This window comes from Strongylocentrotus purpuratus, unplaced genomic scaffold (assembly GCF_000002235.5).
Source record: "Strongylocentrotus purpuratus isolate Spur 01 unplaced genomic scaffold, Spur_5.0 spur5_scaffold_21, whole genome shotgun sequence".
NCBI classification, from domain to species: domain Eukaryota; kingdom Metazoa; phylum Echinodermata; class Echinoidea; order Camarodonta; family Strongylocentrotidae; genus Strongylocentrotus; species Strongylocentrotus purpuratus.
Window position 1 is genome coordinate 32,916,968 of NW_022145607.1, and position 122,742 is coordinate 33,039,709.

The window sequence follows — 122,742 nt, forward strand, 5'->3', positions numbered from 1 at the left end:
AAGTTTTGTTACGTCTTGCCAAGTTTTCTCACGGTCTACCACGGTATCCGTGACGGGCCGTAGGGGGAAGGGGATGCTGAGTCCCGGAGGCTCCAAGGCGCACTACGGTTCGACCCGCGTTCTACCACGGATGCCAGAACGTTCCCTCCCGGCCCGTCACGTTCTGATGGGGTCCCTCACGTTTCCCACGTTCTGATCAAGGTCTGACACGTTTTTCACGTTCTGTCAAGGCTTTGTACGGATGAAACGTGGACGCAGGGCACCTTTGGAGCACGTTTGTGCCGGCGGTATGAAAAAGAAGGTCTCCCAAGCAATAGCAATCATGGTATTCTGAGACCTCGCGTTGTGTCAGACCGTAGTAGAACGCAACGCGCCGTAGCGTGCCGGGCGCTTAAACCGTCCCACTACGGACCACCCCCAAGTTTTGTTACGGCCTATTACGGACTGTCACGTTTTGTTACGTTCACCCCGGTTTATCACGGCCTACTAGGTTTCTCATCCGCACCGTGACTGCCGTGGCAAATTTTTTGACAGTTTAAAAATCTGACACGGTATCCACGGCAATCACGGCCTGTCACGTTTGCCCATACGGTCCCCCGCGTTGTGTCACGTCAATCCCGTTTCGTCCACGGTGGCCTGAAACGTGGTTGCCGTGGCCGCCGGGAACATAGTGTAAACGTAGCATAACCACCCAAAGTGTTTGCAGTATTGTTAGCAGTTTATTATGGATTTTTAAGTATATGGATTTTTGTTGTTGATCATAATACATGTGAAAAATAATAAAAGTGAATTGCAAATTTGAGATAGGCCCTATATATTTTGCGACGAAGTATTTAAATACTAAAAGACAATTTAGATGGAGAAAATATTGGAGAGAGAAGAGAGAGAGAGAGAGAGAGAGAGAGAGAGAAGGGGGGGGTCATATAAATACACCCTTGCCCATTTATGTGGAAATTTTTTTCCTACTTCTTTTCATGAATTGATTATGACAGTATGGCTTATTCTTGATCTATAAAGTTGATATCTTCTCAGAACTTTGTTAATCAATCTAAAGAGTCATATAGCGATCAATAAACGTTATGAGAATATATAAACTTTATCTATAAAGGATTAACAATGATATTGTCACAATGATATCATTTTCATGAAAGATTGTACGATTTTTTTTTTTAATCCCCTTTATGGGCAACAGAGTACAATATTCTATTTCCCTGTCAGATCGTTATCCGTCAATTTCTAATTCAACGTTAAGTTCTCATTCCGAAATGGATTATGAGCTGACATCAATCAAACGCTTATTAGTGCAGGATATTGTAGAGTTGTTTATTGAATGAAACTATACTAATGTCGTCCTTTCTTTAGCTGATCAGATGGGTAATTATTAATTTGAAAAACACCTAATATTTAGCCCTCCACATAATACTTTATTGGATAAAGTAAAAATAACAAAGACAAAAATCTACATATATTTTACTCACTTGGTTACAAGTTGATTCTTTTATCTTTTTCTTCATACAAATAAAGATTGAAGTGACTGCAACTTTTCTATACATACCAGATATATTACAAATATATCTTTTTCTCAAAATATTGAACAACTTTTTTCTCCATTACACCCAATGCAGGAACTGTGTTGCTCAGCTTTTCTGTGAAAATGTGTTGCTTTATCAGTGTTACTATGCAATTAAGAGCATCATTTCTCCTTTCTTTTCTTTGTCCAAAACCAAAAATGATAGTAAATATGTCCACGAAATGAGCACCAAAATGTATCGCCTTGTGGTAAGCTTATAGGATTAATCGGATAGGAGGGGCATTGAAAGAAGATAGGACCTGGAGCGAACCATATGATCTCTTTGCTAACCCATTTATTACATGTATTCATTCCCTTTTCCCCCTTTCTCTTATCATTGTGAAAGAAACATCTATACTATCATGTATTTTCTGATTTTCAATTTACATTTGTAATTTAACGGAGCGTTGGTGACCTTGCGTTTGTAAATTTGCAGAATGTCTTGGAGGGGGCAGTGAACTGGGCTGTGTAGGTCATTCATTATCTACTACAACCTTCATTTGCTTGTTTCTGTAAGTGCTATTCAAACGAAATAGTTTGGAATGGGTTTTAATGTTCGCTTACTTTTGCGCGCCTCTTCCATGTCTGTGTGTAATGTGTATTTTTTTTTATTTTTTTTATTTTTTTTTTTTTTTTACAGATGTGTATCAATCAGATATGATTATTTACGTCTAGGGATCGACCCTTAACGTCATCATCTCCGGAAGACGGGACTAAGTCTCAAACCGGGGTCCGCCTGAGTCAGTTATTGGGCAAAGACAGAGAGCTATCATTACACTCGGACATTACCGCTAGACCAACTCTCATCTCACCTCGCGCCTTTTCAACGGTTGAGAGTCGGGCAGCGATCGATGATAATGATGTCTCTCCTTGGAGTTGGGGCTATGGGGAGGGGTGTGAGGATGGAGAGTGCTTTGTGGAAGGATGGATAATAAGTTACAAGATGAACATGAATTTTCTCCATAATTTATTTTTTTAGAGGGGTAGTATAAGCAAAACGATAAGAGTCAGCTATAAATAATTACAGACCCCTCGATTTTATTACAACCGCCCAATACATAGAATAAAAATGAAAGGCAGTTTAAAAACAAAATTTCATATTAAAATGCAAAACATCTTTAAAGAAAATGAAAAGCATAATGAATGTTATGCAAACTATTAAATCATTTGTAGTAAACGGTCGAGCCTCTTTTTCCACCACTTTATCATACGATGTTTTTTGTTTATGAAAAATAAACAGTATGATTTAATTCGATAAATTCTGTAATATTACTATTAGGGGTATGACTATCATTTAGTTTGCTTTGTTTCACCTATTCATTATTTGTCTGTAAAATGAGGAAATAAAGATTGAAGGAAGAATAATTTCAAAAGAAATTCTGGTTAGTATCCATCCTCATCATTAAACAAACCCAAGGCTGTTTTAACACGTTCATTTAGCTTCCCAAAAACGTCATCACATTCTTTTCTTTATCAAAGTCTAAAAAACAACACCGGCAAGTAAGTATTCATTTGTGTTTTAACTTTTTCGGTGGGTGTTCTGCAACACCTCATCATCCCCCCCCCCCCCCCCATCCCCTTCATCTCCATCTCTCTCTCTCTCTCTCTCTCTCTCATTCCCTCTCTCTTCCAATGTATGCATAGATGGGACCCGGCTGAGAAGGAAACAGAAAAGGATTGTTTACCAAAACAAGAAGCTTTTAAAAAGGTAAAAATAAAAGTCAAGAGAACTACGAGGAAAAGACAGAGAACCAATAAAAATCGTAATCACTCCTTTCCCATGCGACGACACGCAATGTTTGAACACGACTATTGTATACACCAAGGTATTTCTTGTTGTCTTCTATCCTCTTTTTACTTTCTCTCTTCTTTTTTTATTTTTTACCTCGGTAGACGGGGGACACCTGTACAAGCAGGTCGACTGGAGCCGGGCGAGGTCCTTTGCTATGCACCGCCGGCCCCCTGGACCCCCCTCTATTGATCCCACTCGCCCAAACATTGAGCCATAATTGCTGTTTGCACGCGGCTATTGTACGCGTGTGTACCGTGTAATTAGTGCAGCGCTCCCACACATCGTGGTTGAGGGAGGAAGAAGACCAATTAAAACCCACACGCCCCTTTTTTTTTCATCTCCCACTCTCTCTCTCTCTCTCTTTCTCGGAACAACTTTCACTCATCTATAGATACAATACTTTCTCTCTCTTCCCACTTTTTTCTAACTACCTCTCTGCTTCAATCTTTCTCTCTCTTCTTTACTTTCTCTCTCTCTCTCTCTCTCTCTCTTCGCTACCATCTCTCTCTCTCTTTCCCGCTCTCTCACACTCTCTCTCCCTTCTCTCTCCTCTACCATATTTTCCTCTCCCCCTCTCTCTCGCTCTCCCTCTCTCTCTCTCCCTCCCCCTCTCTCTCTCTATCATCGATTTCGCCTTTCTTTCTTTCACACTCACGTTTTTCCTTTTTCTTCTACTCTTTACAGTTTTGTGATTTACTTCTTTTTATTTCCCGTTACCACTGTCTCACATTCCTATGTCATCTCCTTATATTTTTTCTTCCGACTATCATCTCGTTCCATCCTTTTTGTTTTCTTCTTTTTATTTTCTATCCTCTCCCATTCTTCTACCTCTTTTCCTACGATCTTTCAATCATCATAAATTGAAATAGGGAAAAATAAATGAGTTCATGTAGTCATCTCTTTCCCAAGACCACAATCAATATTAATAAAACTCAAATATATACTAAGTTCAGAATCGGTTCATATCTTAGGTAGTCAGCAAAAATGATCAATGATCTGTCCATGCGAGTTGAGGAAAACTGGAGGAAAGTACCCCTAAAATAACAAAACACACCAAAACAATTGTTTGAATTATGATACAACATTATTGTGAAATGATTCCCTCGCCCTAAACCTCTCAGTGACTCATATGCCCATCACACTTCGCGCACACCCTCAATTTCCCCCTTTTCTTCCCTTTTTACCGTAAATAATCTAATGCGTTTAAGATTTTCGTGCTTATGACAGGAACGTGCAAAAATGGCGATAGGTCTTTAAGAGTTTAATTGGTGGACTGTCTAAACCTCATTGTGAAGATCTGATGGTGTCATTGTACCCGTTAAGTGAGTGTCAAGTGTGTTTGACAACGTTGTATTAGTATCTTTGACTTTCGACTAACACGTAGGCTGCGTACCAGACCTAGTCGTGCATTAGAAATGAAAGACCCGGCGCTATAATTAGTATAAACTGTGATTAAATCAGATTAGTTTACACGGTTAATCACTACTTATGTGATGTGATTCATTAAGCGAAACCCCTAAATTATTTGATTTGAGAACGTGGATAATATGTATTCAACAAATAAACCAAAATATGTTTTAGTTACTTGATGTTCAGAATATACGCAATCGTTCTTGGTATGTTGATGTTTATTAGAAAATATCTATTGGAGAATTCGTATAATCATGTGAACCCAAACATAGCTGTTTTAAAGAGGACCACAACTGTTTTAAGAGGACCGCAGCGAGAGACTACGAACCAGCTGTCTTGTCCCCTCCTACATCTTCAAAAGAAATTAGCACCCTCACAATTTTTTTCTTCTCGCTCTCTGTAACCTTTAATTGTTCGTCTTAATGAGACCAATGATTACCAATGATTACCCTTTTCAAGTCATGAGCGGATCATCAAAAGAAGGAGGGGGGTGGTTCTGTTCCCTTTCTTGGCTTCTAAGAAAGTAATTTTGCTTTTGCTCTTTTTGTTTGAGTGTTAGAATCGGTCAAGTGCGGCTGTATCAAGTTTATCCTAATTGTTGCCAATATCTTGTTGCCATTTCGAGGGGAATTAACGGTACGAAATCTACATTGTCAGGAAAAGCGCTACGATGTCACTCGTTGAATTACGCTGAAGAGATGCCCGAATTTGTTTTGAGGAGGGGGGGGGGGGAGTGGGATGGATTAATTCAGTTTATGAATCTCCTTAGCATGACTTTCGTCAGATGATTACGATTATCACGTCTGGTATATGTCAACGATTTGGGACAAAAATTAAGGAAGATTGGATAATTAGTTTTAGGCCAATGCGCTTTCTTTATGGCATTATCCAAGAATGATCATGTGTTTTTATTTCGCCCAAAAAATGATGAGTATACATGTAAAAATAACAAAATCCCGCTTGTCAGCAACTTGATTTTTTTCTTCACACAAAGATGTTTGCGAAAAAAATTAAAGGTTCATGTACCAAAAATGTTGATAAAACAAGCAATAATATATTAACAGCATTAAATAAGAGAGCGAGCGATAGGAAGAAAAAAAGATAGGGAAAGGGAGATCTTAATGAGAGCAATGATTACCCTTTTTAAGTCCTGAGTGGATAGAAGGAGCAGAGGTGGTAATGCTATATATTTTCCTCCCTTTTCTTAGTTTCTAAGAAAGCAACTTAACTTGATCTTTTTTGTTTGAGAGTATGAACTTGTCAAGTGCGACTGTTTCAACCCTGTCTTTTGTTATCATTTTTAAAAATTCATTTTAGGTGGAATTAACGGGACGAAATCATTGTCGGGAAAGAAAAATCGCTGCGATGCGACTTTGTATAACACGGATGAGATGCTCGGTATTTTCTTTTTGGGTTGTATTACCAGTTCATAGCTTCTTAGTGTGGCTCTTGTCATAACAATGTGATTATCCTGTCTGATAGGTGAACAATTTGTGACGAACTTTGAACAATATTTAGTATTCTTAAAGATAACGAGTGGCAATGAATGAATGGAATCGGGGTCAGTCCTAAATGTTAAGAAAAGAATATAATTATCCTCAAGCGGAATTAATAATCCCTGAGTTTTACCCTGTACTCAGCAATCATCCCCCCCCCCCCACCTTCCACTGCCCCGCCCCTTCCATCTAAACCCCAAACGTGTTGATTAAACAGGGAAGAGGTTTTTGTTTATTCATTTCATTGTCAGCCACTTGAAAAGCTAATACGGGTGCAAGGAGCAACAAAAGGGTGTGAATCCCATTCAAATTGCGCCGGGTCCGTCCGCCTACCTCATTGGCACGAGCTATGATCTTGAAGCTAGATGCGGAAAATAATCAATATAAGCTTGCAAAACAGTTATCATAACGCCCCATTGTTTATGGGCTATTTGTTATCGTTCAATGATTTTTCTTGCTTAATTGCTGTTAGTTTTTCCCTCCATTTTCGAGTAATTCTAATACCACTTGTAATTGTGTGGTGAAGCACTTTCTTTTCCGTATTTCCCACGCCTGTATAGTTACACGAATTGTTGTACTCAAGCACGTATATATCTATATCTCTAGTTTGTGTATTTAAATTTAGTTGGGAGCTATAAACTCCACTTGCGATTAAATGTGTGGATTTTATTTGTTAAGATATACAAAGATTAAATAATCCATGATAATTCGAAGTTTTAAGTTATTTGAAATCTTCAACGTTCCTTCAAATTTGAGCAAAAGAAACGGACCTAATAGTTTGAAGAAAAGTATATTAAACTGGGACTTATACGCAATCCTTGGATTATCGTTAGAATAATCGTCTAAAAATGGTTTCTTTCTCCTTCTTTTTCTTTTCTCTTTTTGCTAAATGATAATCGTTTACATTTTTTTCTTTTTAAAGTCATCTCTTCTTTCCTTGTTATCATAAATAAACATGCGTTTCCTTATCTCCTTACAATTATATACCTCTCTTTCTATTTTTCTTTTCTTCTTCTTCTTTCAATTGAAAATTAAAAATCTCACCACCATCATCCCTGGTATTACTATTGATAATGTCGTCTGGGGTTGGATAACACCCATTTGACAGTCTGCTGTATACAATAATGTAGAGATTTACAGTTAGATTAAGGTCAAGTCGATCACAATGCGTCATTATGAATAAAGACATCAGTCCAGACATGGCAATTCTATGATGACAAACTTAAAGCATAGGTTAGCCAAATGTGGAAGGCTGATGAAAAATGTCTACATTTTATTGATAAAGAGAAAGGGCAAAATGATGTGCCTTTATTTTTGTATTTTTCTTACATAATGTACGTTTATTTGTCGCATTGAAATTGAGGAATAAAATTTGAGGTATTGTAAGAATATTTCTAACCAAATTGTTAAAAGTTATTTAAAAATACATCACTTGACAGACTAGACCCATTTAGTTGTATGAAAAGAAGAAAAAAAAATTATAAAGATTCTGAAGGAGCGCTATCATAATGGAATACGTTTATTTAAGTCATACATAAAAAATAAAATAATCTACATTATGCGATACAAAACATTACGTGATTCAAGGCCACATTATTTACTTGATGAACTATCAAAAAATTCAAGATATAAAATCATAATTCCTTAGATAAATTTGAGTCGTTGAAATATACAACATGCGCTGAAAAACATGTGAATAGAATGCTGGGCGCAAATCGGAAGAAAATGTTTCAAACTTTACAAACATTTGTGAACACTCCTCATCTCGATAAATAGCTATAATGTGAACAGACCCACTCTCTCTTCTTTACCTGGTTGAAACGTCCTTTTATAACGAGTCTTCAATTAAAAGTCAAAAGTTAAAGAGATATACCATTGTCTGCTGCAATGCTCGGAATCTTTTTACTGTAAACACCGCACACCTGAGCTACCGAATATTTGAATGGGCTCGACTTTCTCTCTCACTCTCTCTCTGTCTCTCTCTGTCTCTCCCACACAGGTGCAAAGCAAATTAAACGATCGACAAACAAAAGAGCAAATGAGAGCCCAGAACAATGGGCGTGGCGGTTTCCGAGTTATACCCTTTCGTTGGTTGTGTGTCGTCGCGGTGTTGGTGGTGGGGTGGCCGAATGGATTGGGAGAAAGGGGAAGAGAGAAACGAAGAGAGAGAGAGAGAGAGTGAAACTCAGTGAACAAGAGAACCAAAGAGAGAGAGAGAGAGAGAGAGAGACAGAGAGAGAGATACAGACATATAAAGGCAGATACATATAATTTCAGCGGTAAGGATAGGATGTGTGTCCGTGCGTGTGTGGGTTCGTACGTATGTGTGTAAGATAGAGAGAGAGAGAGAGAGAGATGGAGGGGCGGAGGAAAGGTACAGATAAGAGATATATAGAGACGGACGCATAGATAGACATAATTATGAAGAAGAGAGAAGGATAGAAGGTGTGTGCCTGCGTGTGTGGGTGAGTTTGTATGTGTGTAAGATAAAGAGAGATAGAGAGAGAGAGAGATAGAGAAAGAGAGATGGAGGGGTGGCGGATGAAAGGTACAGGTAAGAGATATATAGAGACGGACGCACAGACACATGAAGAAGAGAGAAAGAGGAAGGAGGGGGGGGGGATAGAAAGAGGAGAAAAAGGAGAGAGAGAGAGAGAGAAAAAAAAAAGAGTGAGAGATAGAGAGAGAGAGAGAGAGAGAAAGAGAGAATAACATTTGTTCCCCCCCCCCTTCATGGGTTGATTTAGCGGGAGCTTAAGACTGTGACTCGTCTGTTTGCCCTGGTCAAATTTACTGTCCGGTCAAAACTTCCGTTATTTTTAATTCAAATGAATCAAAGTAATTCCCCAGGGTTAAGGAAACCCACCACACAATACATTACAGGTGCTTTATAATAGATATCTACACCGTATCTTGCAAATTACCCACGTACCGTATACCATATAAATATTGTATACTCTGCTGTTCAATCTTCAGAAATAGTACATAAAAGATAAATTTCACCAGTAGCTTGTGTAAAGTATACTTGATTTGATTTATTTTTTTAATTTCATTTGTTTCCGTTTCGATAAGCATGCACAAGATCTATATCAATGTAATAATTGACACAAAATAATGTAATAATTTCGTATCAAAGGCAAGGCTATTAGGGTAAAATTTACTGTCCGGTCGAAACTTCCTTTTTTTATAATTTAAATGAATGGACAGGAATTTGATTTTTTTTTTCTTCGATCCTGCATTTCGTTCAAATTGATGTGAAGGGGTGTTTCTAGAAAGGTTATATATTGACAATAAATGCGATCACAAATAATTTCGTAAAATTATATCAAGGGCAATTTGAATACTTTTCTGCATAATCCATAGAATTCGATTTCGAGTTGCACGTTAAAGTCCGGGAGAAGGCCGACAGGAATTTGATTTCTTTTTTCATCCTGCATTTCGTTCAAGTTGATGTGAAGGGGCGTTTTTTAGAAAGCATATGTTTAAAATAAATGCAATAACAATAAAATTCGTAAAATCATACCAAGGGCAATTTGAATATTTTTCTGTATATTCCATAGGATTCGTTTTCGAGTTACATAATACGTCATTGTATTTGTTCGCAAATTCAACAGGTGATGCGCAAGACGATTAAAATTGCCTCGATTGAGTTTTCGAAAGTCTACGCGCTAGTTTTAATAGTGCCTTTGGTTTGGGCAAAGAGTGTTTAGAGCATATAGAAATAACCTATTGAAACTTTCCTGGTGCATAAATATTGATTTCATACCATAGAAAAACAAGACAGAGGAAGAGGATCAAGATAAAAAATATTATTTTCTTAATCAAAATAATACCTTATTTTTGTAAAAACACATTTTATAAAACAATCTTCCATTCCAGATTTAGCAACAAACAATAATTAAAACTACTTTATAATCATTTCACCATAATTTTGTTTAACCAATGGAAGCACCATCAGCGTCAGTTGCTGTTCTCCCTGTTAAGGGGGGGGGGGTCCGGGGATTCGAACCCCGGCCTCAAACCTTGTATTTTGAGTCAAGCGTATGAACCAAAATACCAGGACCCCCTCTACTGAGACATCTAAATAAAAACAATCAGAATTGTTAATATATAACAACTAACAAATTGTCTTCAACATAAATTTACAGGATTTAAATGGTAAAAAATATAATTGTATCCTCTATTTAAAATGTTGTGACTTCAAGGATAATTACATTGCCATAGAGAAATAGTGCTATTATGACTGATCACTAATGACCGACTAAAAACAATGCTAGTTGAGAAGGGAAAAAGATACCCCAACAAACATTTCCATGGTTATACTTTGCACAATTTAGCCGTTGTTGTTGATCATCGAAAGGTTCGAGGAAATTACGTTCACTTTTTATTTGAAAAACACTTGTGATTTTTAAATCATCTTATGAGAGTAATCCACATGTTATGACCACTTTAATAATCGTGTGCCAGTCAATCAATCAAGTAAAAAAAAAAGTTTAACGGCTGAGAATTTACCGACAATGGCACGTGACGGTAATAATGTGTGCAAAATGTAATGAGAGAAACTCAGTAAAGAGTAAAGCAAGGGGGAGATAAATGAAAAATATAAAGGGAAAGGGAGATGTGGAGTTGGATTCTGACTCTGTCATCCAGTCGGCAAACTTTGGGGGAAGAAATCTCTGAATTACGATTCACCACCACCTCGGCTTATTGGCATAAGTAAACTGTCAAGGAGTCCGAAACACTCAGGCTTTTTATTTTTCTTTTGTGAGCGATCATGGACGTGGTGGAAATAGGTTTTACTCTTTGAAAAAAAAGGGGGACAAAATAAACAGATTTATAACGCTTGTGGGAGAGCCGAGATTGTGCGTGGTATTCAGTCAGTGGCGTAGGACCTGGGGCAATGAGGGGGGGGGGGCACGTGCCCCGAATCAAATGGGGGTAAAATAAAAATAAAACAGAGCGGGGGAAGGTACATGACAGGCGATACGACTCCTCCCACCCCTCCAAACCCACACCCTTTTTCAACTTCATTGAAGAAGAAAAAAATTGCGCCACGTATGATTTCAGTGCCCTCTCAATGTATGTACCCATGCTTCGCCACATACGTATTCGCTGAAATGGGGAGAGGAGAGAGAGAAAAAAAATACCACCCAACTTCTAGTATCGCTCACCCACACTCCACGTCCTCCCTCGCCTCATCTATTGTTGGGGATTTTTGTTCTCCCCCAAAAGGCTGACCCTCCCTTTAGGATTCCTGTTGAAGATAAAGGGGGTTATTCTTTCGTCTTGTGGGGTAAATCTCGACGAGGCCGATCGTGTATTGATACCTGGTGCGGATGAGGGGGGAACACGTTCCCACCGCTATTCTTCTTTTTAATTGATGTTTTCACGATAAGCTATGCTAGTTAGCGATACAATAGGATCACTTTAGCTCCGATAGCCCATTCCATCCTTTCAATTTCATTCAAGTCCAGTCTCGCTTCGTCACCTCTTTTCTCTCCTACCCCCATGTAGCTGGTTTCAACCCCCGAGAAAGGTGTCAAAATCCCAATCACATTGCCCCAAACAAAAGTACTGGTTACAAAATATCCGGCTGTAAAGAACGATGTCAATGAAACCAAACTAAATTGCCCAATAAAAGTGCCCCACTTTCTTAATACCAGTTTTATACGTGTTTTTTTTTAAACCGAAATATTCGTCGAAATGGATAAAGATAATTGTAGACGAGAACCAATGAAGGCCATCTTGGGCTTTCAATTTAACTGTTTCCATTATCTCAATGTCCCCTAAACGTTTGCAGGTGTATATAGAGGTGTAAACAGGTTATTTTCAAGGCGTGACAGTATTCATTGATTCCTTTCTTTCCTCACCTTCTACAAAAATGTTGCTCCAGGAAATCCAAAGTATTATATTTTTCAAGAATAGAAGGAGCATGCTGATAGATATGGTGCAGGTAAAGACTACCAACAACATACCCGAAATGGCACTATAACAGATGATTATTTATCAATTATTATCAATCAACTCACTCACGTAATGTACAAACTTTTCCTCTTCCTCTACCTCCAGACTGTATCACCTCTACCCCAATATCGCTGTTTCTCCCATCTCGTCTCTCCTTCTCTCTTTCCCTCTCTCTTGTTTCTCCTTCATATTATTGTATGACTGATTTTACTTTGTAAACTCAATGCAATTCAGTCCAATAATGAATACCATTTCAATTCAATTCAATTCAAAACTATTTCAACTACTTAAAGTAACTATAGTATTATTAAAATGTCATTTTATTTCGAAAATTTTTCAGCCAAATGACCAACAAGCATTTGTAGGGGGGGGGGTGTTGACAATATTCAAAGATAACTTTCACAAGTTTTACCTCAAACAGAGTTAGATACCATCATAATGGCTACGTACATGTAGGAAACTATATTTTGACATTTCACTTTTCTTCATTGTTTTTATTTTTTTAAATCATGAATATTGTAATTGAGAACTTACACATTTCGAAGCTACATTCTCATATTTAGAAAGAGTAGAAATGCTCTTTGATATTGTGTGATATTCAAAGGCGAGACAAAATTCAATTAATTCAATTTAAAACACCAGATTTCTGAAACGAAGATGATGAAAAGTGACATTAAAAAAAAAAAGCTTTCCTAAAATGGATGTTCCATAGTGGGTTCACTAGGGCAAATAAAAAAGGGTTCTAGAAAGGGAATTAGGCGTATATCTCTGCTTTATCAAAAGAAGCTGAACAATTAGAACATTCCGCGCACTGCAAAAGGAGCGCCTCTTTTCATCAACTGTATCGTTTTGACTGCAAAGGGGGGGGGGGGGGGGCTAGGAGAGAACAAAATAAAATGTTTGGGTCAAGTCAACACGGTCCATCAGGAAATCGTGTGAAACAGTGGGAAATTACGTTAAAAGGAATTAAAATGGTACGTCAAAGAACCCGGGAACAATAAAAGGAAAGAGGCTATACATCGTAAAGAGAAGAAGAGCCTGAGACAAAGTTTGAATTAGTCATCGTGTAAATAAAGCCCAGGTGAGATCAGGTTTGTATAGTAGATGGCCCCTAAAACAAACTAAGGAGAAAGCTCTTTACAAACTTTTTTCTTCTCTTAAACCCTTTCATGAAAACTTCCACATTTTTTGTTTTGGCTTAATAACGTTCGATTCAGAGCCTTAAAAAATTATACCGGATGAATGACTAGAAAGGGTAAACATTTCTGCACACAATGTACCCATCTCTGTGCATAACCATACTGCGTTCGATACCAGGAATTAACAAAAAAAGGAAATAAGGCTTAAAATTCTTAAATTGGCAACACATTGAGAGGTTCGAAGTGCGATTAAAATGTTGCATATTTCAACTTTTCAACTAAGTTTCTAGCCATGTATATTGTTTTCAGAGACATTGAATAGTATTAGAACAATGTCAGATATTTATTATTGTTGCCATTTTGATAAACAATGTTTGGGATCACTTTAGCCCTATATAAATATCTTGTCCTGAAAGTTTATGCGTGCCGATATTGCACTAATATAATCAATGCACTATAACTCCTCACTAAGTTGTGGCCCTTTTTTGGAACGATTCATGTCGTAGGCCTAAATTTGAAATAATATCCAAGCAGAGAGACGAATCCAGGCGGTTGACATATACTCATCTTCATGGAGGTTTCAGTCTCAGATCACTTTTTAAGCTGGTTGTTTAATAGCGTTCGGGTTTTATAAGGTTTCAATAATCATCTTTCATGCTCGAAGTAAATACCTTGCCAATATGAATTTAAAGGAAACTTCACCCTAAAAAAATAACCTTAGTTATTCCCAGAGGTTTATTGTATTCTGCCAATTGATCAAACGATTCTCCTAGTGTATGAGATACGTATAACGCAAGAATAATGTACAGATTCTCAGCACGACATGGGCATCGCCATTCTCTTGATAACATGACGTACTATGCGATGTCGTTTATCAAGTAAATGTATTCTAATTTATGGATGCTTCTTTCCTATGTGTGTGTGATGGTGAAGTAATTCATATACTTGCTATTATCCTTTGTACTATAAGAAATTGTCAGAACGCAAATTGAATGAATAGGTGGGTGTTCCTCTGGGGTGTTCTAAGGTTTCCCATAAATGCAAGAGATTTGTTAATTGTTGTACTTTAGTACTTTTAAATAAATGATTTATTATCGTTCCCCTGTTACATATTTTTCACCAAATATAATTGTTAACCCTCTCAGCTATTATTTCCCCTCATTGAAAAGTAAAGGTTTTATTTTGAATTAAAAAGTATATCCAACTAAAGCTCGGTGCATGGTACACGAACAATTTTGTCTACATGTTACGTCACATTATCAAGAAAATGGCTACGCAAAAGAAAAAACATTACTTCATGCCAATAATATCTTCATTTAGATACCCTTGTACACTTTCGTAAGGAATATTGTACACTTAATGACAGGAAAACGTCCCATTTACACTAGTTTAAGTTCATTTGAAATGGGGCAAAACTCCTGATATTATACACTCAATATTGTGTAATAACAACGTTGAGATATGCAGGGTGTTCCTCAAATGGTTAACCGAAATTAAAAGGTCATCCATTTCAAAACTACGAAATGTCATATCTTTTAAAGAACACCCTGTATATGAATCCTATATCAAATTTTAAAATATTTTGCCAAAGCTGATAAGTTTTGACCACTTTGTTGCATTTTTTGCACAATAAAAAACAAAAAAACTGGCAAAGATTTTCTTTGACTCATCTTTTCGTGAGGCTTTTATCTTATCACTATACATAATTATAAAACCCTCGATTTCTCTCGCTCTTATTTATCCATGGCAGATACATTGTTTATCGTTATGTATCTACATAATAAAGTATTATATTCGTATTTATACTTTGCAAGAAATTTAGTCAGATATGTAAAGAGCATTAAATAAATATTATTCCGATTCACCACAAACATAAATATATGTCTAGACCCAATCATCACTACCATCATTCTTCACATGATCATCACCTCCCCATACACAACAGAAACACAGAAACACGCGCGCTCACACAGAAACACAAGCGCGCACACATACCTCCCTCACACATTATATACAAATGTTGTGTTGTTTAATTAATGCATTTTGAAGATGCTTTCATATACTATGTGCTAATTAAAGACTTCGGGGTTATCTTTATTATTATATTATCATTGATGTACATTAATACCACAGTAATTTTTATATTGATATTGTAAACCAACAGTTTAATAATTTACTGTCTGGTTACCTCGCCCACATTGTTGTCTCACATATATGTGATGTGCCTGCAAAATCGACTGTTCATACATGTTGATAAGAATCTATGCTTGTATAATTATGTTTGTCATTTCTGGATTAATTTGCATGGTTTGCTATTACTGCTGATGTATAGATGATCAACAAATAAATGGGCTCATCACCCACCCTTCATAATCAAGCTGCTTGGTCGAGTTCTTTGTGGCATCAACTCTAATCTTACTTACTCCGTATTACGACAAAAAATACCATCGATTAACCATGGCATCCAAACACACATTATGCAGCATCAACTGAATTAGAAACCCTAATCAGTATTAAGAAGACAATAAATAAGTCAAAGACAAAGAGTATGTTTACATTTTCCATTGATCACTTTAATCAAATTTCATACATCGGTATTACTGTTCTAATTTGACAACTTCAACATAATATATATCTCGGCGAATTATATACACATGCATTCAGACTATATACAACGATAATGACGTGTAATATGTACATACATATTTTAGAAATAGTGGCTAAGATTTCATAAGACCTATGTACAAGGAATTTGTTCTAAGTCATATACGCAAATACAATTACCTCCTGTTTATACACGTCCTAAATAACTCGACATGTATTCGTCTATTTTGACTTGAAGATTATTCTATAAATAAGCATTTTTTCCCATTAAAATCTATGATTTACATTGCGATACCAAGATAGGAAAGATGAAAGAGATGATCTTGATAAAAAGACTAAAGGACGTAGAGGAAATAAAGAAAAGGGAAAATAAAAGAATAACAAATAACGTCAATAAAAAACGAAGAAAAAGATACATACGAGCAATAGGAAAACCTAGCAGATGAAGAATAAGGGGGGGGGGGGGTTAAAATAGAAAGGTAAAAAGAATGAGCATAACAAAAAAAGGAGAATTTTACCTCGCAATTTATGAACACTTTCAAGTGGCCTTAATAAGTATCAACATCTTGGTTCATCATAATGATGAATACATATCCTACGTTTCCTAAGTGAATTTAATTTAAAATAATACAATAAAATAGACTTGAATGTTGAGGTTAATGACAAACTTGGTCATTCTTATCATTTGTTCAACTTTGACACCGACTGGGATATATTTTAAGTTAAACTAACTATCTAATCAATATGAAACTATATACTTTTTAAAAATAAATCTAAATACGTTTTCCATAATGATGGATTTTTTGTGTGCACGATAGCCAGCTATCACAAGTCTTAGATGAACGGAATATAATTTGATTTTAAGATCAATCGAGCCTCTTATAGAAAGTTTAGAGCAATATTAGCTATACCTTTACGATCTATGAAAACATAAGTTGCTTGTAAAGTTCATGTCGCTATGTAACGCTCTTTGAGATGAGAACGTTTGGTTAGTATCATTTTCTATCCATATGTGTACGGAAATTTGTTTGCGGATAGCATCGTTTCCGCCTGAAAATCATCGAACAGACAAATTACTTACTCTATCTTCTAAAGTGTTAAGTTTTTAAATCATCAACAGCCATTCAGTTACCATCTCTTTTCTAATCAAAAGTGTCTCCTTTTTACAGAATATATTTCTTCAAAATCAAAATGTACAATCAGTTCACATGGTGTCGTATCTTGGAAAGTCTTTTCATTTTTATGAGTTCATCTCAAACAGACGGTGGGGTCAGAGGATTCCACGATGAAACACTTTTCCCAATAAGCTGATGATGAGGTGAATTTTGATGATGAGTCGATGTGTGACAGTTGCCATAGCCGCTGACATCCAAGCCTACAGAGCTTCCGTTAATGTCCCCGTGGTACGAGTCTTGGTAGCCGGTCTGATGGCAGTGCACAGCGGCAGGCGAGCCGCTCATGTCATGCCCAGCTACGGTCGAAATGGGGACCGAAATTGGCGCCATGACGGACTGACCAAGCGCGTGCGCTTCTGACGAGTTCGCGGTTGTGACCGCGGCGGACGGGAGACCGCTCGTTACCGGAGCCATTCCGTGCGCCGTTGATGCGAGGTTGTGCTGTGGGTGTGACGAGGTTGGGTGAGGGTTTCGGAACAAGCCGGTTGGGAGCGGTGACTGCGGGGAGCTGACGTGAGGGAACCCGGAGGTTGCTGCGGTGGAGGGCCACATGCTGCCGTATTGACTGCAGGCTGGCATTGAGCTAGCTGCTGATGTAGAGTTAGCGAGAGAAGACCAGCTGTCGGCAGCGAGGAGAGAGATACTGCTAGAGAGACCAGCCGAAGCTTCGGCCCCGTATCCTGCACCTAAATCAAAAAAGAAACAAAATAATTTGACTTTAACTGTAAGTACAACAAATCAATCTTCCCCAAATGTACCGATAATGCACCAACAAAAATATGAAAATTACACATCCTTGCTTGTTTATATTTTATGAATCAAAAACACAACATTAATAAAATCCAAATGCTCAACAATACAAGATATAGAAGGAAAACACGTATAGGGCCTAAATAAAGAATATTAGGGTAAGATGAAAGGGTTTTTTTTTTTAAAGATGGAAAACGAAGAAATTAATTTTGAAGAGATGTTCGTACAGCGCGAGGTGCTTGTCATTGACATTACTTTATGATAAAACTGGGAACATTGATGTTACAAGTCATGTTCGAGCGTAATTATTCAATAGCAGGGGTCACAATCTACTAAATTCATTACTAATACTGGGGGTGTTTCACAAAGATCCTAAATCGAACTTAACTCTTGAGACTTCAACATTTTGGAGAGCCATTTGCAGCCTTAAAATAAAATATATTCAAAAGCGAAAATTCAAGTATCTTAGACTCTTTATAAATTTCACGTCAAGAACATGAAATCTCCTTCATAATAGAAAATATGAATGATTCGAATCAACATTTTATGCCTTTTAAGATAACTTTTACAAAATATTTTCATCAATGCCAACGGCTTTCCATAATTGATTAGTCCAACTTAGAGATAAGTTCAAGTTAGGATCTTTGTGAAACACCCCCTGGACCCATTCTCACCGGCAATCACATCGTGAATTTGGCAATGTAAACAAGGCCAGTCTCAAGAATGCCAATGGATCAATTATTCCACATTTTACCGGGTTCATTTCATTCATAAAAATCGGGAAGTTCAAACAAAGTCTATCTGGCCTGCCACCCTCAAAATAAAAAATAAAAATAAAAGCCAACGGATACATTATGTGCTCCAGAGCGGAATTGGAAACATTATAACCCCTTCCAAACTATCTCATAAAACATCTTTTATTTCACCATGACTCATCTAAGGGCTTTACAGAAAGAAGGAATCCCATTTCTATTATTTTCTTTCTTCACTTCAAAGCGCCTTTTCCTTTGAAGTCCCGCCGCCCCCTTTGTTTGGTTGACAATGATTTTCGTTTTAATTGACCGGTGTAAAATCAACCTGAAAAGGTCCGTTGGATAATCGGGACATTGTGTTTGGGAACAGAACAGAATACAGGCAACCGACCGCCCAGTTTTATGCCTGTCTTTTACTACGCGTGGCGTGATAACCAGTTTATATTATAAGAGATCGACAAAGAAAGTCCAAACTATAAAAGCTGAGATAGGCCATGTGCTCCGCTATTGTTTACTAATTATTGGCGGTGAGATGCGAGATCAAAGGCTTTTTTTCCTTGACAAGATTTGCGTTGTTATTGTGGGATGCTATATGATTCCCCGCTCAACGAACTTAAACATTAATCAAGTAGTTAGGTTATGGGGTGAAAATCTAACTATTCAAAAATTCAACAACTACAAAGTAATATAGGCCTATACGAGAATGACAATTTTCGCCAAATATATATTTGTGCTGGTAAGAGCCAGACGACAAAATCATTTAAACAAACTAGTACTTTTTCTTCACAATTATAAAATTGACACCGACAAAACAAATCGATTCAGCTGTTGTTATCAAGTGATACTGCCAAACATTCAATTATTTTCAAGTTTTTATAAAGATGAATTTTGAAAAATTGAATTCAAAGGTGAGTTTCAAAGGAGTAAAAGGGTATGATTTTAATGTTTGTGCATGTTTTTGTAATACCGTAATACCCTTACTTTCTCATCAAGAAATAGTAAATAATCGGATGACATACACAAAATAATCACAAAACAAAGAGATTCAGACTTTGAGAAATGAGAGGGAGTGGTGCGATCATGACTGTCTCGAATTTGGGGGGATGGTCGAAAGGATATTTGGATCTAAACAATTATCGGTTTATCTAGAGTACAAAGTAAGCATTTTTAAAATGGTGTCGTCGAATACATTCAAATGTAAGTCAGAGTTCACTGGGGAATGTTTTCGTTTGATATTTTTTCTACCAAAATCCCACTGCTCGTTCCAATAAAAAATGTATTTCAATTCTGAAATCAAACCACTCATTTAATGTGTCAAAAGGCTAGCGCTTTTTATGACAGCTTGCGTTGACGTCACACCTTATTTACCAATACCCCCCATATACAGCATTGGTTTCCGACTGGAATTTATGGCGTTAATTTAACGATATCTCTTTATTGTTACACGGGCTTTAGTTTGGTTGCTAATAGGGTGGTCTGTGGACCGCAATCACTGTCCCATACGTCTGTATCTGTGTCATCATCAATTCTACAAAGCGTCGCCGTTTAATGTGCTCGTTCGAGTTATAGAAATCGGAAAGGGTCTCCCCAATAAGATTTCGTTTGATGTAGAGCGCCTTGCATTATTAATGCGGTTTGATTACCTTGTTATTAGCAGATTTAAGAATCGGAGGATACCCGATTCGTTTCTTTCCAAGGTCTATTTAAAAGCTTTAAAAAACATTTATTTTAAAAAGTTATTGTTTGGTGAAAATGATGCCTTATTATCGTTTTTTCTTGACTAGCATTGGGTGTGAATGTTTCATGATTGTCATTGTGTTTGTTAATAAATTATTTGAAAAAGGAATTCCCATTTGCGGGTACATTGTCAAAATCGTTGAAGATTAAAATCAATGCATGAAAACAACTGTATGTATCTATTGTATCATGTTGATATGAGTATGAATCATTTTCAATGTATTTCAAATGAATACGACAAAAATGTTGAAAACGATGTACGGATCAAGCTATCAATTGTAAATATTAGGTGAAAAGTAAAGAGAACGCATGAACATACTCAACAGTGTTTATGTATAAGAAATCAACAAACGATAAGGAAAAGTTCAGAAAGAGTGAGGTAGAGAGAGAGAGAGAGAGTGGGAGAGAGCGGGTGAAGGAAAAATGTGGTCCATAAATTACAGAAAATGAAAAATATCGGAATACATGAAATGATTAACAAACAATTTCCAATAATGAATTAAACATAATTATACAGAAGTAAAATTAAGAATCTCTCCCCTCCCCCATAAAAGAAAGATCGTTTTGGAACCTACCTGCGGCGGAGTACTTCTGGTGGTAGGGCGGGGGTGGGTATGGGGATGTCCTATGGCCCCTCAGCCCCCCGTACCTGTCGCATCCTGCATGGGACGGTAGCCCGATAGACGGGGCGAACTGATGGGGTGACGGCCCGAACGCTCCAGACCCGGGCAGAAACCAGCCACCAACTATGAGAAAATAAGCGAAATTTCGGTTGAAACTTTTGTTTTTACCCCCGAAATCTCATGAAATGAACATGGAATACTTGCATTCTCGATTGACATGATAAACTTAATAAACCCAGGAAATTTCATAGAATTCGAAAGACTTTCCTTTCCTAATCATTAGCGCCTTTTTATGATGATTCCTACCCTCCCCCTTTCCAATTTGATCTATTTCAATGTAATAATGTATAGCTTTTTATACTTTAACTGCAAAAGAGCAACGAAATTATAGATTGAGAGGAAAATTTGTACTGGGCACGCAGGATGAAGTACAACAAAACACCATTAACTCATGCAATGTTTGATCTGTAATACGGTGTAATATTATTGTAGAATGATTTTGTCTTGGAAATATGATTATTCATTCATTTATTCATCTGTCTATCTATACAGCTATCTATCTATCTATATCTATTAATAAATGAATTCATTTATTTATCCATTTATATATCTATATATTCAGGGTTGGTTGATTTCTAAAGGGTGTGCTTAATATCCCATCTATTTAGTGATTGTGAGAGAAAACCTCGAATACTTACATTGGGGATACTTTGAACCCTGGAAATCATGCACATCATCGAACAGATCATGTCCGTCGTTTCTACTTGAAAATAAAATAAAATGAACAGGAAATAAGAAAATTTATCGAAAATAATATCGCTAGTGACATTCGTTTGTCTCGCAATGTACGGTCAACAAGGGATCTAAAAGATCACGACGGTTCGTGTGCAGCTGCTACACTTCGTCAGGTGATAAAATATATCATCGCGATTCCCAAAACGATTTTAACGACGTTGACTTTCTTCTTACATGTAAATTGCTCTTGTAATTTAAAGACCGATTACTATTGTCAGACAATGTCATGTAGATAACATACAATGATAATAACAATATACACATTAAGAAATATATACAAATCTATTCAAGAACTTTGACATAACAATAGAACTAAACGTTTGTTTTATAGCTGTGTGAAAGACATTTATTAACATTTTTCCAATACTAGTCTTGAAACATACAAATATTTTCTAGGTAATGGGTAATATTGATCGGATAAGACTTTGAGAAAGAGAAGGGAAAACAGAACTTAATAAGAGTTTTGAAATGATATATTGATTATGAAATATGTTTATACTTACTTGTCTTTGATATCGAGGAAAGCTTTTGCAAAGGGGTTGTACTTGATCTTTAGCTGTGTTATCTGAGAAAGAACATAAAGATAAGAATACAATGTAATGGGTATATTCCAAGACTCGGAAAATGCACGGGTTAACATTAAACAGGGCCAAGGAGCAAGAGCGTATTCAAAATGGGATACATTTAACTTTTAAAATGATGGATGCAACATTAATAAATAGCAAAAAAATGAAAATGTTGTAATTCCAAGGCCTTTTTTATTTTTCATATTGAAGTCAGTATCAAAAGTATTATTTCATTTTGTACTGATTTCATTTTGAAATGTTTTCTATCGATCAAAAAGTTTCCAGAAGTCGCCTATACAGTATGAGCATAACATAAGCAAAGTGAAATTTCTCTTTTTCGTTTTATTTTTAGATGCATGTGTGATTCTTGCGTAATCCACTTAAATTTGTGTTCGGATTAGTTTACTTAACTCAGGTCATGAAATTGTTTCAAGACAGATTCTTAAAAGGGACAAATTAACATTCATCCAGAACTACAACAATCTACGACTCATCGCAAAGCCTCTATTTTTGGTCCATAAAGACATTCAACAGTCCGCTTAACTGCGCGACGCATTGTGCGATCGATTGATCCTATTGACGCGATTAAAGTTGCGCGGATCAACACCAGACTTCTAAACGCCTCGAAATAATCTCCCTTTTTTGTGAATAATCTCCCTTTTTTATGACCCATCGCCTATCCCTAAACGTAAGTTCAATCGGGGATCTCTATTTCTATTCATCTTATTTTCAAACACGAGTGCTTATAAAAAACAAACCAAGAAGAAGAAAGGGCGGTTTGTCCGATGTATACCACAAACTTCCAAAAAGACGATTGACGTTTTATTACCAGTGCGTTCATTTAGAGTGCGGAAGAAATATTTTATAGGGTCTGAATACAAATCGGAGCGGCAAAGAAGAAGATCAAAGAATTGATCACTTTATGAGAGGTGTAAAGAGATCTATTTTATCCTCTCCGATTCCTTTATAGGATATGTTTTGAAAAAGAGAGAGGCGACAATATTACATACAACCGCACAGAGAGGCCATCAGATGCGTGAATATAGGGTATTGGGTGAGTCGTAATAAAGATGTATCAGAAAATCATAACTGTGCGTGACTGGTTCATTCCGTGGTATATTGCACGTTTTGCCTAGAACCTGTACCTGGATTCTGTTACTTGTTAATAGAATTATAGAGTTAATATACATTTCTTTTTCAATTTTTTCGTTTTGTTAATGTCTATAATTTGTAGCGACGTTTACTTCCTAACAAATCATCAAATGCATTGGTAATGTAAATCACATGGCTGCTAGTTACCAGTTCATTTGTTATGTTTCATTTTTAAATTTCAGTTATTTTGTAAACAACGTTATTTTGTTAACGTCATAGCACAACGAAAACATGAACATGCACTATTCAGATCAAAACATCTATTCCCAACTTTAACATCTCAACTTTGTTTCGAGATTATGGCAAACTTGGTGGTCTAGCTGCTCAATAGGCCTCCACCAACTTGTTCAAAGCTTGTTTTGCGAGCATAGAAATCGGAGCAGACGGACCAATCAAATTCTATTACTTGCTGTGCAAACATTAATTAAGAGCCAATTTAAGGTGATGGGGATATGACCAAATAAACGACCGCGATTCATAACTATTACATCCGAGCTCAGTTTCAGGTTTGTTCAATCTGTAATATTGTCGTGAGAGAAAAAAAGTGTGACTTGAAACGTTCTATTTTTTATTTTTTATTTTTTAAGCCGTAGAATACGAATTTTGTGATGGAAAATATTATATTCATTTTTAACATTCTGTTTAAAAAATCATTATTTTTTCTTTCTTTTTGCTTTTGCGTTTTCTATATAAAACAGCAAAGAAAATCCAACACAGATAAACAAGAAATGTACTTTTTTTTAAGAAGTTGTAAGTAATAATCAACCTCATAAAGTTACAAAACGCTAGCTTCCATTCGATTGCAAAAACTTAAAAACGCTTATTTCCATTTCCTTTTTTGATGAATCGAGACACATAAAACAAACCCGAAGATTCCGCTAACAAGCTTAAGAAAATACTTGCTTATTTTGGTTTGTTACATTTGTTGTCAGTGTTTTGACAATTGCTAAGAAACAATGTGGATGTTTATTGAAGTACTTGTCTTGTGTTAGTTCTTTGATAAGGACAGTTTGCTATTGAGTGCCGATCATAAAATAGCTACTTGTTAAAAAAACAGGATGCATGGTTTCTTGTGTCAACCGCTACCAACTAATAGTGAACTTCTATATTTGCACTTGTTTGAAGACAAGTGAAAATGACTAATGTGACGGTTTTGGGGGAGGGGCACATCCCCCTTCGGAATTGACATCTTGTATTCTTAAGTACTGTACTCAAGAAAATGCCCTCCACTTAATTGTGGCTTTAGCCACCCCCTCCTCTCTCTCTCTCTCTCTCTCTCTCTCTCTCTCAAAAGAATAATCCCAAAAGCATCTCAGTGAAAAAAATTGACATCCTTTCTTTTCTCGTCAAGAGATTTTTCTGATTTTTACTCCCCCCCCCCCCCTGTCCCTCCCCGTCATATTCCTGAACCCAAGTGAATCATTTCCCATTTTCAATCAGACATCGCACGGTCAGATTTATACTCTGTTGGAATCAAAATAATGATATTATAAGAAGATTAAATTTGTGAATGACATTTGGGGTCTGGTCCACTTCAACCTATGTCGACTAATCAAATAGAGTAATATCTATATTCTGTTCATTAAAAAAAATGAAGCGTGAATTAAATGCATAGCAAAACTTCTTTTTCATTAGTAACAATTTCAAAAGAAATCAATGATTTTCGTAAATGCTTTTCCGGGTGGTTTTAGGGTATGATTAAGCTTTTAATTTTGTCTCTTTCTTTTGCATCCTGACTTTTTTAGGGATTCTGTTGATCTCATACAAAGTTTATCATTCTTTATTCTGTCATGCTTCAATACATTAGGGATTATTAGAAGAAAAAAAGTAACGATAGACACACAAATTTAAAACGTTAAATGGTTGTCATAATAATGATTGGGTCAAGGCGTTTTGATTCTTTTGATGTCTGTTTAATCTAGTTATCAATCATTATCGTGATTTTGCTATTCTGGTTGATAGACATTTTTGATCTTGCTGACTATTCCATGGTAGTTGTCGGGACAATAACGAATTCTTATAGCAAGATGTAAAACCCTTTTAAAAAATCAATGATATAAAAATGTTGTTAAAGGTACCACGAGAAAAATTCTTAATATTTTTGTCTTTCTTTTCTTTTCTTTCCTCTTTTGTTGTTGTAACCACCTCAGATTCAACTTCCGTTGTCTGTATGTTTTTTCTCTGAAATGTGCAATGTATGCATACTTCATTTATATGATTATGTAGGTAGATTTGAAAGCAACTGAATAACGAAACTGAATTTTGTCATATCTGCGCACCTCTAAAAGTGAGAAAGCAATGATTTCTTTTCATCATCATGAGGGGTAAAAAGGGGATAAGTTGACGGAGAAGTACAAATCAAACTCAAAGACGGTATAGTAATAACATTAACACCACCACCAACGACAACAACAACAAGAACAACAACGATACATATTAAACTTTAAGAGGGATGTAAACTCACATCTTCGTTCTGGTATGCTGTGACGGCGATGAAGCGGGTTTCTGTGAAGGAATAACTTCCAACCAATCTCTGTTTCTCCCTGCCTCCGACACGTATGATGTGGATACGTGGTTCGTATTTGTGAAGGGAGTTTAGCATCACCTGAGTAAAGTTAAGATGTGGTCGAAGAAATTAAAAATTATGATTAATCAGATGAAAATATTTAAATCATTTTTTTTCTTCGTGTTCGTTATAGCTAAAGGAGAGCCATGTATAACGTTAAATAGGGCCCTGGGAATTTACCTACTCTCTTAAAAAAAAGAGTAAATTTTCACTCTATTTTTCACTTTCTTGGGAGTGACGTCCGTGATCACATGTTAGGAGTGAAAATCGATTGATTTTAGAGTGCTCTCTAAGAAGAAAAGAGTGAATGTTCACTCTATTTTCAATACATTTTCACTCTCCAGAGGAGTGACGTCCGTGATCAATCGATTTTTTTTAGAGAGTACCAAGTATAATCTTAAAAATACAGGGTAAAAAATGCTCGATTAACTTGATGGTCATATTTGTTTAACCGGCGTTTGAAAAATGTTATGAGTAATGTGGATAATGTTTTGCCTTTCGTGATCATATTCTACTCAAGAATGATCAAACTATCACTCCTGATGGCTGGGCAGATAATTGACCAACAGATGGTCAGATACATGATTAATCGCAAGGAAGGCAATATTTAAAAACCCAAACATTATTTACATGCAGATGACTAATTTCCATGAATAATATCACACTTCTTGAAATCAATATTGTACATTTAGTGGAGTTATAACGTAATTTTGATATTTTAGTGCGTTGGTTTGAAATAGCCATTAAGTTTCATTGGGTAGTAATTAATCGGGACATTTATTTTAAAAAATCGAAATTAAAAAGTTGTTATTATTATTCGTCATAATTATTCACGACATTCCTTTAAAACAATATATTTGGAATAATCAAACTCATACGATTTATAAGCGTGAGCTTAGAAATAGAAAACACTTTAGCCCCGACTTTAGCGGTTTTTGAAATAGCTCTTTGAAATAGTTTTGAAATAATTATTGATACTATCTTTGATATTTCTGGGCCCTATCTTATCAATCGCAAGTTTGCAGTCCCTATCTCTTATGTACATAATTGCGATTGATAGATAGCAAATAGGTTACGATTTATCGTAATTGTTTATAAGACAGGGTCCTAATAATAATCAAATCGTAGTAAAGCAACAACATAATCTTACCTGCCCGCTTCCGTTGAGTTTATTCGACAACTTCACTTTGCTGAAGTTGACGGCCTGTTTCATCCAGTGCGCGCCGAAGTTGGGCGAGTCGGGATGGATGTAGGCGGTGGTCGGGGGCGAGCCGTCGGGCTTGCCGCCGGGGATCCACTCGCCGTTGACGTACTTCCAGCGGTGATCGTCTGCGGCGGAGAAGTCGAGCAGGACGGAGTACATGGAGTTGGGGTCGAGGCCGGCGATGCTGGCCGAGAGGACGGGGAACATTCGCCTGTTAAGGGTGGTAGTTAAGAGCAGAGAGATTAATGAGTATGATGATCGTAAAACTCTAACGGAAGAAGAGAATATGGAAATGAAATGATGATGAAGTTAAAAAAAATCCTTTTGACGGACTGTTACTTTTCTGAATTTAGGAAACTTTGACAAAGGGACATCATCATTATAAGATCTTCAGATGTCATAATTTCGAACATTATAGGCATAAGTTTTGCTTAAAATGAACAAATATCGCTTAGCAACTTAAAATGTTTGATAAAGTTTACCTATATTAAATGCTTCCATTTATCATCTGTAATGTTAAATATTCCTTCAAATAAATCACTCTTTTACATTAATTTTCAAAACATGTTCATTATTTCATTAAAAAGAAGAAATAATGCCATCAGTGACTTTATTTCTTAAAAAGCTATAAGGAAGAAATAATCATATGAAACAAAAAGCATAAATAATAACTTAAAACCTTTTATTCATTCATTCATTCATTCATAGCAAAAACGTTTCATTATATAAGTGTGTCAGAACAAGTTTAATGAAAAGACATCCACAATTGAAAGCAAACTAAATTCCCCGCAGATCGACCCTAAATTTAATTTGACAAAATCAAGATACTTCTTTTGGGAAAACGAAATACGGATAATCAATTTAACCTCGATTAAATTTGCCCTTATCCCGTCTTAAAAGTGTCAGTGATACAGATAATAAGACACATTTTTATTGATTTCGAAAGATCCCTTGAAAATCAATTCAGTTTTTATCCCCACTTGAAATTCTCGAGCAGAAAGTAAACCAACAGCTTTACGTTATTCATCTTCAGAAATGATATTCCTGGGCAGGTTTTCGATGTTGATTCAGTTGTTGCTCTTTTTTGACGGAGAATATTTGAAGAGAGAGTGGGACGTGTTCGTGCAAATCGTGTAGATGAGAGTTTTTCGGAGACTTTAATTGCATAAGGTAGCAAGTCGACATGAAGTGATTATGCACATCTACCTTGTGTCTACATTTCGTTTTGTCTTTCGCATTGAGGCGTTTGCTATACTGGAAAGCCCCACCCCATTTCTCCTTATCATTACCCCCTCTCGATTCCTTGTAACTAAGTAACTATTTGACTTGTGTTTATGAACTCAATATTTCTGGACTACAAGCATGTCAAGATGTGCCTTGGATGTAGCCCTTCTGTATCATCATCTGTTAATGCTCGACTATGTCTTTGTTCATGCTTTATTAATTTCCAATCCAATCGTATTACATTATCTAATGTCTATATAATACTCTTTTGTAAAAGCATTGTCAAACCGTGATATTGATAAAGATGATACAGTAACCTGAACATATTTCACCTATTTCAAATGTTGGCTATTATGACGTAAAAGTCGATATATTATTATGATGGACATCAATTTGAGAAACGAACAACGAGATATATTACTTTTTAAAATAATGTAATTCATTACCCCGTAATTCCTGCACATGATTCGTTTTTTTTAAACAAATGGGTGAAATAATTAATGGGATAAATGAAGCATTTTTTCTTCAAAGTCGACATGCAAAGAGATATTTTGTCACAATATCAAACCACTCTCTATTTTTTCAGAAACATAGGAGTAAATTGAGAAAATTTAAATCAAAACAAAATTACAATTTAGATGCCCCAAAATAAGAACTCCTCTCAAGGCGACACACATTTTAATTACTTATTTACATTTAAACAAAAAATGGATTTGGATTTACATCATTTACCGCCTTTTGGAACTCAACCCGGTGTAAGTTCACAGACAAAGTCCGATGATGGCAAGCGGTAATCGTGTACTCGGGTTAGCAAACATACATAGATACTCGATACAAGTGAACCATTTTTTTTTAAAGCTGTTCATTTCATGGCGGGGACTGATGGATAATATATCCGCCCGTGAATCAAATGCAATATCCATACATTTATACATCTTAAAAGTGCATTTGAAATCTAGGTATTCAAAGGGTTGATGCTCCTTTTGTTTATACTGTATATACAATTATATAATAGGCCTAATTATATGTATATACATTATAATAGGGCCTATATCTTGGAAGTAGTCTGACAAGTCATTAACGTGCATTTCTGCACGTTACATTACATATTTGAAGAAAGAACACAGTAGAGGGAGAAGGCATTATTTGTTCTCGTCTAATAAGAATTTTTTTTAGTGTATTTCGAAGACCGAACTGTGAAAAATGTCTATACGGGGGTAGTTTTATATATAGGTATATAAATTACAAAATCATCTGAATGTTAGCAACAGGACTATCATTAGGATTGTTAGGCCCATACTGCTATTATGTACCTTAAGTGGAAGCAAGCGCAAATGTGTAATCAAACTTGCTTATTTAAAATCTATATCATTTTCATGACAATCAAATAATAAGAACGAAGTGATGATTCTTAGAACAAAAAACAAAAAAAAAGAAAAGAAAAGAAAAGGAAATCCATAGTATATCTGATGAAGAAAGTTTCGCTACGCATTTAGAGTAAGATCTAAAGATTATCACATAAATACACCCTAAAATGTTACAAATGAAATGGAAAATATAAACATAGTTACAAGCGTCTGCGATTCAACAATGGTTATCTTAAATCGACTTGGCCGTTGCAAGGATTCGCATGGCGAAAATCTCAAAACTTGTAAAAGGACCAAAACATTGTAAAAATCGTTACTGAAAACTTTCAGTATAGTATGGTGGCAAAATTATTGGCAAAATGACAGTCATTTTTCTTTTCTAATTTGAAATTTGCAAGTGGCAGTGTTTGAAATATCACCCCATTCGTTGTGTACGAAATAAGGGCTTCAATTTATAGAGAGAAAAACAAAAGAGTAATGACTAACATTATTATCACACTGTAAGTTTAAGATCATATAATTGTCTAGTTCCAAGGGCGACAGGAGAGGAAAACTGCGTTTATTCTCTTTAAAAACTATAACACTGAAATAAGATAAATTAAAGTTTATGCATGATTATAAATCCATAATAGTTTAGTGTTAATAATCAAAGCAAAGTGCAATCACTACAATGATGGGACTGCATCTATATTTTGTTGTAATCTAGAGTATATACACAGATCCAAAAGATCAACCATATTTTCCAACTTTTAAAACTGTGAAAGTTCCAAACAAGTGTGGGGAGACGTTTTCCATAAAAATAGACATCAGGTAATGCCTTAAAAAGTTTCAAGTCGTTTTCTTTATAACTTCCCCAAGTTCGATGCCACTTCGTTATGACTTTACATAAACTTAATTAATAAAGAAATATACACTATCTTCAGTAGGCTTCTATGCAACATAATTATAAAAAAATTGATTACGAATAACATTATGAAAAAATACCAAATAGTGTTAAACAAAATATCAAAGCATCTCATCAAATGCACGTGAAATTTCACCTCTATCGTCCATCTATGCGCTAAAAACAAGACCATCTCCGCATAAAATTGTTCAACATCATCAAAGTGTTTGAATATTGTAGCAAGTCAACACCATTACCATACAGATTATCAAACTAATCAACATGTGGTTAAGAAAATTACTTCATTCATAGTAATCTACAATTTGAATTTGCATAGAACGACTCCCTTATTGTCTAGGTTGTAACATTTAAAAAGATTCAAAGTTATTGACAAGTCCATGAGATGTAATAAGAGCATTCATATAACATCAAATAACACCTAAAAATTAAATAACGTCTAAACGCATTTTGGGGTAATCGCATTGCTTCAAAAATATATATTCTTGTAATATCTAACTCTTTAAAAATGATAAAAAATCATAGTCATGATGGTAGCAATCTAACAAGTTAAAAAATGTAATAAATTAAAACTTCCTTACCTCCCGCTTTTTGTCACAATCATTTCATTGGTCAACTTGTGAAACTTTTTCCACAATTCCACGTCATCCAGTCTAACTTTGAGTCCTTTCTCGCTGGGGTCTCCCTTCTCGCTCCCGCGGTTCATCTCTGACTGTACGGCGTTGAGAAGATGCGAAACGTTGTAGGACGGGGCGCGGAGAGCGTCGGCGCTCATTGCAGGCATAGTGGCGTTGATGGGTTGAGAGTTTTCCGCGGGCGCTCGGACAGGCAGCAGTCGATTTCGCTTTTCGCTGGGATAAAGTTAATATAACAAAAATCTCCAGCAGCTAGAAGTTCTCCCGTGTTGTAAATTCAAAGTGACATCGAATCAGGATGTTCCGAAGTATGACAATGTCGTGTTACACGAAGAAAATAAAACTTGCAAACCGAAATGCAAGTGCCTGACGAAAGCAAAGTTTGAGAAAAAAATAAAGATTCACGAAATAGTTACTAAGTGATCCCGAGGGACTGTTAAACACCGTTTTATAAAACCTCCAGAACCATTTAAATGGACGATATACGGCGATCACTCGCAGACGATTGAATGTGTTCAGTTTTGAGGTACCGCCGACAATTTATACGAGCTGTGTCGAAGGGTCGCCGAGTCTGAATGGATTCATAAAATTCGATTGAGTGAACACGTCTTGAAAAGTGGTGTGAGTCACTGGTCTTATGCGGATCGGTCGCAATCTGGTCCTACTGAACTCTCTCTGGTGTCGATCGCCTGCTTGTAAAAGTTCTAAGTCAACTTAAGTCAAAAGATTGGTAGAACTACCAGATTAAACACCGGGTGGTGCTTTCGTCACTTTCTCCTTTTCTCTCCGGCGTAAGTCTCGTTTCACGTCGCAAGTGCGAATGTTTATTCGGCGATCACGAATGAAAAGGACTTTTGGTGGGCTTTTATTGACAAAACTTCGACCACCCTGGCTTTTCTCTTCTTCAGGATTCGCCGTGGAGGGTATCCATTAGAAGTGACAAAATAAGGCGTGGCTTTGGCGGCTTGATTGACATGATACCGGCTGTGCTGCATGTGGACGAGCTGCGAGATCAAAGGGAGCCGCCTTTGCCAATCAGAAGCGGTTTTGTATGTGCAATCTTGTCGAGTACGCGACGAGTGTGCCTACCTTTGCAGAGACCCACCGCGTGATTGGTCAACTGTTCAAAACATGAATATTCATGAGCCAACTTTTTTGACGTCGTAATAATATTCACTTGACCGATTTTGATGGGACAACTTAGTCATAGGGCTGTCTAATAAATGAAAACCAATCAAATTCTTCAATCGCTGCAGACTGGAATTGATAGGTCATTGCCGGTACGTCGTCAAGATAAATTGAAAGAATGTTTTGTCCTTTTCTAAACTTTCTTGGTTTGGGGTTAGGAGGATGAATCCCCTTCTACAAATCTTTATCGACCACCTTCAATAAAAATAACAGAAAGAAGAAAATAAACGAGTACCCTTTTTTCTTATTTCTAAGAGAGACATTTATAGCCAATCGTTCCTTTCAGAATATATCTAATATTATCACAATCCTTGTATTTTGTATGAACAGGGTTCGTTTGTATTTACTATTTTCTTTCCGGTCTATTCACGTTTTTTCAAAACTAGTATCCTCTTTCATGCGTTCTTGATATCTGTTACTTCCTATAAAGTTCATGCTGCTTCGATGATAATCTTCTTTTCAAATGAAACAACTCATGTCATTATTTCCATATTTCCCTCTATTCCTTTCTCCTTTTGTCTCTCTTTATAGCTAATACTGGACTTAGACTTTTCTGCCTTTATGGCAAACCTCCCAAACCTTCCGCAATACAAATTGGGAATCTGTTGTGTCCAAGTTTAGAATCAGGTGCATTATGTCTGCATTTATGCTGAAGTTTTTTCCCCTTCAGAATACATGTATCAGTGCGAACTTAGTTTGAAGGGCCCAAAATAGGATTCATTCCTCCAAAATAGGACTGGTTGCTGTCACTTTTGAGACGAGTATGTTTCAAGCATGAAAATATGAAAAAGACAAGGACAGGTCACAAATTATAATTCATTATTATTATTATAAGTTTATTCAATATCTTTAAAGCGCAGTACCCGGATGACTGTCAACCGGGAACTTCAACTAAACCTAAATTATTTTTCTTCTTTTATCATATATCATTTTGCTTTCTTTTTGTCATAACCCTTTTTTCTTTCTGAAGGAAATTTTGAAAAACTATCGTGGAAAAGAAAAGTAATAATTGGAAATTGATATGCAAGCTGGTCAAGGAAATTGTAAAAACTTTATGTGCGATTTGTTTAAAAATGTGAAACTATAATTTTGTGTGAATTATTTTTCTTCTGTAAATGTGTCACTTCATTTTCAAATATATTCAGACCTATGTGAAGATTATTTGTAATTTTGTATAAAATGTTATAAAATTATGTAAAATTTTCTTTATGAGAGAAGAGAATAAACACTTTTGAAAACAAATACAAAATACATTTTTACCGAGGTAAGTCAAATTTGGTTATTTCGCTAGTCAGCCTGATATAGATAATAATATTGTATGGCTCTGTTTTTGTGTGATACAAGAATATATTGCTCTCGCTATGACAATATTGGACTCATCTCCAACTTGTTCAATATTGTCATAGCACGAGCAATATATTCTTGTATCACACTCAAAGCCATCCAATATCATATTAATGTCACACAAAAATATTGTCACACAATAAACCATTTTCTCCCACTTAATCTAGATGGCATAAGCAAACATTTGAAGTGATATTTGTTTTCATATTATTTAATAATATTCATGTATTCTCATTCATTTCACATATCATTCAAACAGACGAGACATAAAAGAGAAGCAGAGTTGTCTTCATAAAATTATATATTTCATACGATTATAGGCATTTCATGCAATCTTATTCAAGAAGTAAACCATACTTTTCGACAAAGAAAAGAAAAATTGTCCAGACTTTACTCCTTTTTCTATATCCAAATAAAGTCCACAATTGAATCACTTCAACATGTATTTAGAACATAAGTTACATGCATGGACAGACCAATGATGATCACACCGCAAAGAATTACATGCAGTATGTTTCAGAGAGGTAAAGGGAAAGTACATATTTTATTAAAAGAAAGAAATCTAAAAAAATATTATTTGCTTTTTTATACTCTACCTTTAAGGGGGTGGAGGGGGAGCCTACAGACCATATGCACATTTTAAATGGCTGCATTTTAAAAATGTTCACACAAATGCCAAGATCCAAGAACGACTGAGCATTCCAGCCTCCCCCCTCCCCCCCCCCCCCCCCCCCACCTCCAAAAAAAAAACCAACCCCATTCGTTGCTGTTAGCCAGGAGAAAGGGTCAAGGTCAATAGCCAACTGCATTAAGAGTTAAAACTAAATAAAATAATAAATTAATATTTGTGGAGAGTTGAATAATAACTTAAAGAGAGAAACAAACACCAGATAAAATGCTCCCCTATTTTGTCTGCAGGCAGGGGCATTTTAGAAAGTTATCTGAAGAAAAAAGATGTACATAACTAAAATAACACAGGACACAAATGTTGACATTTTTCTACTGATGTACATTACTATAAAGGCTTCGAAGGCTTAAATGTACTAATTACCAGTGGCAATTCTAATTTGGCCCTCTTTCTTGATAACTCACACTGGCAAGACCCACAGGTGAAGGTGGATTTTTCGTCCAAATAAACACTGGGTTATAAACGTGTTATACAGCTAAATAGGAATCATAGCTTATAGTTTATACCCTATCGTCAGAATTCCAGATTATGCTACCGGCTTAAATTCAGTTGCAACTGAAAATTAATAATAATACCGTCTTTACTGTTTTGTGCAAGCATTTAATTCAACCTATTACTTAAGTTCCCATAAGGTTAATTACCAGGTTAAATACTTGCGCTTACCGGTATACATCAGCTAGTGGTAAATGTGGATATGGTAATCTAGCCGTTTATTAAAGACCGTCAATACTACTGGGCCAGAAGGGATTAGACCACACAGCGAGGTCACTGACAGGTGGCTATCTCATTAACTCAGCTCTCAACTAACGTAAGAAAAGGAGGATCATGGGGGACAAACAGGCACCGATTGGGGAAGTTTTCTATATAGAGGGAGCAAGTAGCTACAAGTAGGACAGTGGGGCTTTAAAGGTATCGTATTTGCCCTGTCAGACAAAATATAAAGGTTTTACTTCAATAGAAATTTATGCCAAGGATGACTGAAAAAAGGGCAAATGTCATTTCTTCTACACACCGAAACTCATAGCGGCAGTCAGGGGGATCTATAATTTATAAATTTGTGTTCTTCAAGCATGGCAGATCATTTGTTCCAAAAAAGGAAGAAAAATCCAGGGACATAAATAATGATATAATGCCTTTTTAACAAGGTGATCCAACATTTGCTTTGGCAACCTTAGCACCTAGGTTTGTAATTGGGTTTTAGGTTAGGTTTAGGGTAAGGTGTAGTGTTGGGTTAAGGGCTAAAGTTAGAGCATGATTGAACTAAGGTAGGAATTTGACTGAGGAACAACCATCGCTAGAGCAAAAATGATAAATATTCGTTAATACATGACCAGCCCTGAGAGAATTGTTAAAATACATTTGTGGCTTATACCCAGTAAATAAAGACTGATTGATCTGTAATTGAAAACAAGTCAGAAAAAATCTTGGAACCAGCAGGATTTGAACCTGCATCTACTGCTTGCCGGGCAGCAACTCTACCACCAGGCCATCACTGGTCCACAGCACAGTCACAGTGAACTAGAAACAAATACCTTAGCCCTGAGAGAAGTCACAGACTTCAAACAAAACAAAACATCCACAGAAAGTGACAGCACTTGAGCTTTGACCATATGAATACTAAGAATGAGATATTTGGGCTGTTCTGTTATCTATGGAAAATGTATGTTATACTAAAATTATTGGAGTTGTATTGAATGGCTTAATCTTCATTGGTAGCTGCTGAACCCTTCTTGGCCAGTGCCACGTCCTTTATCTTGTTCAGCAAATCCTGGAGTTGGGTCTTAATCCTACTCTCCTCGTTGGCGGCCTTCATCTTCTCCTCCTCGTCGCCAGAGGGGGCGCTGTTGATCTGGTCTCGCTCTCTGATGATCGCCATGTGCTTCTGGACCAGGTCCTGGTACTGGACGAGGAGGGCGTGTTGTTCTGGGGTGAGGTGCTTACTGAGGAATGTGATCAGCTGAGGTACACACCTGAGACAAAAGAGAAATGGTTTCATGCATGAATGTTTAGTTGAAAATCTATCTATGACATCCAATTACTTACTCTACTGATATACAATATAATGTCATTATTGTATTTATTACCAAATCTTGAGCATGAACATTCATTTAAAATCAAAGCAAAGAGCTAACAAATAACAACATGCTATTTGAGGTTAGAACAAGAATAAATCTTTCACTACTTCAAACTGAATGCAATCGCTGAATTTGTTAGTTGGTCTGTGGGCAAATTAATGAAAGAATATATTATCACTCTGCAACAGCTACTTCTGGTACTTCTGCTACTACTATTCCTACCACTTGCCTCCATCACCGCCACCACCACTACCACAACTTACCTTCCTCATCCTGGTGCATGAATCAAGCATTGGGTGTGATTTTGGAAGCCAGTAGTGAAAGTAAGATGAAGGGCCTACCACAACCACTACCACAACTACTTCCACTTCCTCTACCACAACTTACCTTCCTGGTGAATGTAGCATACACTGAGTATGGTTTTGGAAGGCAACAGTGACGGTAAGATGAAGGACCTACCAAAACCACTACCACAACTACTACCACTACCACTACCACTTCCACTTCCTCTACCACAACTTACCTTCCTGGTGAATGTAGCATACACTGAGTATGGTTTTGGAAGGCAACAGTGACGGTAAGGTGAAGGGACAAGGCGGAATCTGTCTCATTCCTAAGCTGCTCACACAAGGATTGCCGGATGTGGAATACAGTTTGCCTTCAAGAACAAGGTAGAAATCAGACATTTAAGTTTAGTGGTTAATTTCTTTGCAGTTTCTCATCTCTATGCACTTGAAGTACGGAATGCTGGATCAGGAGAGTGATGCCGCAATATAAAATGATTGTAAATATTTGAATGATAGCAAATGCATGTGCATACAACAAATGGTGTTTCTTTGTTTCCTAAAGGCATATTTTTGTTCAACAGCGTGTTAAACGAGATGTTTTCATCTTTAATAATTCAGGAGATATTTTCATTTCAAATTTACAGGTCACACATGTTTCGTACGTGTATGTCTGTTGGATCCTTCAAAAAGTATCTCAAAACATATCTATTACATTGTATTAATGGAGTTATATTTGTAGTTTGTTTCTAATTTTTCATATATTGTTGATCTGGGCCCTGTCTTATAAAGAGTTGCGATTCATCCAAATCAATCGTAAGTCCTGTAATCAATCGCAGGTTTGCAGTCTCCTATCCCTTATGTAGATAGTTGCGATTGATATCGATCGCAAATAAGTTGCGACTAATATCAAATCTTTGTAAGACGTGCTCCTGCTCTGTAAAGCGTTTTGATATGTTTTAAATTGGATGCAGCGCAATATAAGAAGAAATAATAATAATTTGTTAATTTACCTGTCTTTCTTCTTGTCTGCCTTCTTGAGCATGATGTCACAGATGGACGGGTCACATGACTGCTCCAGGTGCTCCACAAATTCATCCAGATCCTATAAATAACCAACAAAGAAAGACAAGACATTAATCCATGATTGCCACTCTCCACCCAGGTTCTTAATGGGTGCCCGGTAGGCTGTGAAAGTCATCTTAGTCTGCTCAGCATTGTGAGCATCTGTAAACTGGAACCTGGTAAGAATGCTCAGAATGCTCAGAATGTCTCAGCTAGAACATGTGGGAAAAGCCTGAATCTGATGACTGGGAAATTATATACCTGGGAAAGGGCCGAGAGATATCGCTGATGAATGAAGGGCTATACAAACTCAGATTATTATCATCATTATTAATACTATGATATAAACAAAAGTTAGACTATTTAGAAGCACATTGTATCTTTGGCAGAGGAGGAGAAACAGTATGTAAATATGTGCTTTATGTACATCATAAACTTCATAATATTAATTCCTCCTTTTATTTTCTAGTTTCTTTATCTTCCATTTTTTTTTCTGTAATCTGGACTTTCTGTAAATTATGTACCAAAGTTATTGTTTTTTTGTCCATTTTGTGAGGACAATTTTAACGAGGCATTTAAGTGCTTTTTATGATCCTCTCACTTCAGATATCTCATTATATATAATTGCATTTTGAAGACTATATCATATTGTCTTTGTCTTGATGTAAAAATAAATAAATTAAGAAAAAAAATGAATAGAAATTATGCGCTTTTTACATTTGAAGAAAATATATTCAGTCTCAATCTTTAAGTTTAAAGCTTCAAATAATAATTATCAGAGCATTCCTATATTACAATGTCATGTCTTACAAGTAAGATAATGTAAATACCTTGCCATTGAGGGAGCTATTCAGTTTTGACATGACTGCCTTGATCTTGTCTGGTAGCTTGCTGATGATATTTGATCGAATCTGGAAGAAGAATGCAAGATATTTTCAAACTTATTGTCGGATGATAATAAAGAAAAAGAAGGGAAAAAGTTGAGGAGATAAAGATAAAGAAAAAGAAAAGGAAAAGGTAAACAAGGTAACTTTTAAGATATTATAAGGTATTATTGTTACCATTTCTGTAAAGTCACATGGATTGGAAAAGAAGACCTTCAGGTTGCAGTTATTTAGTTAATCTATTTCTTTTCCAGGCATCCATGTGACTCTATCCCAAATGTACTCTTGTTTTCTATGCTTTTGCTGAATAAATAATAATAATCACAATAATAATAATAAAAGACAAATGCTTCAGGAAGAAGAAAGAGAAGAGAATAATATTAACAAAAACAAATTCTCTTTCTTTATCCTTCTTGCCCTCTATATTTTATTTATGTCCTTTTTAACATTTCTTTCCCCACTCTGCATATACTTCTTGATATAAATCCCATCTTTAAAGTTTGTATGCATAATGTAAAATGTTATATATTGCATGTTTGTTTCTTATAATTATGTATGTATTGTTAAAGATAAACTTGAGTTCTGGTAAAAAAAGAAAATGAATTCTCACAGAATCTAACGAAACTTACACTGAATGTTCAAGATTACAAATAAATGTCATGTGCCAAACAATTTTGGAAGAAAAGGTATACTGGCTGAGTAATGAGCATAGAAAGATAAGGAAATCAGGGTAGTACTAGCCCCGACACCATGTGTGTTGTCCCATATACATCTTTCTGTGTAAGGGATTGTTACTTTACCAAGAATCTGCCACATTTATGATGATTTTGATGACTCCAGAACCTTGCATTACACACCATTACTTACATGCTATATGATCAACTTTTCTGATCCATTCCACATCTTTTCTTTCACAATGCAATCGCATTACCAGAACTCAAGTTTATCTTTAACTATGGGGTCAATGTTCTATAAGGCCATTCGTTCTTTTTTGTTGACACAATTCTCATTATTTGTTTTTTTTCTAATCGCTCTGTTTTGTTTTCTATTGATGATGCTCTGTTGTATATATATTTTATGTATGTTGATTTTATTGAGAGTGAAAAATAAAGACAGACGGACTGACTGATCTCCATTCAATATATATGGTTTCCTCTACATGCAATATCAACCTACCTCTGGTGTGAATGTAAGAGGATCCGTGGTGATCGCCGGTTCGGCGACAGCGCAACACAGAATGCTGGTCAGATCAGAACAGAGCGAGCGGAGGAGATAGCGGGATAGCTGGCCCTCCAGGTCCTCGTCTAGAAGTAACAATAATGATAATAATAATTAAAGATAAACTTGAGTTCTGGTAAAATTAGAAAATGAATTCTCACAGATGCAAACAAAACTTACACTGAATGTTCTAGATTACAAATAAATGTCATTTGCCAAACAATTTTGGTAGAAGATGTATACTGGCTGAGTAATGAGCATAGAAAAATAAGGACATCAAGGTAAGTAGGCCCGACACCATTTGTGTAGTCCCTTATACATCTTTCTGTGTACAGTGCTTGTTACGTTACCAAGACAGGGCCAAATTTGATTTGATGACTCAACTTTTTCTGATCGATTCCACACCGTTTCTTTCACAATGCAATCGCATGACCAGAACTCAACTTTATCTTTAAAACGTTTTTGTATAGCACATAACACAACGGCAAAATTACATATCTCTATGTGCTTTACAGTACAGAATACAAAAAGGAGGGGAAACGTTGCACTGGGTTCATAATTGCGAAATCTTACAAAGTGCTAAATAGGTACATTTCAAAGTAAATTCTGAATTTTTCATATGTTTCTATGTTTCTAAAGCATATCGGCGAGCTATTCCCTAAAATGTTCGCTGCATATGAAAATGACCTTTCCCCGTAAGATTTTGTGTACAGGAAAGAGAGAGAAGGAAAGCTGAAAAAGATCAGCGAATAAATGCTGGATGTGGGGTACACCTATTTGAACTCACACTAATTCAAGAGGACACGGGTGGAAATTGAGAGAGAAAAAATTCTGACGTTGCCAATTTTATTTATTTATTATGTGAAATCAAGATCGCCACAATCCTATCAAAGACAAATTGTTCTTCAAGACAAATCTAAATGAACGATTGACACCAAGTTTTCTTGTTAGCAGTAATCATCCCCCTGTTTAAAAACTGCCATTAAAAAAAAGTCTTAACAACAATTGAAACTTCTCCCAAGAAGCCTAGCAATCAAAGAATCTGTCAGTTTTAAGACTTTTTTGAGTCTGGTTTGGCAATGAGACAGCAGTATGACTATTCAAGTTACATCGAGGGTTCAGTGACACAAAGACGTAACTCCATATTTTGCCGAAATGAGTATTTGATATCAAAAAGTTCAGGAAACACAGACTTAACTCAATCCAACACCCCATTGAAGTCAATGGCTAGTGAAACATAGACTTCACTCCTTGGCCCAAGTGCTCAGTGATACATGAACTAATTTTTCTCAAAATGGCCAAAACGAAGTTACGTCTTTGTGTCACTGACCCATACCTGCCAACATTTTAAAATTAGAATTAGGAATTAGGTATGCCTTTGAAAATAAGAAATCTGTACCCTTAACCCTATTTTAACTGGGCTATTTCAGACCAGGTTTTTACTGGGGGGGGGGGGGGGTCAATTTGACCCCCCCCCCCTAAGATCTCGGCCGTTTCACCGCCGATCGCCGCGAAAATTTGCATGCATGTCAAGTGAAGTGTATAAAATACTATGGTAATTTCAATTTTTTGAAAAATTCACTCATTTGCATATTTATGATAAATTATGCAAATAAGGTCATCAAATTCACATTTCTGCCCATAAACCATAGATTATTCATGTTTACGTATTCTTTTTACTACATATATTTATTAGACCATTTGGAATAATAATACAACACAAAAAATTGGAAAAGCCAGGTTATTCCTTATGTTATCTCTTGTTTTTATAATTTCTTATGTATTTCATTGTTTTTTTAACTTATGTATTTTATTGTTTTGTTGTTTTATTTCATTTATAACTACAATTCAACTATTTTGACCCCAAAACAAACATCTAAACTTTAAACAAGACTGAATAACCAATGTTTTATCTATTTTTAGGAAAAATGACTTTTACATTCGCTTTGTACACAAATCACGAAAATGAGCGATTTTCGGGCTGACATGCTAAGACAAAAGGTCACGTGACCTTGTAACCGTAGGTCCGATTTTCAAAAAAATTGTTTTAAAAGATGCGTAAGACTCGAAAGTAAAAAGTCGTGAAAGGAAAATTTTATATCTGCCGCGGTTTCGGAGTAGTCGCGAAATTTCTACAGGGGGGGGTCAAATTGACCCCCCCCCAGTTAACATAGGGTTAACAGGCGTTCGCACATGCAGCGGCAGTGTAACTGGCTATACGCGGTAAATCTGAACAAAAAGCGAATTTGCTGCTCAATCATGCGGTACGTGAACATGGGAAAACAGGCTTAATTTTGCTTAAGCAACCATTAAAAAAAAAAAATCTTGATTTGGGGGTCCTAAAAATCCAGAAAAAATAGAATATTCCAGATTTTTCGTAAGGGTAGGTAGGTATGCTGACCCCTCGATATATACCTTCTGAGCATTGCTTGACCCCCTTGATGAACTGTCTGATGTTATTCCACAGGGCATTGATCCGAGCCTGGAGCTCCTCCCGGGTCTTTCTCCTGGCCGCTGCGCTTCCTCCAGCCATCATCTGGAATGTAATCTTCACAACCTCCTGGTAGTTCTGGGTCAGAGGCCTGTAAGGGTCACAACAGAATAAAAGAGATCATAGTGAGCAGTGATACCGAATGGAATTATTCAGTTGGCCTTACAACCTATATGCATGTAATTTTGGTGAGACCCCTCCACAAAAAATTTCATTGTTTTTCTTTCATTCTAGTTGATAAACAGCAAAATACTGAGAATTCTACACCTAAACCCACTATAATCTATAATCCACATGGTCTCATAATCATTTTGTTTACTTATCATTTGGTCTAAAGACCATTTAGGCTACGATTCATTTGGACTAATCTCTAATAAGTCTACTTTTTATTTGGTCTATTGCTCATTCAGTGTAATAACCAGTTAGCCTAATTTCCAGTTTGTCTAATGCCCATTTCGTCTACTGGTATCCATATAATATTCATTTAATCATAAATAATTATAATCACCAAATGATTATTACACCTGATGGATAGTCGACGAAATGGGCATTACACAAAACTGGAAATTAGACTAACTGGTTATGACACTAATTTACTGAGTTTACTACAAACATGCATATCTCCACAAGCGTGCATTTACCTGAAGAGCTCCTCCGCAAGTTCCGCATGCAACTCCTCCGGACATTCATCCAGTTTCTCACTCAACGTCTCTTCCATCTTCTCTAGCGTCATGAAAGGGAACTCGGAAGCTGATATTCTGGACGCTAGTAGCAAGATAAAACAAACAGACTCGCACAATAAATATGCATGAAACATTGGATAGAATACCAATGCTTACCAATGCTGAATAATTTCTGCAAAAGTGGACTTATAATACGTATTTTAGTTTTGTATTTGTTTATATCTCTCTTTATTTTTAATTTGTTGTAAATTGAACATTTTCAGCCTGCGAGCAGCTTGTTTGATGTGTTTTTGCAATAAATCAAACCAATTCCAATCAATTCAATTATAATTATAATTATAATCACTCAACGTCTCTTCCATCTTCTCTAGCGTCATGAAAGGGAACTCGGAAGCTGATATCCTGGACGCTAGTAGCAAGATAAAACAAACAGACTCGCACAATAAATATGCATGAAACATTGGATAGAATACCAATGCTTACCAATGCTGAATAATTTCTGCAAAAGTGGACTTATAATACGTATTTTAGTTTTGTATTTGTTTATATCTCTCTTTATTTTTAATTTGTTGTAAATTGAACATTTTCAGCCTGCGAGCAGCTTGTTTGATGCGTTTTTGAAATAAATCAAACCAATTCCAATCAATTCAATAATCAGAATAAAACTTTGTGGCGAGAGTTCGTAATGAATTTGTCAGGAGGACCAGAAATGCATGTACATAAGCAAACATATTGCAGGCTACAGGGTCATTGTCTATGCTTGAAATACAGTGGCTGTCCTATTAGTCTACATGTTGCCCGGGACAATCTTCATACCAGCTAAACTTATATTGCAAAATTAACAATCTCTCAGGGTTAAATTAGAAGCATGGTGTGTTTTATGTGATTTTTTGTAAATGTTGGAGAAAAAAGAGAGAAAAAAGAAGAATGGACTCTAGGGTTCATAGTATTAGTTTGAATACCAAATAAATCAATAGAAATGGTTATGAATCTTGAGAACTGAAAAGGTTTTTATCTTATTTTGTTCTTACATTTCTGTGCGTCTTCATCCTCGTCTTCTTCTACTTCTTTAGCTCTTCCTTTCTTGACCTTCCTTGTTTTGACCTCCCTCGCCTGTCCTCCTATTCCGCCCTTGGCTCCACCACTCCCGCCAACACCTGGGGGCCAGGGAGAGAAAGAGAAAGAGAGAGAGAGAGAGAGAGAGGAGAGAGAGGGGAGAGAGAGAGAGAGGGGGTGAGAGAGAGAGAGAGAGAGAGAGAGAGAGAGAGAGGGGGAATGAGAGGAAATGAGAGAGGGGAAAGAAGATTTGGTTGAATATTTTTTTAAAGAATGCTCAAAGCTCAAAATGGATGCTTTTTGAAATATTATTATGGTAACTTGGCCAAAGCCGAGGTAATTATATGATTGCATGGCCCTCAGGGAAAACAATTTTAATACTGATGAGGCTTCCCTGGGTAAAAAAAAAAATATTATTATTATTTTTACTTTTGTTATTATTGTTGCTGTTGTAGTTGATGTTGTTGTCATCATCATCATACTGATGAGGCTACCTTGGGTAAAAAAAAGACATATTATTATTATTATTATTATTACTATCATCATTATTATTTCTAGCATTATTATAATTAACATTGTTACTATCATTATTATTATTATTAATATTGCTATCATTATAAGCTTTCACTGTTTAATATTATTTTTATCATTACTATTATTTTTGTTATCTATATATCTTGCCCATGCATCATTATGCCCCCTTCTTCTTTGTTCTCACCTGATGCCTTTTTTCTCCTCTCTTCTTTGCGATCTTTCTTTACATCGGATCCCCCAGAAGGTTTCTTGTCAGCGTGCAGCAACATGTCCGGTGCTCTTTTGGCATCCTGCACAAGAAAACCAAACATGCAAACAGACTTTGTATTTTTTTTCTCCTCCTTCTACCACTTTAAAAAATATATCGTTAGATGATAAGGTGTGGCAGTCTCTCAAGCATTAAGCTTATATTGTCATAACTCTGTATGCTTGTGTATTATTTACAATTTCAAATGTATAATGATCGTAATCTAGTGTTTACTACATTTATGGTCATGATCGTACTATGTAAACCAAGTTATTGCGTATTAAGTTGCCCCGGCTGCACCATCTCCCAGGTTACTATAAACTCTTTAACTCACTTACACTGTGCAACCCAAAACACCCAAGGACCATGAATATTGTTTTGACATTGGTTGTATAAAATACATGTATAATGTGATTTCTTTTGTTTTGTTATAAAAATACAATCATACAATTATCGCCAAAACATTCAGAAACACTTCTTATATGTGTTATCTACAGACCTCCAAATTCGTCGTCAAGTTACTTTGATTTATTGAACGGAATGTTAAGTCAAGCTGTCACCAATACAGATGTGGAAATGATATTACTTGGAGACTTAAATTGTGATATGTGTCCAAATAACATAGACTCTCTATCACGATCTCTCGAAGAGATGATGTCTGGTTTTCTTTTCGATCAACTGATTGATGTTCCAACACGAGTGACGACAACGTCGCAAACTATTATTGATCTTATATATTCCACTGACGTAGAAAATCACTCCTTGAATGGAGTGCTAAAAACATCATTTAGTGATCATTATATGATTTTCACTGTTTACGGTGATGCTGATATTACTCAAAAAGAAAATATCATAGAATGGAGAGATTTTAAGGGTTTTGAGTTTGCAGAATTCAATTTTTTACTTTCCCAAGTGCATTTTGAAGAATTATATCAGTGTAAGGATGTTAACTGTGCATGGGATATATGGTACAACCCGATAATGGAAATTGTAAATATGTGTGCACCATACAAAAGAAAACGTCTAAGAAATAATCCATGTCCTTGGGTGACAGGTGACGTCATTAAATTGATGAACACGAGGGACTACCTTCGTGATAAAGCAATACAGCTCTCGTCATCAGATTTTTGGGAACAATATAAAAAATGCAGAAATCTTATCACACGCGAACTCAAAAATCTTAAAAAATCATACATTACTTCATTATTGAACGACAAATCAGGAAACGCAAATGCGTTATGGGATGTTATGCGACGTCTTACTAAGAAAAGTCAGTCTAAAAATATAATATTGAATGTAAACGATGTTGAAATATCAGACTTGAAGGAGGTTGTCGAATATTTTAATACGTATTTTGTTGACTCCGTTTCTGAACTCACTAAAGGTTTTGAGCTCGAGACCGAAACAATTAAGAGATGTGAATCACTTGAAGAAAATCTGGAAAAACAAACAAACGGTGATTTACTTTACTTTTCAAATATCTCGATAGATTTCGTCATCAAACAGATAAAATCATATACTTGCAAAAAAGCAACTGGGTATGATGAACTCTCTGTTAAAATACTGAAATATATCTGTGATATTCCTCATGTAATGGAAAGTTTAGTATATATACTCAATTTGTCTTTGCATTCTTCAGTATACCCTGATGCTTGGAAGATAGCCCGAGTCCAACCAATTCCCAAAGGAGGGGATACAGCCATAATGAAAAACTACAGACCCGTGTCTATATTGCTGATTTTATCTAAAATAATTGAAAGGGCAGTTTATTTAAATATCTTTGAATATCTGTCTCAGCATAATCTATTTTATAAGAACCAATTTGGATTTCGTCCTAAGCACTCATGTGAAACAGCCCTATTGTGCATGGTTAACCAGTGGTCAGTCAATGTAGACAAAGGGTATTTAAATGGTGTAGCTTTTATAGATCTCCGACGTGCATTCAATACAGTCAATCACTCTCTCCTCTTAAATAGATTACATCAATATGGTTGCTCTCCGCATGTAATTAAATGGTTTGAATCATACTTGAAAAATCGCCAACAATTTGTCTCATTAGGGAAAGAAAAATCAACATTTAGAAATATAACAATGGGAGTTCCACAAGGGTCCATCCTGGCCCCGCTCCTTTTTACTCTATTCGTTAATGACCTCCCATGTTCCATCTCAAATGGCATTGTTTATATGTATGCGGATGATACTACTATTTCTGTATGTGGAAAAACTAAGCAAGAGGTAGAACTCAAACTGACAAAAGCTCTTGGTGAACTGAATTCTTGGCTGAATAAAAATAAGTTGATTTTGAATAGTGATAAAACCAAAACGATGCTGCTAGGATCAAAGCAAAAGCTTAGATCATTAGATAACAGTATGCTGTCGATTGAATTAAATAGATGCCAATTGGAATGTGTATATACATATAAATGTTTGGGAGTTATAATTGATAACAGTCTTGACTTTAAAAAACATATCGAAAGTATTGCTTTAACTGTGAAACAGAAATTAGGAACTATTCGTCGATGTACTCCTGGTACTCCTATTCTAGTCGGTGAGGAAGCTGTATCTCCCAACAACAAGGCTAGAAATCTTGGAGTAGTCTTCGACAGAACTATGAGCATGAAGGATCACATTTCGCGTGTCTGTCAGTCTGCATTCTACCATCTCCGCAGGATTGCAGAGATCAGACACTGTCTCACCAGAAGTGCCGCGGAAAACCTCATTCATGCTCTAATAACCTCAAGGCTGGATTTCTGCAACTCTCTCCTTGTCGGCTTACCATCATCAGCCATCAAACGTCTCCAGGCGGTCCAGAATGCTGCTGCTCGCCTTCTGATGGGAATCAGGAAGTTTGACCACATCTCGCCTACACTCCATGAGCTTCATTGGCTGCCAGTGCACTGCAGAGTGCAGTATAAGATCTTGCTGCTTGCATTTAAGGCTCTACATAACTTGTCCCCTGGCTATGTATCTGCTCTCATCAGTGTACGTCAGCTACGACCAGGACTACGCTGTGCGGGACTCGTTCTTCAAGTGCCCAGTACCCGTCTAAAAACATACGGGGATAGAGCCTTCTCTTCATCTGCTCCGCATTTTTGGAACTCTCTACCTGTCCAACTTCGAAATTGTAACAACATTGATACCTTTAAATCTGAACTCAAAACCTATCTTTTCCGGCAACATTGCGAATAATATGTGACATATTGAGGGAGCCAGGCGCCTTTGAATGCTTTTGCAGATAAATGGCGCTATACAAATGCTGTTCATCATCATGATGTAAACATTATTTTGATAAAGCACAATTGAACAAACTGTACTGGGCTTTTGTAGTGCCCCATTTAATGTACTGTTGTACCGTTTGGTCTGGGAGATCTGAAGCAAACCATAGTAAACTGGAAAGATTACATAAGAGGGCAGCATATATGATATCTCGTTTTTCCTGGGAAACCCCATCTGAACAAGTGTTTGAAATTCTATCCTGGCCGAAAGTAGATCATCTGTTTTTTAGAGCATCTTGTTGCATGATTCATAAATGCTTACATAAAGCTGCACCTGAAGTACTAGGTGATAAGTTTATTTATATTGAAGCGATATCATCTCGAACAACAAGGAGCACAAATAAGATGCTAATTAGGATGCCACATGTTCGTACGACCTTTTATCAGAAGTCATTTCTTGTCACAGGTCCATCAAACTGGAATAAATTACCCGAACGTATTCGATTTATAAAAAATATGAAACCATTTAAACAAGAATTGGCAAAATGGCAAAAGACATCCACATTTTAATATGATTATGGTATGATATAACTCTTCTTTTTCTCCTCTTTTTATATATTTTATCATATCTTCTTCTTCTTGTTTTCTCTTGTTGGTTTGTTATTGTGGTTGTATGTTGCTGTTGTTTTTTTGTTTTTTGTTTTTTGTTTTTTGTTGTTTTTGTTTTAATAACTTTTTACTGTTTGCTTCAATAGGATATATGGCATTTACATATTTGTATCATATACATTTCACTAATTTCGTTATTCTCTATGTTCAAATCCTTTTATATAACCTGGTTTGCAATTTTAGTTTGTTAAAATCGTATTTTGTAACTTTCTATATTTATTTATATTTTTATATTTGTATCATATACATTTTAATCATTTCGTTATTCTTTATAATCAAATCCTTATTTATAACCTGGTTTGCAATTTTTTGTTTGTTAAAATCGAATTTTGTAATTTTCTATATTTATTTATATTTTGATATGTTGATGAAATGTATATACTTGTTTGTGTCATGAAGGGCCTCAACGAAAACCAGTATTTGTTTGCTGATTAAGCTACCCTTCTTTTTAAAGATGTGTTATAAATAAATTAAAAAAACAAAAACAAATTGCCCTTTGGGGGAAAGATACAGAAAAAGACACCTAAATATATATTTGAGTTTTCTTTACCTCTTTTGCTTTGACTTTCATGATGGGATCGAAGATCGCCTTGCAGTTGGCCATGAACTTGTGACTGCAGATGATTGTATCGCAGAAGACCTTGCCTTGGAGCTGATGGTTCCCTTTAAGGCAGTGATGCAGGATCTGACCACAGTCTGAGGATGTGAAGGAACTGGGAAGGAGGGGCTGGAGCAGAGAAGGAAATGTAAAGGGGCAAATATAGCAGCCAAAGGGTGACATTGGATAAGCCATGGAAGTGCTTACAGACCTTTTACCCAACATGTCTATTGATTTTTTTTTTTGGGGGGGGGGCAGAGGGATAAATATATCTCTACATTGATTTAAAAAAAGGATCTATTAAAGTGACTCTGTAACATTGTTGAAGGTTTTAAAAAAAATTGTGTAATTTTTGTTTGAAATGTTAATTATTATATTCCTTTTACTGTACTAACCCTCTTACATGAAAAAAATCCTGAAAAAATCTCAAACCACAAATATATTTATGGTTTTCTTTGAAAGCTATTCATAAGGACCATTATTTATAAGGACCGCTATCCATAACGCGTGACAAAATAAATAGCAATCCTTTATGAATAGCAGCCCTTATAAATAACGAGCAGACCCCAATAAAGGAACCAAAAAGAAATAGAAAAATCAGAACTCTAAAAAACAAAGGAGAGAATATAGAAAATGACAGATTAAAGACGTTACCCACCAAAACATCGATCCATGTGCCGGAGGACAGTGCTTCCTCCACGCTAGCCTCTACCCTGTCCTGTAGAACCTTGCCGATGCAGCAGGACTCCAGGACCAGGAGCTTCTCAGACTTGAAGCGACGCTTGGCAAAGGACTTTGGGTCAGGGATGCCCAGTCTTGACAAGGCATCATATTCTACGGAATGAGAGGGGGTGGGGGGGGGGGGAAGAGAAAGAAAAAAAGTAGGATATTATAAATAATATGATATTATGTAACACTTTCAAAGAGTCGTTGCCTAAGGTCTGGAGAACCAGTAAATCCTTGAACTTAAAAGAAAAATTTGCAAAGTACTTAGGGCCTGGGATACCTGATCTAAAGTAATCAAAATCAATTAACCATGTCTAAAAGTAAGACTACCCCTGGCTAATAATGCAAATTTGTGAACTCGCAGATGTTCATATATACTACACAAGTGGGAAATTCATTTGTGGCCAGGTGTAAATTATTTCTCACCTTTCAATTGTTATTATTCTGTTTTCAATGCAAGTAGTTTGAAAATTAAATTCCAACTGCATTTGAAAGATAATACTAATTTAGAACTTCCCTAAAAAAAGTGGGGCTTGAAAATGTCTTTAAGTGGGAAAATAATGACTATTAGTTGTCAAATTGACTTTAGGGCTATAGAGCCCAAAAGTAATAGTCTTGATTTTCAGACAATTGTACCGAATGGTCATACATTTTATGCTGCGCAAAGATTCAATCAGTTTAATCTTGGCCATCACAAGAAGTGGGTAATTGATGTAGACAAATGCTCATGTACCCTTTACAACTCTTTTCATGTATGTTATTACCAAAGAAAAAAAAAGCCAGTCAGTCACTCAATAGTGTCTGACAGTGAAGTCTAGCAAGTAAACAGGTTTCCTTGCATATTTGAATATAAGGACACTGCTAACGTTTAAATTTCACAGATAGGACACACATGACATATTCATAATTCCTGCAAAGTTCTACAGAATTTGAGATTGGCTGCAAAAGGGACATAGTACCTTTAAGGAAGTTGATACAGTTGAATGAATGGAAAAACAACTTCATAAGCACTTACCTAGATAACCATTTTGTGCATAGAAGGAGTCGATCCAAGCATTCTGCGTCTTGGTAAAGATATCAGGAACGTAGGAAGCCTTCTCCTGTCGGCCACCCACGAGGGAGCCATTCAAACGTTTATCCTTTTCTAGACCATCTAGGATACCTGTTGTCGGGATGAATCATTACAACATGGCAATGTTAAAAACTTTAAAGGCATCGTTTAACAATGTTAAATCTGAGATGCACGGCCCTACGCGTTATCAGTGTCTGTGATATGGTGTACTATTGAAGCCCTAAAAAATTTTGCTTCAAAATGATCAAGAAGTGCCTCAAAAAAGTAAAAATCTTTGAGTGACCGGTTGCACCATACTCATTCCCCCAATAGACTGTAGCGTTATGAAAACTGTTAGGAAAACGCAAAATTTGACTTTGATTTCCAATCATAAATATCTTGATAATCAGACAGGCGATCGGCTTGTAAAAGTCATGGGGTTGCTGACTGATCTAAAGGTTTATAATTATCATTGCAGCATGAGCTAAATCCAGGATTTTGTTCAGAATCTGAGACAAAGTTACCCGATCCCTTTAAGTAAAATGGAGTTAGAGTAAAACGGTATAAAAGTGATTCAGAATCATTGATGATACCAGGGAATAAACCTCATATAATATGGAGTTGTTGGACCACGATATTTATAACAAAATCTTGCTGATAATGACATAATAATTATATAAATGTAAGAGTAATCCGTGTTGTCGTAGCGTACAATTAAACACTGTGCCACATGGAAGAATAGTTTTTGCAATAGAGTTTGTGCCTTCCTTGGACTAAGCACTATTTTATCCTTTCCAATTCTGCTGTTAGATTTCATGTCAAAAATACCAAAGACTGGATTAAGAGATACATTGGAAGTAATGTAATATTTTATAAAGTCACCAATCACTCTAAAAAACAAGAAAAGAAATCTGAAAGTTATTTAATGATTGCTGGATTTGTGTTCATGATTTGCTCTGTAAAAAAAAAGTTGAATATCTTTTCTATTACTGGTGTTTGAGATAAAAGTAAAAGATATACCGGTAAGTATTGAACTTACTATGAAATAACCTCTCTGGAATGTGATACTGGTTTAGTATGTTGGCAACTGGAGTAGGCCTAGAAGAAACACAAACAATTCAAACGAAAGTTATAAATACCGGTATGCTTTAATAAGATCAGAAAACAGGGCATAAAAATTTACAGCCGGCATGTCATATCAGGACATACCAACAATAGGCCTTGGTCATTTTCATAAGGGCAATGGGCCCTGGTTCTTTATCATGATTTCATAAGAACAATGCTCAAACTCTATTTTACAATACAATATTTTGTTACACAACCTTTTGATATACTCCTATCAGACAAGAATATTTCGTCTGGCATCTCCCTGGGATAAACAAATTTGTAAAAGGAATAAGTAGCAGCTAACCTATCAATTGCATCGATGAAACCTCATATCCTATTTCTGTGTCTATCAACAAAGGCTTGGGTTAAGATCACACCTCTATCATAAACATCCATCACCAATTAATTACTTATTGTTTAGCTATATGGTTTCTGCATAGCCAAATAATAAGTTTTGCTTGTCTGAGGGTGCAGGTTTACGTAATTGTACAAGGGATGAGTTCTTAGAAGCTTACTTTGTAATTGCACTGAAGATCCCTCGTATCCTAGCTCTGTGTCTGTCGACGAAGGCTTGAGTAAAGATCACACCTCTATCATACGCATCCATCTGGCCCTCGATGATACGGCCCATCCTCCGCTCAATAGCCTGTATGGCAAAGAATACAATGCAAGGAAATATGAGACTTGCATTTCCTTTAATTGCAGAAAACACTAAAATATGATGTCCTTTCAAAATGATGCTCAAGGCACTCTAAGAACTAAGGGTTGGAACTTTAGATCTGAGCCCCAATATCATTAAACCTGTACAACAGGAATTTACAGCAAATGCTTTCACAAGAAATATTCTATTATAACCAAAGTCCAAACTTGAACCCTGGATCAAACATTCTACATAACCCTAACCCTAAACCCAACCTGAAATCTCATTTCAACCAAAACTCTGGCCCTATATCTGACAACTGCCTGCAAATATTTGACACACACAGCTTTATTTTTATACCATTTAAACAGAGAGAGAACGGTGAATAATGATTATTATTATTTATAAATAAATGATTATTAATCCATATGATATGGACATGGGCAAAATGGGCATTAGACAATCTGAGGAATTAGTCTGACTGGAATTTAGACTAAAAGAGCAGTAGACCAAATCGGTAGTAGACTTATTGGAAATTAGACCAAATGACTATTAGCCTAAATGGTCATTAGACCGAATAATAAGTAGACTAAATGATTATTAGCCCAAGTGGATAATAGACAGGCCGGGTGTAGACAGGGATGCCAACCTTTCAGAGCACAAATCCGTAATCATAAGGCTAAAAATCCGTAATTTGGAGACAAAATCCGTAATTTTCTGCGCGACGCAAATTTTTCTGCACGCTGGCAAGCGCAGCTCCCGCAGGCAAGCGCGATAGCACAAGTTAAATAAAAGTAACATACCTGTTCATTAGTTGGTGTTACACGATGCATTTCCATTTCTTACTGTATTCTTCTTTAAAAGTCTGTAACTTCTTGCCACGCTTCTTAGTTGTGGAAGACATGATGATTGATATCTAAATCCAACCAACATGAGTTCAGATTGTCGACGAAAATCGACGAACGCTGTGACAGCCTGTGAGAAATCCGACAGTGTACACGGCGCTAGCGTAGCGAGGCCTGGCGCTGGGCGGGCGTTAGCGGCGCGGCCAAGAGAGGTATTTCACCCGGCCCCCGCTCGCGAAGCACATGTTGTATGCACATGTATGCACTGAAAGGGGTGTGCTAGATAACAAATTGTCCGATCGGAAGCCCTGTGGGATTTCTATGCATGGATTCAAGGATGGCTGCGCTGCAATAGTCAAAAGTACGTGCTAAACCTTAAACGTGCTAAACCTTAAAGTGCTAATTTTGAAAATCGGCAAAATCGGCAAAATCCGGAATTTATGGTATGAAAATCGTACCGCCCGTAATCGGCCGATTTCCCGTAGAAATTACGGGAAATCCGTACTAGTTGGCATCTCTGTGTAGACCATTTTGGGTAGCATACAAACTGATTGTAGACCAAACAGCATAGACCAAACAGCAATAAACCAAAGAGACTAACCTCGGTCAAGAAATCAGCAGGGACGTCATTGGCCTTGGTGAGCTCTGCGATGGACACCTGACCGGCTTCCTGGAGCTGATCGTTGATCTCTTCGGCCAGGTGGTCAAGGTAGTCACTGAGAGGGATGACAAGGGAATGTAAATACCAGAGGAGTGTTCCACAAAGACTAAGATCGACTCTAAGTTGGACTTAGCTATGGCAGGCCATTCATGCCACTGGTTGGTATCACCATTGGTTTCTCAATTATGATCTTGAGATAAATAATGAACTACAGTATAAAAAAATGTAAATTCTGCAGATTTGTGACTTGGGGGTGTTTCATAAAGCTGTTCGTAAAGTTACGTATGACTTTACGAGCGACTTGTATATGAAGTGCCAGATAGGATGCCCAAAGTTTTTTCTGACATTTTTAATAACCTCAATTAAATTATGGCAAAAAATATACTTTGCAATAAAAATGTTTGTTATCATAAGAATGTTAATCTGCACAGTTCAATTTTATTTGATGTATTTAATAATGTTTGAGCATCCCATTTGGCTTTTCATATACAAGTCGTTCGTAAAGTCATGCGTAACTTTACAAACTCTTTATGAAACACCCCCCAGGATTTATACATTCCTTAAATAACCAATGCCAGGAATGGTTAGAGGAACTAGTGGCATGAATGGCCTGCCATAGTTAAGTCCAACTTAAAGTTAATGTTAGTCTTTGCGAAACATTACTCAGCAATGGTTAACCCGTAGCAGTTCAGAGTTTTCTTGTTTTCTAAATTAATCAGTCTTTCCTCCTCAAATTGGCAACAATTCATCTTATTTTCCACTCCTTCATAAAAATAATGCATAAATAAATGAAACAATGTGGATGAAAATGACAAAAATCATCAGGAAATTTCAAATTTGTACATGAAAATAGCGATTATACACTTCACTCTGTGCTGAAATTGAGAGACTTCAATGATATTTTCAGAAAACAATATCAAATATCATTATTTAGGGTTCATAACACTGGTTTGAACTTTGAAGGTAGAAAAATAGGAATCATTTCTCCACCATAATGATGACTTAAGTCATATGACGAAAAATATAGGACAACACCGGAGTGTTGGCTCAGTCAGTAGAGCGTCCGCCTCACAACCGGGAGGTCGTGGGTTCGAACCCCGGCCGCGTCATACCAAAAGACGTTAAAAGATGGGAGTTGTTGCTACCTTGTTTGGCGTTCAACAATAAGGGATAGAGCAACCTCGATCTGGCGCTGCTCAGTAGCTGCCGGGCTCACGATCAATTGGGCAAAAAGAATTTCCGTTTTGGTTTAATAAAATTTGGAGTTGACTAGGCTATTACTATTATTATTATTCTTATTATTATTAATGCCCGGAACCCAACTAAATATTTACCATAACAACAAATGAATACCTGGAAAATAAATGTCTTACTTGTCTATGAGTTGTCCAAGCACCAAGAACACGTTGCGATCATTCTTGACCACCTCATTCGCCTTGGCTTCAATGTAGCTGAAGTCGATGTTCAGTATCTGCATAAATATAGAAAAAATTAAGTGTTATCTAACTGAGTATTACAGTCAATCCTGCTTTAGCAAACACCTGTATACAAATACCACCTGTCTTTAAATACCACATTTTTTGTTTCCTGGAATATGATTTCTCATTGAATTCTGTACATTTTAAAGGACAACCTGCCCATAAAGACCACTTTTTAGGTTCCCTTGAGTGGTCTTTTGTATACAGGTTTCACTGTGCTATATGTACAGTATCCAACAACAGTCAGTACCGGTACACCCTTTTGAATAAATGTTAAACATCCCAACGTAAATTGCACTATACCCTTTCCATGGAATGAATATACTGTACATCTAAATGTAAGCGTCACCTTGGACAGTGCCAGGTGTACGGGTGGAAAAAAATAAAATAAACAAATGGCGGCGGAGTATTCGAGTACAAGAAATCGTACTCGAGTAGTTGTCAACAGTGCGAGTATTCGACTACTCGTCACAGCCTTAATTCCAACTCGGCTTCAAGGCTTGCGTGTTTGAAAAAAACTTTGTACCTGGTAGTGATTCTTGACCACTTTCTTTAGCTTTTGATTTGATGTAGCTGAAGTCAATGTTCAATATTTCCATAAACAAAAATGTAAGATCTAATTTTGACTTCCAAAATTGCTCTGTATATCTATCTTCTTCTTCATTCTTTTACGTAAGTTCGATCACGTTTTCAAATACACAACATGATTTTATACCAATCTGAGAAAGCTGTTTTTCCAGAAAATAAACATTCAAGCAAATGTTTGTATTTTGGGTAAAGTATAAAATAGACTGATAGTCTGATACTGCATAAGGCTCAGTACAAAAATAAAATGTTATTTATCAAGAACAAATGATGTTGGATTTGTTCCTAAGCATTTTTGTTTATAATTTCTAAACCTATTTACAGAGAGAATGGAATGCATACTTTCACACTTTGACTTTTCAATATATTCTTTGGGGATTACGTGACATAACCAAGCTAATTGCAAAGAGAAAGATAAATGGACAGATAGAACCTCACCTGTTGAAGCTCTACAAGATTGATTCTGCCTAAAATTGTAAGAAAAGGAAAAAAAGAAAGTTATCCAAACTTGATTTCACATATCTACCGGTATTCTCAAGTCAATATATTGTGACCAGTTAAAGTAATGTTGTGCTCATAGTCTAAGCATAGCATTCTCTAAATGGTATATTTACTTAAAGTATAAAGGAAATCAAGTATTCAGTTTAACTTCATCCACAAGTATACACATATACCAATGTCAATTTCCTCTTTTTAACACAGGTTCTTGCATAAATTAGCAACTGGATATTATTTTCATATAACCAACTTGCATCATCCTTGTTTAAATACATTTTAAAGATATATTTAAGACATGATTTTATATTCAGCAGTTTGCTGATGGCATATCTTATGACCAACAAATCTTATTGGCAAATTAGGTCACGATTACACAATGGGAGACAACGCCTGTTTGTCAGATTCAAACATGTAAACAGTAAATTAGAGAACTGCTTTCTTTATGAGTGCAGTATCAGCAACACTTTTCATGGTGACAAACCGAATTGTAAGTAAATTATTCAGGATTACACCATGTAATTCTTCAAGGAATTGCTATTCTTTTAGAGAAACCATTGCTATTCTTTCAAAGAAACCACTACTATTCTTTCAAACTGTTTTCAGACCGTCAGACGAAAGTGAAAGTAGTTACCTCCATGAATGATGAGCTCATCTCGAATCTCTTTCACCACCTGCGATGGAGTCAGATATTCCTTGCCATCGAGGGTGTAGATGACTTCTATCTTCTTGCTCTCGATCAGTTTGTTGACAATCTCGATGCAGTTCCTCTCGGACAACCTAAAATAAGTTGAGATGAATAGATTGTATCTCTTGTTTAGGAGTGACCTAATATACTTTGTACCAGGGTAGCTGGCAATCTTATGACTCTGAAACTTTGACACAAGTTTGAGAACATGTGCTAGTATTAATCACACATAGGAGCATCACTTTCCTGGCTGTGTAGTAAAAGCTGTGCTTTTGATTCTCAACATTTCAAACCTCAACTGATTTCACTCAAAATTGGTACTTTAGTGACAATTGGTGACACCAAAAGAGCAGTAAAATACATTTTTTTCAACTTACTGATGTTGAAAAGAATAATTTAAAAATTCAAATTGTAAGTCTAGTGTCAAATTTGCCGATCAGCCCAATCGGTCCTATTGTGTGCAGTCTACGCAATATTGTGTGGTGTGTATATTTAGGTAAGTTACAATGTGTGTGCTTTTGCCACAAAGGTTTCTGCCATGGGGCTGTTATGCACTATTTGGAGACCATTTGGATAGCCTACGCAAATGTGATCTTTTGATGGGCAGATTAGATTTTTGTTTCATGATTTCTATTTGATGAGAAGAATGACATTGTTATCTTTCACTTCATACTAAACTTTCTATGATTTATGTTTTCGGCAGTTTGTTTTGCTGCACTGTTTCACAAGAGCCGTGTTTAGTGCCATTCTGTACCCTGATCCCGCTTTCAGGATGAGAAAAAAGGTATCTACATCTAGGATGATTGGTTAACATGTCAATTTGCTTTTGGTGAAATTTCAGCAAAATCTATGGATGAGAAATATGTTTTTTTTGGAGGAGGAATGTGAAAATGTCATGCAAAAATGTCATGCAAAAATGACAGCCCGATCAGTTGTTTTCGCGTATTTTGGGGCGATTTTCTGTAATGAAATAAAATCTTTCAACCACATGTGAGATCACAACTTTTGTTTTAAAAACAAAGGAAAACAAAGCAATTAAATAAAGGATTTCCGGGCATTTGAAATTGGCATACTTTCTTATTACTGTAGCTATTAGGATGAATGAGGCGTCAAATAAAAGGTCTTATCAAGCTCTGTTCGATGGCATAAAGCAAGAGCTTGAATTCTGAGATTTAATTTTTGTGTAACATCCCTAGTATATTTGTGTATAGGTCTAATAATACCTGCCTCACAGCAAGTATGCAGATATAGAGGTCAATACGCATTAGCATTGACTCTTTATGCTTTGCTGGAGTGGTATTAATTAAATTATTTGGAGTATTGTTTGTAGGAAATAACGATGGTGCAGTAGATCAGAGTGTAAGGTTTTATAACAAATAACCTAGCACTTGTGTGAGAATCAGTTTGCGTGCTTCCTTCTCTTCCCATATTCTTGTTCTTTTTTTTATTAACAAAAAATTCCTTGACTGTGTTCCCCTTTTCCATCTGATCTGGAGGTGCTGATTTTTGTTATTCCCTTAAAAAATATTATAAAATAAAAAAGGCTGTTCTTCTGAACTGTTCTTCGTGTGTTCTTGTTTCCCTTTTTCTGAATTTTTAAAATCCTTCTTGACTTTCTTCTGTTAACATAGCTTTGTAATTATTGTGTGCATTTCTTGGTCACAGCGCTAGTGAAAGAGCTAGAAGTGAAAGAGCCACAACGAAATTGGTTCACAATCATTTCAATCACAAACACAGAAGAGGTCCCAATATTTCTCTAAATGAATCCCCTCACCCCCAACCCTTTCTCTCCTCTCTCTCTCTCTCTCTCTCTCTCTCTCTCTCTCTCTCTCTCTCTCTCTCTCTCTCTCCCCTCCCCTCTCTATTTCTATATTCGATTCTTCTGTCCCATCCATTTTTCTCTTCCCTTTTTTATGTTTTTGTTTCAATCTCGTAATATTGTCAATAAAAATCCTTTGATAGCAACACAAAAGTCAGCATATGGGACTAAAATTTAACCAAACGTTACAGCATATGGTGTAACACAGCCCCGATTTCTCCCAAAATAATCAACATATGACATCAATCCAGAAATTAACTACTTTTGTTTGAAAGAAAGATTCCTAATACTCACTTTTGACTCGCACTGGTCAGCTGAGCTCGCTGAAAATCTTTGGCGAGTCGCTTTACCTCTTCCCATTCTGCGCTAGCCATTTTTTCCCGTGTGTTGTGGCAAAAATTAATAAGCCATCACTCAGCGGATCGAGAGGGCGGCAGAGCTACTCATTGAAAAAAACAAAATGGCACAGCAGCAGACAGAAAATGTGGCTTGTAAAAGTGGAAAGAAAACAGAAACATTCAGCTTTGGACCATGGGCAATAACCAGTACGAAAGCACACATCTCTAAGACAGACGTGGTATCCAAGTGAGTAGTCTTAGATTAATATATATTTTGGTGAATTGATAAACATGAATGACCAATGTCGGGACTGAAGCAGTGAAGCCTGCGACTGAAGTGAAGGACTCGTTCAACATGCATGTCATTGCATTGAATGTACACACAACTTTAATCCAATGACAACACACAGGCAGTTAATGGCGATACATAACATAGCCTTAGTTGAGGGCTAGCCTAGGTGATAATATTAAATGTGACATTCACATCACCTAGTCTAGCCTTTCACCCGTTTTTCTGCATTAAGAAATTAAGAGTGAAACGAAACCTGAATTCTGAAAATAAAATGTAATTGTATCGTATTCGTAACTGCACCATACGATTATGAACGTGAACCTTGCCACTGTTAAGTGTTATTAGTCGGGGGGCTGGTCCGAGAATGAGGATCGTCCGCCTAAACGAGGATATCCTTGTAAACGCAGACAAACTGCGTCCTAAAAAATAAGGATGGTCCACTTTTTTCATCGGCGCTCGCGCTGTGTGGGTTTCGGACTCCCGAATAGCGCGCTGGCAATGCAAAAAAAGGATTACGCATAATAAAATGATCTCAGTTCACCGTAAAAAGTCAATGTAAAATAGATCTACATCAAGAAAATCGTAGCGGATCCGTTTTTTGCATCAACAACACACAAATTGGAAATAGTCTATGAAACGTCTGCGAAAATGCAGAGGATCCTTATTTTTGCGGACGCGTCTGTGTGCGTTTATTAGTGCTGTAGTCGAACGTTTAACCGTCCGGTATCCGACCGCCCATGATGGATTCCGTTTTCAATTGGACGGTTTCGTTTTCCCAATTTTTTTTTTTTTTTTTTTTTTTTTTTAAAGTTTCGATTTATGCCCCTCCACATGGCACTATGCCTGGCAATGTCTCCCAGCTCAGTAATCTGTGTGTTGACTCACCACTCCGAGACTAGAACAACACTCCAATTTGTCTGTCATCTTGGTTTTGAAAGTAATCTTTGTAATAGATCTCAATATGTAGTTTATAATAATAATTTTTCCAACTTTTACACACGGCGTACCACAAGGATCTATCCTAGATCCTCTACTGTTTTTAATTTACATTAATGATCAGTCAACAACAACAACAAAAACAAAAAATGATGCTGAATTCATGATAATAGCATATATCATGTAAATATACCAATGAGTTTTGTGTCCCTGGGTGCATACACCTGTGCGCCCATTTTTACACTAATCGCTATTGTTTTAAAGTACCGTAAGTATCACGGTAGCAATACGAAAAACAGGCATTTTCTTGTAAACTGCATGTATTTACGTTTGTGGCAGAACCAACATGGCTGAGATGACTTTCGCCACCCCATTCAATTTATCTGCATGCAAATTTTGGTGATCTGAAATTAATCTGGTATTGTCTGACTAGCACTTGACTCCTTCGTCCCTCCGTTACTTTTGCAGGCATGAAGAAGAGTTAGGGCTCCCTCAGCTGCCAGAGATGACGTTTGGGGACAACGTCCTTCGCATCCAGCACTCCTGCGGGTTCGGGCTAGATTTCAACACCATAGATGCTCTCAGAACGGTAGACAACAAGCATGATACGATGAAAGTAGCGGCTGCTGATACATGGAGAGAGGCAAGGTAAAATATTCACCTGGGCTGCATCTCACAAAACCGTCATAAGTACAAGTTCAGCGACATCCCATTAAAATGCGTGTATTAAGTTTAACACGCGTTTCAATGGGATGTCACTGAACTTGTACTTATGACGGTTTTGTGAGACGCAGCCCAAATGTTCCTGAGGCCAAGTCAGGCAAACAAAATAATATGAGTGGGGGGGGGGGGATTTTATCTCTCTCTCAAAATGTTGTCAATTGATATGTCGCGAACGATTGGGGATAGCTTTGTCTCATTGAAAATTAATTACATAGGTTATCAAGTCATATAATGGAATGAATGGCCCTTTCCTTATGAGAGGCAAAGATTGTCGACTGAAGTTTCTGGCAAAGGATTGCAGTGATAGCCAACATGTACTTATAATTCCTAGACAGAAAATTATAATTAATTTAGTTTTTCTCGTTGTTTTATTCTGAGATAGATCTTTCTTATTTTGGGTGGGGTTAGCAAGAATTTTTACCACTCTAAATTTGATTTAGGCTACTAAACTGTAAAGAAAGGTAACATTAATGATGGCTATATTTAAATTTTAAAGTAGCTCCAGAGATTTAGATTTTACTTTTCTCAAAAGCCCATTCTATACTGTATGTGTGAGGTTGTGATTCCCTTAACGTGAATTTGCTACAGATGTAACAATTTACTGCAAATTGTCTCTGAACAATTTAACTTTTTGGATAAGCATGTATGAGCTAAACATGCAAGGGAGTCTTCTGTGCTCAATGAATGCATAAATTCTTTTCAAACCCTTTCCTAATTCAACATCTCATCGATTGATTATCCTTTCTCAGGAGCGATTGTGAGTTTATCTCGAAGGTAATTAAGCCATTCGATTGGACATACACAACCAGCTACAAGGGTACCATCGTAGACTCAAATGGAAGTCATAAGGTGAGCTAAGAAAAAGTATTGACCGGTCAATGTTTCTGCTATGTAGTACAGACTTGTCTACTTGAATTTAGGAATAGTTTCCAGTGTTTCAAAATGATGCCTGTAGTGTTGACAAGATGTAGGCCTGGAATGTAGAGGGTTCTGTTAGTGTCGTTGATCTCGAATATTCGAATCGGAAATGAAATATTAAAATTTGAAATAATATGCATGTTAGTTGGATAGTGGAGCATGATCACAAATCCCAAGTCAGGGCTCAGAATTTCTTCGGGCAACAAAGTCCTACCTCTGTTTGTTACCAGTTTCACAACTGATAAATCCAAGTTATTTTGTGGTCTGTGTGCAGTTTTGTGCAGTGCATTGCTTAACCTGTTGCCTACCGGAACCGGGCGGTCCCTGTCTTAAACCTATGGAAATTAGATAATGCAGTAGTCCGTGAGTTAGCAACCAAAATTTGACTTGGTGTCCATATTGTCCAAGTGGTAACCCATTAAAAGGTTAACCCATTTGCTTTGGGAACTGGATGGCCCCTGTCTTAAACCTATGGGAATGAAAGAATTCAGTCCTAAATGGGTTATACCATGCGTTACGATGCATACATTTTATTTCTAAGAGATTTTGAATAAATGAATTTGTATTTGAGTAAGCTAAAACCCTGCAAAAGTATGATGGAAAGCTGTATGTATTGCACATATTAATGACTTTTGAAAGCGATGGGGGGGGGGGGGGGGGAATCTAGTAGACATATGAATCATTCTTACACTTTTCAAGTATATTTTATAATTCTTCTTCACTTTACTATTGCATAGATCACAGAGACGGATGAACGGATAGATATTGAAAAGCTGAAAGTTCGAGAAAAGATCTTTTTCTTTGAGGACATGCCCCTCTTCGAAGATGAATTGGCAGACAACGGTTGTGCTATACTCACTGTGAAAATGGTAAGGGAGATAGATGACTTGGCTCTCACAGCTAAATGCAGTCCTGATAAGCCTGTCTGAAATTCAAGATAACCAAGATTTCTGAGATAAATAGTCTCCATTGACACCTTTTCTCTGGCAAAATACCTGACTTTAGGAGAAGTTTAGCATGACCTAAAACATCCCTAATGAATGGGATTAACAGAATTAACCATACGCTATCGTTAATACCCCCGAATGCGCGGATGTGCGCCTCTTGGATGTAATTTAAGCAACTAACAGAACTTACTTACATGTATTGTTTTGATTTCTATTTTATTTCAGAGAGTAATGCAAACCAGTTTCTTTCTCCTGATGAGGTTCTTCTTAAGAGTCGATGGAGTTCTCGTCCGCATCAACGATACAAGGTGCTACCATGAGGTATGCTTTGCTGTAGTTGTGTGATAGTCATTTGAAGGGTATTGAATTAAATTGAAATAATTGATTTTCAAAAAAAATTGTTTTAAAAGATGTGCTAGACTGGAAAGAAAAAAGTCAGCAAGTGGCAGGGCATCATCCGTATGGGTTCCCGAACAATCAGAAAAATCGCATAATGCCCCTCCCCCCCCCCCCTCGACCTCATTAGGGTTAATATCGTCTCTCAAATTTAATTGTTTTAGTTGAAATGGACTACCTAATCTGTTTTCTAATTGTAAATTATCATATTGAACTAACCTTGTTTCTTTGTCTCTATCTCTTTTGTATATATATATATATATATATATATATTTATATATATATATATATATATATATCTCTCTCTCCCTCCCTCTCCCCCTCTGTTTATATTGTTGGTATTGTTTCTTGAACCTCTTTCTTTTGTTCTGTTCCAAGGAGTTTGTTGTAACAATGCTCCAATCATATTTTTGTTGTCATATCTTGTGTTGTTTCCATATTGTTTCTAGATCTGTTCTTATTTGAAAACCTCTCCATGTGTTCATCTCCAGTTACCTCTCCTTCTCCTCTCATTCTTTTGCAGGCTGGTACGAATTACATCCTGCGCGAATACAGCAGCAAGGAGAAATCAATTTCGGCACTCGGACTCGAACCTCACGAACTGCAGGACCCTATAAAACTCAACGAAATGTTGGACACTGTCACACAGACGTATGAAAAGCTCGAGTTCCAAGCCAGTGCGGAAACTTGATGGTAGACCCTCGTTCACCTCTACCATGAACTTGGACACCTTCGCATGGGATGCGACACGTTCTTTCACTGAAATCCTTGTGTTCATTGATATAAAGTGGTGTATGCGGAGGGTCCAGCTAAAAGAAATGCTTGAACTACGAAAGAGCAGACGGATCTTAAGACTTGGGGTGATTCTCCTCTGAACATCAAGCTCAAGGATTTTGATAAGTCAAGTGATTACCAGTGCATCCGTGCAGTCAGAAGCCATAGTCAGTATTGTCCTTGATTGACTATTACAAGACAGAGAAGTTGGAGATTGTTTTTTGTTGGAATAGGCCTTTTTTCGCTATGTAATAACAATTTGTTAAGTGCCTCGTTACAAATTATTTCATTCACCTGTGACGAATAATTGTATTTCAATAGTCTGAATGCAGTATTGCATACATTCTGTGTTGTTAGGTAGGGCAAGCCCTAATGTTTGTCCTACCTAGCAACAATCAATGCATGCAATGTAACAGGGGAATGAAATAATTTTTAATGAGGTACTTAACAAAGATTTATGCATTGAATTTGATTACATTCAGAAGTGGCCTATCGTCTTTGATTTAATATCACGTGACCAAGAGGTTGGACAGGGTATTTTGGAATTGCGATTGAATGAAATAGAACCATTTAGATTTGCACAAGAGCTTTCACTATGGAATCAAGGGGAGGAGCGTCTTTGTCAAGAACATGGTATAGACCTGGGGGGTGTTTCACAAAACTTGTCATCAGTGACAAATGACAGTTGTTGTTATAAGCTACTGAAATCCTTGCTTCTGATTGGTTATCAACAGATTTGTCACTGATATTAGTCATTTGTCATTGCAAAAAGGCCTTGTGAAACGGGTCCCAGCTTGTAGGTAGCACGTGGTACAAATGACTCAAATGTTTTAATACAGAGTTTTGGGAAATTTTGAAAATTGGCTGGATAGTGATTCTTTACAATTTTGATATGTTTGGACGCCCCTGAGGATGTATTATAAGCACTAGAACATTTAGCCACATTCTGCTTTCGAGAAAAATTGAATATAAAAATTTACTGGTGCTCCCGGTAAATATTGATAAATTTCAAATAGCGCCTACAATAGTAGCTGTGACCATGAAATCTCAGAATATTATATACTTGTGATATATAATTTTCAAACGGGATTAGCCAGTCGGTCGATTTTAGTCAAGAAACATTGTTTCCTAGCTTAATTAATATCTTGACCTTAAGAGGGAGCTATACAAAATAAAAAGTTTATTATTTACAATTTCATGATTTTAAACTCGATTTCAACCGCGACAACGGTCACTGAATATAATTACTGGTCAAGTCATAAAGGTACTTCATGCATACCTTTGGTTCTCCCGCTTGAAAAGATTGCTTCCACCTGTGTATTGTAGAATGAACCATTGGTGCGTAAGCGACCAAAGGATTACGTAAGTTTTTTACAATTTAGTCCAAATCACCTTTATCTACGAATTGGCTTAATGGTCAAATCATTTTCATTTCTGTTGCATCTGTTATGCCATGAGCCAAACACATATTTTTGCTCCATCTATCATTTGTACTAAAAGAGAACTCATCTGTAACGTCAATACAATTTTGGAATAAGATCTGTATCCAAAATGCTGAAACAGGATGAATTCACGGTCCTAGGACATCTCTAATGACATCACAAACATGCATCATCACAATAGGCCATTTTTTGTTATGTAACCAAATTTATGCATACTGGTATTGAAGGCATTCTGTAGCACCTCTATACAAATTATATCATTCGCCTGTTATAAATAGTCAGAATTCAAATTGCATACATTAGTTGTTGCCAGGTAGGACAAACATTATGATTTGCCCGACCTAACAACATGTAATATATGCAATTTACATTCAGACCATTGAATTACAATTATTTGACACATGAATGAAAGTCACCAAAGTATCAAGTTGGTTACATTTCGAAAATATTCTTTTTAGTTTGAAGCTCCAAATTATATTTGAAATATGAAGTCAATCATTTTCATGGGACATTACTAAGATATCCTTAGGACTAATAAGGACAGCAAAATATATATAAGGAGAATGATTAAAGATAAAGACCAGTTATGGTCATGCGATTGCATTGTGAAAAAAACGTTGTGGAATCGACCAGAAAAGGTTGTTCATCTAGCATAGATGTACTGTAAGGTTCTTGAATCATCAAAATGATAAGAAATTTGGCCCAGTCTTCATAAAGTTACAAGCACTGTACACAAAAAGATGTATATGGGACTACGCACACGTGCGTGACATGTGCGTTTTTATCTCTCACATCCCAAAAGATAAACTAATTTACCAAATATATCAATTAGTGGGCGGTTTCCCGGCAAAATTGTTATTGTCATGTATTATTCAAAACATATCCTTTCACATGATTGGTAATAAGAGCTTCCATTTCATTTTTTTAAATTGGGGCGTTTCCAATACTGGTCTTTACCTTTAAGTTAGTTTTCTCCATTGTATATTTGCAACTTATCCTTCTCTTCAAGTATAAACAAGTAAACAATCAAAATGGCGGTGTAAACTAAAATTCCATTTTTGTTTAAATCTTCAACAAAAGGTCTCTGATATTTTACATGCAATTGAAACTTGCATATTGCTGATATTATTTCAATTCTGTGATGAAGACATAGTCACTCTGTTTCAATAATGACGATGAAGATTCAAATTGTATAAGTAGATTCCAGAAATGAACTGACTCAAGGAAATGTATGTACTGTATTCTGTCACTTTTTTATGCAATGTGATGTAATTAAAAATGTTCAGATATGTCAGAATTATGAGTGGAAATAAAATTCTATTCTGTAAAGAAATTTCTCCTTTGAATTTGTTTTGTGGGATTTTTTTTCTATCTCTATCCTATTGCCAGCTCATGAATTGTTAGTGTTCAATTTTAGTTTTAGTTAATGGATTTACGTTGTTTTTTTTCCTTTTAGAATGAACTACTAGTTTATTCTTGTAATTTCACTGACCAAGGGAAATATTCAATATTCAATATTCATATTTATTTCGTTTCCAACAGAAAGGTACATGTAAACAAAGATATTACATTTGATTTCATACATAATTCATTTTTTCAAGAAACTATACAAATAAACTTTGCACATAATAAAATTATTACAAGTATTTCTTAATTTCTGAGGAAATGGGGGGGGGGGGGGGATCCACTAAAAAGCAGTGCTTGTAGGTTGTGGATCCCCCTAAGGTTCAAAACTTGCTTATATAAGAATTATGCTGAATTGCTGTTTGGTCTACATGCAACCAGTTCGTCTACTACCAAATTAGTCTATACCAATATGGACTACACCCTGTCTGTCTACTATCTATATGGTCTAATAATCATTTCGTCTACTTGTCATTTGGTCTAATTACCATTAAAGGGAAAGGCCAGTTATGGTCATGCGATTGCATTGTGAAAGAAACGTTGTGGAATTGATCAGAAAAGGTTGATCATCTAGCAGCTAGCATCTGCAAGGTTCTGGAATCATCAAAATGATAAGAAATTTGGCCCATTCTTCGTAAAGTTACAAGCACTATACACAGAAAGATGTATATGGGACTACTCTATATCTCTCACAGACCATGAGAGAAACAAATTTACCAAATATATGAATTAGTAGGCAGTTTCCCGGCAAAATTTTTATTAGTATGTATTAGTGTATTAGTCAAAACATATTCTTTCACATGATTGGTAATGAGAGCTTCCATTTCATTTTTTGAAATTGGGGCGTTTCCAATACTGGTCTTTACCTTTAAGGCTAATGGCCATTTGGTCTAATTTCCATACCGTCTAATCTCCAATGCGTCTACTAAGCATTTGGTTTATTGGCTTCATGCTGCATAGAACACATTAGAACTGGTCCTTATATCCTGACAGTTAATTGTACCAGTTTGTCTAATGCCCATTTCGTCTACCATACAAAAGGTCTAATAATCATTTGGTTATTATTCATGATTAAATAATTATTAGACCATATGGATAGTAGACGAAATGGGCAGTAGACAAACTAGGAACTCGACTAATTGGAAATCAGACTAAATGAGCAATAGACCAAAGGGGAAGTAAACTTATTTGAGATTAGACCAAATGGAAATTGAACCAAAAGACTTTTAGCCTAAATGGCCATTATACCATGTGGGTAGTAGACGGGTCGGGTCGGGTGTAGACCATATGGGAATAGACTAATGGGGTAGTAGACGAACTGGTAGACCAAACGGCAATAAACAGGAATTATCACTAAAAACTGAAGTTGACTTGGAGCTGCAAGGTACAGAGGAGATACATTTAATATGCAAACTAAGACGTATGTAGAAGATTTGTATACACTGTCGCCCGTAAAGTTGGAATAAATTTTTCATACCTGTTTTTAGGAAATTAATGTGACGATGTGGTTTATTTTTTGAAAGATAAATCTTGGGGCACCACAAATATTAGAAATCCTTCATATTTATGGATATTTTAGCCGTCTCTGAACCGATCGTGATCAAGCAAAGATGATTTTGCCATTTAAATTGTATGTCCTTTCAAATTTGACACTCAGTTTTCATTAGCTCACCAAAAAAAATATTTCGTGTTAGCGCCCTCTGCAACAAAACTCAAATATCCCTTTAATGCTTTCCGAGCCAGGTGTAGATTCACAGATTTCAATTCCAATAGTCTCCTTGTGAGCATTATAATTATTTGTTTCTTTACTTTGAAGACATTTTCGGTGGGGACTGTACGATGATGAAAGCGATGTTTAAAATATCATAATGTGCATTTCAACAAGAAAAATGGTCGATGCTATAAATATTTATCTCTTAGTACTTTTCGAGCCAAGTGTAGATTTACAAATTTTGATGCCATTAGTCTCCTTGTGAGAATTATAATTATTGTTTCTTTACTTTGAAGACAATTTCGGTAGGGACAATAAATATGATGATCAAAGTGATGTTTGAAATATTATAACGTGTATTTCATCAAGAAAAGTGGTCGATGCAATAAATATCTAATCCTTAATGCTTTCCCATAATTTCGATCCACTCCATATGTTTCTAAGGTAACGTGTACTTTCCCCAAACAAACAAGATGCAACCCGACCCCTCCCAAAATTATTGGCGCTGATAGGTATTCCAATAAAGCTGTCTCATAATTTTTCATCCAATTTAAGCATGTTATTAACGTAACATATATTTTCAAAAACAAAATTGTGTACGTCCCGCTCCTCAACTTAAAGCTAATACAAGGTTTTGGTATGGGGTCATGAATTTGATTCAAATTAACATATTGGAAGCATATGCGATCCTACAATATTCAGTGATCGTTGTCGCGGTTGAAATTGAGTCTAAAGTTACTTTTTTTTAAGAGCTGAATTGGTATGATCGTATTAACTAAGGTTCACACATTTTGAGGTCTAAAATGTAGGTCCTAAAAGAGCACTCACTAGAAAAGTCATAAATAAGAATAAGAGCAAACACCATGCACTTTGAAGGCATTTGCGGTCCAAAACAAGAACTCAACTCAATCTCTTTAAGGAATAGATATAGCATCGACCATTTTTCTTGTTTAAATGCACGTTACGATATTTTAAACATCACTTTGATCATCATAATTATTGTCCCCACCGAAATTGTCTTCAAAGTAAAGAAACAAATAATTATAACGCTTACGAGGAGACTTATGGAATTAAAATTTGTAATTTTACACTTAGCGGGAAAACCATTAAGGGATAAATATTTATAGCATCGACAATTTTTCTCGTTGAAATGCACGTTACGATATTTTAAACATCACTTTGATCATTGTATCGTCTCCACCGAAATTGTCTTCAATATGTTTCTAAGGTAACGTGTGTTTACTCCAAACAAAAAACTTATTTTCACGATCATCATAACAAGTTCATCGGCGCTAATACCTATCTAACAGAGCTACCCCCAAAATTCGATCCAACATGTTTATGTTTTTAAAATAACGAGCGCTTTCTAAAAAAAAATATTAAAAAAAATAAACAAACAAATATTGTCGGCGTTAAGATCTATCCTATATTTATGTTCACCACACAACATCGTTGCTAAGGTAATTACGGGTGCCTTTTCAAGCAAAAACTAAAACCAACCAATCATCACGATTAGTTCATCCCTTGCAGAGCTATCCCATAATTTCCATCCACCAATCAAACGTAACCATATTTTGATCGACCAGTTGGCAGTATTTCCTTTTTAATCTATCTGTTCGTATCTGTCCCGTTCTCGTACGAGCTTACCGCACTGCAAAGTAGGAAAACGTACCATTTACCATTTACAATTCGTCGAAGGCAGATATCAAGTCATAAGTCTCCTGCGGTTTCAATTGATCTCCGTTGATCGTTAGCTATAGTCTACAGTTTGAATCTTGTGTTAATATTTCCCGCCTTTTGGTATTGAAGCAACTAAATTTGATTATTTTATCCGAGAAAGACGTTTGGTTATCATCGTGCTGTCTGATCATTTTTTGAAGCTCTTGAAGATTGATCTGTAAAATGGTAAATATTTTATGTTTTTGTTTCAATCATAGTGAAATGGCCCTCATGAGTCTGAAGTTAGTGATTGTCAATTTACATGTTGTCCTTTTCAATAAAAGCATATACATGATACATGAAATTGAAAACACTGAATATATTTGACTTATATTTTCATTCAATTGCCCTGCTTGAATTTTTTTATTTTCAAAATAAACTACCGCAAAATATTTCGAGAATGTTCACTTTAAATAATAGTGTTCATAATTATGATACTCGTGGGCGAGACTCTTTTAATTTTTGGTCAGTTAAGACAAATATATATTTTAAATCTGTAAGAAACAATTTTCCTGTTATTTGGAACTCTATTCCACCTGAAATATCCTCATGCAAGTCTCTAACATAATTTAAACGAAATTTGAAGCAGCATCTTATATCAGAATATCACTGATTCTTGTACCAATATTCATATTATACAGCATTACCTATAACTGTTTTCAAACTTATGATTTTGTAATGATCATTTCCATTTGTATTACCTGACGTGAACGATGTCTCTGTCATGTTTTGTCATGTATGTCCTTTTTCATAGTTTTGTTTATATAATTTTTATGTAAATCTCTTAACTACTGTTCGGGGAACTATGCCTCCCCAAGGCCATTTGGCGTTATTTTTAGTACCCGATTTTCATTCTCTTATATATTGCAAATGCTTATCATTGTATATATCTTTGTATTGTTTTTATTGAAAATGGAATTGAATAAAACAACTTTATGCTTTCTTAGCAGTCAGGTAAAATAACCACCATCACAATTGAATTGAATTGAGATAATAATAAATAATAGAATGTAATCAATTTAAATTTAAACAGAAGAAGAGAAGAAATTAAAAAAGAACAATTCTTTTTTGTAATTTTCTTCGAAGTATAGGTTTTCCCGGCTAATTTCGCGACTCTAGTCAGGACTGAAGGAAATGTATAATTGTGTGTAATCGGTATAACAACGACAAAAAACGTTTGAGAAACGCCTTTTAATAATATTGTTCATATTAATTGTAATAGCGTAAAAAGGAGCGGACCGAGACGTGACTCTTGAGGAACTCCATATGGAACATGGAAAATGTTCTATATTACATCGTCTAGTACTATTTTTCGTGGTTTGTTAGATGATTCAATCCATATCCAAACCAATTACAGTTTATGTTACGTTAGTGGTTTGTGCTACATGTATAATCATCATCAACATCACCATCATCATAATTGTAATTATCACCATTTTCAATAATACCGTTAGCATCATTAGCCATAATTTATCATTAATTTTTCTGTTGTTGTTATTATGTTCTTGTTCTTGCTCTTGTTCTTATTCTATTTGTTTATGCAGTGCAAATATTTTTTCTACATACAGGCTAAAGACCCAAAAATCGGTGTATTGTGGATGTTGCTGTTTGGTATCGTAGCCTGTTTGTCCTTAGGTAAGAATAAGTTGGCTTCATATATTTATGCGTAAATATTTTCATGATTTTACGAATGCTGCTGAAAAAAGTTGGCCTTCAAAATTACCATAATGAAGTGAAATAGGAGTGAGGTATAAAACCTAAGTGAAATCTCAAATAGATATAGTTCGCTGTTTGGACAATTCTCCCTAATGAGTGTTTCAAACTATTTTAAGGGAAATTTCATTCCTAAGGAATACTGGAGAGGAAGAAGGGAAGGAAGCGAGAGCGACAAGAACGAAGTTGAATAGAAGGGATGACGAAGAGAAGTAGGAGGACGGCAAAGAAGGGATGAGAAGTATGAGGAGGAAGAGGAGGAATGGGAGAAAGAGGAAGGAGAAGGGGGAAGGATGAGAAAGGGAAGGGGAGGAGGAGGAAACGGGAAGGAGGAGGAGGAGAGGTAAGGAGGTTGAGAAGGAGGAGGAGGGATACACGGATAAATAGGGGAAGGAAGAGGAAATGGGGATTATGAGAGAAGGAGAATGACGAAAAGGATTAGGGGGACGGGGAGGAAGAGGAGGAGAATAGGAAGAGGTACAGGAGGAGGAAGGGAAGCGAGAGAAGGTGAATGAGGAGAAGGAGGAGGAGGAATAGGGGATGAAAGGGAATGATTGATTAAAGGATTTTATTGAATATTATCCATTCTCGCAGTTCAAAGACTGAATTTCAATGGTTACAACAGTTTACAATGTATATACATGATAAAAGCAATTATACAATAATTATTAAAACAGTCTAGGCAATCAACATTGAAATAAAAATAAAAGTGATCAAATGGCAATAAAAATGGCAACTATCATTGCCATCGTGATAAAGAGGAAGGAGAAGAGGTAGAGAATAAAGACGGTAGGGAAGGAGGAGGAGGGGAGGACGTAGTCAGTGGCGGATCCAAGGGGGGGGGGCTCCCCCCTTGAGAAAAAATCATGTAAAATCACGTGATTTTTACCTTTTGGGGGGGGGGGTACAAATTGAAATTTTTTTGAGGATCAAAAAAAAAAAAAATGTGCTCACTATCCCCCCCCCCCCCCCCCCCCCCCCCCCCCCCCCCCCCCCCCCCCCCCCACTGAGCGAATTTTTGGCCGGCGCGTTTTTTCAAATTTTCGGGAGCAAAAAAAAAAAAAAAAAAAAAAATTGTGCTCTGTACCCCAGATAAAACATATTTATATGATATCATGAATATCCACTCCCACTAAAGTTTTAACTGCTATTACTACTACAAATTCAAGTCTATGTTTACTGTTACTACAACTACCACTACTGCTCATGGGCGTATCCAGGATTTTTATTAAGGGGAGGTGTTTATTGCCCAACCCGTGAGAAAATAATAAGCGGTGAAACAGCCAGCCGGTGAAAAGGCGATTGGGGGGGGGGGGGGGGTAAGGAGCCCAACTGGAGCCCAATTCCCGAGAGTATGGTTTTCATGGCCTGCTAAAAAGGCATTATCATTAGTCTTGCTTATATTTCATACGTTAATTTATCCAAATTTCGAAAATATACTTTTGCACACTAAGCAGAACAGAATGTAACTTTAATTTTTTTTATCAGTATTGAGTTTTATCCCGTTTATTACTTATTTTGCAGATTGTGGCAAAAGTCTCTGTAAAAACGGCTGGTGTGAGGAGACTTTGGAAGGCGTGCGCCTGTAATCCAGCTAAAAAGTGGAAGTTACAAACTGATTCAGCCGAGGACGCAGGTTCGAAACTGAGTCACGTCTTTCGGATGGTGACGTTTAAAGGTCGGTCCCAGACGTAAATAATCATATCTGATTGATACACGTCTGTAAAAACCCAATACACACACACACACTGTCACTGCTCAAGTGGGTTTCAAGGAATACACTGCGATAAATTATGTAGGTGTAATATCATAGGCGTATCGAGGGGGGTGGGTGGCAAATTAATGAACAAAGAGCATGAAGAAACTTTGGAAACAATGCAAAGACGTCATGCAATTGATCCTCATCTTAATAGGTCTCGCCACTACGACTCTCCTCTTCTCTCTCTTTCTCCCCCTCTCTCTCTCTCTCTCTCTCTCTCTCTCCCTCTCTCTCTCTCTCCTTCCCTCCCCTCCCCTCTCTTTTGTTCATATTATGAACAATGGTAAGCAGAGTTTATCTACACATTGAGTATCAAAGCTGTAAATTTGTTCAAATATCTTTGCATTTTTGAAAATTGTTGTCATCATCGTCATTATCATTTTTCCTTTGAATATATCAGTTTTACCCAAATAATCGATTTGTCTACTTTCTTAGAATCGAGTAATTAACATATTGTTTTCATCTCTTCATCAGCATTCCAATATGAACACGATGGGTCGTTCTACCATTTCAGCACTCGCCAGATGAATCACTCTTCTGCATTTTCAGCTTGTTCTCAATGCGGATCCCATCTGGTCTTCATCCAGTCGGAAGAGGAATGGGACTTCATCGTTGGGAACTTAGGGTATGCCATTGAGGAACACTGGATCGGCCTGACCGGATCACTGGATAACTCCTCGAACTGGGATCCGCTTCGAGAGGATGGATTCTGTTATTTAATGCGGAAACCTGTTTCGGAGGGGCAATTTTGTCGTGGTTATCGGTATGGGATTTGCTGGAATCAATATAGGTTCATATGCGAGAAAGAAGTGGGGAAATAAATATTGGATGTTTTTTTTCTTTCAATTTTTCATACTACCTGGTTGCTCCACTGATTGCATCTGAACACCTAGATGGGGCAAGGGAATACCACACCCCCCCCCCCCACGGGTCATTTTTTGTAAAGGTCTATCGGAGCTTTAGGAATGTCCGATTTTGTGTTTGTTTTTGTCGTTCCATGCACTAATTTTCACATGAACAGCACTGAAAAGATTGTTACAGAGACGTTAATTTATGATGTTTATTAATGACGGAGCACTTTAGATCTTCACATTCAGGGCAATTTAAAAATAATCATATTAGAGATTAGAATTAGTGGCGGTTTGTTCTTTTGCATTTGATAGAATCTCATTTTTATTGCCTAGAGACTCTGTTCAAACTCCATTCAGTGTATACTAATAGTTTGTGCTACATGAAATGATGAAAAGTCAAAGATATATTTTTACAGCATAAAAGTGCAGTTTGTGTAGTAAAGTATTTATAGGGTCTATGATGTATACCTTACAGAGTCATTAGACGGACATTATGTAGTGAAAAAAATGAGTCATTAGGGACTTTTAGATTAACACGACGAGGCACTGCCGGGCCCTGCCTCGGGGGGGGGGTAATTCTCCGGGGGTAATTGTCCGTCGAGGTAGTTTTACGGAGGTAATTTTCCGGGGGTGATTGCCCAGGGGGTAATTGTCCTAGAACCTCTCTAAGCTAACCTTCCGGTCATTATTTTAGTTCAAGAACAAGAACGAGCGCCATATGATTATCCCTTCACGCCGTTGACAGATGACAGTATTTCAGTGCTTGGTATCTGGATAAGAGAAAATGACAACAATGCAAAACATTTTAGAGCGCCCTTTCATAAAGTAGATCAAAAAAGCGCATACGAAAACGTAAACATTGCAGATCACAAGAGATGAGATTGACTGAATAGATAGCTCACACAAGAAACATCAGTATCAAAATGTAATAGTGATTACAAACGGTACATAACATATGAAAACATAACAATATAAAGTAAAAATATAAAAGAACAAAATAACAATTAATTCTTTTAATTCTGTTATTAACAGAATAGGATGAAAGCATTTTTTTATCCCATCAAAATATTCAATCACTTCAAGATATATTTAATCGAGAAATTAAGTTAATAAACACGGTTTTCTATAAATAAATTGTCAATTATTATAAGTAAGACGCATTATATGATTTTTACTGTATTAAATACTAAATGTGACACTGATTCTATTATTATTCGTTTGTGTAATACAGAAATTAAACATGTCTCTTCACTTAAATCTCTTGGCATAACCATTGATAATAAGTTGAAATGGATCATGTAAATGCTGTTTGTAATGTATTATCGAAAAATATTGGTGTTATGTATAAATTAAAATTATTTCCTAAATGTATATTGAAGATGATATACAACGATTTAATATTACCATTTTTTATTGTGAAATAATTGCATGGGGGAATGCACATGGAACCCATATAAAGAAAGTAATTTTATTGCAAAAACGTGCAATTCGTACTATTAGTCTTTTTATTTGCCCATCCACTTTAAAAAAAAATAAAAATATTGAATTTTATTAATATGTATAATTATTAATGTGCAATATTTATGTACCAGTGCTATTTACAAATCCTTCCCAAATCACTTTTAAAACCTTGTATACTTAATTGTAATACACACCACTATAGTACTAGAAATGCTGATAATTTTCACCGCCACTTGTACATACAACTTCATATAAACGTACAGTAATATAATAATGGACCTTGCAGTACTATACCTCGTGAAATACGTGTATTGAAATTTGTTAAAACTTTTAAACACAAATACAAAATATATTTGATGGACCTATATTGATATTAGCTAAAGATTGTTAAATTCATTGTATTTTACGTTTAATTGTTATTTGCTTTACTTGTTATTATAGCTTAAATTAAATCATAAGACTTTTTATATTTGATTATTTGGTCAGCCGTATAAGAACCACGCCCTTTCTGGCTGCTACCAGTCTTAGCAATTTCCCTTTATAATCCATGTTTGTAAATTGATTCTGTGTCTTTCTGTGTTTATCTATGTTAGTAATTGTAAATGTGTGAAACTTTGTATACTGCTTTTGTTTGTATGTTTTTATTGCTTGGCAAAATAAATTGAATTGAATTGAATTGAATTGAATTGAATTGAAAATATTTATAATGGAGATGGAAAGCAAAAGAGGAATGGAAACAGTGTACGAGGTAAAATGACGGATGTGAGAGATGCAGTGAATACTTGTTCTCGTAATATTTTGAATCTCTCTCTCTCTCTCTCTCTCTCTCTCTCTCTCTCTCTCTCTCTCTATATATATATATATATATATATATATATATATATATATATATATTTTTTTTGCTCTCCTAAAGTTTCACTTTTTGTGTGGTACTGGTGGCAATATTAGTGTTATAATTCATACTACTTTGAATTGATATGCCAAGGATCAGTTTGGTATATTTGGATTCACTTTGGAGTAGGCACGCATTGAGAGAACTTTGCAGACATTTTTTCAACTTTGGGTGACCAGCAGTACATATTTCAGCCATAACATTGCTGTGTGCCCTCTTCATGTGGAGCTCTTCTATTCAAAGTGTTCATCAATGCTGAATGTCCAACAATAGGAAAGCTTTGTTGAGAGTGCAACAATGGCATCATTTAAAAGAGAGAGAATGATGGTCTGTATAGCGACTGTTCTTTCAATCCTCCTGGGAATGCAAAGTCAACTGTTTGTGAGTGTTCATGGTCCTTTCATACAGGATTGTCTTTCTCATGTCACAAATGGAACAAGATTACATCACAAAGGGTTCTGCAAAGCATATACATGCTACTATAGCAATTCTACTGCAACATTCAATGTTGAACTTCTTAGCTGTGGAGATGTGGCATCTAACCCTGGCCCAAGGGGTAGCCATCACCCTCAAGTCTCAGGCACATCCCCAGGCAATGTTCATTATAACAGACATGAACTTCTTGAAGTTCGCTCTTCCACAGACATAAATCGTAATTTTCCAATTACAGAGCACGTGCTCGGCTGCATAAGGGAGTTGGGGATAGATGCATATGAAATTCCTCAATACAAGAAAACTCACAGAGGTGTGCGTGCTGGAGCCAGGAAGCAGCGTCAGATCCCAAACCGAATTACATTTGATAGACCTAATTTGGGTTATTGTAGAACAGTTGGTACTTGCCATGCCAATCTGAGATCTCTGCCATGCAATGATGAATCGAAGTTGAATTTCTGTTCAATAAATACTCAGTCGATACGGAACAAATCGATTGACTTTACTGAACTCGTACTGCAGCATAATTTAGATATCGTTGCCGTTTCAGAAACGTGGTTGCGTCCATATGACAGCGCAGTGATTGCTGAACTCACTCCCATGGGCTACTCATTTCTTCATGTACCTAGACAGAACAAAGTTGGAGGCGGGGTTGGATTTCTTCACAGATCAAACATACCTGTGCGTCAAAAGAGTGATCATTTGAAATTTGACACTTTTGAGTCTATTCACCTAGAAGTAACATGTAATTCAAAATCAGCCCGGGTCATAAACGTTTATCGCTCTGGTCGTGATAAACATGGGAACATTGTCGCTTTTGATCAGTTCTTAAAAGAATTTGAAAACATGATTGAGGACTATTTATTTCATCCGTCTGACATTTTGATATGTGGTGATTTCAACATCCATGTAGACAATCCTGCTGATTGTAATGCAAATCGCTTTAAGTCCTTACTGCAGTCACATAGCCTTGTCCAATATGTTAATGGGCCTACCCATATACGCGGCCACTGCCTCGATCTCCTGCTTACTCGAAGCTCTTCAGACCTGATTTCGGAGGTTAATTTTCATCCAGGACTTTCTGATCATTATGGAATCATGGCTACGATTAACCTTACCAAGATACCTCTTCTCTCAACTACGCTGAAAACTCGAAATTTGAAACAAGTGGACATTAATCAATTTTCAGATGATGTGTGTATGTCACTTTCAGGGATCGACACTGAACTTAATTCAGTAGACTGTGCTGTGAGATATTATGAGGAACAGCTCACTGGTGTTCTAGACAGGCACGCACCGATCAGCACCAGGACTGTTCGATCGAGGCCGTCAAGCCCTTGGTTTACCGAGGATATCCGTTTAGCTAGACAGGCCTGTAGAAGATGTGAACGCCATTGGCGCAAAGCCAAGACCACGTCTAATAGGGACAGTTTTAATCTGCAAAAAGATACTGTTCATAAATTGATCAACCATGCAATTACCGAACATTATTCAACAAAAATTGATGAAAGTCATGGTGATCAGAAGAAGTTATTCAGTATAGTGAAAGGGCTTCTCAACACTACAAGTAAACGTGTAATGCCTACAGCTGAATCTGATGAGACCTTAGTCAACACTTTCTCTGAATACTTCTCAAACAAAATTGCTGATATTCGCTCTGTGTTTACACTGCATGGTGCCGAATCCAAGATGGAGGATATACAGCTATCCTCAACAGCAGCTACAAAGATTCCGACTTTGGATACATTCTGCCCAGTAACAAAGAAAGAAATTGAAGCGGTCATTATGAAGGCTCCCAGCAAGTCCTGTGAACTAGATCCAGTCCCGATGTCTCTGATCAAACGATGTGTCAATGTGTTTTCCTCCTTTTATTACTTCTCTGGTGAACAAATCTTTTGCTGAAGCCATATTTCCAGATAGCCTCAAATCGCCTACATTCGACCTCTGCTGAAAAAGCAGGACTGGATGAGGAAGTTCTCCGAAATTACAGACCAATATCTAATCTGAAATTTCTTGGTAAAACACTTGAACGGGTTGTCTGTGCAAGGATTCATAAACATGCCAGTGAACATGATCTCAGCGATGCATTCCAGTCTGCATACAAGCCAAACCATGGCGTAGAGACAGCACTTTTGCGTGTTCACAACGATATTATGTGTGCATTCGATAATGGTGAAGTATCAGCTCTAGTGCTCCTAGATCTCAGCGCGGCTTTCGACACAGTAAATCATAAACTCCTCCTTTCACGTCTCAAGAGTCATCTGGGAATTGATGGACAAGCTTTGAAATGGTTTAAATCATATTTATTATATCGCCCTCAGTATGTCCGTATTGGTAGCTCAATCTCTAACCCTGTGTACCAAGATTATTCTGTTCCCCAAGGATCTGTTTTGGGGCCAGTCTTATTTACAGTGTATACGAGTCCTCTGCGTAATGTGATAATGGAGCACAATGTACAGTACCATTTTTACGCAGATGACACTCAATTGTACTTACGGTTAAAACCATCCCAATGTAATGTTGATATTGGTATAAAAACTCTTGAGTCATGCCTTAGGTCGGTTAGTCAGTGGATGAATGATAACTTTTCTGAGGTTAAATGAAGACAAAACTGAGTACATGTTGATTGGATCTGCCAGGCAGTTGAGTAAATTTTCTGCACAAAAGATCATGATTGGCAACTCAGAAATAAAATGTGTTAATCAGGTTCGTAATCTTGAGTTTTGTTTGATGCTGGAATGACCATGAAATCTCAGATTTCAAATGTTGTTAGTTCAGCATCATTCCATATTCACAATATTTGGAGGATCAGAAAATATCTGAATCAGAAAGCCACGAGCAGATTGTTCATTCTTTTATTACATGTCGTTTGGATATGTGTAATTCACTGTATATTGGCCTTCCTCAAAATCAAATAGCCCGTCTGCAACGATTTCAGAACATGGCAGCTCGGCTCGTCCTCTCCGCAATAGATCAGACAGTATTTCAGATATATTAAAATCTCTTCATTGGCTATCAGTCTCAAAAAGAAATTATGTATAAGCTGTTACTCATTACTTACAAAACACTTCTTCATTCTTCACCCCATTACTTGTATCAGATTTTGAAACCGTACCCCCACAACGGAATTTACGTTCAGGTTCACAGCTCCAGTTATATGTACACCCAAAACCAATAACAAATGGGGGGACAGGGCTTTTGCTAACGTTGCACCCAAACTATGGAACACTTTACCACTAGAAATAAGACAATCATCATCAGTCGAAACATTATAGAAGAAACTTAAGCACCATTTGTTTATGTCGTAGTTTTAATATTGTAAAATTATGTCGTAGTTTGTATAGTGTATAATTATGTCGTAGTTTTAATATTGTATAATTATTTTTGATGTTGTACAGAGCGCCTTGAGCAGTCTTTTAGAATGGATATGTGCGCTATATAAATTGACATTATTATTATTATTATTATTATTATATATATATATACACACACATGTATAATTTATATGAAAAAGAGGTTGAAGAATCGTTAGCCATTCTATAACATTAGAAAGTCCAGGTTTTCAATTTTCAGATTTACAGACAAGAGTAAGACACGGACATAAGATTTTAAAACAAATTACCAATAACCATGAAAGCAAGCCCCCCGCCCCACCAAAAATGATGATAGAAAAGATGGTTGAAATTTTACTATTTGCCCACGAGACTGATGACAAATTCAATATATACCGACAACAAATAATTATTGAATGGGGGGGGGGGGGCGGTCACACACACTTCAACGATCTTGGACATCGCATCGTCTTTTTTCATCACCTTGTTGAGCGGTGTGTAGTGAGCATGGTGGCAGTGCTCGTACACGGGATCGTTGTCGGCACGGTTGTAGGCGACGATGAGGACCCATCGACGGTTGTCGCTGTCGTTCCGCCCGCTGGCGTGGAGGACGTTGGAGTGGAAGAAGATGGCGTCGCCAGGCTCGATCTCGACGAACACGTGGCCGAGCTTCTTCCTGGCCCACTCGACGCGCTCCATGTCGGCGCCGGTCTGCTCGCCGACGAAGCTGTGGTCGACTCGGCCGATGTGATGCGAGCCGGGGATCACCTGGTATCAATGGAATTATGTTTTTTTTTTAAAATCAGAAAAAAGTGAAAATGAAAGATTCTGGCTAATAGTCATGCTGCATGTAATCATAAGTGACCAAGGTAAACATAAAGCAGATTCCTCAAAATTCTCTTATTCAAGCCTTCGCCCATTTTGTACTTTCATTCTTGGCAAATAAGGGGCAAATTGGTAATTAAGAAATGTTGTATTTGTGTTTGTTTTGTTTGAGTCCATGTTCGTTCGATATATTGCTTTTTAACGAAACATAGGGCGCAGGGGCGGACCTAGGGGGTTCGGCGGCCAAGTGAAAAGAAAAAGAAAAAGTAAACAATAACAGCGCGATTTTTGGAAAATCCTGGATCCGCCACTTGGTCAACCACCCCCCCCCCCCCCCCCCCCCTTGGCAAAAAAGCTAGATCCACTGGGGTGGTAGTAGGCCTACATTTCCCTCACGATTTTTTTTTTCCCACAAAATTGGGGCGTTGCTATTACCCTCAAAATGTATTTATTTTCATACTCTTTTCTATCCTCACCACTATCTTTAATTTAAAAAGGTCAGTGGGGGGCCATGCAAGAACCTCCTCAAACTTGTAAATCTCTTTTCTTACCTCCAAACATCCATTGGCTTTCTCGCATTTATCGATAGCTATAAATACAGATCCCATGTCGGGGTTCAGACAGCCGTTCCGGTACCAATAGCTGGTAGGATGAAAAATAATACACATAAATTATGTTATACTTAGTATATTTTTTAAACCATGGATCTTTTGTTTTCGCATCATCTTTGACAAAATATTGTGCAAATTACACATTTGTATTTAAAGTGAAAGTCATATACACACAGTCGTGTAAATCAATGGCATGCAACGCCATATTAGTAAGGCATCCCCCCCTCCCCCCCCCCCCCAAAAAAAAAATCCACACACTCATATGCATCTTTCAATCAACAAGATACTAGTCATATACATGGAAAGCAAAAGGGCCTTCACAATATTCTCGTCACGTGAAAAGACAAGAAACGCTCTTAGTCAGGAGCATTACCTGGGGGTGTGACACAAAGATCCTAAGTTGAACTTATCTCTAAGTTGGACTTAATAATTATGGAAAGCCGTTTGTTAACGTTATTTTAAAAGGCATATAATGTTGATCCAAATCATTCATATTGTCTATTATCAACGAGAATTCATGTTCTTGATATGGAATTTATTTAAAAAATCTTAAACACTTAATTTTTCGCTCTTGTATATATTTCATCTTAAAGGCTACAAGAGGCTCACCATAATTTTTAAGTCCAAATTAGAGTTAAGTTTGACTTAGAATCTTTGTGAAACACCCCTAGAGCGCAACCTTTGATGGTGCACCGGAATCATGGGGAGGGACGGGGCTTCGGTCTTATTTGGTGGATGCAACGTTATTAAAGTAGCCACACGAAGAATCAAAAGTGTTTTGAATTGATGCAAAACTCATATCATTGCGAAAGGGAAGCCTTGCCGATCAAATACAACCACTCTTCTCTTCAAAATATGTTTGGGGCCCGCAGTTATCAACTCTCAAATATGTTAGTTTTGAGATCCAGATTTTCTGCCTTCAGCGGTCCTTTGTAGAGCGTCAGTATTTGTGACGTCACATGTGTCACAAAAACAGTATGCGGCTGGCTAGCTGCATACTGCTACACGATACTGAGCTGTTCGTCCAGTGTGTGACGTCACTATTTAGAGCTCGCTACGCTTGTGTATTTGACTTACGTTCAGGGCGTTCGGGGGTCTAAGGAGGGTCTTGAAAAATTGCATTTTACGCCTTTCCATGATATCTATATGATTTCTCAGCAAATTGTTCGTGTTTTTCAAGAGAAAATCTTTCCATCCATATGTAATTTGTTCTAATTATGAGTTGTTAGTGAATTTTCTTTGTGTAGCTCCTTTAACAAGGCACTGGTTTGAACAGGATGTGGGAGGGAGCCCTATCAATTTATTTTCACATTCTTTTTCCACAATACTCCTTTTTTCTCATTTCCTACCCCCCCCCCCCCCCCGTTTTTCTTTTTTTCGAACGCGCCCGAGCCCCCATCTCAGATAATTATGTCAATGCTCTTACCCGTAGTCTTGGTGCCAGACGTGTTTTCCACCAGTCCTCGCCTCCTTCAGCATGAGTTTGCCATGGTAGTGATACACTTCCCCGCCAAGAAGCTGTAGGGGTAGCGTATAATGTGATATAAATATCGTAATTTCAATTCAATTCAAGATATCAATTACGTAAAATACATAGATATGATAAACAGTCAAATTGTTATGCCATAGCTTGAAAAAGCACAGCGTTTTCCCCTACAATCATAGTAATGAACAGCACATACTTATAGAATACAAACAAAGCACAAAACGAAATGAAAATCATAAGCACATTACAAAGAGTAAACAAGTAGATAAAGAAACGTAGAAAATATTACCAACGATGAAAAAAATTGGAAGGATGAAGCTATATTTATAAAGGTTTATTTAAACTTAGATTGAAAGGCATGTTTGGATAGTAAACGGAGGTAAAATAAGTAAGTGCAAAACTTAGTCATACAATATGAATAGCATACTGAATGATGATTTGTAGTGTTTGCACTTTTTGACCCAATGGAACACAATACAATTGACACAATTATGTTGAGTTCATTTGATGAAAATATATACTGTTTATGAATATTATAATGGTGATATGATTTTATAAATCTCGCATCACATTAGAGTAAATCATATCAAAGATAGTCTATATAGCCTCTAAACTTGGGGCACCCCAACCCCTTGAAAATCTGTCAGCTTATTCCAAGGCTCGACTATCTATATGGGCATTTAAACAAAATATATCAACTCTTGAAGCAGCTGCTACTATAAATACCTTATTTGACTTAACATCAACAAATAAATTACCATCATTTCCAACAGGCAAAAATAAATTAATGAATAAATGGAAATGTTGGAAAATTGTCGGCATAATTGGCGGTCGTTATTTTACCTGACTGCTAAGAAAGCATAAGTGCTTGTAAGTTAGCAACCAGACGGCCGACGGCTTTAGGTCCTCTCCGAGGGACCTGGTAATGAGGATAAATGCCTTACCAAAGGGCACTAGCGCATCGACTTGGTTTAACCCGGGTCACCGGATTACGAGACCACTGCTCTACCGACTGAGCTATCGCGCCTGGTCACCTCCCCCCCCCCCCCCCCGATTCAAAATGTTTTTGCAACGCCCTTGGGTCAATAACCTCAATCTCACCGCTTCCATAGTACCAGCGATCTTCTCTGACCTGCTGATGAGACCTGTGATGTCATCCTTGGGGTCATTCCACAAGGTCATCATGCCCCTTCGACCCTCATCGTCGGTCCGGCCGTAAGCTTCGCTCAGTCGCTCCTGGTCGTTCTCCAGAAAGTTGTTCGTCGTACGGACTTCATCTGGACTCAAGGCATTCCTTGTAATAGTAATAATAATAATAATATATTAATAATAATAATGAAAATAAAGTTATTCATATTTGTGAAACGCTAATTATGTTTCTATGAGAGCGCTTTACATCATAATTATCATCACCCCGGGGGGGGGGGGGGGGGGGTAATGCACAGGTTTCACTCCCTGGGAGTATTCTGACCAGGCACCATTTACAAGCACGCAAGTGCCAATCAAACCACATCAACGTTTGCATCCTACCGGGTACCCATTTAGCACCTGGGTGGAGAGAGCAAATGTAAATTGACACGAATGAATGAATCATGTCTTTACTGACATTAGTGCCGTGGCGGGGCTTGAACCACAAACCATGTGATCCACAGTCCGGTGACGTATCCCCTAGACCATGATACCTTTACTAGTAGGATGAGATAGAATTTAGTGTTCAAAATGTTAGTGGGGGTATCCAGAAATTGTAGACAGGAGTGGGGGGGGGGCGCAGGCGGAATCCTCCGCACACCAATATTTTTGCTTGGGGACTTTTACCCTCAACCCCCCCCCCCCTCTACACACACACACACACCCTATGTTGAAATAATTGTTACATATATCATGTATATATACATTGTGTTTCATATTGTACTGTTGAGGAGGAAATATATGTTAATAAATACAAATACTTCCCGCTATCAAATACATAACGATTTGCGTCGAAGGAGGAATTGTAATTTTTTAAATAAGACGTTGATTCGTTATCTAACTTCTTTAATGTTTTCCTCCTTCTTTATTTAGATCATGAAGAAAAAAAAACTTAGAACTTGTAATTTATTCTCAACAAGTGGGAGGGGGGATATGTCAATGTTATATTATATCTCTCTCTCTCTCTCTCTAAGTGCCATATCGATTGACTTTGGCTGTTCCACAACCCTCGGTTCCTAGCCTTCTGTATTAGTACCACTCCCAGTTCTTTCACTCCTCTCTCTTCCAACAATTTATGTAGACTGTCCATCCAAAGTATCCTCCTTCTTCCCCTACTCCTTCTTCCCACAATTTTCCCTGTCAAAGCAAGATTCTCTAGGCCTTCGTTACGTGTAATGTGACCCATGAACTTCAACTGCCTAATCACATCTCACGTATCATTTTCCTTTGCACTCCATCTAGAGTAGACAAACACTATTGTTTTCACACCAGCAATATTGTTTGTCTACAGAATACAAATGATGACCTTTCCTGCTTCTTTATGAGACTATATCAAGCAAAATAATTTGCCATTTAATCTCAACAATTACCAGATATGTATTCTTTAAACAAACAACACTGATGGTGTATGAACAATGCTCGTAATACGAAACAAGCACATATAGGTCAGCAATTTTAATGTATACCTTAATATAATCAGCCCATGGCGGTCAAAGGCCGATTTGACGTCAGATGTCACTTTGAACTGGTCGTTGTAGTCGTATGTTACGTCTGTAATTAATGGAAAAGAACAACAGAAAATACGAGCTGCTTATTCAGGGATTGGTAAATGGACCCCAAAATTCATATCTTGCCCTCCCGACAGCCGCGGGGTGGATTCTGGTCCCATCCAGGAGAGAGAATTCATAATGTCCCCTCTCGACACTCTGCGCGGGCTGGGGTCTGCCCCTCTCCCTCTGTTGAAACACTCTGTTATATATCAAGAGCTGCTGAGGGGGAGGGGGGGGGCATCCAATCATTAGACATGTAACCGTAAAGGCCCTCAGGATATGACCCTATGTTAAATTCATTGTTTTGTGAAAGTCCAATCTACACTCAAGTTCAAGTTGTTCTTATTTGGTATATAAGAAAAGAGGAATAGTATAGTTATAAACATTTTATGAAGTGGATGGCATCCACTGCTTCTATAAAAATATTGAGAATGGCTGTATAAAGTGTCAAAAGTCATATTACCAAAGAAGTAATATAAACCCAGCATTAAGACGTCAGATTAAGACGCCACCCCCCCCCCCCCCCCCCAAAAAAAAAAAAAAAAAAAAAAAAAAAAAGAGACAGAGCAAGGACTGAACGCTTTTTTCAACATCAAACATATAATTATTTTAATGATAAATAGGCATAAACGGGCTTGCCGCAATTTCAACTTTTCATTTTTCTACATTTGCGAGCATTCTCAAAATGAAAAATATACTAGAACACAAAACGTAAAACCGTAAAAACTTTGCAGAAACCAACTTAACATTAATTTCAATTTCTTATTGCGTTTAAAAATAGCGTTAAGCCCAGCGCACGGGCGCACACTGTACCCTCCTCCTGTCCTGCGATCCTTCTTTCGAAGACATTACAATTATACTAGATACGGAAATCTAAACAAACATCTTCCCTCGAAATAATGCTAATAATACTAAAGAGAACGGAATTTTTCGTGGATTTAACTTTTCTAGACAGAATAAATGCCAAATCGGCTTCAGATCGTAGACAATCGCACGACTGGTGCGATGTCACTACGATTCTGAACCGACTTAGTTCAAGTTCAAGTTCAAGTTCAAGTTCAAGTTCAAGTTTTATTTTTCCACATGTGGTTCATAAAAACAACAAGTATACATACATGTTCAGACATTTAAAAAATACACAATTAACAAACAATAATATTAAGAGAAACAAATAGCGAACAAAATCTAAAGTCCGTAAACAAAAAACAACTAAATACATGTCGATTAGCTTTTGCTCCTCCGAGGAAGCACGAAATCCCACTGATTTTTTATTTCATTAAATATATGACTAAATCCTCAAATCCCCGGCCATTAATATTTTGCATGTTTGATTGTGTATATAAAATGCTCATGATTACAAATTATTCTTCAAAATCGGATCGTTGTCGATCGCAACAGTGTTCGATGGGCTTTAGAGTATCACAATATGTCATTGTCCCTTTTAGCATTGTGATCATCAAGGCAAATGATAATGATTGCCTCTTGAATCTTGAATTTGTTGCACCCAAAAAGCTACGTTGACAGCTGTCCAGGGTCCCCCCTCATTTCCTGAGAGGCTTCGCTATCATATTCTAAAGAGAATATAAAAACTTAGAACAGGCCACTTCATTACCCCCCAAAGTATGGTAGCGGGTGTCCGAACATTGGTATTTTCAAGATTTAGATCAAACGCATGCAGGGATTAGATATGTATACCTGTAGCTCTAATTTGTAATCAAAATGAAAAAATATTGCAAATATTATGTATACAAAAACTGTACATGTATATTCACTACTTACCAGAGAGGTCCATCCTAAATTCAATAAAGTAAGTATATCAACCAATGTTGGGATATGTCTGGCACTGCACTCGTTGGCAAGCCGGGAACATGTGAAGGCGCAACTGTTTCGTGCAGACTATATTATATATGCTGAACATAACATTCACGTGAGTGCCATGTCAATATCGTTATGAATTTAAAGCAAACAGATAACATTTACACGGCCGTGTACTTCAGTAGAAAAAAATCTGTTCGTGTTTGTTATTTCCGAGGCGGAAGGTCAACATGATCTCTGAACAGTACCTGGACAGCTCAACCAGGACGGGCAAACCAGAGCCAGCTCAGTCAAGAATCTGGACGGTGTTATTTTATTTCGCGATCACGATCTCCCCCCCCCCCCCTTATAATTACATCAGATCTGCTGCAAGCCCAAGATATGACGCGATCCACGAATCCTTACGCATCAGTGGTATACCCATCTATTTATTTTTTCGTTGGTCGTAGCGATTCGGGGATCACGCCATCTACGGCTTGCAGGGGGAGATCACGATGGAGATTAAATCGGCAATATTCTGGACTGGGAAGAGCTACGCACCTTGTATACATTCAGATTTACTAAGTTTATTGGTTTTTTAAAATGTGTACATCCCATGACCCCCCCCCCCCCCCCCGCCATTGGCCCATGTCCATCCTACCCTATCTGCACCACTTATTATCAATGTCGCATGTAGGAATACACAAAGCTGTGGCACTTAATTGGCACAATGCAGGGTCTGAAAGTAATGTAGTTGGTTAGAGGATGAATGAGTCCACGTACCCCTCCCTTCCCCCACTCACATCACCACCACTACCATTACAAATGTTCCCCTAATTCCCCATCTCGCCCCCCCCCCCCCCCCCCCCCGCTGCCTCTGTCTCTGTCATCCATCCCATCTCTGTCTGTCTGTCTGTCTGTATGTCTCTTTATCTCCCCCCCCCCCCTACACACACACCACCACCACCACAACGAGCCTCCCCCACTCAACCATCTCTCTCCCCCATCTCTCCCCCTCTTTTCCCCTCCCCCTCTCTCTCTCTCTCTCTCTCTCTCTCTCTCTCTCTCTCTCTCTCTCTCTCTCACCTTTGTTTCGTCATAGGTAATTAATCCATACACAAGTTCTGCCCTGCCTCGCCCTCTCCGACACAAACAACGACAGATCCATTGATTAGGAGAGTCTGGCCAACTTTTTGTTTTGTTTTTGTTTCAGTTGTTCACAACATGTCGTATATTCTTTTGTTTTGTGCTTGCTCAACAAAACAGTATATTCCCCATAATCATAACCCACTCGAACCGGGTTGGCCAAACTCTCCTCATTTTTTTTTTTTTTTTTGTAATTCAACTTTATGGAATCATGACTGCTCATGACATGCACATCAACACTGGCGACCATCAGAGGCGACCACCGTGAACGTCTCGGTGTCTTTTTAATTTGTTTTCATACTTTTCCCTCCACAGAGAAATTATTGATTTTCATTTGCAACAAATTAACAAACATAAAGTCGGTAATTTACATTTATAATATACTTTTACAAAAATTGACTACTCAAGATATTAATATTTGTAGAACTATCGAGTTAACAGAAGACACACACATTTTCAATAATGTGTTTCCGATATTCATAGCAGAAAATGGTATTATCGTTTGATTATTGGGCAAGACAACAGTACTTTGTTTTGACCACTGCTAATGATTATTTTCTGATATGTGTCATCATGAGTGGCGTACCTGGGATCCAGCGTTCGAGGGGGTACAGGTATCGGGGGGGGGGCGGTGGCAGCGGCAGGTTTGAATATAGGTTGATTAAATTATTGGGTTATTGAGTGAGAGGAAGGGCGGGAGTCCGGGAGTTCGATCTTCTCTCCCGTTCTCCCCCCCCCCCCCCCCATTCTTTCGCCCCTCCGTTGGCAGGCATGTGTCCCCCATGAACCCCCTACCAGCGCCCTTGCATGTAACTTCAAGAATTGAATCATATCTTCAAACATCGGATTGATACAAATCAAATGAAAAGTCATCTCTGCGTGTATATTTGCTTTAGGAACTTTTCTTGTGGTCGAGAGAGAGGAATTGGATCAGTCATTGTTAGCAAATATTTGATTTCATTGTACCTATAGATATTGACGGATACTCGGATCATCGGATGAGACGTGTAAACTTCAGTAAATCAAATATCAAGCCCTGTTCTTTTCGCACTCAATCTCGAACATACTATTTTGCTCATAACACACCCAACGGGAAATTATGGTCAATATTGTTTTTCCTTGTAATTCAGTAATTGAATTGAATTGAATATATTTCCAACTCCCCATTTTAAAAATATGTATAAAGCAAGACATGAAATATCTAAAAACAATAACATGGTACAAACAAAGTAGAAATATCTATGTAATTGTGGTGGGATCATAACAGGCGTGATACACTTTGTAAACATGATCCCATTCACATATAAACAAAATATACATGATAAGTACAGGAGAAGAAAACAATTGCGAAAAAAAGTTGGCACACAGAATTGTAAATTAATAAATATATTCAAACTATTAAAAAAAAAGATTTACATATATCCAAGATATTTGGCAATACATACTTTTCAAACTTACGTTTGAAAGAGTTTAAAGAATTACATATAGTGTTTTTGATGTTTGTGGTTTATTATTCTATACGATAGGGGTCCCTTGCATGTTATTATTGTTCTAGAATAGGTACCGTACAACCATAATCAACACGACAATCTGGTTACAGACTTTAATCATTCATGAACAAGATATTTCCTCCGTAAGCATCATCTCTCTCTGAATCACTTCCTAAATACCGAGAAATAGAAATCTAAAGATGTTATGTAATCACATTCTCCACTACCGCGAATAGTTTAAATTTTGTAAGCAGTGATCGCTGGTTCTATTAATCACATTATGAATGTAATAATGCAATTTGTGACGTCACCTATCTTTACAAGGATAAGGGTAGATTTTGTCTTTATGGTGTGATTTCGTTATCAGATTTTGTTTACATTGAGTAAAGGTAGTTTAAAATGTGTATCGAGTTACGGTGAAAAGTAGTGAAAACAAGAAGATGTATTTCGTCAACAGCTTTATATTCGCAGTGCGTATTGTTGTGTTTCATTTATTGACCGACATATATAGGAATGATTCAATCGTTCAAATATGGGGTAAACCAGTGACTGATACGAAGAAGAATAGAATTAGAAAAAACTGATTTAAAGCTTCAGTGAACACACACACACACTCCCTCAACTGCCTCAAGTATATGGTTACTATACATGCAACCATACGGATACACACGCACAAAGGGAGGCATTAACAAGGCCATGAAAGGCGTTTCGTCATCAACAAGACATCTGCATAATAATAGTCGGGAAAACCGTTGAATGTATTTCACCGCGGACCTCTTATTTTCTATAGTCTCATCTACTGAGAGCATATTACACGGTATATTCGTCAGGAGGATATATTTATATGCGACTTGACGTGTTGCGTGTGGATATATATATAGTTGTCACAGAGGACTTTCCCTTTTGCAGGCTAGCGCGACTTGGCCTGGAGAGGAATTTATACCGCTGTTTCCAAGGAAATCATCGTCTGCGTTGAGAGTTGCAGACATCGAAAGCCGAATCGTTGTTCACAGCAGAGCGAGTGAAGGCATTCGCCATTTTGAGGTCGATGTCAGAGATCAGGTGATCCCGCCGAGCTCACCATCATCACCATCATCATGGAATATATAGGAATTTTAACGTTGCTCATACTTTGCGCCACAGGTGAGATTTATAATGTATCTTTACATGGATGGAGTGATCGTGTGAGTGAGAACTCACCCTATGTATATGTCCTCTATACGACATGTATAATGTGAATATAATAGGCAGGTGATTATGTGCCTAGGTGTGTGTGTGGTACTATGCATGAAGGAATATACAATGATGTAGCTGGTAAAGAACATCATTCAATTCATTTATATTCATTTCGAATCATACGTTGTATTATACAGGGTACAGCGAATGCAAGTCAGAATAAACGATAACATCTATACGTGGGGCAAATGGCTGTGTTTTTCACAATGCGAAATATAATGCCATCAAGCTCAAGCTGTATTTTGGCTTCGCGTAAAATAATGCTCAGTAGTACATGTAAATGCAGTGAAGAGAGAGGTGTGATTTTATTTGTTAAGCAAAAGATTAATATATGGATGTTGTTGATGAATGATGAAAACGGATTTAGATGGAAGTCATAGCACTGATGATTGATGTGGTAACGATGGTGATGTTGGTGGTGGTGTCTGTGGTGTAAGCCGATAATTGTGATGTTGATGGACATGTGAAAATGGGAGAGGAATGTGGGTAAAAGTGGTGATAAAATGGTGATTGTGATGTGGTTATAAATTATGGAGAAGATGGTTACCATAGGTGTGATGATAATAAAGATGGTGGTGGTTTTAAATAGTGATGGTGAATGATGATGGTGATGATGATGATGATAATAGTGATTTTGGTGGTGGGGATGGGGGTGATGGTATGATGATGGTGATGGTTTTGATCATGATAATGATGGTGGTGGTGGTGGTGGTGGTGATGATGGTGATGATGATGATGATGATGATGATGATGATGGTGATAATAGTGATTTTGGTGGTGGTGATGGTGATGATGGTGGTGGTGGTGGTGATGATGATGATGATGATGATAATAGTGATTTTGGTGGTGGTGATGGTGATGATGGTGATGATGATGATGATGATGATGATGATAATAGTGATTTTGGTGGTGGGGATGGTGGTGATGGTGGTGGTGATGGTATGATGATGGTGATGGTTTTGATCATGATAATGATGGTGATGATGGTGGTGGTGGTGATGATGGTGATGATGATGATGGTGATGATGATAATAGTGATTTTGGTGGTGGGGATCGTGATGATGATGATGATGATGGTGATGGTGGTGATGATATTATGATGATGATGGTGATGCTTTTGATCATGATAATGATGGTGATGGTATGACGGTTTATGATTCTAATGTGGACATGACTGCAGTTCATTGGCTCAACTTTGCTTTTGCTACATACATGTACGGAACGGGAGCTGTAGGTTACTTGTGAATTTGAAGCCAGCCCTGCACTATTCTATTTCAAAATAAGGTCTTGTCAACTTGACCTGACCCCGCATATTAATGTCATGATGTCAGTGCGGTTTGAGGTCAGGTTTGCGATTGTAAGATGCTGTGTATGGCTATCAATCTTTCCAGAATATTAATAAGGATTAATATAAAAGGAAGTGTTTATGTTGCTTTTTGCTATTCGTTTATTCGTAAGACAAGACTATGGTATTAAGACCTGTTCTATGATGCTGTACTAATAATTTACTATGATTTGTACATTTTGAATTTGACAACATTTTCATAGTACATTCGCCAATTTCACTGGCCATTTTTATAAAGGAAAGGGATTTGAAAGAAATTAACATATTATATTCTTCCTTGAAAATAATGGCAGATTGTAAAAAACCCGGTACAAATAATGAATTACATTACAAAGTGTTGTCCCCATTTTTGCCTGCCATTTTTCAAATTCTTTATGAAAGGATGATTATCAAAGTTTTGATTCTTTAGACACGGTGTTGATTTCTATCCCTGGTATATTTTCTTTGTTCTTTCTTAGCTCTTCACGATGTCTCGGGGCAGAGATTCGAGAGAAAAGACAGACCGCTAGACTGAATGTCAGAGATTGTGATCCTGTTATACCGGTAAGTACTATTTTTCTTGTGTTCATTTTAGTAAATATTTTTGCGAGGTCTTTGCTGAGATGTCAGTCAGTTGTTTATGTTGAGTAAAGAATATCAATACCATTGACATGAACGTATAATTCAGGCCTATACGTTGTTAGTTTCTTAAATGATTTATTATACCCATAGCAGTGCATTGTTACCTTTTATTGACGTTTTAGCTTTAATTTTATTTACCCAGAATTCTCTGTACTACATATCGTTCATTAGAAGAAAGCACAAATATCGCGTAAAATTTGAGTCAATTTCTATTGCAGTAAGTTTGTGAGTCAAAGCTAATAAATCGAGAAAAAAAATCACTCTAAATTGTTAACACAGATTGATATTTGTAGTTACTATTTTCAGGCACAAATTGGCATTGTTCACTTTAATAAATTATGTACTATTCTTTGACATCGGTTCATTTGATGAAGATTAAAAATAAATCTTGGAAATTAAAAGAGTAGACCAATGAAGTTTAGAATAAAAACATATATTCATCATTTACAAATGTATAAGCTATAAACGCTGGAAAAAAGGCAGCTTCAACGAGGAAATAAAACGAAATAGACATTTTCTCGTGCAATTGCTACCATCAATAAATGAGTCGGTAACGTCGAACTAGCCAAGCTCTATTTCCTTTCATTAGTATGTCTATTTATTCCATTTTAGGCCATGGTATTTTGTTTTTGTTTTCTTTCACCGAAAGACTTTATGTATTTAATTATTCTTGAAAAAAGTAACTCAATGAATTCGAACAAATATGACGAAGTGGTAAACGCATATATAGTAAAAGCAATTGTATATGTGTCAAATTATATACTGATGAAACAGCAAATCATAGTTATCATACTCTCTAAGAAGAAAATAGTGAACGTTCACTCTATTTTCACTCCCGTCAGTGATCACTTGTTTAGGAGTGAATATCGATTGAGTTTAGAGTGCTCTAAGAAGAAAAGAGTTAATGTTCACTACATTTTCGCTACATTTTCACTCTACAGAGGAGTCACGTGTCAGTGATCACTATTTTTTTTTTAGAGAGTAAATGCAACTGATATGAGGTCAGTTAACTCACACCCCCCCCCCCCCCTCCCCCCAAAAGTAAAAACAGAAGTAAAAGTAAACCAGTGAACAGTATCTAAGGTTTGTTCTTCCTAATGTTGAGAGCTAGACAAATTAAATCTTCATTAATCTATTATTATTATTATTATTATTATTATTATAATTATTTATATACTGAGCTTTTCCCAGAGTCGCCCAAAGCGCTAACAACAAGAAGAATCATACAAAAAATTAAAATGAAAACTTACATAATCCTAAAAATCTGGATTACAAAAAATAAATGAAGAGACAGATGGTGATTGTCTGAGTGTTAAATGTAGCCTATTGCAATACTTAGATGCAGTTATAGAAAAAGTCCTATCTCCAGCTAGTTTCCGTGTGATGTTATATGTAAGACGGAGTGGGTCACTGGAGGCTCGTAGATTCCTGCCAGGGGTGTATAGGGTCAAACAATCACGTAGGTATTGAGGTGCCTGTATTTCATCGAACCTGTAAAATCTGTGTTGAATAAAATTAGTAAACACCCTTTTTAATCTGGGCAAACGCGTTGCCCGTTCTCTTTTCACCGAATTATTGAATGTCTTCGTAATGTTTTATGATGTTTTTAACTTCTTTTTCTTCGACCTTATAGTACTACCCATCCACGACCTTCTTGTCCAGTGTGCGTCTCGCTGAGTTACGGCGTCAGATGCGACTACCCTACGACTACCAGGCCTACATTATACCCGGATACGACGCCCATGGGGTAAGTTTTGTTTCTTACTTGGTGCACTTTTTAACCTTTTGTTTTCTTCTTCAAATAAAGTCTTTATTTATTTTTTCTCAAAGCATAAAATTATATAAGCAAACCTACAAAATGATGGATTCATACTTTTGACGAAGAAAGGTGTAATGAAAAAAATATTATAGTATTTAGAAAAGTTGGACGTGCCTCCATCTATATCAAGCAATAAAATAAACCTATTTTGTTGCGCATACATGTAGATTGTTTGGTCAACTGCATAATTATATTTCAGTTTCAGGAAATGATAAAGATCCCTTGAAACATCAAGTTGAAAATATATCAATATTTTGCATACAAATTTTCATATTTATTTTTATAAAGGGAAGATTAGTTTACATTATTAAATATTTATTTGAAAATCTTTATTATAGATAATGTAGTATTCACTTTGGGACTACCCTTTTCTCTGAGTAAAAATACACTCATGAAGGAATACGGGAGTAGACGATGAAACCAAAGTGGATGGAATACTGAATGAAGTAATGAACGAATTAATAGATGCATAACATTTGTGAGTGAAAGTATGAATGAATAGAATAATCATCGACATTCCATGAAATAATTTATCAATTAATGGAATAAAAGAAACGGAAAGATCTTTTACTCAATTAAAAATCTGAATAATACAAATCGAAAGCAAAGTAGTGGTAAATTATTATCCGGCTGATTATACTTCCCATCGGGTATGCCACATTTTTTCAGTTTAAGATAAAAAGAGATGGAAGTGTTCTTGCAACAACAACAACAGCTGTTCCATAATATATCTTTCAGAAATAATTGTTGTAAATTTATTATTTTAGTATTAAGAAGGATTTAAAATGCAAGTAATTTGTTTAAGTCTTAAAGATAAAGTTGAGTTCTGGTCATGCGATTGCATTGTGAAAGAAACGGTGTGGAATCGATCAGAAAAAGTTGATCATGTAGCATATAAGTATTGTTGTGTACTGCAAGGTTCTGGGGTCATCAAAATGATAAGAAACTTTGCCCAGTCTTGGTAAAGTACATGTAACAAGCACTGGTCATATAAAAGATGTATTTGGGACTACACAAACATGTGTCACAAAAATCGGGCCTCATTTTTAAGCTGATACTTGTCATATTTAGAATATGAAGGCAATTGAAGAGCCATGCTTTTCAGGGAACATTTTTGCTTTGATGTTCTTCCACACTTGCATAATAACAATGATAACGCTCACACATTATATTTTACCTCTCCCCAAAACTCAACCTTCTCTTTAAGAAGGATTTAAAATTCGAGTCCTAGAAATTGATTAAGAATAATTATCTTAAATATATATTTATGTGACTTTGTTTATTTTTTTTCAGAGTGAATATTTAGCAGATCCTGACAAGCGAATTTGGTACATGACTGGTTTCAATGGGACCGGAGGTATATAGTCTATGCATTTTTTAATCATTTGTTTATGATTGTCAAATTTTAATTACCAAAACTGACACTACTTTAGATTTACATTTGTCACACTCCGCCCAGGTGAGGTAAATGGGAACCCGGCACGGGTTAATTCCTACAGAAAATTCTCTATTTAGCGCTTTAATGACAGCCATGCTAAAGCAAGGGTAACAATAATGCCGCGCCAGGAGTGGCAATGTTGCCAGACATGAACGTTACATGTACATAAGACTCTACTTTTATGCTAAAGCAAGGGTAACAATAATGCCGCGCCAGGAGTGGCAATGTTGCCAGACATGAACGTTACATGTACATAAGACTCTACTTTTATTATTATTTCTGCAAGACGGAATTTAACAATACATTGCTAAACAGCAAAATTAAGAAAAATGAGATGAATAAATAATTGGATTACAAATGAATATAAATACTCATTAAGGAAATAGTTTTTGTTTAATGTCAAATTCTAGATTGGCTTTAAAGAGAAGGTGGGTTGTGCCCCTTTAAATCTACAAGTGTTTATAGAGCCTATACAATCGATAAGATATTGAAAAAATGTTCGATTACCAAAACCATCATTATTTTGTATGAAACTTTATGTGTAAAAATGTGATTCTTTATTTCATTATATCATTTTGTTTCTTCTCCCAACAGGTGTTGCTATCGTGACTAGCGACCAAGTGATATCATCAAACTCCCGGGCAGCCATCTGGGTGGAGAAACGGTTTGAACTCCTGGCCAAGCAACAGGTCGATTGCAACTGGGATATACACGTCTTGGGTAAATATTGATTCGATAGGGCTTGGTCTCGAATGTATTTTGTTGGGAAAAAAGGGGAAAAAGACAAATGAAGATAATTATATATAATATACGCCATCTCCGTTGTTGCATATACATTTCAAGATAATTTTATATTTTAATCAACCTCTCAATAATACCTTACCTAAAGAATGTAAGAGAAAACGAGAGAGAGAGGAAGAGAGGGGGGAGGCAGAGAGAGAGAGTGTGTGTAAAAAACATAGACCTAGTAGGTCCATGGTAAAACTATGTTTTTAAAGATACTGCAGTATGTGGCTTCCGGATCAAAGAGATTGTAATTTATTATCCATCTAACATTCTCTCTCTCTCTCTCTCTCTCTCTCTCTCTCTCTCTCTCTCTATCAATCTATATCTCTCTCTCTTCCTCTCTCTATCAATCTATCACCTCTCTCTCTCTCCTCTCTCTCCCCCTCCCCTTCCCTTCCCCTTTTCTCACTCTGTAGATGACAACGATTATCTGAGCCCCTGGCAGTGGCTCCTGCGGGAATATGACCTAGATTCCCAGGAGCTCTTATCCGGGGAGCTCCGGGGAGCCGGACTGGAGAATGGTGCTAGGGTCGGCTTTGATCCGCTTCTCATGCCTTATGGTAAGTGTGTCTTTCGTTATTTTTTGTTTAAGGGACTGGGTAACTTTGCCTCAGATTCTTAAAAAAACCTGGATTTATATTTATGATTGGAAATCGAAATGTCAAAAACCGTTTTCCTAACGGTTTTTATAACACTACAGTCTATGAGAGAAATGAGTATGGTAAAACCGGCCACTCAAAGATTTTTACTTTTTTTTGAGGCACTTCATGATCATTTTGAAGTGCAACTTATTTAGGGCTTCAATATTACACCAAATCACAGACACTGATAACAGGTAGGGCCGTGCAATTCCGATTTAACGTTGTTAAATGATGCCTTTAACAGAAATTACGCCATAAATTCTGTGCATCATCATCATCATCAAACTTTAAAAATTGATGCGTGATATCGACAATCTAGAATACTTTAAATTATGCCTCAATTTCAATGGATAGGTATATACTAATTTTATTAGATAAGCATGCGCCTTTCTTTTTTTTTTTAACGAAAGTATGGCGGCAGATAAATGCTGTGCATCATCATCATCAAATCTAATCTAACAAAAATATGCCCCTGTCATCAAATTGTAGTCCGACACCTCCCATTTTGACATGGTGCAGTACAGTGACAATGCTGATCTACTTGTATTTCAAAGACCCTCTTGAAAAGAATTTCATTCATGCGCGATATTTTTTAGTTAAATGTGCTCAAAAATGTCGCATTGAAAAGTAGTTTGACAAAGCAGTTAATTGTAGATTATAGAATTCAACCTCTAGAAAGAAATTCGTAAACAATCCCAAACAAAGGCACACGACGTTGTCTTCTCTGGAATCTGATATCCTCCATTTCTCTCACTCTTCTTAATAACAAAGCCACCCATCCACTGTCTCTCTCTCTCTCTCTCTCTTTCTCTCTCTCTACGTGCCATAGCGATTGACTTTGGCGATCATGCTGTTCCACAACCCTCGGCTCCTAGCCTTCTCTATTAGCACCACTCCCAGTTCTTTCACTCCTCTCTCTTCTAACAATTTTTGCAGACTGTCCATCCAAAGTACCCTCCTTCTTCCCCTACTCCTCCTTCCCACAGTTTTCCCTGTCAAAGCAAGACTCTCTAGGCCTTCGTTACATCTAATGTGATACATGAACTTCAACTGCCTAATCAACATCTCACGTATCATTTTCCTTTGCACTCCAGCTCTTCCAAGTACTTCCTCATTACCTACTAACTTTGTCAGTCCAAGGGATTTTCATCAATCTTCTTAAAAATCACATTTCCCAACTTTCCATATGCTTTGTAGTATCGTAGGCTAAAAAGTCCATGTTTCACTACCATTTCTTTCACTCCTCTGAGTAACAATACCACTCACCCACCACTACCCTGCAGGTTACTGGTACGAGCTCCAGCAGACCGACCGCCTGGAGCCCCGCTCCGTCAGCCTCCAGGAGACGCCCCTGGTTGACTCCTCTCTGACGGTCGAGGAGCGTAAGACCAACCTGGTCGACCGGGTCCGTATAGAGCTTGCGGGTCGGGAAGGGGTGGTGAACCAGGATGGTAGTGACCCAGGAAGAGATCCCCTGGACCAATTCAACCCCTATGGATTGACCTACCCTGGACGGGAGATCTACGTACAGGACAAGGAGCTGTATGCAGGTAAGTGCGTTTAACTTGGGAAGTACTTTTTTATGTTGTTGTTGTTGTTGTTGTTGGGTTTTTAAGGCTGACCAATCTAAAAATATTATTTCTTCCTGCATGCTGCGCTTGTTTTTGTTTTTTTTGTTCATCACTGATGATTAGATGGCGCTGTTTCTTTTCCTCTTCAGTGTGTATCATGTCACTATGAATATGACTAACAAAGAAAGCGGACAAAATATACAGTTCCTCAGGTAGACAAAGGAACATCCCTTCACTGCTATTATGTAAAAAGGTGAATATGCATGTGACACCTGTTCTACACATTTTTACATAATAGCAGTGAAGGGATGTTCCTTTGTCTACCTGGGGAACTGTATAATTATTGTGTCCGCTTTCTTTGTCAGTCATGTTCATAGTGTGTACTGTGCAGCTTCCGTTTATTGGATGGTGCGGGCAATAATTTTAGGTGTCGACCATGAACAGGGTGCGAGTATTTTATTAATAATATGATCACCATGGGGACGTTCTCTTTTTGTCAAAAAATGTCGTCTAATAATTGCTTCTATTTGATTGTGGATTAACATACCCAGATTTCTTCGAAACCAGCAATCCTTTAATACCTTCACACTATATTATCTCAAAACTGACCCTTTGGTTAATAATGTAATTGTAAAGCGCATTATTGTTATTATGATCCTATTATCCTATTATTATTATTATTGTTATTATTATTATCATCACCACTATCATCATCATCATCATTATTATAATTATTAATATAAGTAGTAGCAGTAGTAGAGTAGTAGTAGTAGCAGTAGTAAAGTAGAAGTAGTAGTATTGTAGAAGTAGTAGACTAATAGTAGTAGTAGAAGTAGTAGTAGTAGTAGTAGTAGTAGTAGTAGCAGTAGTAGTAGTAGAAGTAGTAGTAGTAGTAGTAGTAGTAGTAGTAGCAGTAGTAGTAGTAGTAGTAGTAGTAGTAGTAGTAGTAGAAGTAGTAGTAGCAGTAGTAGTAGTAGTAGTAGTAGTAGTAGTAGTAGTAGCAGTAGTAGTAGTAGTAGTAGTAGTAGTAGTAGTAATACCAATTTAACCTCATCTTTATCATTCCCTTATAACTTGTTACCCTTTCCGTTTATTTCCTAGGTTACGACTGGCAGGACAAGATATACCGCCGTCGTCAGACCTCACTGGGAAACCCGATCCTCTACTTCAAGAATCTTCGAGAACTCATGGACGAAAAGGATGTCGATCTACTCATCCTTACTAGGCTCGATGAAATCGCCTGTAAGTCTTCTCAAATTCGCTGTTACAAACGTTATACCTTCTCCATTTTAAATCTAAGATGATGTTATGATTTTTAATGTGATTATACATTCTAAATCTTTATTTCATTTTTAAAGAAGGATTTCTTGCTGGAAATCCAAGTGTTGACGATCTATGTGAAGCGTGAGAAGCATGAATTCTCTTTTGTTCCCTTAATTATTATGTGAACTATAATTATTATTTTCCGTCTATCATAGCCCGGTTTACCTTCAACAAAACTCTGCCATATAAATCATATCTCGTTTTATGATTTTCATCATGATGGGTACGATTTCATTGATGGAAGAAAATAACTGATTTTCGGTCGTCCAAAAGTTAAATATTGTTCATGTACAGTATATCCATCAAGATAAGAAACTTGTCTGTACAACTGTTTAATCGGCTCAAACCAGAAATGATTTTATTGTCTCGCCTGCGTAGCAAAAAGCGAGACATAGGCGTCGCTTTTCCGGTGACGGTGACGGTGACGGCGGCGGCGACGGCGGCGACCGCGTCAACATCAAAAACTTAACCTAAGGTTAAGTTTTTGAATTTTTGAATTTTTGATATAATTTTGAAAGTATAAGTTCTTAGTCAATGAAACTTAAACTATAGGGTTATCAAGTATCCCCAATCATGTGAGTAGAATTTCAAGTCACAAAGTCAAGGTCAAAGGTCATTTCAGGTCAACAGACTTGTACTATGTTGTGGCATCATCATCAAAAACTTAACCCAAGGTTAAGTTTTTGAATTGTTGATATAATTTTGAAAGTATAAGTTCTTAGTCAATGAAACTTGGACTATGGGTTATCAAGTATCCCCAATCATTAGAGTAGTATTTCAGGTCACTAAGTTAAGCAATTATTAATTTGTTCATGTATTTCATTCAAGTTTATCGATCGTGGTATATTTAATAGTAAATAATTCTTCTGATGATTCTTAGTCAATATTCACTTCAAAATGTGATTATATTTAGAGGATTTCATTTTGGGGGGTCTGCTAATGGGCCACCCTGCCTATAAAAAAATGTTCCAACCTCAATTTTTCATCATATCGAATTGCGTAATGCAGGCGAGACCGCCGAGAGCGTTTCCCTTGTTTGTTATATATTTGCTTTGTAAAAATATTTGCTTTGTTAAACGAAAGATGAATATTACATGCCGTGTTGCTCATTGTTGATATGTGAAAGAAAACCAAAATAATACAGCGCTAATTATGAAGGAATAGATTTCACATGATAGTAATTCTCTATCTCTCCTTTTCCTTCCGTTTTATTAATTTAGTCTGTGTAGTGGCCAAAATGAAAACAAAAAATGATACAGAGCTAATTTTAAAGAAATAGATTTTACATGAAATTAATTCTCTACCTCTCATTTTCCTACCATTCATTTCAGGGCTATTGAATTTACGTGGAGAAGATATTCCATACAACCCTCTCTTTATATCGTTTGCTATCGTCGGGACCCAGTACATCAAGTAAGTGTTACAATACAGAGACGTAGCTTAAAGAGGGGCGCATTGTCCATTATTGATTTTTTTTTTATTTCTAAAGGGGAGAGAGGGATAGAACGTTAGAGAGAGAGAGAGATCAAGAGCAAGAGCAATGGAGACTCGCCTTACACAATGACTTGCTTTGGGGCATTTCATCCATGAATTAACATCGGTGCCCCCAGCTTCCTGGCACCAGTGCCCCTTCCGTGCCCGAACCAATGCTACCCCATTATTTCAACCAAGACGTTTCTAATATCTATACGCGATTGTTTTGGGTTTGTGATTGTTTTTGTTTTATATATTTCAATACATAAGTTCCTTCCTAGGGGCACATCGACCATAATTGTTTTTTGAGGGGAGACAAAAGAGGGAAAGACATCCTTCAAGTCCCTTCCTAGAGACTCAACTCTCTTCATGTCGTTTGATATCGTCGATAAGTTATTTAAATGCGGCTATAATAATTGGTAAACAAGGATTAAAAAGGATTAACAACCAAAAGGCACATTAGCGCATCGACTTGGTTTCGAACCTGGGACCTCCCGGTTACGAGACCACTGCTCTACCACTAAGCCATCGCGCCTCCTTCACTGTCATTTGTTCCTCTTACAGCCTATACCTCTACGATGCTAGCCGCCGGTTGGACACGGAGAGATATTCGGACCTGAGAGAACATTTGGAGCTGGACTCGTCTAGGTGCTCAAGCTACAGTGAGTTACAAACATTTTCTTTTTTTCCAAAGAAATTTTTTATTCAATTATTCTTGAGCAAGAACAAAACAATAGATTTGAATAAAGTACATGTTGTGACATATCAGTAAAACAAACATTGTTACATCAGTTGCACATGTCTCCATTTATCAAGTACCGGTAATACAACTAATTTATTGCGTTTGATAGAAAGAAAAAAAATCAACTTCATAACAACATTTAAGCATTTTCTCAAAAGAATTCAAAGATAGCCGTTCCCTTTTGTATTTCGCAGAGAATATATAGTGTTTTGCATATAAAATGACAAACACGTTTAATATTTTATGAATGTTATGCTTCCTGGGAGAAAGTTCAATTGTTTAAACATATTTGTGGCTTACACCCAGCAAATAAGATCGATTGACCGATCTGTAATTGAAAAGTTATTGTCTCAACGGCGCGCCGCGGCGGACTAATGAATATGAATAAGTCAGAATAAATCAAGAGAGCTTGGGTATTTGTTTATTGTTCATCGTGATCGTGTCATGGACCAGTGAGTCGCTGCCCGGCAAGCAGTAGATGGCAGATTCAAATCCCGCTGGTTCTAAAGATTTTTTTCTGACTTGTTTTAAATTACATATCGATCAATCGATCTTATTTACTGGGTGTAAGCCACAAATATGTTTAAACAAGTTTAATATTCGTTTGGCAAAAGACAATTGTTGTCTTTCCATTGCGAGCTCATACAAGTTGCATCATTCATCATCATTCTAATTTCCCAAGAAATTGTTTTAAAATCTCTGTAACGGTAAAAGCATTAATGGAAAAGAAAAACGTTTGAAAATGATTTCAATTCTATGTATTTTTTAGTTTTACGAATTTCTTAAGTTTTTTCTTTCTCCTTTGAAAAAAAGGTTTTAATAGGTCTGCTGTTTGAGGGTGATATCTGAACCTTTTTTCAGTTAGACTAAATGATGATTGCGGCTTAAAGCTTATCTGCCATAGTTTACAGGAGGGATTAGAGCGCCCTGCAAGGTCACTGGACAGGTGGTTATCTCATCAACTCAGCTCTCAGTTAACATAAGAAAAAGAGGATAATGGGGGACCAATGGTCACCGATTAGGCATTGTTTGTTATATAGAGGGCGCAAGTAGCTACCAGTAGTGCAGTGGGCCTTTAAAAAAGAATGATTAGGTGATAGACATATATTTTGTAGTAAGAACATGAGGAAATCAACTTTCCCATTCGTTTTGGAGCCATTGAGCAAGTTATAAGGCACTACAGAAATACTGTAAAAAAACATTGTGCTTTTTAAACTATCTACAGCATAATACCATTGAAATAATTTCATACGAGGAATCTTCTTTCATTTCAACTTCTTCTCCGACTATACTTGCTTAAGAGGAAAACAAATCTAAATCATGAAACCATTTAAATAGTTTTACTTCACGCAAGGAAACTCCTTTCTTTTCAGCTTCTTTTTCGACTACTTGCTTGAAGAGCAAAAATGAAATCTAAAGCATTAAACCATTGAAATAAGTTCACTTAAAGCCCCACTGTACTAAATGTAGCTACTTGCTCCCTCTATATAGAAAACATGCCTAATCGGTGACCATTGGTTCCCCATGATCCGCTTTTTCTTATGTTAATTGAGAGCTGAGTTGATGAGATAGCCACCTGTCAGTGACCATCCTGGGTGGTCTAATCCCTCCTAGCCAAACTAGTACCGACGGCCTTTAACACAAGGAAACTCCTTTCTTTTCAGCTTCGTTCCCGACTACTTGTTTGAGAGCTAGGGATTTATCAGCCTTCACCGATGATCTCAGTACCGTGTCGTTTAGTAAGAAGGTCTGGTTTAGTAACTCATCTAACTACTTCGTCTATAAAACTATCACTGAGAGGCCTGATGTCAACAATGATAGGGTAAGATAATCTTTCTTTCTTTCTGTCTGTCTGTCGGTCGGTCTTTCTTTCTTTCTTTCTTTCTTTATTAATTTGTGTCTTTGTTTGTTACTTCATTTTTTTTCTTTAAATGGAATATTTTATTCAAATTACACTTTAAAAAGAGCCAAAAAAAATAATTAAAATAAATCTATGCTGTGGCATATTGGTTGATTAAAAACAAAACAAAAGATAAAAATGAGTTTACATCAATAGTGAATGTCTTTATTTCTCTGAAAGAAATACAACGAAAATTGTTTTGTATATACAGAACCCATTTCAGTTCATTAAAAAGCGTATAAGGTTATTCTTAAGACGTTAGCAGCACTCGCTTATGCTTTACTGAAAATATTGAGTATTTTGTTGCTAAAGCGAAACAATACCAGAAATTATATTTCAGAGAATTATGACTTCAAGAACTCTCGAGACCTGTAAGAGGGCTGAAAAGACCCCCCCCCCCCCTCCCTGGGAAATAGAAAAATTGCTTTGCCATTTAAAAAATTGTTTTAATAGGGTACCGCCCCCGATCCGCATATGATCTTGATTGTTTACATGAACAGGTGGAAGGAAACAAATAAATATACTTATATCAGAGGGGGAGGATTGGGGAGTCCTGAAAAGGACTGTCGTTAATCTTTCTTTCTTGAGTGTGTGCATGTGTGTAGTCCTGAAAAGGACTGTTGGTAGTCTTGAAAAAGACTGTTGGTAATCTTTCTTGAGCTTAGCCCACTGTATATCTGCATCACCATGCAAGCCGATGCTTATAAGCAGCATCTAATATCAGATTGTCTAATTGTTTTATTTTATAACAGAGTAAATACATCATGGAGCCCTCTCCCGTCCTGCTCATGAAAGCTGTCAAAAATGACGTCGAAGTGGAGGCGATGAACCAGGCATTCGTAAGTTGATTTTGATGATTTGCTAGAAAGAAAATGGCTTCTGAAGTTGCTTTGGAAATACGATCAAACGCGACGCCTTTAAAAGGATGGTTCTGATTGTTTAAAATCAAGTTAAATGTAGTTTGTGGAGGCGAGCTGTATCGCAACTTTTTATGTAGGAGTCATTTTACTTTAGAAATTGTGATCAAACGCTATTATGCCAACGCTAATGAAAGCGGCCAATCAGATTTAAGCTTGATTACCGTTAATGCCGAGTTTGGTCGGCCAATATAATACGATAGTTTTTATTGATTGTAATTTGCGTTAAAAATTGCGCAGTACCTTTTATGGAAAGGTTCACTGGAGTTAAAATCGAACAAATGTTTTCATACAATTTCACACCAGATGACGATTTCAACTGAATATATCAAACCATATTAACATTCAAAGCAGTTGCTTCCACATTTCTTTGTCGCTGACGATAGATAAATAGGAGATAATTTATTTGATATGATATTTTGAAATTGATGAATCACGTTCAGATAAAAATCCATGTGCTACTAAAACTCATGATCGAAGTGAGTTTGTATTTTTGTTTTATACCAAATGGTGTGTCACGGTATATCTCTTTCATTTTTTTTTAACAATCAGATTGCGGATTCAGTGACGGCGATAGAGGTAGCCGCTTGGATGGATGATTTGCTCCAGAATATGGTTGTAAGTTTTTATTTTTATTAACAATTCTCCACTGCCTTTGACATTGTCTGATATTTGTTCAGACCTTTACACCGTCATTTAAAAACTGGCGTCGTTGATGTGTACTACAATCCAACATTTGCCAGTCTCCATCTACTTTTAAATGGGTACCTGGCAATTGTTGGACGTAAATAATAATTGAGGGCACCGTTAATGTGTACTACAATCCAACCCGAACTATGTTAGTGTCGTGGTATAGTCACTATGAACATGACAGACAAAGAAAGCGGACAAAATATACAGTTCCTCAAGTAGACAAAGGAACATCCCTTCACTGCTATTATGTAAAAAGTTGAATATGCATGTGACACCTGTTCTACACATTTTTACATAATAGCCGTGAAGGGATGTTCCTTTGTCTACCTGAGGAACGGTATATTTTGTCCGCTTTCTTTGTCAGTCATATTCATAGTGAGTGGTCCATTCGATTGTCTTCCAGCAAGACATTAATCCACTTTTGCCACTCTCCACCCAGGTGTAAATGGGTACCTGACATTAAATGTTAGGTAATGAAAATTGAGGGCGCCGTTAATGTGTACTACAATCCAACTCGAACTATGGAGGTGTCATGGTATATTGGTTCATTCAATTGACTCTGATCCAAGGATAGAGGTTCGAATCCGAAGAAGACATTAATCCATATTTGTCACTCTCCACTCAGGTGTAAACGGGTACCTGGCACTCGTTTGGGTATCAGTAATTTAGGGCCTTCAGGACGAGCAGTGGGCCCATTAATACTGTTGTGGCTACCCTGAATACATAAGACCCAATATATCAACTGGTTTCAAGTGTTTCGTTTGAATTCGATTACAGAACGAAAAAAAAAGCTCAGGGATTGACGTCCAGTACCGTTGAATACATTTGAATATGAAAAGCAGATTTGATAGTTTAATATTTCAGTTTCCACAATTTCGGACTTTTTTACGATTTCCCTCATCCTCTTCTTTTTAGGATCCAAAAGAAGGAGACGATCGATCGTTGACGGAATGGCTGGTTGCTCAGAAGACTGAAACATTCAGAGAGTAAGTCATTTTTACGTGCCGATAAAGTAAAAGTTACTGATAAAAAATATCGGAACTCAACACCTTGTATAGCTTGAACACTGTCTGCGAAAAGATGAAGGAAAAAAGACTTTATCCGATAAGACGAAGGTTGACTTACTCTCAGATTAGTGCAAAATGTGTAAAAAGATAATGCAAGAAGAAGAAGAGGAGGAGGAGGAGGAGGAGGAGGAGGAGGAGGAGAGGAGGAGGAGAAGAAGAAGAAGAAGAAGAAGAAGAAGAAGAAGAAGAAGAAGAAGAAGAAGAAGAAGAAGAGGAAGAAGAGGAAGAGGAAGAGGAAGAGGAAGAAGAAGAAAAAGAAGAAGAAGAAGAAGAAGAAGAAGAAGAAGAAGAAAAAGAAAAAGAGGAAGAGGAAGAGGAAGAGGAAGAAGAAGAGGAAGAAGAAGAAGAAGAAGAAGAAGAAGAAGAAGAAGAAGAAGAAAAAGAAGAAGAAGAAGAGGAAGAGGAAGAGGAAGAGGAAGAGGAAGAGGAAGAAGAAGAGGAAGAAGAAGAAGAAGAAGAAGAAGAGGAAGAAGAGGAAGAGGAAGAGGAAGAGGAAGAAGAAGAAAAAGAAGAAGAAGAAGAAGAAGAAGAAGAAGAAGAAGAAAAAGAAAAAGAGGAAGAGGAAGAGGAAGAGGAAGAAGAAGAAGAAGAAGAAGAAGAAGAAGGAGAAGAAGAAGAAGAAGAAGAAGAAGAAGAAGAAGAAGAAGGAGGAGGAGGAGGAGACGGGAAAAAAATTATTTGACAAGAGTCTCAAGACTGCTAATCAGCAAGCGCATATACTCCAACCCAAATGGAAGCGCAATCGACTTCTGCAAAAGAAAAAAAATCAGACATTCCTCAAGAGGACCATAAGTAAAATAATGAAATCGAAATTGACGTTAGGTTCTGCCAACAATATATTTACACTCAAATTTAACTATTCAGGTGAAGTAGTCTCTTCGTTTCCGACATTGACATGTTTTATTTTGTTTCTTTCTTTATATGCAGATCACATAGCAGTTATCAGTACCCGAGTTACGAGACGATAGCCGCCGTAGGTTATCACAGTGCCGACTATTATTACCAGTAAGTGCGTCAATATTTATATGCCTAAATGGGTCACGTAAATTGTTGATATTTGATCATTTTGCAGGGTGGATATGAAACAAAATGATAATAATTATGAGGATGATGATGATGTTATTATTAAGATTATGTTTCTCTCTTCTTTTCGTAGCCCTATAGAGGATGACCGGTTTGCCATACCTACCGGCAAAATGTTCCTGTATGATATGGGAGGACAGTATAGGTAAGAATTGTTCCCTTCTGAAATGATTTCCTTTAAAAGTAGTCACCCGAAGAATCGAACGTGTTTTGAATGGATGCAAAATGCACATCATTGCGAAGGGGAAGCCTTACTGATCAAATATAACAACTTTCCTTTTCAAAATATGTTTGGGGGCCCGTAGTAATCATCTCTCAAAAATGTTAATTTTGAGATCCAGATTTTCTGCCTTCAGCGGTCCTCCGCAGAGCCTCAAGTTTCGTGACGTCACATGGTCACATGCGAGACACAGCTAGCCACAAAGCATTGTATACCTTTCCATGATATCTATATGATTTCTCAGCAAATTCTTCGTGGTTTTCAAGAGAAAATCTTTCCATCCATATATAATTTGTCCATAATTATCAATTGTAGTGAATTTTTTTCTGGTGAGTACTTTAATCGTAATTATAATATTATTCATCAAATTACCATTAGCTTAACTAATCTTTTTTGTCACATGTGGATATGGATATGAAAATGGATATGATATTCGATTAATTAAATTTCTTGACAGAGAAAGAGAGAGAGAGAAAGAAAGAGGGAGAAATAGATAGATAGAGAGAGAAAGAGAGAGAGAGAGAGAGAGAGAGAGAGAGAGTAAAGGAAACATACACATATTAAAAGGAGAGACAGATAGAGAAAGGGGGAGAGGGAAGTGAAAAAAACATACACATAGATCGGAGAAAATGAGGACACATGGAAACATTAGAGAAGGCTCAGGGGGCAGAGAGAAAGAGAGGAGGGGGTATAATAATCAATTAATAACATATTGATATATCTTATTCAACGATTTAATTTTCTCTTTGGCAGAGAAGGGACGACTACCCTCGCCCGAACCTTCTTCTTTGCCAAGGAATGGTATGAGGAGAATGAGAACCGTTATGAGTTTGATCGCACTTATGATCCTGCAAGGCCAACTGAATTTCAGCAGGTAAATGATAATAAATAATAATATGGATATTTATATAGCGCCTGTATCCGCCAGGCTCTGACGCTCATGGCGCTTTACATATTTTTACCGTCACTGGGCACTGGTCATAGCCGAGCTGCCAAAGTAACTAGCGCTCAAGCATATCAGGTACCCATTTACACCTGGGTGGAGATCAGAAAACAGATCAGAACAAACTTGGAACCAGCGGGATTTGAACCTGCCATCTACTGCTTGCGGGGCAGCAACTCTCTACCACCAGGCCATCACTAGTCCATGGCACAGTCACGACGAACTAGAAACAAATTAAATACCTCAGCTGCCCTGACTCTTTCTGATTTATCAATGATCCGCTATTAAAAGGACAAAAGCTTATTTCAATTTTCCTTGTTCAACTGATTAGAGAAAAGAATGAATGAGAGACGATTACAAAAAAAAATCCCATATTAGAATGACTAGAGGCTTTCGATTAAACTTTGAAAATATTTTTCTGAGATATTTTGCGATTAGTTTTCAGTGGACGAGGAGGGGGTGGCTAGTTGGGTTGGTCAACTTGACCGCTTTGGACATCGGCCTTTTATCTATATTTCGTAAGGATGTGCAAACTAATGTAGAGGATAAATTTATTTTTTGCTCAAAAAAAGTTGATTATATTCATGGAAATTAGATTAAAAAGTTCTTATACTTGTACATTTATTTCTAAATGTCTTTCTGTATAGATTTATGTTTTAGGTGGTGGCTTTTTATGTAAAAAAATAGTATTTGCGATAGACTAATACCACTTTATTTTGTTTATTTGTTTTACAGGAGGTGTACACTCGTATTGTACTGGGTCTCATTGATCTGTCCATGGCGAAATTCCACACAAATGTATACGGTAAACTTACTTTCTATATGCCAACTGTTTTTAGATATGGAATATCCACTTTTTTGCAATTTCAACTTTTTGTTTATGCCTGAGAGTTTAAATTTGTTTAAATTTATGTTCAAATAATCTTCTTTCTGATTAAATCAATCGACAAAATAATTTCAGTGAGAATAACAATTCTTTCATAATGATCATCAGATTGTCAAATTTACAAACACGATTTAAAACAGGTAGCACTAATTTTTGTTGTTGCTCAATTGGGGTGTTGGAGTGAACACTCCTTTTTTTTAACACCCCCTCCCCCCTCGAGCAAATTTTTTTTTAAAAATCGCATTTGTTACTTTTTGGGGCCATGGCCCCCCCCCCCCCCCATGGCCCCAAATGCGATTTTTTTTTTTTTTTTTTGATTTTTTTTTTTTTTTTTTTTTTTTTTAAGATAAGATTTACGTTACTATCATTTTTATACCTGTTTTTTGGCCAGGGGGTAGGAGGGCCCCGGGCCCGTCTGCCCCCCCCCCCCCCCGTGGATCCGTCCCTGTGGCTGACTGCTCATTTTCTCTTTGACCTTTCTCAGGGCGTGATCTGGATGCCATTGCCCGGCAATACCTGTGGGACGTAGGCCTGGACTACTTTCACCCGACCGGCTACGGTGTGGGACAGTATCTCACCGCTCATGAAGGTATATATAGATTATTTTTTAAATGTCAAATGTAATTTCAGTTCGAGGGTAAAAATGATGCATCTATGGGATCATAAAATATAGCTCTACATTATATACGCGTACGTACCTCCTGGAAGGAGATGTGTAAAGGGTAATTTTATTTTTTTATTTACATGGGGAAAAGATGTTTTTATTTACTATTTTCCTTTTTTTCAGGTCCTGTATTTATCCATTCTGGATTCAGTGTCGATGAGCAGCCATTTAATCGCAGCATGTTCGTCTCTGCAGGTATTTATGATGAATTGAATTGTTAACAGATGTTTCCACTTTCCAGTTTAGACAGTAAAATATTGAGACTGATAAAGAACGAGAACGTGAAAATGATAAAGATTGGTGAAAGAAGCATTATTAGAACTACAGAAACAAAGAGATAGCACAAAGAAAGACATAATAGAGAGAGAGATAGACAGACAGACAGAGACATAGACGCAGACAGACAGAAAGGGGATATATTATAATTATTATTCTGATATCAAGAATTGTATTTTCAATGTGTACTGTGTTATGATCAAGATTTGGTAATACATTTCATTCATTCATTCATACATTCAATCATTCATTCTTACGTTCATTCATTAATATTTTCATTTATTTGTTCGTTTACTCATCCATTAATCCATCCACCCATACGTTCATCACATGCATTCATTTAGTCATTCATTCATGTATCCATCCATTCGTTCATCCATCTATCTATCCCTCTATTCATCTTTTACGCATTCATCCGTTCATTTAATATGTTATATGGACCTGCTCTTGCAGCTGAGTCTGGAACAAAGTCTTGAATTGAATTTGTACATGCATTCAATCATTTATCCATCCATTCATCCATTCATCCATACATTCATTCATTCATTCATTCATTCATTTATCCATTCATCCATTCATTCATTCATTTTAATATTTCTTTTTACATTCATTCATTCAAACATAGGTCCGGGCTTCTATTATCGCAATCCTGACAATGACAGGGAGAGTGACTTCGGTGCTCGTGTCAGCAACGTTCTCTATGCCAAACCCGTCACCCGAAGACCTGTAAGAAATGTTTACATTCATTCTATTTCCTTTCCTCTTTCTTCTATCTCTTTTCTCTCTCTCTCTCTCTCCCTCTCTCTCTCTCTCTCTCTCTCTATCTGTATCTTCTTCTTCCCTCCATCTCTTTTCTTTAGTATCCTACTTCTCTTCTTTTTGTCTCTACTTCTCATTGCACCCATCTGAATTTTCAATCACATTTTTTTTTTTTTTCATTTTGTGTTCTCCTTCTTGCTCCCTCTCTCTCTCTGTCACACACACACACACACACACACACACACATATATTCTCTCACTCTCTCTCTCTCTCTCTATGACATGTTCCTCTCTATGACACGTTCCTCTCCTTCTGTATCTCCTTCTCATTGGACTTTTTGGGTTCTATTTCCATTATCTGTTAAACCTTCTTAATTCTAATAGCCTTCACTATGAATATGACGGACAAAGATAGAGGACAACATATACAGTTCCTCGTTCTACCCTCAACAATTGCTATGGTAGACAAAGGAACATCCCTTCACTGCTATTATGTAAAAATCTGTAGAACAGGTGTCACATGCACATTCACCTGTTCTACACATTTTTACACATTTTACACGATAGCAGTGAAGGGATGTTTCTTTGTCTACCACAGCAATTGTTGAGGGTAGAATGAGGAACTGTATATTTTGTCCGCTTTCTTTGTCCGTCATGTTCATAGTGCTTATTTTGAAAAAAAGCCTGCTCAAATATATCTACTGACAAAGTAAATAAAATCTACCCAATCCCCCTCTCTCCTCCCCCCCCCCCCCCCCACTTATATTTAATCTGAGCCATTTGTTTGCCTTTTTAGTATGATTACCTGAACGAGGATCTAAGTGATGACGTTCAGTTTCTCGAATTTGAGACGGTGACCTTTGTACCCTTTGAGCCCAGGCTGATCACCTTTGAGTACTTCACGAGAAAACAGGTAATTCTCATTTTATTTTTTTAGATCTAATTATTCTTATAGTTTCAAAAGTTGAGATTGGAAAATAAAATAGTCGTGAGCCTGAATGAGGCCATACTCCTCCCTGTATTGTTTTTGAAAGAATTGTCCGTTGTATTCAAGGTAATTACAATAACATTCTTTGTGAGACGATAGTTTCATTATAAAAGATGTTAGATTTATAAGTCATGATGGAGATGTTGATCATGAGGATTGCGATGTTGATGGTGATTACAGGAGTGTTACAACGACACAACTTTGTTATAATTATGGTGACAACAAATGTGAATTGTTGTTTCTTCTGGTGATGTTGGCGGTTAATGATAATGATGATGGTGAACTGATGATGATGCTGATGCTGCTGCTGCTGCTGATGATGATGATTGATGATGATGATGATGATGATGATGATGATGATGATGATGATGATGGTGATGATGATTGATGCTGATGCTGCTGCTGCTGCTGCTGCTGATGATGATGATTGATGATGATGATGATGATGATGATGATGATGATGATGATGATTGATGATGATGATGATGATGATGATGATGATGATGATGATGATGATGATTGATGATGATGATGATGATGGTGATGATGATGATGATGATGATGATGGTGATGATGATGATGATGATGGTGATAATGATGATGATGATGATGATGGTGATGATGGTGATGAAGATGATGATGATAATGATGGTGATGATTATGATGATGCTAATTGAGAAGTTAATGGTAATCATGCTGATCATGATGATGATAGTGACATTGGTGACAATGGTAATGGTGAATTGATTAAGTTGAAATTGCTTCCTTTCATTTTTATATAATCCCATGATGATGCTCAAAATACACCCCTCAAAAATGCAAATAAACACTCTTAATGTTATCATTCTGGTGACATGTATTATATATAAGGACTTAAGCAGTAGCGTATCTAGAACATGGTCTCTGGAGGGGCAAAACATCCCAACATCCTGGTACCTATATACCTGTAACAAGGAAAAAATCTTTTGGGGCGATGGTCTCCGATAGTGAAGAAATCACCCAAATGACTTGAAGAAGAAAATAATTATATTTCATGCATTTTTTGTTACTACTTAGACTGATTCCCCAACGTGACAGTTACGAGTGGTTGTATTTCCCTTTCTTAATTGGAAATCTATCAGGAGGAGGCAGACTGCATTCTATGCCAGAAGCGGATCTAGAGGGGGGGTTGGGGGGGTTGCAACCCCCCTTGGGCGGCCCCCCCCCCCCAAAAAAAAAAAAAAAAAAAAAAAAAAAGGAAAAAAAAAGAAAAAAGAAAGAAAAAAAGAAAGAAAAAAGAACGCACGCTGGAGAGAAACCCTTTCAAGTGCAAATATTGTGAGAAGATATTCAACTCATCTGGTAACTTAACCAAACACATGATAACTCTGGATATAACTATGTATTAAACTGTTACTTGATTTAAAAAGACGTTATCATGCACTGCTTTTTATGGTCTCCATTGTGTTAATAGATGCCAGGAAAACATCACTTACGGGGTTCAAATAAACACCCCCAAAAAAATCGGCTCGCCGCTTCGCGGCTCGTGGACGATGCTCCGCATCGTCATTATTTTGGTCAAACCCCCCCCCCTTAGCAAAAAGCTAGATCCGCCCCTGTATGCCCCTCCTTTTAAATACGCTGGGGATTTTCTAAATGGTGCAGAAAAATTATGACTTACCAACTGAATCATTTCTTTTATTAGCTTGACTGGTACAACGACTACAACGCACAAATCCGCGAGAAAATGAGCGGCGTTCTCTCCGGTACAGCTCTGAAATGGATGAAAAGGAGAACGAGATTTCAGAAGTACAAGTGGGAATTCAAAGGTGGGGCGTCGACGATTTCGATGACGACCACAGCCTTCATAGTTTCCCTAGTCTCTTTCATAACGTCAGTTCTATTGTTGTAGATATCTTAATCACGTTGGAGAGTTCTTTTTCGATTGTACGACACATGCTTCTGCGACAACGATTGCTAAGCGGTCAAGATCAGAGACTCTAGAGTCTGTCCTCATCAGCTCGAGTTTGCCAAGTAACCCGCCATTTTCAGACCGATACGCTCATCCCAAACTAGCACTGACCGGTGCAAATTTCCCGAATAACGGGATATTTTTAAAACAAGACCAACATTTCTCGGGATATTTTCTTGACTAAATATCCCGCTAATTGCAACTGCGGGCTGATGAAGACGCAAATTAACTCACTAATTTGCTATCGGGATAGTTAAAATAGCGAGTTATTTGGTATACTCGAGCTGATGAAAACAGGCCTTTAAAGAGAAGTTTTAATTTCAACCCTGGACCTAATCCTAAACCCAAAGGTGCAACTGTGAGCCTGACCGTACAGATCAGACACTTAAGTGAATTCTTAATTTCAACCCGGAGCTAATATCTAACCTAAAACCCAGTTGCAACTGTGAGTCTAACCATACAGATTCGACACTAAGTGGATTCTTCCTGGACCAAAGTATATACCTAACTCAAACCCGGAACCTAAATCTAACCTGAAACCCAATTGCAACTCTAGCCATAATCCGCAACATAACGAAATAAAGCTCGAAGCAATTTGCGTTGCACGGAGAATGTGTCGGAATACTCTTGATCATATGTTTGATTTTCTATGAATGATTTTATACTGGATAACTAAAAATGAATTTGTGAGTTGTTGAAATGGAACAATCAATTATGTTTTTTTTTTCTTCATTCTATGTGTGATTGGAAACAATTGTCAACCAGATTTTTTAGTGAGGGGTCAGAATATATATTGATTTTTTTTGGTATTAATCTTATGATTCAGTTATGTATTCCATAATTTTCATAATATAACTGAAATAATTATTGTTGAATGAAATTGGTGGCATAATGCACAAAACAAACAAACAAAACACTCTCAAACTAGGACATAATTATTGCTCTCTGTTCTTTTCCTGTTATCAGCAATAATTTCTTTGTTAAGTTGCATGATCCTAATGCTTTCTACTAAAGCTCTATGAATTACGACATTCCCATCAGAGCCATCTATAACCAGAGTTTGGACAACTTGCTTTCACTTGGTATCACAACATAGCAGTATTTGCCATGTTGTGCCCAAGAAGAACCGGGTTGGCCTAACTCTGTGTTTATTTGTGTGCATGTAGATGGCTCTGATCCCCGTTTTGGAATACTGCCCTCACAAGGCATAGACAAAATGCAGAATGATATCTGAAGAGTACTGCATGGTTGTTTACACGTTTTGGGACCATGTCGTGTTGGGGTGCGGTCCGAAGTATAATAACGCTTCTAATGTTTGTTAAAAATATTTTTCTCCTCCCTCTATCGGATTCTATTAAAATAGTGGTGCTTCTGTTAAGTTCATGTTAAACTGTTGGTTTTAAAATACTTATTGAGTCTGTATCATTTTGAGCACATGAAAATAAAATTTTGAGCATATTTGTAGTTAATAGTTCACTTATAGTAAACAATAAACGACAACAGTCAGCTTCACGTATTTAGTGCCTTGTGAATTGTGCCATCGCATTTTTTGTTTTTCTAGCCTAGAATCTACAACTTTTGCTTTAGGAAAATTATTCCAGAAACTTTGATGATCAATTGAGAAATAACTAAATCGTACTTAACAATTATTGCTTTATTTATAAGTGTTCTCTTTTTATAAACATGTTCATCTTTTTATAGAAACAACAGTGAATTCCATTTTTGTATTAAAAAAACATGCAGGCTGAAAAGTTGACTTATTCTTCTGTACAGATTGCTATTCCGTATGTAAACGCATTCGAACTTTTTCATACGCAATTTTAGGACCTTATCTCCTTATTGCCTTTTACAGAGTTCGATGAAAATTACAGAATTCTTTTTTTCTAATGTTGCTGTGCCAAGGTGTATAGATTCTATCTCATCAATCTTTATTCTTGTTTTTTTAATAAAATGCAAAGGACCAGTATGTTGTAAAATTATCATCTCTGTATATCACTGGTCTTGTAATATATCAATTTTGTATATTTTGGTGAACAGGGGCATTGCTTTTGGAATGTATAGCTAGAATATTGCCCATATCATTGGAGTTTAGGTTATTTGTGTAACCTGTTTAGTAATTTGATTATGCCGCTGCAGCAATGAATTGAAATGATTTATAGTTTGCTGCATATTACTGATTGATTTTCGAAAGTCTTTGCGTCATTTGTGTTCGTCTTTGTTTTGGAGTTTTATGATATTAGATATGCGTATCTCATGATCATAATTATTTATGATAACTCATTAACAATCATAAAATTCTGAAACATTAGTCACATTGACGTTGATTAGCATTGCAAATGATATGAACATATAATGAAATCACCTCTTAATATCAACAAATTGCCTTTATCATTTTAATTATGGCATTTAATCTTCAATTCAGTGTGAGCTTATAATAAGCAATGATTGCCTGAATTTTTTTAGATTGTTTAATTTATCTTTTAAAAGAAATTGTGGACTGTATGTTTAAAAAACAGAGTGTGACGTTCTTCCTTTAAAGTTTATACTCTTTATAAGATTTAATAAATAGTTTCAGTGTTTTTTTTTTTTATTCTTCAGAACATTCTACATTATTTCTTGTCGAAAAAACCTGAATCATTAATGATATGTATACAATGAAAAGTGAAATGTTGCCATTCAGGCTTTTGTAATAAACTCCTCAATTTTCATGATTTAAAAAATAGTAAAAGAATGAAAGATGTGAGTTATTCTTGCATTCCACACAATTGTTATTTTTCATTCGAACGGGGAAACTTTACGAGGGTTGCCTCCTTCATGTCTAGTAATGATAAAGAGAAATATCATCCGATGATAATCCTTGAATGGCCCTGTTTCATAAAACTTGTTATTGATAACAACTGCTATAGATCTATGACAAATCTCCTCACAGCCAATCAGATGCAAGGATTTCAGCAGCTTACGACAATTATCGTAACTTGTTATTGATATCTAGTTTTATGAAACAGGTCCCTAAACCCGTGAAGAATCGATGTGCAAAAGACAGGTATATACATTTCGGGTTAAACTATATGGGACATATTGTTGTATGATCGCATGGATTAGTTAAGAGGGGTGTAGGGATAAGTCACAGAGAGAGAGAGAGAGAGAGAGAGAGACAGACAGACAGACAGAGCCGGGGGAGAGAGAGAGAGAGAGAAGGAAAGAGAAGAGAGATAGGGAATAAGATAAGAGAGAGATAGAGAGAAAAAGAAAGAAAAGAGAGAGAAAGGGAAGAGAGAGAGAGAGATTCGGACTTTTACATAGGCTGATGTGGTTGACATGTGTAAGTATGATGAGGCGTGTAGACTGATGAAGAAGACATGGCTATAACCATGGTAACATAAAGGTTTCAGTCGAAAATCAAGACAAATGCATTACAAACGACACAAAGAACCCCACAGAACCACTACACAAAAGTAATTGGATCTCTTGATTATTTTATCAGCACTTCAACGGATAGATAGATAATTTTCTAACAATTAACGAATCATCGTTACCAGCTTCATGTTCAAACACGTTGATTCTTTTTATACGACAACTGACATAGATCTTAATGAGACTTTGATCCTTTTGCCTAAAGATAATAATAATAAATTTAACTCTGTCATTCATTATCGACCTTTAATTAATATGTTTCGGGTAAATACCGCGGATGGATTGACGCAGTCTTGAAACAGACACGAAAACGTTCATTTATTATATACATGTGTATAGCATTGTATGTATTCACACAAATATATATAAATTATTGAACTGTGTTCGAATCATGATTTCATAAATTCATACATATTTTATACAAGTTATACAAATTATTACAAATAGTGAGGCCCCTGTCAGAAAATGTGTAAGAATGGAGAAAATAACTATTCTGTGTAACGCGAGAGGCCAAGTGATACACGTAACATTATGCCAAAACATACTTCACATTGATGATCATCAAGAAAATGACAATATATATATATATATATATAAATACCTGTAAACGATGTATTCTTTTTAGTTTAAATTAGCAATTGCACATAATGTGTGATCGTAAGAACGAAATCTGCAAAAGCCACTAAACGAAATGGTTGTTTTGAGAAAAATTGATAGCTATAGCCTATGACTAAGGTTATCATCGAATGATATTTCTCGCTCGGGCTAAGCCAGCGTCATTTGTTTACATACCATCATCCATGGTGACGAAATCGTCTATGATAATCATGACCCGAAATCCAATATTGTCAACAAAATTTTTGTAATGAGTATAGTTTTGGATATCTTTGAAGCGGTCCAATTTCACAACAAGACGTGTATAGTTAAAACTTAAACATACCCATTGTAAATGTGATGTTTTTGAAACTCAACAATGATAGGTGGACTAGATAAATTAGGGCCTTTGTTGAATACTTTTAGAGGTAAGCTTTAATATGTCATTTTCTCAAGAAACGTAAATTAGGACAAATCAACTTGTCACATACTTAACAAATTATGAAACTTAGTAAGGGTACGAATGATTTAGTTGTTAAAAGCAAAACAGTACATCTAAAACAGAAACACTCCTCTTATTCAACCCTGACCGAAATCGGTCACTAAAAAAGCAAGCGACCGGTGTCTCTCACTTTTGAATAGGGACTTTTAGAATGAGTGGACGAGAACACGACGAACGCCGAATGATCATGCGTGTCAACGTACTTAACTGCCCATGTTGACTACAATTCTCGCTACCCTAAATAGGTACGAAAATCTCGAAATTCGCGAGACGAGGTAATTTTCACTCTCTCGGGTCGTCACTACAACTTCCGGTATAGAGTCCCATCCCGCTGGCGCTAGCGCATGTGTTCGCTGTGCAGAGTTTTCACGCACGCTGAAATCGATGCCAATCAGTGCAGCCTCACAAAAAAAAAACATCGTCACTGATGTCAAAAGACGCAAAAAACAACGAATGAAATGTTCAAATAAACGTTGAAATATTTGCGAAAAAAAAACAAGACCGAGCAGACGACATATTCGGTGCATACACGTTGTGTGGCGACGGCGTTTTACGTTTGCGCTATCGCGCCTAGTAATATAGCGCCTGCACAGGAAGCTGTAATGTCGAAAAGCTATCCCATAATGCAATGCGCGTTTTCAGGATTTTCCCCGGATCTCGGCAGAATCGCTATTTGGGGTAGCGAGAATTAGAAATCTTTTAGATTGCACTCGACGATATACATGCACGCAGGAAGTAACATTATGAACATCACGGACAAAGAAAGAGGACAAAATATACAGTTCCTCATTCTACCCTCAACAAAAGAACATCCCTTCACTGCTATTATGTAAAAATGTGTAGAACAGGTGAATATGCATGTGACACCTGTCCTACACATTTTTACATAATAGCAGGGAAGGGATGTTTCGGCTTTGTCTACCTGAGGAACTGTATATTTTATGCGCACGCGGCATACTAGTACCTTGAGCATGTAAAGGCGCTATATAAATATCAATATGTATG

At 36.7% G+C, this 122,742-nt stretch overlaps 5 protein-coding genes across 7 annotated transcripts; 2 read left to right on the forward strand and 3 right to left on the reverse strand.

The window, feature by feature from the left end:
• Positions 1-15,921: 15,921 nt before the first annotated feature.
• On the reverse strand, positions 15,922-32,339 carry LOC576774 (T-box transcription factor T homolog). Of its 2 annotated transcripts, none has more exons than XM_030994545.1 (7): positions 31,369-32,339; positions 27,242-27,506; positions 25,990-26,130; positions 22,311-22,372; positions 21,711-21,772; positions 20,965-21,135; positions 15,922-17,836 (listed from the first exon to the last, which is right to left on the reverse strand). In XM_030994545.1, exons 1-7 carry the CDS (start codon positions 31,569-31,571, stop codon positions 17,229-17,231), a joined length of 1,512 nt encoding a protein of 503 aa, XP_030850405.1. In that variant the 5' UTR covers positions 31,572-32,339; the 3' UTR covers positions 15,922-17,228. The 2 variants fall into 2 exon arrangements, with proteins under 2 accessions (XP_030850405.1, XP_030850404.1); XM_030994544.1 differs by having other exon boundaries at positions 21,711-21,775.
• Positions 32,340-35,848: 3,509 nt separating this feature from the next.
• LOC574863 (E3 UFM1-protein ligase 1) lies at positions 35,849-60,159 on the reverse strand. 2 transcript variants are annotated; one of them, XM_030994547.1, is made up of 20 exons: positions 60,051-60,159; positions 57,884-58,029; positions 57,193-57,221; positions 56,065-56,162; positions 54,632-54,746; positions 53,061-53,191; positions 52,478-52,536; positions 51,403-51,549; positions 50,320-50,495; positions 49,614-49,790; positions 45,117-45,222; positions 44,374-44,499; positions 43,705-43,751; positions 43,301-43,377; positions 42,584-42,750; positions 40,127-40,254; positions 38,897-38,977; positions 38,015-38,106; positions 37,241-37,375; positions 35,849-36,612 (listed from the first exon to the last, which is right to left on the reverse strand). In XM_030994547.1, the coding sequence occupies exons 1-20, from the start codon at positions 60,128-60,130 to the stop codon at positions 36,342-36,344; spliced, it is 2,388 nt and encodes a 795-aa protein (XP_030850407.1). In that variant the 5' UTR covers positions 60,131-60,159; the 3' UTR covers positions 35,849-36,341. The 2 variants fall into 2 exon arrangements, with proteins under 2 accessions (XP_030850407.1, XP_030850406.1); XM_030994546.1 differs by lacking the exon at positions 43,705-43,751 and having other exon boundaries at positions 43,301-43,424.
• Positions 60,160-60,190: 31 nt separating this feature from the next.
• LOC587001 (TIP41-like protein) lies at positions 60,191-65,902 on the forward strand. Its single transcript, XM_030994548.1, has 6 exons — positions 60,191-60,341; positions 61,791-61,970; positions 62,795-62,894; positions 63,701-63,832; positions 64,136-64,231; positions 64,830-65,902. Exons 1-6 carry the CDS (start codon positions 60,217-60,219, stop codon positions 64,995-64,997), a joined length of 801 nt encoding a protein of 266 aa, XP_030850408.1. The 5' UTR covers positions 60,191-60,216; the 3' UTR covers positions 64,998-65,902.
• Positions 65,903-76,290: 10,388 nt separating this feature from the next.
• Positions 76,291-89,550, reverse strand: LOC100893699 (L-proline trans-4-hydroxylase). Its single transcript, XM_030994549.1, has 7 exons — positions 89,236-89,550; positions 87,373-87,457; positions 85,820-86,012; positions 84,659-84,750; positions 83,173-83,263; positions 82,280-82,564; positions 76,291-76,449 (listed from the first exon to the last, which is right to left on the reverse strand). Exons 1-7 carry the CDS (start codon positions 89,246-89,248, stop codon positions 76,402-76,404), a joined length of 807 nt encoding a protein of 268 aa, XP_030850409.1. The 5' UTR covers positions 89,249-89,550; the 3' UTR covers positions 76,291-76,401.
• A 3,098-nt stretch (positions 89,551-92,648) lies between these two features.
• LOC590558 (aminopeptidase P1) lies at positions 92,649-117,453 on the forward strand. Its single transcript, XM_030994550.1, has 23 exons — positions 92,649-93,029; positions 94,926-95,010; positions 96,722-96,835; positions 98,201-98,264; positions 98,940-99,065; positions 99,548-99,691; positions 101,056-101,322; positions 102,445-102,585; positions 103,998-104,079; positions 104,704-104,801; positions 106,546-106,703; positions 107,534-107,620; positions 108,251-108,316; positions 109,307-109,377; positions 110,386-110,463; positions 110,615-110,686; positions 111,515-111,635; positions 112,440-112,509; positions 113,075-113,179; positions 113,378-113,449; positions 114,156-114,256; positions 115,085-115,201; positions 116,961-117,453. Exons 3-23 carry the CDS (start codon positions 96,779-96,781, stop codon positions 117,165-117,167), a joined length of 2,304 nt encoding a protein of 767 aa, XP_030850410.1. The 5' UTR covers positions 92,649-93,029; positions 94,926-95,010; positions 96,722-96,778; the 3' UTR covers positions 117,168-117,453.
• Positions 117,454-122,742: the final 5,289 nt, after the last annotated feature.

Bases quoted from the DNA above. Each gene is read 5' to 3' on its own strand.
- LOC587001 (XM_030994548.1), top strand. From the start codon at position 60,217: ATGGCACAGCAGCAGACAGAAAATGTGGCTTGTAAAAGTGGAAAGAAA. The intron at 60,342-61,790 runs GTGAGTAGTCTT...TTACTTTTGCAG, and splicing joins AAGACAGACGTGGTATCCAA to GCATGAAGAAGAGTTAGGGC. The intron at 64,232-64,829 runs GTATGCTTTGCT...ATTCTTTTGCAG, and splicing joins ATACAAGGTGCTACCATGAG to GCTGGTACGAATTACATCCT.
- LOC574863 (XM_030994546.1), bottom strand. From the start codon at position 60,130: ATGGCTAGCGCAGAATGGGAAGAGGTAAAGCGACTCGCCAAAGATTTT. The intron at 51,550-52,477 runs GTAAGTTCAATA...TCCCGACAACAG, and splicing joins TCCAGAGAGGTTATTTCATA to GTATCCTAGATGGTCTAGAA. The intron at 37,376-38,014 runs GTAAATTAACAA...TTGTTCTTGAAG, and splicing joins GCAGACAAGAAGAAAGACAG to GCAAACTGTATTCCACATCC.
- LOC590558 (XM_030994550.1), top strand. From the start codon at position 96,779: ATGCGACTACCCTACGACTACCAGGCCTACATTATACCCGGATACGAC. The intron at 108,317-109,306 runs GTAAGTTTTTAT...TCTTCTTTTTAG, and splicing joins ATTTGCTCCAGAATATGGTT to GATCCAAAAGAAGGAGACGA. The intron at 110,464-110,614 runs GTAAGTGCGTCA...TTCTTTTCGTAG, and splicing joins AGTGCCGACTATTATTACCA to CCCTATAGAGGATGACCGGT.
- LOC576774 (XM_030994544.1), bottom strand. From the start codon at position 31,571: ATGCCTGCAATGAGCGCCGACGCTCTCCGCGCCCCGTCCTACAACGTT. The intron at 26,131-27,241 runs GTAAGATTATGT...AACTTTACTCAG, and splicing joins AACTCAACGGAAGCGGGCAG to GTGATGCTAAACTCCCTTCA. The intron at 17,837-20,964 runs GTAGGTTCCAAA...TTTTTGATTTAG, and splicing joins CCAGAAGTACTCCGCCGCAG to GTGCAGGATACGGGGCCGAA.
- LOC100893699 (XM_030994549.1), bottom strand. The intron at 86,013-87,372 runs GTATACATTAAA...TACTATTACAAG, and splicing joins CATGGGCTGATTATATTAAG to GAATGCCTTGAGTCCAGATG. The intron at 83,264-84,658 runs GTAAGAGCATTG...TCATCCTACCAG, and splicing joins GTCTGGCACCAAGACTACGG to CTATTGGTACCGGAACGGCT.